The sequence below is a fragment of the Xenopus tropicalis genome, chromosome 4, assembly GCF_000004195.4.
Source record: "Xenopus tropicalis strain Nigerian chromosome 4, UCB_Xtro_10.0, whole genome shotgun sequence".
NCBI classification, from domain to species: domain Eukaryota; kingdom Metazoa; phylum Chordata; class Amphibia; order Anura; family Pipidae; genus Xenopus; species Xenopus tropicalis.
In genome coordinates, this window is record NC_030680.2 from 119,689,583 (window position 1) to 119,803,038 (window position 113,456).

A 113,456-nucleotide genomic window follows, 5' to 3' on the forward strand; every position below is an offset into this window, starting at 1 on the left:
TAGTAGTATGTGCTATTGGGTAATCCTAAATAGAAAAATGCCATTTTAAGAATTAAGGGCCCCCTTCTGGGATCATAATATTCACAGTGCACACAAACAAGCCAAGGCACACATACATGCTAGGCCCCATCAGCCAATGAATGGGCAGAGTTCTGCCTTTTACTCCCACACTACTTCCTGTTACAGTTAGAGCTGCATTATTTCCTGTCAGGTGATCTCTGAGGGAGCACACAGCCCATCACTAAATGGAGGCTCAAGGGAAAGGATGTAAAAGGGCAATATATACTGATATATATATATATATATATATATATATATATATATAGAGTAGCTGTAGAGAGAGTCCGCACTCACAGGTCTTAAGAAAATATAGAGGTTTTATTCAAATCAACATCTGTTGATTTGAATAAAACCTCTATATTTTCTTAAGACCTGTGAGTGCGGACTCTCTCTACAGCTACTCCATCTATTATTTTGAGCCAAACGACCGAATTAGCCTAAATTCCCCTGATATCGCCCACCCGTAGGTGGGGATATCGGGAGAAGGATCTTTACGTCTATGGCCACCTTAACACTAAGGGCTCTGGCACACGGGGGAAATTAGTCGCCCGCGAACAGGGAGTTTTATCGCGGGCGACTAATCTCCCCCGTGTGCCAGAGCCCTTACTGTGAGCTACATACAATGCTATTTGAACAACATACTCAAGTGGTTTCACAACAAATCCAGTAATGTAACTTGAACAATTAACACCTACTTTAATGAGTTTTATTGTGTAGTACTTGTAATTGGATTATGGTGATTGGATTACATTTCATGACTTTAAATGCCTGGGAATTTCCCATCGGTTGTCTGAAGAAGTCGCCTGGACGAGTGGTGAAAAATTTTCAACATTACTCAACAAGTTCAATTGCTTTAGACTTATCACTATGATATACTGTATTCCACGAACTTGCTGAATAAAAACCTACATAGACATATACAGAGAGGGTTAATTGAAACCAACTTTTTTTTTAATTAAGAAGTCCTAAGCAGTGTAGTAAGATTTTCCAAATAAGTCCCCAGTAGTGTCCTGGTTTCTTGCACATGTAAGGAATCCATCCAACAGACTGGCTGCTGTAAATGCTGGAAACATGCAACATGTCCTGTTTGTGAATGTTTTAAATGATGTAATAAAATGATATTATGACTGCTATGGAGGCAACAACTGTTGAGATTAGCAGACCTAAAAGTATAAGGAAAGTTATGGTTAGAAACAACTGTACAGTGACCTCTTCACTGCTATTTGCATTATAGAAATAAAGATGTCAAGATTTTATTAATGGCTCTCAATTATTCATTTTTTACACTGGTAGAGAAAAAAGTCAAAATAAGTGCCATATATATACTGTATGTACATATTAAGCTGGTTTCCTTTAAACAACAGAAAACTACTTGGATAAGTAGTGTTACACCTTGGAACCTGCACCCATGGGACACACTCCCCATACACTAGTGGTAAATGTAACGTAAAGGGGCAAAAGCAGTGATTACAGAATGTGAGTGAGGGTTGGGGCAGAGGATCATGGTTTCTCACCAGACTCTCAGTGCCTAGAGGCCTCCCTGCAGTTGCCTGATCTTCTCCCCCTATAGCTATAATATGGTGGGTTGGTTTCTTATATGAGTGGTAAAATGTAAAATGCACGTCCATAAGAAAATGCCATGACATAAAGGTAGCAGGAGCGAAGTCAGGGCTGTGGGTATCTGACTCCACCAGAAGTATATGCAGATGGGGGAAATCGCAGGTCACATGCACGGTTGGTGGGGGGCCCAGATATTTTTCTTTGGGTAGCCTGGGGAGGTAACTTTATGCCACTGCATCCAAGCTAGCTCAAGGCAGGTTCCACATCTGGGTTTTGTTTCATTTATATTTTATGGCAGATACAGTATATGTTGCTTCATTTATATTCTATGACTGAAATTTATTTCTTAAACATCTCCCTGTAACACATTAAGGAAATCAGTATAACAGTCTTTATGTACTCTAAGCCACATGATAAAAACCAAAACGTACACATATCGCTAGAAATACTCAGTACTGTTTTTAGTTACTTTGTTATTATCACCATTATGCTTCAAATGTTTATTATAGAGGATAGGGGCACCTTAACAAGAGAGAACACAAAAAACACACATACCTTTATTTAGGAGAAATTTAGAAGAGGAATTTGCTTGATCTACTGGTTTGCTTTCCAAATTATATGATACAGGTTCACTTTCCCTTTCTTCTACAAAAATGGACAAGGGCAAATAATGGGATTAGTTTTTTAATGTAAATTTTACATGTACGTACTTACAATTAAAACAGGGCTGATTTTTGTTTTGCTTCATTTTGCTCGAGATGATAAGCTGCTTTTCTGAAATTGAACCGGTAATAGCTTGGTGAAAATGATTGTAACCAGATATCTATCTTAAATATGTAGTTCTGACAAAAAAGAGCTTTGTGGCAGCTGCTCAAGAAATATTGCATAATAAGAATATTCAAAAGATATATAGGTTTTTAATGCATTTTTGTTTAATATCCAGCAAGGTGTAAATGCCTTCAAATCAATCACAGGCAAGCTTTGTCAGCATCTCTTAAAGGTGCAGTATACACCCCTTTTGAACATGAGCTCAGTGAACAGGGATTGTGCAGTACATTTGTTTTGCCTATTGTTATAATTAATAAAAATCTATGGTTTCTGATACTGCTGTAACTAACATGAATATTACATCAGGCATTCAGCTAGGTCTGAAACTGGCATCCACTGCTGTTCTAGATACCAGACATTGTCGAGGCCTTAAGCTGAAGATGGACTTAACAATGGCATTAGTATTGTTTTTTGCGAAAAGCCCTGATCCTATCACATATAGGGCATAACTGCTGACACAGTACAAATGTTGTACTGCTACAATATTCAGCAATGAATGAAAGAATGAATAAACATACAAACTAGTTATCTACAACCTATAGTCCCCCCCAACTACTAAACTATATCCCGCTTTAGCTTAAGTTAGGGCACCTCTGCTAGAGAAATATAACTCCAGGATAAGTATTTGCGGTCGTCTCTTTATAGATCCCTTTTTAGTTTTTTATACATACCAGGTTGAGTGCAGCTGCATTTCTTTTCTGGAAACTCTAGCTCATTCTGTTCCACCTCTTGGTCCATTATCTCAAGAAAGTGACTCTGTAAATCAGAAGAGGTTTCATCCCCAAACAAATAATCACAGAGTTTTAAACTGGATCCATTAATTGGTACAAACACTCGCTGAGGAAGTGGGCAAACCTCATTTTCTGTGCCTGTACAAAACAAAAAAAAGAAAAAAAAGAAAATGCAGTTTCAGATAACAATGACACCCTGTACATCATTCTTTAAAGGATGTGTAAAGTCTATTTCATTGGGGATGCCAAAGGGTTATCCTCCTCCCCCCCCCCCCCCCCGTAAGCTTTTATTTGAGCCTGTTTCTGCTAGCCCTCACTAAGTTAGACTTTTTGTGTTTTCTAATAGGAATGCACATATGCAAATTAGGATTAGCTTTAGTTTTCAGCTGAATCTTTTAAAAAGAATTCAGCCAAATCCCAAAAGAGGAGATTTGGTACATCCTTTTTTTCTACATATGTTCTACTTTTTAGACTACTGATATGTGCAATTTGCAGAAAACACACAGAGATTCTGAATGGCCAGGGTTATCGGGTGGAGTTATGTATGCATGTACCAATCAAACAGATTGGCCTGAAGGATGACTTTGGTGGAAACAATATGTTAGAGCTGTATAAACTTGTGTATATCTAAAGCACTGCTGGAGAATCAGTAAAGGGTATTGACTTAAAAAAGACTGTGTTTTGCGCAAGGCTACCATTAGGAGGGTACAGGGTGTATTCCTGTTCAGCCCAGAAATGCTTGTGAGCATTTTATGACTTCATTACCAGTGATGTCTGGCAGCAAGGGGGCAGTTCGGTGTGCTTTTGGCTAAAAGTGCCATACGTGCTATCTGCTTACACAGCATACAAATACGATTAAATTTAACTCCAAGTTACCTTTCGATGGTCCATTAAGCATCATGTCTTCAAATAACATTTCACAACGGGCCTGGATTGTGTTCAGAATGTCTCTTTTAACAGCCTACAAGGATAAACAGGCTCAAATGTGATTTTCTCAGTCATACCTGTTTGCAGTTATGCTGCAGGATTATGCAACTCTGATTCTGTAGCTAAAATTAACTATAAAAGAAGAAAGTAAAAGGGCTTTAAAAGTATTAGGTAACATTTATTTATCTGGAAAACCTGGATTAATGCTGCTTTGAAGCAGATGGGCTTATGAGTTTGACAGAAACTATGCAATCTGGCTGCCACTTTACTCATTAATTAAATAAAAATGCTCCATGTAAATGAGAAACTGTAGAAAAAGGCTTATGGTTCCAAAACATTAAATGATTCCCTCTATTGACTGGACCTCTTGAATTTCCAGTAGTAAAAAAGTGTGCACTTTTGGTTATGATGATCATTATATTATATATAAATTTTTTTTGCACATTATTCCTTATTTAAGCATGTCCTGGTCAGCAGGGGACTTTCTGTAAGTCGTAAAAAATAACTGCATGGATGATGTATGTATATATAGCATTAATAACATTGTTAATAGCAAGATACTGCCACTAGTCCAGAGCAATCAAAATTACCTGCAAGGCATCCTTCACTTTTGGCCTGTTGCTGTGGATGTACCCACAACACTTTACAACCCCCTGAATAGTAAGAGAGGACTTGCAGGGCTGAACCAGCGCAGTAGACCTGGTGCTGTCAATAAGCGGCTACAAGACAAACCATAAAAGTGGATTAGCTAATAAAACATATTAAAATGCAAGCCAAACCCAAATATGTACTTACTGATGCTTCCCTGATAAATCTGATGCCGCAATTATATAATACTAATCCCAAAAACATGCTGCAGATTCTTTATAGGATTATTGGCTTTTAACTCTCTCATAGCCTTAAACATTTGAACACTCAGCATCAAGCCATTCTATCAAGGCAGATTAGATACTGTGACAGCTACACCCAGTGTAAGAACTTGATCTTGCAACTGTATAAGGCCAAAAAGTTTTACAGTTCAAGCAACACGCTAGATTATAAAATGTAAGAAGGGAAATATTAGCCAGGTTGTCTTGGCCACTTTTTAACAGGAAAATTTGTGTTTTTAGTTTTTTTAAATGTATTTATTTACCAAGCTGTAATGACTGCACTTCAGATGTAACAATTTATTTACCCCCAAAAATTGTTTAGAAATGTTAATGTAAACTTGCAATATGCATCAGGAATGAATGATTCCATGGGATGTTAGGGCTCGGTGCTCAAAGCAGTCAACATATTCTGACAAACGGAAAAAAGCTTCCAATTACAATTTTTATGTTTACAAGTCTTTCTCTGTATACAGAGTCCCATTAAATTGAACATTTATTGCAAGGGATGCTTTCCTAGCAATCTTATCTTACACTTAAAGGAACAGTAACACCAAAAAAATGAAAGAGCTTTAAAGTAATAAAAATATAATGCACTGTTGCCCTGCACTGGTAAAACTGGTGTGTTTGCTACAGTAACACTACTATAATTTATATAATAAGCTGCTGTGTAGCCCTGGGGGCAGCCATTCAAGGTGGAAAAAAGGCACAGGTTACATAGCAGATAACAGATAAGTTCTGTAGAATACAATAGTGTTTTATCTGTTATCTGCTATGTGCCTGTGCCTTTTCTCCTTAGAATGGCTGCCTCCATGGCTACATAGCAGCTTGATTATATAAATTATAGTAGACTTTCTGAAGTAAACACACAACTTTTACCAGTGCAGAGCAGCAACACATTATATTTTAGTTACTTTTATACACTTTAATTTTTTGGTGTTACTGTTCCTTTAAAGGAGACACACTGTGTAAAAAAACAAGAATCTGCCAGTATTTCAGGCTGTTTTCTTTTTTCAAAACAATACAATATAATCTCTGTACCACATGCTAAGGAGTAAGCAGCCATGCTATTCTACATTCTCCCAAAGAGACTCACACTAATGTCACCCATACGTCACTACAAATTTTCTCAGAAAAAATGGTGTCAATTGCCACAGTACCTTCCTATTTTAGTTGATGGGAATTGCATCTCAATCTGTAAGTTCAGGCAATAATTGTGCCACTTGCTGAATTTCCTGATAACTATGCCCACAATAGTTGCACCAACTGCATAAACAAACTAGAGCTTTTTTTTCACTTCTAGTTTAACAATGCAAAATATCTATAAAGAAAACTACTTACTGCGGCAGTGAGAACATTTGCTGTGATGATCTGGGGGCTGTAGTGACTCGAGGATCTAGAAGACTTTTTCTAAAAAAAATGAAAAAGGAAATGATTACTGTGATTTATTTATATTTAACAAAGACAAAATTCCATAAACATGTACTCAATAAATTTTTGAATAACTTGATTCCCAATATGCACAGGATTGCCTAGTATGTGCCATGCAGAGATAGTTGTGCTCCTGCAAACAAAGCACACACAGCCTTTTGTTTGTGTAATGTAAGACCCCTTAATAGTAAGTTGACCCCAGAAAACCATTCTGACTAACTCAAAATGGCCAAATATCTCAGTCTGTCTTAAACTACCACACGGAAATGCTTTGATAAAATTAGGAGAGGTTGAGATATAAAACTAGAACCAAATAAACACAGCAAATATCTAATATGCGTAAATACTATAAAAATACATATGGGTAAATGTAATAAACCTTCTTAGGCTTGCTGTTTTACTAGAAAATTAAGCCTTTGTACTAACTCATTAAGTTTTTAAAACCTTTATTTTTATTTTTTAATATTATTAGGAAATGACTATTTTGTGTCAATATTTGCAGATTTTGTAATTTGCAAAGGTACGTGTAGCAGTAATGGCATCCTTAGGAATGAGTTTTCTTCCACTTTTAATGTACAGGTATGGGATCCCTTATCCAGAAACCCGTTAGCCAGAAAGTTCAGAATTAAGGAAAGGCCATCTCCCATAGACTCCATTATAAGCAAATAATTCAAATTTTTTAAAATGATTTCCTTTTTCTCTGTAAACATAAAACAGTACTTGTACTTGATCCCAACTAAGATACAATTAATCCTTATTGGAGGCTAAAAAAACAATCCTGTTGGGTTTATTCAATGTTTAAATGATTTTAGCAGACAAATTATGGAGATCCAAATTACGGAAAGATCCCTTATCCGGGAAACCCCTGGTCCCGAGCATCCTGGATAACAGATCCCATACCTGTACTGCAAGAACTGAACCCCTTATAAGGGTGTCTATACTGATGCTGAGCTACCCATTCTTTACAATATGTGCCTTACAGGAGGAATGTTTCTACTAATACTTTAGGAAACAGAGGTTACACAAAAGTTTTACAGTTTGGATAACTGCTTACCTGTTCTTCAAACAGATCGGCACTTTTATCTTTGACTTGTCCGTTAAAAAGGACCAAGGAATCTTCTATTTCTTTTGCCCATTTAACAAGCCCAAGCTGCAAAACACCAATGCAGTAACTCAAACACAATTGGCCCAGAAGGAAGTTGTTCCTGGGCAACAAACAGTAGACTAAAAAACAAACACAAGGGACCCAAATGAGTCCAAGATGAAAATTAAAGGGCATGTAAAGTCAAATATCATAATCCTTGTGTGTGTTATTTAGACCAAATGAAATAAATTTGAAATATAAACCCATTAAAATTACATACACAAACTATATACCTATACTAATTAGATTTAGATATTAAAAGACATGTAAAGCCTACATTTACCTACAATGTATATCAGTTGGGAACATCTCCCCCACCCAAATGGCATCATTTGTACTGCATATATCCCCTCTGTTTGCCAGCACCATCACATTTTCCTAAAGCAGCTTTCACCCGGTGGCCATTTTTCCCCTGATACTGTCAGCGGGGGCCTCCGGCACCCACGGGAGAGGTGAAGTCAGGATCAAGGAGGAAGGCCGCTTCCAGCGAGTCCGAGCGAAGTACAGATGCAGGATAATCCAATAGAGAGGTCAGGTTCAGGCAAAGGTCACTAAAGGCAGGCAGCAAGGTTCAAGGTCAGGAACAGGCAAATAAACAGCAACAGGAAGCAGATAAGAATATTAGAGACCCAGGAACACAATAGGTATGTTGAGCTATACTCGGGCATTGAACCTGGGTCTCTGGCGTCCTTTTAAGTTTGAATTTGGCGCCATAGCGCGTGACGTCATCGCCGCCATCTTGGATTCGCCGCGCCGGGAGGAAGGACGCCGCCGCACAGGAGCAGGTAGGGAGCGTCGCCGATCCATGACAGTACCCCCCCCCACGGGGGGCCACTGGACCACTAGGCCGAGGCTTCTGAGGAAATTGATCATGGAATGCCTTCACAAGACGAGGAGCATGTACATCAGAGTCTTTCTCCCAGGAGCATTCCTCAGGGCCGAATCCCTTCCATTGGACGAGGTATTGGAGTGATCCCCTGGAGAGCCTAGAATCTAGAATCTTCTTAACTTCGTACTCTTGCTGACCATCCACGAGGACGGCAGAAGGAGGGGACTGAGCAGAGGAGAAGTGATTGAGCACCACTGGTTTCAACAGGGAGACGTGGAACACGTTAGGAATCCGCATCTCTGGGGGAAGTTGTAGCCGGACTGCTACGGGATTGATCACCTCAGAGATGGAGAAGGGACCCAGGAACTTGGGACCCAGTTTCGGAGATGGTACCTTCAAGCGGATGTTCCTGGAAGAAAGCCAGACTTTTTCACCAACCTTGTATGGAGGGGAAGGCTTTCTCCGACGATCAGCGAAGGTCTTGTGTACCAAGGAACTCTTTTCCAAATTAGACTTGGTGGCAGCCCAGATAACAGACATGTGAGCCGCCAGGTCATCTGCAGCGGGAACTTCGGAGAGAAGCAAATCTTGAGGGAAGGCCAAAGGATGTTGACCATACACCGACAAGAAAGGAGATCTTCCAGTGGAGGAGTGACTGGCATTGTTGTGAGCGAACTCTGCCCACGGGAGTAAATCCGACCAGTCGTCTTGGCAAAGGGAAACATGGTTTCGCAGAAACTGTTCAAGAGCTTGGTTTACACGCTCTGCTGCCCCATTGGTCTGAGGATGATAGGCCGAGGAGAACTGAAGAGATACTCCCAGAGACTTGCACAAGGAGCGCCAAAATCTGGAAACAAACTGGGACCCTCTATCGGAGACAATTTCCACAGGGAAACCATGTAAACGAAAGATATTCTGTATGAAGAGATGAGCCAGTTCCACAGCCGAGGGGAGTTTCCTCAAGGGTATGAAGTGTGCCATCTTGCTGAAGCGGTCTATCACTACCCAAATGACAGTGTTACCACAGGAGGGCGGCAGCTCCACAATGAAGTCCATACCCAAATGCGTCCATGGGCGAGAGGGTATTGGCAATGGATGCAGAAGACCGCAGGGTCGAGAGTGGCTGGCTTTAGTGGTGGCACATACTGTACAAGCTGCGACAAAGTCTCGGACATCCTTGCGGATGGTCGGCCACCAAACTAGGCGTCGAAGAAGCTCAAGAGTTTTTTCAGAACCCGGATGGCCAGCTTGTTTGGAGCTATGAGTCTGCTGGAGAATAGGAAGGCGTAACTCGGGAGGTACAAATGCCATTCCTATAGGAGTATCGGAAGGAGCGGCAGACTGGCTTAGCAAAATTTGTTCAGCAAATTGGGGCAATACAGAGGCAATGATCCTGAAAGGAGAAATGATAGGCTCTTGCTCTATAGGTAGACGATCTTCGGGGGAGAAACTTCGAGACAGAGCGTCTGCCTTCCGATTTTTGGTCCCAGGACGATACGTCAGGACAAAATTGAAACGGGAGAAGAACAGCGACCACCTCGCCTGACGGGGATTCTGTCTTTTGAGAGACTGAAGAAATTCTAGGTTCTTATGATCAGTATAGATCGTGACTGGATGAGATGCTCCCTCTAAGAGGTGTCGCCATTCCTCGAGGGCGAGTTTGACAGCCAGGAGTTCACGATTCCCAATGTCGTAATTCTGCTCGGCGGAGGAAAACTTCTTGGAGAAGTATGCACATGGATGGAGCTTACCATCAGCAGAATGTCTCTGGGAAAGGATAGCACCTGCTCCTACATCAGAGGTGTCGACTTCAATAAAGAAGGGTAAATGAGGCTCAGGGTGTCGAAGAACAGAGGCCGAAATGAAGGCATCCTTCAGGGACTGGAAGGCTTCAAGGGCCACAGGAGGCCAACAATTGGGTCTCCCTCCTTTGCGGATGAGGGAAAGGATAGGAGCAATGCGGGAAGAAAAGCCTTTAATGAATTGGCGATAATAGTTCGCAAATCCTATAAACCTCTGGATTGCTTTAGTACTCTGAGGAAGTGGCCACTTCTGGATAGCAGATACTTTGGCAGGATCCATTTCGAAGCCCCTAGACGAGATAATGTAGCCCAGGAAGGAGATCTTTGGTACTTCGAAAGTGCATTTCTCCAACTTGGCGAAAAGGAAATTTTCTCTAAGGCGAGAAAGGGCTTCTTTGACTTGGGAGCGATGGGTCTCCAAATCTTGAGAGAAGATGAGGATGTCATCCAGGTACACGACAACAGACTTCCCCAGGAGGTCCCGAAAAATATCCTTAACGAACTCTTGGAAGACGGCTGGAGCGTTGCAGAGGCCGAAGGGCATCACGAGGTACTCGTAATGCCCATCACGGGTATTGAAAGCCGTCTTCCACTCATCGCCCTCTCGGATCCTGATGAGATTATAGGCCCCGCGGAGATCCAACTTAGAGAAAATCTTGGCCCCTTTAAGTTGGTCAAAAAGTTCAGAAATAAGGGGTAATGGATATCTGTTCTTAACAGTTATTTTATTGAGACCCCGGTAGTCAATACAGGGGCGGAGTCCACCGTCCTTCTTTTCAACAAAAAAGAAGCCAGCTCCTGCTGGGGAGGTAGAAGGATGGATAAATCCACGCTGGAGATTCTCAGAGATATACTCCTTCATGGCAGCCGTCTCTGCAGGGGATAAAGGATAGGTCCGCCCACGGGGTGGCATGGTTCCAGGAAGGAGATCAATAGGGCAGTCATACCGCCGATGCGGGGGAAGAAACTCTGCTGACTTTTTACAAAAAACATCAGAGAAGTCCCTGTAGACGGAGGGGAGAGCTGAAAAACTCGTAGAGGAGACCGTAACCCGCTGGAGTGGCTGAGGAATTAAACAATGTCTTTGGCAGTACTGACTCCAACGGGAGATTTGACCCGATGACCAGTCAATGGAGGGGTTATGGAGTCGTAGCCATGGCAACCCCAGCACAACAGGAGACGAAGGACATGGGATGATCAGGAATGACATCTTTTCCAGATGTAGTGCTCCAATCTGGACAGATAGTTCACCGGTGGTGAAAGTGATGGTGTCCGTGGAGAGAGGTCTGTCATCGATGGCGAAGACCCGAATAGGAGGAGTCACTGGAAAGAGGGAAATGCCAACCTTTTTTGCGAATGCCAAGTCCATAAAGTTTCCTGCAGCTCCGGAATCAAGGAAGGCTGAGACTGGAATTGCCTGGGAGGACAACCGGATCTGCACAGGAACATGAAATTGGTGAGATTGTTCCACTGACTTAGGAACAATACTACCAGCAAAAGAAACAACAGTCTTACTTGAAGCAGGAGTATTCCCCAGCTTGACAGGGCAGGAAACCGCTAAGTGGGATTGTCCGCCGCAGTACAGACATAGGCCGGAAAGGCGTCTCCGAAGCTTCTCTTGTGCGGATAGTCGAGCCTTCCCAAGTTGCATGGGTTCCTCCGAAGAGGAAGTGGTAAACTGCGGAGAAGGCGGGGGTATCATAGGGTTCTGGAAGCGCGGAGCCAGGACTGGATGAGACTTTTTACTCCGCTCTTTATCAGCCTGATGTTCTTTAAGGCGAGTGTCCACCTTAATAGCAAGAGCAATCAAATCTTCAAGGGAGTCAGGTAGATCTCTGGATACCAGGTCATCCTTCAGACGGGACGATAGGCCTTGGTAGAAGACTGCCTTATACGCCTCTTCATTCCAGGAAGTTTCCGCCATGAGGGTTCTAAAGTCTATGGCATACTCACTGGCACCGAGACTGCCCTGTCGGATTTGCAGCAGGCGTGAAGAGGCAGTAGCGACCCGACCAGGGGCATCAAAGATGGTTCTGAACATCTGTAGAAATTCCTTCACATCAAATGTCAGGGGTGACTGGCTCTCCCAGAGAGAAGTTGCCCATTCCAGTGGTTTGCCCTCCAGACGAGACATAACGTAGCCCACCTTTGCTCGCTCACAGGAGAATTGGGAAGGTTGGAACTCAAACTGAATCTGGCATTGAGTCACGAATCCCCTGCAGGCCTGCGGATTGCCACTGTAGCGCGGAGGAGGAGGTTTTCGTGGCTCACGAGCTGACGACATTGCTGGCAGAGGAACCACCACAGCAGGAGGAATTTCCGCGACAGCGGGAGTAGCGGGCAAACGGGACAAAATGGAATCAAGTACTTGCCCAATTCTGACTTGCTGGGATTCATATGCCTCCATACGGGACGCCAGCCCGCGAAGGGCTCTTCCGACGTCCGGTACCGCTTCCTCGGGATCCATGGCCCGAGTATAATGTCAGCGGGGGCCTCCGGCACCCACGGGAGAGGTGAAGTCAGGATCAAGGAGGAAGGCCGCTTCCAGCGAGTCCGAGCGAAGTACAGATGCAGGATAATCCAATAGAGAGGTCAGGTTCAGGCAAAGGTCACTAAAGGCAGGCAGCAAGGTTCAAGGTCAGGAACAGGCAAATAAACAGCAACAGGAAGCAGATAAGAATATTAGAGACCCAGGAACACAATAGGTATGTTAAGCTATACTCGGGCATTGAACCTGGGTCTCTGGCGTCCTTTTAAGTTTGAATTTGGCGCCATAGCGCGTGACGTCATCGCGCCGGCGTCCCTGCGCCCACGTGGAGCCCTGGGCGCCGCCATCTTGGATTCGCCGCGCCGGGAGGAAGGACGCCACCGCACAGGAGCAGGTAGGGAGCGTCGCCGATCCATGACAGATACATAATCAGTTACATTTAAATCTGCAAACATCCTACACACACACAGACCCTTATTCAGCATACATTTCATCAAGAATACAGGCTCACACAGACACAACTGTCTCTGATAAACGTTCTGCTTTGTTTGAGCACTGTAATGGTAAAGCTGAGCTCAGGAGAAAAAAATTGAAGCAGACAGCTAGAGCTGAGTTTCTATGGGAACCAGCAATGCCATCTCTTTACTGGCTGCTAGACTGGGGGCGTGTTTATTAATCTGAACTTAGAACAACTGAGCATGCCCAGGAGCCAACAGCCAAAGCACATTCTCGAGGGAGGGGGCCGAGTGGGTTAGAGGAGGAGAAGGAAATCTAAGTGATAAAGGGGATGCTGCAGCCTTACTATTAACCTCTGGACAACCAGTGTGGCAGGTATTGAAAGATTTCAAAGAGGTTGTTCACCGATTAAATTTTTGTGTGTGGGGTTTACATGTCCTTTAAGATCCCAATAGCCTTGGATATTATCCAGAAACCATTCAAGTCACTCTTTAAGGCTTGGTGCCTGAAGATTCCACATTCCTCCAGATGAGTCCATTCCATGGCCAGCAGCAATGGTGCAATTACCTCATGTACGTAACATGAATTGCCAAGAAGAAGAAAAAAGCCAAAACTTAAGAGTGAAATAGGAAGCAGCATGAGAGGTTTTGGTGGAAATATACATACTTTAGCACATCAAATGGGAAAAATAACCCCTTTTTTGTAGCTGCTACTTGTGCAGCTCGGATAGTTGCTCATATAAATTGCTCGTAATAAAACAAATTCTAGGTGATAAATGTAACTCTTAATACCTTTCACATTTGTCTGAAATAAATCCAGGCACTACATGGATACTTACTCGAATAGATTTTTGCCTTTCTTGATAGGTTAAAGAGGAAGAGGTAAGTGGGATGGTAACATCTACACGAACACTGCAGTCTATGGTCAACCATGATAAACCAGAGCTTTGGTATTTCCAGTCTGCTGGTTTTGGGGTGCTCTTGGGAGGAACACAAAAACAATTGCATCCATTGTCAATAATAAATATTGAAGTTTGTGTCCTGTACTGCATACATGGGAATCAATTCTTGTATCAGACAGCTAAAAGTAATGGCATGTACACACAAACTAAACTGCTCCTGTTTCAGTTGAACAGACTGTCATTGCTTAAGTCTGTCAGACTTAAATTGCACCCAAGGACTTTTGTTTAGGCATTTTGATTAAAAAAGTCAGGAAAAAAATGCTGTGGCATTCTGCAGTCTATAGCACAAACTGAACATTTATATAGCATGGGAGCACTGATATGATGATCACTTCTGTATGAATAAACAGCATCTCACTTAGGGGTATATTTATACTGTGTAAAAAGCAGTGCACAGCATTACCAGTGATTTTGCCCAGGGCAACCAATAAGTAATTATATTTCAACAGTTAGAAAACCAAAGCAAAGCATCTGACTGGCTGCTATGAGCAACATAGCCCGTAATGTTTTACTCCGTTTTTTACGCAGCATGATAAATATAACCCTTAGAGTTCTGAAGTTGTCTCTGAGACACATGTGAACGGAAATTACTGTGGTTATGACAAGATATGCCCAAGCTGGGGGCTTGGGAAGATGCATGCAGAAAGAAGATTTGCCTCTACTTCTCTAGTAACAGTGGCAACATTCCTGAGGACTTTAATATATATACAGATTTTATTGTAGAGGCTTAATTCCCTGTTGTGGGCATGACATGTAACAATGATAAGTAACACAACATACAGATGGTGTGTTTATTTCTTATACCAAAAATAACATGAGCACATTGATTCCAGCACATTCAAACAGCTTTGGAGTGGAAAGAAAACATATTTTCCTGCTTACCTTGGGATCATTAATATCATAGGTCCGGCAGGTAATTCTAAAAGGTAAAAAAGAAGATGCTTGTGACATAGCAGCTACGTTTATTCTGCAAGTAATTGCAGCATGGGAAGCACTGAAATAATACCCATTATCACAAAACTATTATTTCAAAACTATGGAGACAAATTAAACAGGGAGGCTCAGGTAAAGCTGTAAAAACAAATGAAAGAAAGACATTTAACATTTGTATTTTTTTTTTTTGTTTTCACAAAACTAATTTTTTAGTGCTAAAACTGTGGATTATACTAATTACTCAAAAACACGAAAAATTTGTAATTCACTAAGTGTAAAAACCACAAAAAACACATTTGCCATCTGAAAGCTGTTGAAGTCATGTAGGAGTCAATAGGAGCTGTATTAGGCAAATTGAAACAATGTTTATTTAATTCATGGTTTTAGAGGTTTTTGTATTTTTTTCCTTTGTAAGTGCATGGGAATTCTTACAAAAACAAGGTTTTTTAGGTTTTCTGTTCTTATTAGGATACTTTTCGTAGCTTTTTCCATTTGTGCTTTTTGTAATAGGTTGTCTTAATATATTACTTGGCAGTCATAGTTTTAGAGACGCTCATTTATCAACACTGGGCAAATTTGGCCTTAAGAAGTAACCCATAGTAACCAATCAGTGTTTGTTTTTTTTCCAGCCAGCTGCAGGTAGAACAATGAACGCAACAATTTGATTGGCTTCCATGGGTTACTGCCCATAGATAAGTGTTGATAAATAACCCCACATGAGTTTTTTTCGTGGTTTCAAAAACCCTTTGAAAATCCTTTGATGTCAATGACTGTCTGAAGTCTGGAACCCATGGGTGCCTCCCTGGTGATGCTTTTCCAAGCTTTGACTACAGCTCTTTTTAGTTGCTGCATGTTCGTTGGTCTTTCTGCCTTCAGCTTTGTCTTCAGCAAGTAATATGTATGTTCATTTGGGTTGAGGTCTGGTGACTTTCTCGTGACCATTGAAGAATATTCCACTACTTTGCCTTCAAAAGCTCTTTTGCAGTAAGGCCACTATCTATTGGGCCTATGGACAATGAAAAACGTGGGGCACATGTTTATCACAGTGCACAAAACGTTTTAGTCTATTCTGTCTTTACCAACACTCAAAATACCCGTTATGAGTGCTTCCTAGCCCAGACATTCTTACATATCAGTAAGATCACTGTAAAAAACCAATAATGAGCATTGCGCTAGCCTAAGTCATGCCATTGCTTTCACTGAAGAAACTACATAATGAAAAATGCAATAACGGGGCAGTTGCCCTTCAGGGTAACTTTTAGTATGTTATAGAATGGCCCATTCTTAGCAACTTTTCAATTAGTCTTTATTTCTTATTTTTTATAATTTTTGAATGGTTTGTCTTCCTCTTCAGACTCTTTCCAGCTTTCAAATGGGGGTCACTGACCCCCGAAAACTATTGCCCTGTGAGGCTGCAATTTTATTGATATTGTTACTTTTTATTACTTATCCTTTTATTTAGGCCCTCCTCTATTCATATCCCTGTCTCTCTATCAAACCATTGCCTGCCCAATAGGTTAAATTGGACCGTAGCAACCAGACAGCTGCTGAAATTCCAAACTGGATCGCTGCACAACAAAAAGCTAAATAATTCAAAAACTGCAAATAATAAAAAAATGAAAACCAATTGCAATTGCACAATGCTCTGCATTATACTAAAAGGTAATGTAAAGGTGACCTGCCCCTTTAACCACAGACCCATTAAATAAATAATGAGCCTTTGTTTAATCAGTGCATTAAATAAATAATGAGCATTGTATTAATCACCCAACCATCAATTAAGATTGCTGCGGAAATCAGATTAAGAGCACTTCATAAACTTTAGACAAGCCAATAACATTCTTTCAAAAGATGCATAATGAACACCATTAAAATATTGAATGGGGCCTCTACCACCAGTGACCACAGTCACACAGTGCCGGAACTATGCCTCACATCCTCTTCTGATCACCCTCTCTTTTCCAGAGAGAGTTTGCTCTCAGCCTATCCTATTTTTTTAATGTTCTGTACTTTTTCTCTCTCCATTTTCCCCAATCTTTTCTTTAACCATTACCAGCATATCAAAGGAACAGTAACACCAAAAAAATGTATCAAAGTAATTAAAAAAAACAAACCAGTGCAGGGCAACAGTGCATTATATCTTAATAACTTTAAAACACTGTTTGGTATTACTGTTCTGTTTTGCTAGTATTGTGTTCATTTCCTGCTTGTCCCTGTGCAGCACGAAGCATGTTGGGCAGGCAGAGGGATCTTACCTGGTGTGCCAGTCTAACCTTGAGCTCCATTCTATGAGCTTTGCAGTAGTTGAGCAGAGAATATAGACCTATACAATTCTAAATTCATCTTGCTGCTTGTCAGAAGCCATATCATCAATAAAGTAATGGCCTAGTTCCATTGGAAGAAAAAAGCATATGGCACTCAGGACTACAAACAAGGGTAATACCCTTTTAAAAGTTTATTGCGGAGGTGCAACGTTTCGGGGCAATGTGACCCCTTTATCAAGCTTGATAAAGGGGTCACATTGCCCCGAAACGTTGCACCTCCGCAATAAACTTTTAAAAGGGTATTACCCTTGTTTGTAGTCCTGAGTGCCATATGCTTTTTTCTTGCTATAGTGTATTTGGAGGGTGCCGATCCCTCTAGCAGTGTGCACCGGACAAAATAACTTTTGAGAGAGAGGGTGTGCGGATAAGGTCTCTGTGGTCTAGTTCCATTGGAAACCATATATGTTAATGCTATGCCACCACCATGCCTCATGTATGCTTTGTATCATGAGTTGTTTTTTCCTGGAAATCTGCACTTCCGTCTTGCATTCATTATATTCTTATAACTATATAACTCCAATACTTTTTGTTAAAAAGCTAAAAAAATTACTTGAAATATTTAAGGGCTTAACTGCATGTCAACCTGGAAATAGATGGCCAATTCTATTTAGAAGGACCATTTCATTTCATTTTTATATCATTTACAAGTGATCCATTAACATTGTGTGCTGATTATATTTTAAGCCTTTTCACACAGGACAGAAGCAAACATGTAATGCATGAACAATCAATATAAGGGTACATACTTTTTTGTTGCTGAACAGATGTGAAGAGTTACTCTCTCAGAAACATCATCGTCATCAAAATTCCATAATCTGTTCTTCATTGATGACTTTTCAACTGTAAACACAAGCTAACAACACATTTTATAGATTTAGCAGGCTTTTGTCAGAAATGTTATATTTACAGACTTTCTTCTACAGCTCAAACAAAATAAGCCCACATATATATCACACATACTGCTTTGTATGGCACAACTCCCCAGACAAAAAACTCCCTAACTCATCATGACCTGTGTTTTTTGAACAGGAGGATTTCTGGTAGCATAGCCTCCCAATCATCCAAGCTGTCTCACTAAAGACTGGGTTGTGTCGCACTTGAATAGGGTAATGAAGCCAGCAACCTGTACTTCTGTACTGTTGAAAATCCTAAATTCTCTCTTTTCGAGGAAAAAGGTAATTCCCAAAGAAAATCAGGTTCAGGAGATGACATACAAATAATACTTAAAATGGTGTTTGCAGACATAGGGGCTAAAAAACCCTTCCTTTGTTTCACTTACCTTTCGCAATACATTTTGAGAATCTTTTGAAAGGTCTGGAGATGTCATGAGGAAAACACCAAGCACCATTAGGCCACCAGGAAGCATGTGCCCCAACTGCAAAGTACAATGTAAAACTTGTAACTGGAAAATTTACTGTATCCTATAATACAGGTTAAAATCCAGGAATTTGTGTGGTAATGCTGATTTCTAAGATTACTATTAGCATGCAACAGCTTTTGGTTTAAAGGAACAGTTCAGTGTAAAAATGGGTAAAATGGATAGTCTGAACGAAATAAGAAATATTTGTAATATAGTTAGTTAGGCAAAAATGTAATCTGTAAAGGCTGGAGTGGGCAGATATCTAACATAATGGCATGAACTCTACTTCCTGCTTTCAGCTCCCTTAGCCCTTAGTTAGTCCGTGTCTTTAGGGGGGGGCAAATGGGACATAACTGTTCAGTTTGTGAGCACGCAGGTCAGATTCAGATGCAAAGTAACTGAGCAGTTATGTCCCATGTGCCCCCCCCAAAGACACGGACTAACTAAGGGCTAAGGGAGCTGAAAGCAGGAAGTAGAGTTCTGGCTATTACGTTAGGCATCCGTTCACTCCAGCCTTTATAGATTACACTTTTAGCTAACTAATTATACTGAAAACATTTTTATTTTGCGCAGTCTATCTATTTTACCCAGTTTAATTTTTACACTGAACACTTTAAAGGCAAATCATAAGTTACTAAAAGGTATTTTCAGAATACTTGTACTTTACCTGACTAGCGTGCATAGACACCCATTCATCATCAATTCCCTCCAGCTTGGAGAAACCAGACTTCGTTTCTTCACTTTGGTCCTCTTTTTGTGGTGTCTGAGCTGCCAGAACAGCATAATCTCTTTGTGATGAATACTGCAATACAAAAAAGAAGGCCATGTGCTAAATCTATTTCTACATAGGGTAGCAAACCACTTTAAAATATGCAGCTATAATTTATTTTTTATTTTTATTAAAATAAAAAGAGTTGCATTATTTTTGCAATCCTTTACCCCACAGTTCAAGAAGAATGAGCACTGATCCTCTTGCTTTCAGGGGGATGGGATGACTGTGCCTATTTTGCATTGTGAAAAAAAACTTTCAAATGAAAAGTTTTACATAGTTTTATAGAATTCTGCAATGAATAAGTAATAATGGCATATACCAACGTTACAAAGTACATGAAAACTCACATTTGTAAGAAAAAAAAAACAAATTAATGTAGTTTCCTGAGCATGGTTTTTTATACATTAAAAACATTAATTCGCTTGAAAACCACTATTATTTACTAAAATTTGAGTGTAAAAATTGTTTTTGTGTATCAGGTTTTGGCACAAAACAATATTAGTTCTGTTAAGGAAACTATACCCCCTAACAATCTAGGGCTCTATAAAAATATATTACATAAAACAGCACATGGCAATATTCTTTAATAGCCACTTGATGTGTATAAACTATAAAATAAACTTATGATAAGTTTGGCTAAGTCTCCTCTCAGGGGGTATAGTTTTCCTTTAAGGTGCTGCATAACTTTTAAAATTAGTATGCAGTGGCCTGTATTTGAAACCCAAACTATTTTTCTAACTAAAGATGTACTACAGCTTCTAAATATGTAGCATCTAAGGATAACTGTATGTGTGGCATTACCTGACCAATGAGTAGCCCTGTTACATAGGCCTTCTGTTGCTGGATAAGCTTTGAGAAATACTTCTCAACTCCATCATCCACATAATAACTTCTCCCCATTATAAAATGGGAACCTAAAATGAAAAAATAAAATGTATTAAGGAGAGTCCAAACTTGCCTAAACGCATACAGCAGAGAAATATTGCTGGCTTATTTACACAAGCTTTAGCAGTTCATACAATAAGGCATATTACATATGAGAGTATAAAATGGGGGACGGTTCTACTGTAATTAGACATGTAAAGGCTAATTTACAAACATAGGTGCTGCACTGCAGAAATGTGGTTGCACATAGCAACCATTCAGGTCTTTCCTTTACTTTTCTAACTTGTAGACTGTTCAAAGCTTGGCTAATTAATCAGCCCCAAAAGCTCATTCACTAACAGTAGGCATATTTGCACCAGGGCAGTAGCTCATACCAACCAGTCAGTGATTAGCGTTAGCCAACCGCTGGAAGATAATGAAAGCAAATAAAAAATTTAATTGGTTGCTATGGATTACTGCCAAGTGCAAATTTGATCAGTGTTGGTAAATAAGCCCTGGCTATATCTATAAGAAAAATTATATTACAGGTATTTGACCTGTTATCCAGAATGCTTGGGACCTGGGGTTTTCTGGATAAGGGATCCGTAATTTGTATTTACATAATTAAGTCTGCTAAAAATCATTCAAATATTGAATAAACCAAATAGACTTGTTTTGCCTCTTATAAGGATTAATTGTATCTTAGTTGGGATCAAGTATAAGGTACTGTTTTATTATTACAGAGACAAAGGAAATCATTTTAAAAAATTACAATTATTTGCTTATAATGGAGTCTATGGGAGATGGCCTTTCCGTAATTTGGAACTGGATAATAAGTTTGGACTGGCCCACTGGGATCCTCTACAGCCACCTTAGGCCCGTGTTTTACTGGGCCTCATCACCCGACTGGCTGCCTTGCATTCCACAGTGGAACATATACCATCTTAAATTTTTTGCCAGTTATTAAACAAAGGTAGAGAAAGACAAGCAGCAGCATGGGAGTGCTGGGAGAGAAAGCAAGTTTGCAGTATTCTGTTTGTCTAGGATTAATGTGCTCATAGTCTTGCTCTATGTCTTAATCTTCATGGTGCATGTGGAAGTTTATATGCTCATTAAATTCTATGCAGGATGTTGCCTTTTTGCAATGATATTTGACTAAATTGGAGAAGTGGGGAGCAAATTGGCAAATGAGATTAAATGCTGGTAATTGCAATGTTACGCACTTTGGAATAAAATCAGTGATAGTTATGTATTGAATGGTAGTGGGCTGGGCACCTCCTTCAATGGATGTGGGGATTTTTGTAGATAGAAATCCCTGTAACTCTAGGCAATGCCAGTAAGTGGTTACTAAAGCAAATAAAGGGCATTAATTGGAGGAATGTAAACTATACATTTTGCCTCTTTATAGACTCTGGCAAGATCTCACAGTGCAGTGCATTTTTTGACCCCAATCTCCAAGAAAGATATTAAAGGGGACTTATCACCCACAAAAAAATGTATAGTAAAAGTTTTGCAAATTAAACATGAAACCCACATTCTATTTTTGATAAAAATATCTGTTATAAATGTATTTAAAAATCTGAGGTGTCAATCATATATGCCACATTAAGACAGGGCAATCAATGACTTTCAATTTTCATTCAGCACTTCCTCAGTGTCACTACCCTTCACACATCCCCCCTCCTTCCTTGCTGTCTTTCATTTTGTAGCCAGTGCATGGGCATGTCCATTAGGTCCCCCCATTCTGGCACATACACACGATTCTGGGGATGATTATTTCCCTTATAACAGTGTCCAAAAAATGGTGCTTGCTTGCTGTGACTGTGAAGTCCAAGACTGAAGGAAGCAAAATTAAAATAATTTATATAATGTAAGTATATTTTGCTCAACTAGTATGATAGAATATAATTTGGCATTATTTCTTAGGGTGACAGGTCTCCTTAAATATCCTGGAAAGAGTGCTGAGACGTGTAACCTAACATAAAAGGGATGGAAGAATTAAAATATGACTGTGAAAGCTGGAGTTGAATTCTCTGGAAAAAATGTGAATTAAAAGGGGGAATGATTACTCTTCACAAGTGCATTCTGGGGCATTATAGACAGATAATAGGGGATCTTTTCTCCCATAAAAATGCTACCTGTTTAGATTTGAGGAACTGAACTTTCACTGTAAGGGCAGTGAGGTTGTGGAATACCCTGCCAGGATAGGTTGTGGTGGATGCAATATCTTTATTACAGCACAAGTGGATTATAAATGAGATATTTCTGACAAACAACTTTGTGCAAGGCTAAAGGGGTAGATGCCTTGCAGCACTGCTTGAAGACTGTAGGTAAAAAGCCCATTTTTTTGTTTGTTTGTTGGTGCACCAGTGAGCACATCAAAATAAGGCAGTAAATATTATAGGTTAGATGTTTATATTGAGCAATAGCCAGTTTATTCTTTTTGCTCACCCCCAATTCACCAAAGCCATGTAACCAAGGGACCGTGACAGCTGCTTTATTAAGTCCAACAACTGTTCGCTACAGTAGCTCAACGCAGATAATGAAAGGTGCTACAAGCAACAGGTCTGCATTTTCTCTCCAGGAATCTGGAAACTGCTGTTATGAATCCAGATTTTCACCCCCGATTGCTATAACAAACCAAATGCTATCTGTTTAGCCTCACTTCTGTACAAATAGCAGCTAAGCGTCCCTTACCTCTCTCTCCCAGCCACACTGCTGACTGGGCTGTAGAAATTGCCCCCCAATCAAAAGTCGCCTTTCCCTCTGACTCACAATCATACGCACCCTCTTCCCAGTAGCCATTTTTGTTTTGGTCAAACAACTCTTCTAAAATATAAAGACTATTGGCGCTGTAAAACAAAGTAGCACGGACAACTAGCGAAGTGGTGACTGTGAACTTCAGAAACCATTTTAGACTTGTACTCAGTAGTTTTTCCCTACTCAAAGATAATCGCTGTTTCTGAAGAAATTGCGAATTCCATTGACGTCATCACATCGCGACACCCTTGGGTGCTATATTTTCCCAAGAACCTCTAGGCTTGGAAAGGCTGTCGTCATAATTATGCGTCAGCCCGTGGCGCCTTAAAGAAATCCTCAGTTCCCAGCGATCTGTGCGTTTCCCCCCTCCGGTGGGTATCTTCTGTGGCAGTATCAGTGGCAGCGCATTTCCCTTACCAGCTCACGCTGCCGGCAACATGGCGGCTGTTCTGCAGCAAGTGCTGGAGAGGGCTGAACTGGCCAAGCTGCCCAAGGCTGCGCAGACGAAACTGGAACGCTTTTTATCGGAGCAACAAGCCGAAATGGAATCCGTGAAAGCCCGACACGAGAAGTTCCGGGTGGATTGCGGTACGGACATGCGAGCGTTCGGTTTCTGGCAGGTTATCGATTCTCATGTGGGGAATTGCAGGCAGAATGGCCCATGCGGTGCATAGATCTATATGGCTACAATTTGTCTGTGCACGTTTTTTGCCCCCGGTGGTCTATGCAAAGCACAAGCAATAAAGCTAGTGGCTACTTTTATACCTTTCCCTCTGGGCACAGGCATCTGTGGGGCTATGGGCAGAAGGGGCAATTGCTCTGCTTTCAGCATCTCCGGGGCTTCTTAGCAGATAAGGTTTTCCAACTTTCTGGCGTCAGTTTATGTATAAATGGTACATAAACCGTATCTAAGTTTCCAAAAATAAATATGAATGTCAAAGGGAACAGTTCCTTCTCCCCATTAGACTGACAGTGTATTGCAACATTGTTCCATTGTCAAGTTATTGCTTTTGGAACTTGATGTCCCTGTTTTTTATGTAGGGTGATGCACCAATTATCTGGAAAGCAGAGGAGCTTTGAGATCCAGAGTCCCTCACTATGGTAAAAGAAGTGGTTTGCTTTCCACTGTGAGTCTAAGGCAGGGGTGGGCAAACTTTTTGGCTCACGGGCCACATTTACTTACCCCCAGACCAGACCAGGGCAGGACCAGGCCAGCGTTACGCCCCCTTAGTCTGTTTAATTCCGGCCCGCCAATGACGCCAAGTCTCGCGTGATGAGACTTGGCGGCGGGCCGGATTAAAAAGGCCAAGGGGCCGGATGTGGCCCGCGGGCCGTAGTTTGTCCACCCCTGGTCTAAGGGAAGCGGCCCCCAACCTTTTTAACCCGTGAGCAATATTTAAATATAAAAAAAGTTCCTGGGCGTGAGCCTGTAATTGGTTATTTTGTAGCCAATATGTGGAGGGGCAGAGTACAGGAGGCTCTGTTTGGTAGTACCCATGGTCTCTATGTCTCCAGGGCAAATTAAACTAATGAGCACCTGTTTTTAGGCCACGGGGAGCAACATCAAAGAGGGTGATGAGCAACATGTTGCTCACGAGCCACTGGCTGGAGATCGTTGGTCTAAGGGTTTGGGAACTGGTCCCAAAAAGCACATACATAATATCGCTATAAGTAAATTTATATTTATGGAAGTTCAGTCTGTGTTCATGCACTTTTTCTTCATAAGCCCAGCTAAATAAGCTCATTTCAAAAAGGTGTGTATTTTCCCTTTAGATCTGAAGTTTGGGCATCCCTGACTTATATGATTTCCCCAGCAAGCTGTGTAGCAAGGATCTTCAGAATTCTGTTAGACCCTGAAAATGGATTAGGAATTATCTAGCCACCCTAACCAGTGCAGTTTATAGCGATAAATGGTTCCTCAAGACAGGCTTACTTTGGCACAGGGACCATTTATATTTTATCAAATATCGGATGTGTGAATTTTGCACTTTAAAATGAAACAATAGAAATGGTATCATGTTAAATGATCATGTTATATTGCAAACACAAAGGGGGCATTTACTAACATTAATATTTCCCCCCACCCCCAATGTTTTTTGCGCTAAAACTTATGTGGGGGAAAAAAGGTAATTTTTTCACCATTGCATCAAGACTGGGACCAATCCTTAAATAAAGATACGCCATCTAAATGCTGTTGAGGGCATGTAGAAGTCAGTGGGCAGCTGTCCTTTTTCCAGTTAGAAGATCCATTGAAAAACGCAAAAAATTTGAAATGATCTTTTCATCACATCATATTGTAAGGTTCTGGACAGAAGGACTAACTAGCTTTCCCTACCGTGAACACAACTGAAACCTGTCTGTTAAGGAATCTTAGATAGTATAATTGCTCGAAATACCTCCCGGCTGCCCTACAGAATACTGCTGTTTTATGCAAAAAAAAAAGTGGAATGCCCTGGCTGGGCCCTACTTTGCCCACCATTACAGCCTGGAAGAATTTGGTGAACACGGTCATTCCTCTATACATACCTCCTGTATCAGACTATGGGTGCATTGGATAAATTTGACAGTTTATTGGTCCCTGGTGTGATTTGAAGGGTAACTGAGGAGTTTCATACCCATATACATCTCATGACTCCGGGACCCAAGCCTCCCCACTTCTTTTGACACAACCTGAGTACCTAGTTTAGTTGGTTGATGGACCTAATACACAAACTACTGCCAGGTTTACAATCTGTACTGTTATACCCATCCTTTTAATGCCTGTAATGAACCCTGGAGATTATGTATATTGCAATTGTATAATTTGAACTGGAAAATTAAATACTTGCATTTTATCCCATTGTATTGTCAGATGCGCTGCTTTTATGTTTTGTGTTTGAGTTAAATGATAAAATACACCTTTCAAAAAAAACAATAAATATATATTTTTTTAGATCAACAATACTTTGAAATTGAGAAAAGGCTGGCTCAGTGCCAGGAACGACTTGTGACTGAATCTCAGGAGTGTCAGAATCTGAGGGATCAACTAAGTAAACAAAGTATGGAACTGAATAATCCGTATATGTTTATCTGTTAATTACATATTCATCAACAGTCAACTCTTGAAATAAAGCTGTTCTATCTAAAGGCAGTATTTGATTCATTTACCTGTTTTATCGGAAAACTGTTAAACTGTGTGGCATATGGCGAACAGGGTTGAGGCTCAGCTTTTCCCTGCCTATGTTTTCTTTGCAGATGGAGAAAAGATGATACACTGCACTATGCCTGTCAGTATGAATGCAGCATGTTTCTACAAAGGCATAGAAAAGCTGATCTACAGCCCTGTTTTCAGTTAGCCTAATGCAGTCAATTGCATGCCTAATGGTAGGCAAGGCAAAGCAAACAGCTATGAGACACTTAGCACTAAGTTCTTGTCTCAACGCTATTTTTGTATTTGCTTTCAATACCCGATTAAGCTCCATTTTACCCATTGATAAACACTTCTAAGAACCCCATATGAGTTAATAGAAAGTGGGTATTTTTTTCTGTGGTGAGCGCTCATCTCATATTTTGCTAAATCTTGGTGTAAATCATGTTTTGTGACCCATGCTAGTGGTCTTCTGTAAAGTATTAAACATTTCTGCTTTATTTATGATGTGCACTAAACTGTTCATTTATAAATAGGTGAGGAACAAAAAGAGTTTTCTGAAAAAATTAAAGACCTGGAAGCCTCAAATGATCGTCTTGTGGCCCTCCAGGTAAATTTTCCTCTACACTTTCACACACTCGCAAGAACCTAGTCAGAACTCTGCTCTGAATTAAGGTGTTTGAGCAGTACAGCAATCGCCACCAAAAATTCTGTTCCATGCACAGGAGACTCCTGAGAATAAATACAATTGCAGCTCCACAAACTTGGTAATTAAAGGTGGTATCCGCTTTAGAGATTAGTGAAATTAACTACTCCTACATTTGTTTTAACATGGAATATAGTCTTGTTGACTGCCACCACATTTTCCTCTAAGCATGATTTGTCCTTTTGATCTGAATGGGTTACATAAAGGTGGTGTGAAATGGTGATGTAAAGTGCTGCAACAAATACAGCAATGCAACTTTGTAATTCACTATTTCTTTTGTGTTCTGGTGAAATGGGTTGCACTCAGTGGTTTCAACTTGTCTGTATCTAGCATATAAGTAACATGTATCTCATTGTGTTTTTATACAAGTTCTCAAAGCAGTGTTCTTTTGTAGCTTACAATTTGTTCTGATTGTTTAGAGCCAGGTAACACGTGCCAAAGATTCGGTTGAAGCTGAGAAGAGAGATTTGGTTCGAACAAATGAAAGAAGAGCGCAAGAGCTAGAGCATCTAAATGGTATGAGATATGTCACATATTATCTTTTGTATAATGTGTATACATGGTGTGTGTGTATATAGGCTTCATCCTAAATATGAGAGACCATAAATATAATTTATATATATATATATATATATATATATATATATATATATATATAATTTTTTTTTTTATTTTTTTGCAATTGCTTTTTATTTATTTATTTTTCAACTATTAAAGTGTAATGTTCCTCTCTGGTGGTTCAGTCTGGCAGTGCAGTAATTCAGGTGCAGACAAATTACAATTTGCTACATTTCTCAGCACCATCTGTCAAATGTTTGCAATTATTGTATCACTTACTTATAGCAGTTGCCTTTAAAGAAACTCAGTTTATGCTCAGCAGGGCTAAAGATAAGAAATGTATCAAAATAGCCGTTTACAGAGTTGGTGACCCCTCTCCCACACACAGTTATTATTCATGGAGATGAGAGGGTATTTAGAGGGTGCTATCTGAAAACTAAAATTAAAAATGTATTTAAAGTATAAACACTTTAATGACCTGCAGTTTGCTACGTAAAATGTAGTACAGGTATGGGACCTGTTATCCTGAATAGCCTGGGTCCCGAACATTCTGGTTAAGGAATCTTTCTGTAATTTGGATTTGCATACCTTAAGTCTGCTAAAAACCATTTAAATATTGAATAAACCCAATAGGGTTGTTTTGCCTCCAATAAGGATTAATTATATCTTAGTTGGGATCAAGTACAAGGTACTGTTTTATTACAGAGAAAAGGGAAATCATTTTTAAAAATTAGAATTATTTGCTTTTTAAAGAGTCTATGGGAGAGGGCCTTTCCGTAAATCGGAACTTTCTTGATAATGGGTTTCCAGCTAAAGGATCCCATATGAAAGTGTTCTCAGAGGTTTGCATTTTTAATTTCCAACTGCTGAGAAAGGACAACTTGAAATTAACACACATAATTCTTAAATTTTTTTTTTTTTTTTTTTTTTTACAGCATATCTTTGTTTGGAGTGCATGTAGAGTGTAACTTGCATTACATTGGGTTAATCTAGTAGCTTAACATTATTTTAAAAGTATCTCTTACCACTGTCCACACTAAAAAGAATAGTGTGTTTTTTACTGCAGACAGAGTAATGAAGTTAGTCACCTGTTTAGACTGATAGCATAGCCTTGCCAGACGTGAACATGTGTGTTTTTACAGTAATACCTATGTATGTATCATTTATATTAATCTGCAATTTAAAATACCTGAAATTGCATTCTGACGTAATGTACACTTTAAATTTTGTGTTAAAGATCTGCCATTTTTATGCATCTTTGAACATTTTTTGCTGAATGTTGACTTATATATGCATTGAAATATTTAGTAATGTTTACCTTTTTACCTCAACTTACAGATGATATAATACGCCTTAATGATAAACTTAAAGAAGCCAATACTGCAAAGATGGAACTCCAGATGAAGCTGGATGAAATCCAGTCCTCTGAAGTTTCTATTAAGGTATTTTATGATTAATAAATGGCTTTGCTAAAGTAGGTTAGCCCTTTTGTATCAAGTGTATAGGGAGATTTGTAACCAGTTTATACAAATTGTATATTTGTACTGTATAGACTACTGATGGCATGCCTATTCTACTTTGAATGAAACAACCTTGACAGACTTCACTCATACTTAAAGGGGAAGGAAAGGTTCACACACTGGGGTTGCTAAATGTTAGGCACCCCCAGTGATCGTAATTGCATACCTGGTACCCTGGCTGGTTCTCCTGTTAGCGGCAAACAACATTGTCACAGGGTACATGCGACCAATCCCATTTTTCCTTCTTGCATTCTAAAGTGCACGTGCACCCTAAAAATTAAACCTTTCCCTTCCTTTTTTTTTTTTTTTTGTGACTTATAGTTAATGCTTTGTCTTAACATTTTTTTATTTTTTTTTTAAATAGTCAATTTGGTAATGTTTTGTCTTTCAAAAGTGTAATATAAAATTACTGTTTAAATCATAGTTGTTAAAGGAACAATTTAAATAAATAAAAGCAAATGGTACAGTGAAAGTGATTCTGAAACAAATAATAAAGCTATTTACGTTTTGCTCTTCAACAAGTATCGAGAGAAACGCTTGGAGCAAGAAAAGGAACTTCTGCAAAGTCAGAACACATGGTTGAATGGTGAACTAAAATCTAAAACTGAAGAACTCTTGGCAGTTCAAAAAGGAAAGGGGAATGAGATCTTGGAACTAAAAGGAGCCCTGGAGAATAAGCAGGATGAGGTATGGCTTCATTAGTGGCTATTTTTTCTATTTTTAGTCCTTACGCGATAACTTATTCTTGTAATCTAATTAACTGATCTGTCAACATATGGTTGTTTTACATGCCCTCTATTTTCTTCAAAGTGAAATTCTGCCACTCTCTATTGACTTGTGAGATTTGAAGTCATTAGAGAGTGGCAGAATTTCACTTTGGTAAATGATGGCAAGCTCTATTTTAACACATTCCTCCATGTGAGAGAGTCAACTTAGTAGATACCCCTTTTTCAGGCATGGAGGACTTAAAGGTATTCATACCTGTCCTTTTTTTCCATTTTAAATTTAAACATGCCATATTTCCATGTAAGCACTTTTAGGCATATTTCCAGGTATTACTAGCATACTAAATAGTCAGGTAGGGGGTGTTTTTTTTCAGAATTGATAATAGTCAAATGTTTGACTTCATTTTGCTTCAGGTTTGTATTGTATAAATAGGATTACATGAAGTGCTTGATTGTATTTTGTTCCAGTGGAAGCTTCTCTTATGTTTGCTTTTTCTTTATCTCAAAGGTTGCAAGGTTAGAAGACCAAGTTAAAAGTTTGAAGTCATGCAACGAAAATTTGCAGAAACAAGCTGAGGAGCTGATGAATAAACTAAAGGAGGCAAGTAATCTAGTTTGTACTTGATCCTCTTCTGATAAGTTTTTCTTTGAGGTGTTTTACTTTTGTAATATTCGCAAAAAAAATGGGTTTGGGTTCAAATTTTCAAAAAGGCTTGCTATAATCTTTTTAGAGGGTGCTTGGGATTTTACCAAAAAGCAGTAATGCACCTTTAAAAATGTATTCATTCTTGCATGTATTGCTGTTCCTCTTACAAGTCAATACTTTGCAATTAACACATGACAAACGAGATTAATGGTTAAAAGGTTATGTAATTTGTAATTTGTAACATGTAAATGTGTGTCATTTCAGGGCATTAGTTCCAATTTGTTAATCCTGTGGAAACACAATCCAACACACAGTGCAGAATACATATTGCTACTGCTGCACGAACTCTGCAGCTCTGCATTTTGTGCTATAGGTCTGGTGCAAGACAAAGGTGCTTTTGGGCTGTAGGCATTCCTTAACTGCCACGTGTGTTGCACCATTCTTCCTTTTTTTTCCCCCCCCTTCCCCCTCCTTGTCCTGACATGGCAAATAAACCCTTTCCCCCATATGTAGTAAAAGCCACTAAGTTTGCCCAGGAGCAGTAACCCATAGCATACTGCTTCTCTGCAAACTTAGTGCCTATATTTGCATAACCGCCAATGTGTACAAAGTTTTAATTTCTAGTCATGTAGACCAGTAAATGCAGTAAATGCATTTGGGGATGCCACAGCCATCTATCTGCTTTTAGCATGTTGGTTACAGCTATCGCTTGTTGGTTAAAGTAATATTGTCTAACATTAGAGCCCATTTCATTTTATATTTCAGACAAAAGAGCAGCAAGCAAGTTCTGAAGAGAAATTTCACAATGAGCTGAATGCAAACATTAAACTGTGCAATCTGTATAAGGTATAGCTCTGTCTTATTCTGTTTTGTGGACTGTGTAATGTTAATGATGCTTGAAAAGCATTATGACTTTTCTTCTGCTTGCAGAGTGCTTCTGAAGATTCAGAGGCCAAGAGTACAGAGCTTACAAGGGCAGTGGAGGAGCTTCACAAGCTTCTCAAAGAAGCTGGCGAATGTAAGTCAGACTATGCCATAGGTTCTAAGAATACTGCAATATGGTATCAGTGTTGCATTAAATCTCATGGTAAGCAGATATGGGTGTTTTGACCATGAGCCTTTCTGGAGCCTGTGCATGGGTTCTGTGGTCTATAACTGGCTTTACTTCTCCTTTTAAGAAGGCTTAAATGGCAATAAACATTCATTTTTTCAATTTGAATTATCACAGGCCCTTACCATGCCACAATGACAGGTAATTAGAGCACTGAAGTAAGATATTATGTGATTGACTGATATATCTTATAAAAGGTGGCTTATTACATTAACTAAAAAAAATAATTTTGTGAACTTTATTACCTTCATTCACTTAAATGTAAAGTGGTTAATTACATCTGCACAAAATCATGCAACAGAATCTAGATTTTTATCTAAACATTAATGGCTTTCTCACATTAGCAGCAATGTAAACAATTATTTATTGTAGGCTAGAAATATTGTGGCATAATTTGTACTTTAGCCGCTCCAAGTGGAATGTTTTGACAATGAAAGGTGAAGTTGTTTACCATAGTAAACAAAGTAAAATGTGTATTGGACATGATGTATACTAAAAACTCAAACTACGGTCCTTTTGGCTTGGAGTAGTATATCTTGAACCTTTTAAAACACTACACAGTGAAGTTTTAAATAGCAAATAAGCTAACAAACTCCTTTTCTAGTGCGATTACAGTTGTTTTTTGTTGCTTTTTAGCAAATAAATCCATCCAAGAACAACTGTCTCAGATGGACGCTGCAAAAATTCAAGTGGAAAAAGATATGGGAGAGAAGATCAGTAACTTAGAGCGGGAACTGGAAAATGCCAATGACCTTCTTTGTTCCACCAAAAGAAAAGGTAATCTAACATTTTGATTAAATGTCAATTAACATATGTTTAGCAAATGCTCTAATTTTTTAGTTGGAAATTCTCTGCATAGTTACTTATTTAGATTAGTGCTGTCTACCTTAGTACATACAGGGGGCTGATTAATTCTTATACTCTGGTCCTCAAATACAGTTTATATTTATTGTAAGACAACATAAATTTAAGTCTGTGTAGCCCTAGAGCAAACTGGAGGCCATAAAGATCTTTTGGAGGGCCACATCCGGCCTGCAGGCCTCCAGTTGGACATACCTGAACTTGGTGGAATAATTCTACAAGTGCACTTTACTGTAAAGCAGGTTGCAAATTAATATTTGATATATGAATTGGAGAGAGATTGGTACTTTTTACCACTGAATGCTATATAATTCATGTGTATAGTGAAGCTGTCCTACTATTCTGTACACACTGAATCAGCGATGCAATTTATGCAAACACAAAACATACTGCAGCTTTTGAATACTTTGGAATGACACCACGTCATTGGTCAGACAGGTTAGCTTTTACCCAGCATTCGCAGGGAAATTACCACAATAACTAAGTTGAAACCTAAGCTTTACTAAAATGCACTCTGCACTTTGTTGCATTCTGTGTCCAAATAGGTATATGGTGGTATGACACTTCAGGCAGTGGCCTAAGATGTAGAAGGCATTTGCATGTAGAGGGCTTGATGTATCTGAATAATAAGTAGTTAATATCAACTCCTGGCTGAGCATATGGCTGCAGCCTAATGACAGCCAGGCAGAAAAGGGTCCCTGTTTTGATGTATCAGGTTTACAAATTGGCTCAAGGGAGGGCCCAATAATGTAGAATCTATTTTTTTTTTTTTTTTTGGAAAGATGTTTTTCTGCTATGGGAAACGCTTGTTAAACAAAACTTACAGCTAACATGGAAAGGGTTAACGTTAAAATACCTAAAAAAGTTTAACCTTCCAAACACCTTTTTTCAATTCAGGTAGTTCACCAGAAATAACCTACCTTTTTTTTTTTTATATATACTTTAATTTTTCACCTCCTGACTCTCTGGAGCAGCAGAGGGGTGGTCTAATTTTGATACATTTGTTATCTTTGGCCCACCTGAACATAAACACTGAGTTTCATTAAAGGCAGTTGTTTGAATTGATACAATTTGCTACATTTCTCAGTGGAACATTAGCAACAAATTGTAACAGTTCAGAGTCTGCAACTGAATTACTGAGCGGCCAACTTGAAACACCAGTGAGAACATTAAATGTGAATAACTCTTTAAAAACGTCAGTTTTATAAAAACTGTCAAAAAATATAAGATAGGAAGCATTTGAAAACATTTTTTTTGGTGTATTAACAACTGAACTGAAAAAAAGCTTTTTATGAATAGTGTTTTTTTTTTGTTTTTTTTTTTTTAATAGGCGTACTGCTCTCAGAGGAAGAACTAACGGCAATGTCTCCAACTGCTGCTGCTGTTGCAAAGGTTGTAAAACCTGGAATGAAACTGACAGAGGTAACCATTTAAACCACTTCAGTTGTATATATTTTCTGTAACAAGAATTTACCCACAAAGAATGATTTGGTGTTTAGAACCAAAATCTAGTTTGCTCCCATTAGGCATACTCCAACTTAAGGTATAGAGACAGAATGTGTTGTAAAAATGTGCATGTAATATTAACCAAGACTATCATTTTGAGTAAGGTAAACAGAAGACATTCATAAAGGTTTTTGTCCCACTACTGAATTTAAATTCATAATTGGTGTTTTTATTATAAATCTGTGCATTTATTTGCCATGTTTTCTGCAATTTCAGCTCTACAATGCATTTGTAGAAACCCAGGACCAGTTGTTAATGGAGAAACAAGAAAACAAAAGGATTACCAAGTACTTGGATGAAATTGTGAAAGAAGTAGAGGCAAAGGCACCAATTCTTAAACGTCAGAGAGAAGAGCATGAGCGCATGCAGAAAACTGTAGCAAGTCTGTCTGCCAAACTTGAACAGGCAATGAGGGTATGTTTATTGTGCACTCTTTATTCCACTTTACTTGTCTAGTTTCTTCGGTAAGCTGCCTTATTGCCTGAGATTTTAGTTCATGAGGCTGGTGCTGAAGCAGCCATAGCATGTTCTCATTGCTGTGGTAGCTGTGATGAAAATCTGTTCATTTTTATGCATTTAATAAGGGTTTAATGTTAGTGGCGACCTTAATCTATTCACCTTATGTAAACGAGTTCATTTTCTAGTAGGATTGTCCATCAAGCATGCAAAAAATGTTTTCCCTCGAATGCCAGTTTTAACTGGTCACTCTATATTTTTGCATCCCTAAGCCTTTACCACATGCTACAAACATCCAGAACATATAGAAATATTATTTTACTTCTTATCTATTGGAATCTGAATGTGTGACCCACTGATGCCATTATATCCTAACAAGTTGTTCTCCATTCTATTTAGCTAATAATCTTGCATATATTACATAACTGCAAATCCACTCTAAAGCCTGCTGTTTTGTTAGCATGGCTTTTCTCAGAAATCATTACCATAAATATCTTATTTACTAGATGTATCAACATTTTGGGGATGCCTCTTCATCAATGGCATGTGCTAACACTTGTCTTTCTGGCTTTGTGGGGAGTAGTTACCAAAAACTCAAACCGGAATGTTTTGTGCACTCATTTTTGGTATATTTTATCTTCCAAGGAAATTCAGCGAATGCAAGATGAAACTGACAAAGCCAACAAATGTTCTTCTGTGCTTGAAAGAGAGAACCAAAGATTGGAGTTACAAATGAAAGACCTTTCTCAGCAGGTTAGAATAAAACTAATATTTATGATTCATTGACCCTATTTATTGGTGCCTATTTTAGTTTCAGATAGTTCCCGCTAAGATGTGGACCAGCACACACACAATTGTGGAGTGCATATAAATTAATTTGACTTCTCTGTACTGTATTTAAAATGGTAGTTTACCTTCACGAATCAGTATGTTGTAGATAGTGATGTTCTGGGACTATTTGCAGTTGGTCTTTAATTTTAGAATTTTTAAGTAGCTATCTGGTTGCTAAGGTCTAACTTACCCCTAGTTACTAGGCAGTGGTTTGAAAGGGAGAGGTCACAGAGCAATAGCTTTTTTTTTTTTTGTACTAGGGTGAGTGGCACCCAACACCAAATAGCAGTTAAATACTTAATTGTTGCTATTGTTGCTATGCTGCATTTCATCTCCATTATGTATCTTTGTACTATATACACACATAATCTTTTTTTTTTTTTTGATTTTGCTCTAGCATAAATATCTGTCCCACAGAACTTTAGTTTAGATATTGACAGTAAGTTTTTACTTCCAAAGTGTCATCATATGAAGGTAATATTCTGTTGTTCAGGCTCTTATAACCGTTCTTAAACCTTTTACTATTACTGGTTGGATTTTAGGTTTATATGTTTTGTAAGTGAAACTGTACATTGTTTGCTGTCAACTCTATAGATCAGAGTTCTATTAATGGAGTTGGAAGAAGCCAGAGGAAACTATGTTCAGCGAGATGATGATGTGAGCTCTGCTAATATTAGCAGTTCGTCTGAGGTGATAACACAACACCTGGTAACTTATAGAAATATAGAAGAGTTGCAGCAGCAGAATCAAAGACTTCTGGTGGCTCTTCGGGAGCTTGGTGAAGCCAAAGAGAGGGAAGAACAGGAGACCACTTCTTCAAGGTAAAATCAAATATATCTGTTGCTATCATGATTTAGTTATTTTCTATGGGAAGAAGCTCTCTGGTGGCTCTCTGAAAAGCCTTCTGATATCGATGTACATATCCTTTATAAAATGATATAGTTGAATACAACTTTACCCTACAAAAATAAAATGTGCTTATAGCAGACATCTCTGGAAATACCCACTGGCCTGGCAAGGAACCGTTCTTTCTTTACATTGTATATAGTTTATTTTTGAAAAAGGAAATTTTTTTTAACCCTATGTGTGGTATATTACCCAGAGTGTTTATACACAGTATGAATTTGAAAATCACAATTAGTTTGCGTTGATAGATCTGATGAGCTGTGATTAGCTGACACAGTATCTTGAAGTATGTACTATATAGTTCATGTAGTGATTTGTTTTTACAGACAGTGCATATGTGGGGGTAGATGGCTGGCCCAAGTGCCCCTCCTATACAGCACCAGAAATGTTTTTCTTATCTTGCTAAAAGGTAGTCACATTGATTGTCACTCCACTTAAAGAAGTAGGAAAGGCATTTTGGTATTTTAATGTCAATAGGTTAGCCATATCAGTGCGGCCTAGAACTATATTTTGCAGAAAGCTTTACCATACCTGGCTCCATAGGTTTGCTTAAGATAGTAGCTGCCATAATAGCTTGGTCTCAGTAGCTTCTCTGCTGAAACTCTAGCCATTGGTAGCTCAGATCACACATTCTGAGGGGAGGGGGAATGATGTCTTATGAATTCTTATGGGAGGGGGAGAAAGAGAGGAGAGAGCTGCCAGACTTGGCCCAGGATTGAAGGATTTTTCTGAGAGGAAATCAGATACCCTAAGAACATGTTTATACAAAGGGAGACAAGCAAACCTGTTTCTTTTGATAGCGTTTCTGTGAGTGTTTATGACTGTAGCTAAGCTTACTTAGTTTTTACCTTTCCTTCTCCTTTAAGTTGGTTTAAAGGGTTTAAGACATCCAGCAATAACTTTTTATATTAATAGGGTCTCTGAATTGGAGAAGGAGCTAGAGCATGCACTGTCAGAGTTACAGCAGTTGCGTGAAGCACGCAGTCATCAGATGACTTTGGTAGAGTCTATTGTACGTCAGCGTGACATGTATCGTATACTCCTGTCTCAGACGACTGGGGTCTCATTGCCTGCCCCAGGTAAGTGAAAGTTTACAAAGCTGATAATTTCACAGAAATGCTAATGTTATAGAAAAAATGAATTAAAGCGCCCCTACCCTTAAAATGTTTTCTAAAATGTACTAAAATGTTTTCAGTACATTGATTGCTAACTTTGTCATGCTGTGTCGGCTGTACCATTGTTTTATCCATTCCTTAAAGGAACAGTAACACCAAAAAATGAAAGTGTATAAAAGTAACTAAAATATAATGTGCTGCTGCCCTGCACTGGTAAAAGTTGTGTGTTTACTTCAGAAAGTCTACTATAATTTATATAAATAAGCTGCTATGTAGCCATGGAGGCAGCCATTCAAAGGAGAAAAGGCACAGGCACATAGCAGATAACAGATAAAACACTATTGTATTCTATAGAACTTATCTGTTATCTGCTATGTAACCTGTGCCTTTTCTCCTTTTTTCCAGCTTGAATGGCTGCCCCCGTGGCTACACAGCAGCTTATTATATAAATTATAGTAGTGTTACTGTAGCAAACACACCAGTTTTACCAGTGCAGGGCAACAGTGCATTATATTTTTATTACTTTAAAGCTCTTTCATTTTTTGGTGTTACTGTTCCTTTAAGTGATATAAAACCTCATTTTACATGCCACGAAAAAACACCTTTGCATCTCAGCTAATGAGAAAAGTAAGTGGTGGAGTGCACTGATCCCTAATCTTTAAAGGGATTGTCAGGATTTTTAGTAAATTGTTTTAATATTGGTGTGTAGGCAGCCATCTCAGTGAATTGTGGCAGAATCTGAGCTTACAGAAGGGCCAGTGTTATACATTAGAACTGCTTTCAGGTAACCTATTGTTTCTCCTACTCCCATGTAACTGGAAGAGTCCCAAACCGGACTTAGGTTTTTTAATATTGAGTGCTATTCTCATACCTACTTGGAGCTACCTTTCCATTGTTCTTCTGACACTCCAACATCAGTCACACTTTACTGCTGAGCTGCAAGTTGATCAGAACACAGGTCACATGACTGTGGGATCCTGGGGAATGAAGAATATGGCTAGCCCCATGTGAAATTTCCAAAATCTGTTTTTTTGAAAACGTGATTCTCCTGTAGAAACTCATATATTAACTGATGTGTTTTGAAAAAAACATGTTTTCCCATGACAGTTCCTTTTAACTAGATAAACCCATGGCAGTTACCTTAATATGAGCAGAGCTGACTTTTTTATAAAGGCCCTTTCAAGCACAAAATGTGTGCAGGATACATTTTACTTTGCAAAGGATTCCGTTTTTTTTTTTTGTTTGTTTGTTTCTCCCCCCCCCCCCCCCCCCCCCATATCTGTTTTTACTTGATTATTCTTAGATGCCGTCCTTGGCAGTAGATAATGGGCTTTGTTCTACTTACACAGCAGCCTTCCACACCGTATCTGACTGCCAAACCATTATTTCGCTTAAAATTTTTTTTAATGTTTTGCTAATGCTTTAGTTCATGTCAGAATATTTCAAAGAATGGTGATTTAACCACTTTAATTCCATTTCTCCATTTGAATATTTCTGCTTTTAGATGAGATATCTTTAACATCCACTCCAAGAAAGTCACCTGGAGTAACACAGGCTGTATCAACATCTACTCCTGCTGCTGTTGCCTCTGACTCTACAGAGGCTGCTGAGGCTAAAGCTGCATTAAAACAGGTAGGCCTTGTAATTAGCATCCTTTCTGTAGTCCACTTTTTACCATGCAAATGAAATTCAATGGAATTCTTAATGTTACAGGTTGTGTAAATACATTAAACCTGTAAAATAGATATATTAGGATGGATAATTTTGTTTATACTTGCCTTACTTTGCCGTGTATAAACAAAACCCTCTCTTCCCACTCATGTTGTGACATACAGTTACATAGTTAAGTTGGGTTGTAAGAAGACTATCTGTAGATTTAACCTATATACTATATATACCAATGCTGTAGATCTTAAGATCACAATAGCCTTGGATATTTTTGTTCAAGAAATCATTCAAGCTAGTCTTTAAAAGAGTTACTAGAACCTGCCATGTTTGCGCTGGTAACCAGGTGCACCAAGGAAATTGGAAACATACGCAGTTTTTTTTCACTGTTTGCCCTGTTCAGCTAAAGAAATAACCAAATGCCACAGATTTTTCTTAGTTCTTGTGCTGGACTTAATTAACATGAAAGCCAAGTTTTGTTCATTCAACCTCAGGTTGAACAAGGTAATATACTGACCTTTTGAAAGTGAAAATCTTTTTCTTGTAGCTTCAGGAGGTGTTTGAAAATTACAGAAAGGAAAAGGCAGAAAATGACAGAATGCTAAATGAACAACATGACAAGCTGCAAGAGCAAGTCACGGAGCTTCGATCACAAAATACAAAAATTTCTACCCAGCTAGAATTTGCTTCCAAACGGTAAAAATATTTCTGCAGCAGAAATATATATCTCTATCTATATCTTATATGTACCTGTAGTCATGTATGATTTAGAGGTTACACACTTATAAAGGTAAAATATAGTGATCATTGGTACTTGAACTAAAAATCTGCAATTTTGTCTTTATTTTTTAGTTGTACTTATTTCAATTTCAGTTCAGGAGCTCTCCAATTTGGATTTTTAGCAGTTACGTGTTTGCTAGGGTACAAATTACTTTAGCACCCAGGGGCTGGTTTGGATGAGAGACTGTTATATAAGTAGGAGAGGGCCTGAATAGAAAGTTACAAAAAGTAAGAACAAATTGTAGGCTCACAGAACAATAGTGTTTTGGTGACCCCCATTTAAACTGCAGAGTGTTGTAATAAGAAATAATAATAATAATAATAATAATAAACTAGAACAAATAAGTTAATATATTGAAAAGTTGCTTAGAATAGGTAATTCTATAATATATTAAAAGTTTTAGCTTAAAGGTAAACCTTCCCTTTAAATATATAGGGGCACATTTATTAAAGTACGAATCCGAATTTTGGAAGCATCCCCTAGGACTCATTGGCACTCTGCAGCTCCAACCTGGCCAAAGTAAAGTCACAATACTGAAGCTTGAATTAATCCAAAACTTTCGTACTCGTTGCAACAAATACGATTTTGTCCCGCAAATTGTTGCAAAGTACGAAAGTTGTGCAAATTAACGAAAATATTGCAGAAAATACACAAGTTATAAACTTTAGAAAAAATACGATTTTTTTTGTAGTCAGACCTGTCATACTAGAATGTGCTCCATAGTCAGCCTGTAGGTTGGCCCTGGCATGGATCGAAAATGATTGTTTTTACTGACTTTCTTTTCCCCACCCCACAGATATGAAATGTTGCAGGATAATGTTGAAGGTTACCGTCGTGAAATCACAACGTTACAGGAAAAAACTCAAAAGCTTTCTGCTACCACTCAAAAGCAGGAGCAGATTATTAACACACTGACCCAAGATTTAAGAGCAGCCAATGAAAAGCTGGCTGTAGCAGAGGTAATTTGCATGTAGATTTTAAAGGTTTTAACTAAAGTTGGTCAACATTTAGGAAACTACATATTTTGCCTTGGGAAGACCCAGACCCACAATTATTGTACATAGGTTTGCAATGACAAGGTTTCGGTCATAAATTTTGTACACATGAAAGCATTAATAATGTAGTTTTTTTTTTCCACTATCTAATCTTAATGATTAAAAAATATTATGTTCACTAGTTCAAAATGCTTTTGGAGCAGTTTTTGTTGGCTTTAGTTTAAAAACTCTTAAATGCTTTAGGTAAGAGCAGAAAACCTGAAGAGAGAGAAGGAGCTTTTGAAGATGTCAGAAGTTCGTCTCACCCAAGAACGGGAGTCTTTAATTGCTGAGCAAAGGGGACAGAACTTACTACTGACTAATTTACAAACCATCCAGGTACAACTAGCTTAATTGTCCTTCTGTTACATGTGTTTGTCTTATAAATGTATTAATGCTAAACCTAGCATGGCAATAAGGGGGGCTAGAAGATATATTCTGACTTTATTCAATAAACATTGACCCGTTTGTGTATCTGTTGGTCACATATTTCTTCCACAAGTATGACTGAAAAGCCATTTGCCTTAGCAGCTTACTGGGTATTATGTGGTGGTATTCCTCTGCCTCTGGATATAAAAGGGCATGCTTGTGCCTCCTTAGGTATGTACCTAGGGGAAAAAGTTGTGGCTAATTTATTGTTTCTCTTTACAAACTGATTCTTTTAAAGATGACTGGTATATAATAATCAATATGACTTCAGTAAGGTGGTGCTCAATGCCCAGACATACCACTCTGGTATACCACGTTTTGCTAGATAGAACACCGAGCCAGTGCAGTTTTTTATGAGGAGGACCACTAGGGTGCCTAACAAATTGGCACCCCCCTTGTAAGGTTTTCCTTGTCCTCTATACCTTGATCATATGCTGAAGATTTGTGGGAGCTGTAGTCCAGCAACATCTGGACAGCTTTTATATTTAGAGCAATTGCACATCATAACAGTTATAGCAGGCAATAAATCTTATGTTTCTACCAGAGTGGTAATTAGAAGTATGTTTGTTAAATTAGTATATTATAATCACAGGATTACCTTTTCCTGTTGCTGAAAACTTCAGTGGCGTGGGGTACTACACTAGGGGGCTGATTTACTAGTCCACGAATCCAAATGGAAAAAATTCGGATTGGAAACTAACATTTTGCGACTTTTTCGTGTTTTTTTTTCGTTGCCGTTACGACTTTTTCATAAATTGTTGCGACTTTTTCGTAGCCGTTACGATTTGCTCGTATATGGTCGCGACTTTTTCGTATTGAGAGCTCATAAACGGCGGGCAAAACTTTCAGACTTTGCATGATTTTGGAAGCCTCCCATAGGACTCAATGGCACTCTGCAGCTCCAATCTGGCCCAAGGAAAGTCACGATACTGAAGCTTGAATGAATCCGAAACTTTCGTACTCTACGCGATGGCTACGAAAAAGTTGCGACAATTCGTGCAAGTCTTAAGGCTACAAAAAAGTTGCGACAATTTATGAAAAAATCGCAAAATACTGATCATTACGAAAAAAATGCATTCGGACGCTTTTCGGACGTTCGTGGATTAGTAAATGTGCCCCTAGGTGTCACATCACAATCTTCTTTCTACGTGGTCTCTAAGTTCCGGGCCAGGAACTCATGCCTGGTAGAGTAGTTATTGGTCAGATTCCTGTTTTTTTTTACTTAGTCCTTGCTGTTTTTATATTTATTTTTTTCAAGGTCACATTAGAAAGATCTGAAACAGAGATCAAACAAAGATACAACAATCAAATCGAAAGGTTAGAGCAGGAGTTGGCCCAGACAAAGAAGAAATTGGAGCATGAAATAGAGCAAAGACATTTGTTGGGCAAAAACCAAGATGTAAGTACATCCAACACTTTAATACTTTCCGGCTTCTTATTAATATTTTCTAGAACACAAGGTTAATTTATGGTTTGTATTAAATTGTCTCCAATTGCCTTGTCTGTAACTAATCTTGTCATAGAAGGATTCCCAGTACTTTTCTAAATCATTGCTCCCTGATTTGAAACTAATGAAGGTAAAATGTCTAATGTTGTGGTTTTTTTTTTGTGTGTGTGTGTGTAGACTTGTTCTGTCCCCTAGAGGTGCCCAGTGTGTCATTGTTATGCATACACTAAATTGCAATATTTTTTGACCCAGGCAGGAATTTATTCAGATCTAGGGCAACTACACTGTTAAAACAGTACTTTTGTGTATAGTGGGTATAAGGGCTTTCCAAGTCATAAGAACTGATGATTGTCACATCATTGTCCCTAGTGCATAGAAAAGCCACAAAATAGACACTAGCTCAGTATTTTGTTCCTGTTTCCCACTATTCTTTTAGCTTTAGCTTTACTATTAAAGAGTATGAACATGCATGCATTTAAATGCATAAAGTATCAAAATATTTACTTTTGGCAAAATATACCCTCCTATTGTATAATATCAGGATACTTGAAGTCATGGCCATATATAAGAGTGCTTTAACATTTCATATAAACCTGAGGTGCATTTCTGTAGATGTTCTAATATTTCTGGGATGAAGTCTGTACCATCTGAGATGTGTTGGGTGGTATATTGGCTTCTAGTGTTAGGATGTTTTGTATTTGATGGACCGTATCAAAAATGCTAATCTGTACAAATATTTTAATGTATGTATAATAGTAGCTTCCAACAGAATGCCACCAATATTTCAGTTGGTCTTGATGGTAAGCAGTCCAGAACACCAAGGTGTCATAAATGTAGTGGATATAGGCTTAGTTTTAATACAGCAGGTGGACAGACTTGCATATTGCTGTTGTATTTTCATAGTGGCCACTGTCACTACCCAACTGGATTGAGTAAAAATAGTGCTGCAGCATATATTTTGTAGTTATGTTGCTGGATTAAAAATTTACTGGACTGTTGAAATATAAAGATTCCAATTCTTTTTCCAAGATGGTACCCTCAGATAATTTGTTCATAGGGGACAGTTAAATAAGTCACTGGTATCCTGTAGCTGCCTGTTTTGCTTTTTCTAAAGGCACCTAGCCATGTAATGAATTCACCAATATGAGCGTTTTACCTTCTCAAGATTCACAAACCCCACTGAGAATTAAGAAGCTTTGCTACCTTTTACTGAAAGCTCCTACCTACCATGTCATGTCCCCTACCAGTTGTTTGAAGCTTAAAACCTATTCCTATTTTTAGGTACAAGTTTTGGAACTTAAGAAGCAGTATGAGACTGAATTGAACCTTCACAATAACACAAAGGAACTGCTCAAGAATTCTCATAAAGAAATCTCTGTCTTAAAGCAGCAACTAAATAGCTTTGAACTGCAACTTGCATCTCGTTCAAGCCAGCAGGCTGCCAGCAATGGTAATGATTGGAAAGAGAAATGCACATGACGTTTCTGTTGGGTGTTTTTATATTGGAAGTCTAATCCTTGTGCTTTTATTTTTTCTAGACAAGGATGTTAATATTGAAGATGTGGAAGAGATTAAGACCAAGCTGCGACAATCTGAAGAGCAAGTTAACGATCTTAAAGAGAGACTGAAAACCGCTACAAGCAATGTAGAGCAGTACAGATCTGTAGTTCTAAGTCTGGAAGAATCCCTTAACAAAGAAAAGCAGGTACATTTGCGTTCTAGTCTTGGTCTGTTTTACAAGTTGAAGCAATCTGCTGGAGAACTTTGCGTATGTGTTGTGTATAATGTTTCTAGCATCAGTGCCTCATTTACTGTTTAAGTTACTATATGTCCGAGCTGAGAACTGAATACATTCAACTGGTTACATTACATTGTTGCCCAGTATATTATGTTATTGTCCATTAAATATTTATAGCCTTCTAAGACCGATTGAACTGCTTTTCTATGTATATTTATCCAACAAGATTTTTTTTTTTATTTATAAAAATAAAAACGATTCCGTATACAATAGCAGCAATGGATGTTTAGGCCCTTGTTTTACTGTTGAGCTTAATTCCTGATGTATTACTTAACCATTCTTTTTGATAGGTGACTGAAGAGGCCAGAAAAACAATAGAAGTGCGCTTGAAGGAGGCCTCAGAGTACCAGTCACAGTTAGAGAAGAAAATGATGGAATCTGAAAAGGAGAAACAAGAACTCCGCGATGAGAAGCACAAAACTGTTGAGCAGATGGAACAGCAGGTAAACATTATGAGCTTGCCTGAAGTGCCCACAGGACTTTTTGGATTTTTTTTTTTTTTTTCAGCCTAAATAACGGTTACTAAGTGTCTATAGCTGGGGTGGGCAAACTTTTTGGCTCATGGGCCACATTTACTCACCCCCGGGCCAGGGCGGGCCCTCTTCTCTCTTTAATTCCGGCACGCCAATGACACCATGTCTCGCGTGATGAGACTTGGCGTCGTCGGCGGGCCGGATTAAAAAGGCAAAGGGGCCGGATGTGGCCCGCAGGCCGTAGTTTGCCCAGCCCTGGTCTATAGTAATTGGAGCTTGTTTATTTGCCCATGGTAATTTTTGCACATGGCCAGTAATCTAAGCTGGCCAGTCAAATGTGAACCTTTATTTTACCTGCCTCTGGCTCTGAAAATCACTAATCTGTTGCTGTGGCCTAATGCCCAGCTGCTAATTTACCCACTGTTCTTAAATGAGCCCCATTGTGGCTTAGTGCAGAAAGTACTGGCTCATAATGGATAGGAACAAAATTGAAGTTTCTTTGCTACTATTTAATTGTTAGTGAAGTTATTGAGCACAACACACTTTTTTTTCTGGAGACAGGCGCTACCACCATTATTCAGGAATCATTTAATCTACGCATTTCTTTATAATTGGATGTATCCGTGCTGCTCTGATTTGAATGCAATTGCAGTACCTTTTTGCCTGCTCTACTGAGGTCATAGTGGTGGTATGCTGCAATATTCTAGATCCTCTCAGTGACACTTTATGTGGTTGCATAGTGTGTAGTGAAGCAGTGATTAACAAGAAAACAACAGCAGGCAGACACTCTGGTATCCACAAAAAGTCAGGAGAAGCAGCTTGTAGTAGTCGTAAAAAGTTTACATTTTATTTAATCCATACATAAAAATATATGCAGAAGCCTATTTTTATGTATGGTTTAAATAAAATGTAAACTTTTTATGACTACTACAAGCTGCTTCTCCTGACTTTTTGATTTGTGGATACCAGAGTGCCTGCCTGCTGTTTATTTGTTAATCCCTACATGGCTCCCTAACCTGAAGGTCTGGGACCTGGACCCACTCCAATTGGGGTAAGAATTCACCTTCACAACTACTGCGTGTGTTTCATTATTTGGATGTATTGAAGCAGTGTCTACCAATGTTAGCTGTGCTCAACAAGTCTCCACTTGGATTTGGTCAGTTTTTATCTGTACATATTCAGATTGTAACGGATTCACCCTTCTTGGTGGGAAGCATTAGTAGGTGCCATTACTAAACCTATTAAAGGAAAAAAGCCTATTCGCTATTACTGCAGTAAAACACTGATACTTTTAGTAAGCGATTTAAGACTGATTTACACCATGTCTAATACGTCATTTCATGTCGGGGTATGGTTCTTATGAACATTTTACTACAAATAAGATATTTTAAAGCTTTGTGGGTTTTGTTTCACGTAGGTAACACAGCTTAGACAGAGTCATTCCAGCCTTCAAGCAGAAGTGCAGCAAGCTCTTCAAAGAGCTACAACATCTGCCAGTAATGAGCAGAAAGCTAAACAGGACTGCCAAGAGCAAGTAAGTTCCACATACATACATATGGTTTTTTTTGTTTTCTGGGGTTTTGTGTATAACATAAATTTTTTTTTCTACAAGGCTAGAATAGCTGCTGAGGCACAGAATAAATATGAGCGTGAGTTGATGCTACATGCAGCAGATGTTGAGGCCCTTCAGGCTGCTAAGGAACAGCTTGCCAGTGCTGCTTCTGTACGCCAGAAGTTCGAGGAGACGGCACAGAAAGCAGAATCTCAGTTATTGGAATGCACTGCTTCCTGGGAAGAACGAGAGAGAATGCTCAAGGTGGGAAATGACTTCAAGTGGAAAAAATCTTTGGTCACATGCTCCTTATAGTATTTAGATTTGGCTGAATGATCCTTCTGTGCTTTATACACATGTATAAATGTTTCACTTTTACTGTTGGCTTCAATTATGCCTTTGGTACCCATAATGGTGATGCCCCTGTTACATTTTCTGGAGAATACCTCCATGTGGCACATACTAAGGGCAGATTTATCAAAATTTCAGTTTGCGAAAAAAACTGGATGCAAAATAAAATAACCACAACAAAACTCGTCCAACTTTTCTTCTCAACTGCTAGCTTATTTACGAAGAAAAATTTAGTTTTGTTAGAGAATTCCCATTGACTTTTGTTGAAGCTTGCCAACTTTTACTGACAAGTTTTCATAGATTTTTCCTTTTAATAGATATGGAATATTTGTGGTTCTTAAGGTTATTCTCTAGTATATTCCTGATTTTTCTTGAATTTATTTATTTTTTTAAATATTGCAGCTAGTTATATAATGTATGTTGACTGAAAGTGCCGACTGTCAGCTTTAACTTGAATTAATGGTTTAGAAATTACATGACTTTTATATGCATGCCCCCATCCTTTTTAAGAGATGAAAAATTAATTGGACAATTGACTGAGCAGCTGTTCCATGGCTAGGTGAACACCTAGCCATGGAACAGCTGCTTAGTCAATTGTCCAATTTTTCATCTCTTAAAAGGATGGGGGTATACATATAAAAGTCATGTAATTTCTAAACCATTCAAGTTAAAGCTGACCGTCTGCACTTTTAGCAAGTAAAGAAACTGATAGCTGCTGTAATGCATCTCCAGGGTGGAAACCCAGCATTTTAAGCAAATCATGGGTTTCAGACTTTAGGCTGACGTTGGATGCAAAAAATATTATGCACTTTTGAGCCCCTGAAAATGGGGAGGCTATGTATAAAAATAGTGCTAATTCCTAAAACGCTCATATAATAATTTTGTTAAACCACTTAAAGTTGCCCTATCACACTAAAATTGCTTCCCCCACCAGAGGTGCAGAATAATAGAACCCGCGCTTCGGTTGAGGGAAACAGTCTTAAAAAAAAAAAAAATAGGCTCCTACAGTATTGAGTCTCACTAATGCGCATGCTAAATAACATGGCCGCCCGCTTCGGGAGGTTCATCCCTGTGTGGGCAGTGACATATTTAGCAGCACTTTATAGATGTTATACTCTTATACACTGCCCAAGTGGAGCTTACAATCAAAGTATATTATATTGTATTACTTACACATAAGTCACACTGACTCCATTGTCCAATTTATTTTTATATCTGGTTGAAGTCAGGCTGTGCTATTAAAGCTTTCTTTCAAATGATCTATATATTTTTGGCTTTTCTGACTGCTACATACTTGCTACATAACTGTAGGAGGAAGTGTCCCAGATACAGTCACGTTGCGAAGATCTAGAAAAACAGAACAGACTGCTTCATGAGCAGATTGAAAGCCTCAGTAAAAAGATGGTGAGCTCTGTTCAGGAGGGAGCGTTGAATATATCATTCGGTGAGGAGGGCAAGTCCCAGGAGCAAGTAATGGAAATTCTCAGGTATACTGTTTTATTGCATAAGAAACTCCTTATTTGGTAAAATATATTTGACTTCTGAGATTAGATGAGCCACTTGATACATTTACCTTACATTTAAATTGGATATTGTATATGCAAATAAGGTAGTTTATCTATTACAAATTGAAATTCTATAATTCAGTGGCACATGCCATGTAACTTGCCTTACTGTTATTTTTGAGTTTCTCCAGAAGAGGCATATGTGTCCTGCCAGTTCAAAGTACTACTGTGGCAAAATGCTTTTGTTGTCAGTGCTGCAATGCCAATGCTGTGTGTATTTGAGCATTTCTTATTTAAACTATATGCAGTTTAATGTTATGCGGGTTCTGACTAGGGATATTGCAACAAACCATCTATCTACCTATCATTCTTCTGAGAACAATGCAGGTGTAGTAGTTACCTGCAATGCTTGGCACCTGGTGTTCTGGAATTCTGAGGTTTCTCTTTAATTTGAAGCACCCGGGGTGGTTTTGCCATCTGTATGGATTTCATATCTTTGTTATAATCAACTACTTGTACCTTCTGGTTATTATAGATGAAAAGCAAATCTGGAAAAAAATGCTTGTTTGAACAGGGCCATGCGGGAATTTATAGTGTTGTATTATGGTGTTTTCTAAATAATGGGTTTCCAGATAAGTGATCCCATACCTGTACTAGTCCATTTTAAATATTTCCACACTTACTGAGGGCCTATAGTGGGCCTTATTATCCCCGTAAAAACTGAATTATAGCCATGGTAGACGGGGAGATTAGTCGCCTGCGACTAATCTCCCCCATATGCCATCCCACCGGCTTGAATGTAAATCGCCATTGGGATGGCATATGCAGTGCTGCAATTTCCCGAAATTGCGGAAGTTTCCTCTCAAGGCATCTTCCGTGATTTTGCGAAATCGCAGAGCCGTATATGCCATCCCACTGGTGATTTACATTCAAGCCGGTGGGATGTCATATCGCGGAGATTAGTCGCCCGCAACAAGCCCGTTTTAGATGAGAATTGGAATAAAAAGCAGTAATTTGAGTTCTGCCCTCAAAAGGAAATCTCAATAACTTGATAATGCCATAACAGAACTGTGCAAATGGTGGGTAGTCTGCACCGTTCTTGGCTCATTATCTCGAGTGAAATGCAACCTATTTTGTAGATTTGTTCGGCGGGAGAAGGAGATAGCCGAAGCCAGATTTGAAGTTGCACAAGTTGAATGCTTGCGGTACAGACAGCGCATAGAGCACATGGAACGGGAAGTGCATGAGCTGCAGGACAGCTTGAATGCTGAGCGTGAGAAAGTGCAGGTAGGTTGTCTCTTGCTTTATGCTAGATTTCTTCAGTCTCTTGGAGCATGTATCATTGATATTGGCATGTTTATTTACCAGGCATCCTATAACAATCTACTTATAAACCATGTGGCCCAATGCATGGTACACTGACAAGGAAGTGAAGGGGAGCTGTCTGGCTCATAGTACAGTATCTGTCTGTTTAGGCTGTGGGCTAATTTGGTTTGATACTGTACATAATCAGTGTTTCTGTTCGCATCCATACTAACATGCAGCACAGTGACAGTGGTGGAGGTACAGCTGTGGATTGTACCTGCCAATTAACGTGTCATCTGAAAATATTTCCCCCAGAAATATGCTAGCCATTTTAAGGTACAATCCAAGCAAATTGATATGGGTTGGTTTAATTTAAAGAGAGCCCGTAACTATTTATACTCCTACTGCATCTTAAATCCTGTAGTGTGTCTACCTATCAAATAAACCATTATGGTACTTTATGTGTGACTTCCTACTTGCATGTAACATGCAACAGTTTGTGATGTAACTTGCACTCTTCAAAGGTAACTGCCAAGACCATGGCTCAGCATGAAGAACTAATGAAGAAAACCGAAACTATGAATGTTCTAATAGAAAGTAACAGGATTTTGAGGGAAGAGAAGGAAAAGCAAGAACAGGAACTGCAGCAACTGCAAGCAAAGGTGAGTGAGGAACATAGAAATGCTTTTGCAGCTCTATCATTGGACAGTCCTTCTGTTAAACTTGCCCTGGATGGTGGTGGTACTGAAACTTTAACCTTTTATTTGGCATGCAGAAAGTGCTGCAATAGCAGTTGAGGTTTGTTTTGTAGGTTACTGCTGTGTGAATTATTGGCTTCATGAAGTTTAAATTGTTGTGAGTTGAAATTAATAATTTGGATAATACTAATATTTCAGATACGTAAACTTGAATCAAACATCCTGCCATTGCAAGAATCCAATGCGGAGCTGAGTGAGAAGAGTGGAATGCTGCAGGCTGAAAAGAAATTATTGGAGGAGGATGTCAAGCGCTGGAGGGCTCGAACACAGGTCTGTCCCGCCATTTTATACATAGAAAAGCTAGCTAATGCTACCATAGTTATGTATTATAGTTCATTGCACATTAACTGAATCATTATCGAATAATAACTTTGCATATTTGTATCTTTGAGCCATTTCCCTAAACCTTCTGTATTCCAATATTGCCAGAGCATAGGGCTCATTTACAAACTGCAAGTTGTAGCTGGCACAGCTGTGTGTGATGGTCATTTTGACGCAAATCGGAAGTTTCACTGAAAAGATTAGGAGTATTGGGGAAATATAGTGCTCTGCATTAAAATAACATTAGCACATGATTCATACTGACACAGGTCACAGAGGGAAACCTGTAATTACCACCATCTTAAAATATATCAGCCAGTCCAGCATGTGTTATGAGTATGGGTACAGATTTATCGCCTTATTTATCCATTTTTGAGTTTGTGAATTTCAGTTTTTTCTAAATTAATAATAAACTGGCATATTGTATGCTTGATTAGTAATAAGGGAAACTTGAAAACCTCAAATTTTGCAGGTTTTATGGGTTAGTGCAAAAAAAGTGGAACTCCAAAAAATGCACTGCAAGCCAAAATAGTTCTTGGTGTATTTACCTTTTTGCAAGTATCTCCCATGGGGTGTTCTGATTTCTGCTTGTAATGACAGCATATCTTCCATGGTTTGTTTGTAAGTGGCATCTGTAATGAGCACTCTGGGTCACCCTGAAAATATACATTAACTTTATCATCTGTGTCATTAACGAAAGCAACCAGTTCAGTAGTTCTTCACAAACCTGCGAGAGCTGCTAATTCACACTTTTCATTTATTTTTAACCTACAAGCATTTATTGAATCAGCAAAAGGATACGGATGCTGAAGAGTATAAGAAGCTGCTTTCAGAGAGGGAGGTTAACACTAAGCGTATTCAGCAGTTGACCGAAGAAACTGGAAAGCTAAAAACTGAAGTTGCAAGGTAAAAACTAAGAATATTTTTCATATTTCAACTTTATCTACAATTCTGCTGCACTATATTGTGATCTGTATTTAAGGGGCATATACAACTCATATTACCTATTTTATTTGTATTCTACCTACCTTTAATTACAGGTAGATCCAAAGGCCCAAAAGACTCTGAAAACACACCGTATATTTCTAGACTTGGGTTAAGCTGGCCATACATGTTCAGATTTTAGTCTTCTTCCGACGAACGTTCGGATATCGATCGTACATCCAAATGTAACAATCTAAAACTAACATTCAAACTGTTATACTGCAATTTCAAGTTGAAAGATGTTCTGAACATGAAATAATTGGCATTCTAGTTCCTTATCTCTATATAAAAGATTAGTTGCTACTGAATACAGGCAGATTTTTTTGTTCGGGGGGATCGGGGCAATCCTCTGTTTCCATGATTGTCTATCTCAGTGCTGTCCAACTGGCGGCCCGCGACCCCCCTCTGTGTGGCCCCCACCTGTCTGGCTGCTTTGATGGCTTACCTTTGAGTAAGCATTAAATGGTATCAGTACTGAGATTAACTGGCCCCCTGCATGGTTCTCACCTCAGATTCAGGCTGTAATCCCCCTGTATTGTTTAAAAATGTAATCCCCTGTGTTTTTCACACCTTTTTAATACCTGCATTGTTCACCCCCTGCAGTGTTCACACCTCTGGCTCAGGCTCTAATCACCCATATTGTTCACCCCTTCAAACCTCAGGCTCAGACTGTAATCACTCCCATTGTTCACTTCTTCACACCTCAGACATAGGTACTGTAGGCAGAGCATGGCACATACAGCCAGCATAGGGCAGGTAGAGTATGGCACACACAGGCAGCATAGGTCAGGGAGGCTATGGCATACACAGGAAGGGTAGGGCAGGCAGAGTATGGCACACACAGTCAGGGTAGGGCAGGGAGGGTATGGCACACACAGTCAGGGTAGGGCAGGCAGAGTGCTGCCTGTGTGTGCCATACTCTGCTTGCCCTATGCTGCTTGTGGGAGGTGAACCTGGCAGGGGTTTGTTGTGGGAGTTTGTTAGCCATTAAATGGTCCCTAAGGTGTGTAATTATGTACTGGGGGTTGCTCTGCTATCCACAGGGGAGGAGGAGGCGGCGGCGGCATATGGAATATCTTAATATGACATAATTCTTTCACATATGAATGATGGTTGATATCCCCACAGTAAGGACCAAGCATTTGGGATTTTGCTGTGCTACCACCATTGTGATAAAATAGGTGTGGTTTGAAGTGGGTGTGGTTTCAAAAAGGGGAGTGGTCAAAACTGGCTTCCATTAGCGGCCCTCCACCATGTATGCTAGAGAAATTCCGGCCCTCGGCACCGTAGAAGTTGGACAGCACTGGTCTATCTTATATCACTCATTATAACAAAGCTTTTTAATCTCGAGCCTTTAGGGAGAGCATTGTTTGAGTGACATTCTCTTTGCTGGTATAATACTTGTACTAATGGCTAAATTTTTTTTTCAAAAGGACAAATGCATCTTTAAACACATGCCAAAACCAACTGCAGAGTGTCAAGGAAGATCTAACAAAAATAAAGGCAGAGAAAGATAAACTTCAGAAAGAGCTTGATGCCAAGATACTCGACATACAAGAGAAAACCAAAACCATAACACAAGTTAAAAAAATTGGAAGGAGATACAAAACACAATACGAGGAGTTGAAAGTCACTCATGACACGGTGAGCCTTTAGAAGGCAATTATTTTAATATATCTAATCTGTCCTTTTCTTTTAGTAGTACTGGTGCTATCTGGTCTGTGTGCAAGGGTTGCAAACCTTTGTACATGCCACCTGTTTGAGAACTGCTTATTTGTTAAAAATAGGACAGGACTTGTACCCCTTTCTCTTGATCAGGTTGTCTAAATCATATGAGACAGTTGGGCAGATAATCTAAAAACCTCCAAGAATTGACTAAGAATATCTGTATTGTGATTAGTCTCTCTATTGGATGTACCGCTTTGCACTTGATTACCCTTGTAATATTATCTATGACTCGTCGCATTATCTGTTCCCTTGAATGTCAAGGTTCAGTGTATAACAAGCTTTATATTAGTCTGTTTTTCATACTAAAATTTTTATTTATTTTAAGCTGGTGGCAGAGGCTTCTACAGCCAAGGCAGAGCAATTGCAGGAACAAGCTTCCCAGAAAGAAATGCAGGAGCTAAAAGACAGCCTTGAAAGATCTGAGGCCAAAGTTTCAGCCATGCAAACAACTGTGGACAACTTGCAAAAGGTTAAAAGCTCTGCTAAAACTCTACTTGACCAACACCTCTTTTACTAAACTTTACTAACCTTAACATACGTTTGACATTTCATTGTGACCTAAGCTTTTAATGCATTTGTTTCCTTCTCTTCATGAGTCCCCCTTTTTTTAGAAATGACGATTATTTAATTTGCATTCCTTCACAAATTTAACAGCTCTACATTATAACATTTTCTAAAACTAAATTTTGTAGACTTTAGATGACAAAGAAAATGAAATAAAAGAGCATCAGGAGCAAACCTCGCGCATGCAGGCAGAGTTGTCCCGGGTTCATAAAGACCTACAGGATAAGGCTGCTCAAGAGGAACAGTTGCGTCAGCAGATGAACGAGAAAGAGGAGAAAACCAAGAAAACACTATTGGTAGTGAGGCAGAAACTAACACAGAATAATGGTAAAGCAGCCCTTGTAATATATACATTTGCCTGCTTTTTTTGTTCTTCCTGTTAATTTGTGTGTTTGTCAAGAATTCCGACCTTTTTACTTTCCTGTGGAGTAAGAGCATGCCAGTGTCTTCAAATATAGTTGTAAGTCAGTGATTTTTACATATTCTGATGGGATCATGTTCTATTCACTTGTGCTTTTAATTTTTGACACTGACTTATACCTCCTGAGCTCCAGAGTTCTCCAGGTGAGAGACCAACTGGTAGAGATAATGAGTTTACTATCTATTTAATTGAAACTCCCACTTTTCACCATACACCAGTCAATGATGGGGCCATTTACTGGTGTAAAAATTAAATTATCTAGAATTTGCTTATCAAGATTGGAGTGTTTCCATTTAAATTACAGAAGAAACTTGATTTTGCACAAGGGGCCAGGTTAAACTGTTTGTGTAGCAAAGTGTTAATTCAGGGATATGGTAAAATAATTGTGTTCTAGAAAAATGATTGGCTGGTTTTGTCTTTATTTTTAGGAAATTTGTCCAGCCATTCATTTAGCAGGGCGTGCCATGATAGAAAAGGTGTTCATGTAAACTTATTCCTACTTCAGGCTTAAATATTCCAATTATTATGTTTTGTAGGGGCTAAGGAGCAACTAACAAGAGAGAATGAAGATCTTAAACAGAAAAATACCAATCTGGAGCAACAGAAGGAAGAGTTGGAAGTACGAATGAGCGCTCTGCGGTCCCAGTATGATGGGCGTATTTCTCGCTTAGAGAGGGAGTTAAGAGAGTACCAAGAGAGGCACCATGAGCAACGTGATGAGCCACAAGAAACTCCCAGGGTAAACTAAAGATCATACCTTTCAAAGTTAGAAATACCCTTAATGGTGATGCAGGGGCAGTTCTTGAAAGAAGATTACCCAAGCTGGCCATGCATGCACAGATTGTGTGTATGTATAGCAATCTGACCGATATCCGTGTATCGCCCAGGTTTGGCAGTATCATCTGCTGGTGATCTGTCTGCCAGTGTGTTTTTTTTTTTTTTTGTTTTTTTTTTTTTTTTTTGTCTGATGAAGTGTAGAGGTGCACTGTTCCTCTTCACGTCCTGTTTGCAATATATTAAGTTCTTTGCATGTACGACTGAATAAATGGAACGATGGCCGTGTGGGGCCCACTTATGCACTCTGTTCTGTTATGGCCTAAGCACATCAGTGTGTCTGTATATCTAGAAAATTTAATAAGAAAGGCAGAGACCTGCCCAGATATTTTGTACAAAAAAAATCAAACTAATCCTGAGCACTCTGCACCATGTTTAAGTGAATAGAGGTATTATACCCTAAAAGTTTAAAAACTGGAAAAGTAAAGCTTGTTTAATCTTTGTTCATTCGGTTTTTCCTTAATGTTCCTTTATGAACATTGTTTTACTGTATAAAGTTTGAACTGTGAAGGGGCTGTAATTCAGGAAAGTATGAGGGCAAAAAGCAGTGCTGTAATTGTTTAAAGGAAACTGGGCTGTTGGACATCCCTCCATTGCCTGTGTCCAACTGAAATGTGAGGGTGGGATTTCTGTTTTACCTGTAAAATCCTTTTTCTCTGTTTAATGAAAGAGGCAACACAGGCACCCACTCCCTTTCAGATCTTTCCCCTGGAGTGTTCCTTGCATAGCACAGCTTCTAGACTGAAGGGTTGGGGAATAACTAGTAGAAGTGTGTTGGAGAAAATGTATTGTTCTTAAGGTGTGTTAGCTGCAGCAAGCTCTAGGAAAAATTCAATTTGTATTTTTTTTTGCTTTGACTTTGCAGATTCCACAGCAGAGGCAAATAACTCTTCAACCTACTACTGCAGCTGGAGAAAGAGGAAGGTCAGTCACACACAGAAATCACTATTAAAAACCTGTTAAAATATGACAAAGTAAATTTTTGATCTAGTTTTTAAATTTATCCTTGACCTTTTTCCAGAGATGACATCTGGAAAATAGCGACTCATTATGAAGTAAATTAATTGCACATCAAAATATTACACTCATTGTATATTAACTACCTTTCTAGTGCAAGCACTTCTGAACCTCCGACTGCAAACATTAAGCCAACTCCGAGTAAAGTCACCACGGCTGCTGTGCCAGTAAACAAATCCACGCCTAGAGCCAGCATCCGTCCTATGGTTACTCCTGCAACTGCTTCCACTCCAACCAGTACCCCAACAGCAACTGTCATGCCTACAACCCAAGTTGATACACAAGAAGGTACATGCCAGATATAAAATGTCTCTTTATAGCTACAGAACAAGGAAGTTTTGCCTCTCTAAATCTCTTTATTTCAATGGGTCATGTTCTAAGGAAGATTGTTCAATGCTAGTATATTTTCGTAAGACTTGTATGTTCTTGATTTGCAGCATTAATTGGTGCGTTTTTTTTCCCCAAATAAGTTCAATCTGAAGGACAAATGGAGCATGTTCCAGTTTTTGGGAGTGCTAGCGGATCCGTTCGTTCTACCAGCCCTAATGTTCAGTCATCCCTGCCTCAGCCAATTTTAACTCTACAGCAGCAAACTCAAACGACTGCCTTTGTGCAACCAACACAACAATCCCATGCCACTATAGAGTCTCCCACACAAGAGACCCCTGTGGAAATCATCCAGAGCTCTCCCATTGAGAGACCAACTACCTCAACAGCATTTGGCACTTGTAAGTTTTTAGGAGACTAAAGAATAATTGTCATTGTCTGTAATTTTGCCAATTTCACATTATTTTTTTGAAGTTAGTGTAGGTGTCACTGACTAGTACATTCTTCTAAACCTAGCCACTTGGTACAACCAATTACTTTTGCTATCATTATGGGGCTTATGGCATGCTAACTGATTAAGCAGCTACCACAACTTTTTTTTTTTTTTTATATTTCAGATTCTGCAACACCAAGCTCTTCAATTTCAAAAAGGCCACGAGAGGACGGAGAAGATAGCACTATAGAAGCTCCAGAGCAAATTGCAGATGATACTGATCAACAGCGAACTAAAAAACGGAAGGTTTGTCACTTTTTCATACTGTATTATGGCACTGACCCTATTGTACCCCAATATGTGTAACTTATGCTTTATTCCTCTGAGTCTGAGTGTAGAGCTTGTGTTTAACAGATTAAGTATTGCAGCCAAAGCAATAATATTTTGCTCAACAAAGTCTGCTAAAATTTCACTTGCTCTCTCCTGTTTGACTGAAAAGGAAGCTACACCTGCTTGACTGTATGATGTGTAGTTCCTTATAAATTTCCTTTAGCTAAGTATTTTGAAAGATACACATAGAAAGCTAAGGGTTCTCCGTATATAGCATGCTGGGTTTTTTTTATGCTGTTGAAGTCTTGTGTATAAGCCTTTACAAAACTTTAAGTAATTCATACTTTCTACATGAATCTGAATTAAGAATGTCATGGTTAAGTGTCATTAAACTGTTAAACATGTAATTTGCATATAAATGTTTTCATTTGCCAGGAGGAAGAAGTTATAGAAGAAACAACTGAAGCCGAATCTCTTCTCAACACTGAAGAAACCCTACACGCTCTTACACAAGTACTGGAAGTCCAAGTAAGTAAGCATTTTCTCAAATTCAGTGTTTTTTTCCCAATGGGCATCTAAATAATGGGTTTCATTAATCTCTCTGGCTCACAATGTGTTGTCATAAGAAATTATTTCCTTGCATCCCCTATTATGTGCACCTTTTTCTTTCCTGCTCCAGTTGTATTTGCTGAAGGAATATTGAATTTTTAGTGGTATGACTGACATAGGCTGGCACCAGATGTAGTCTTCCAAAGCACATTCCTGGTGTCTTCTGCATTAGCCTATGGTAAAGGGAGGTATATAGGTAGGGTGTGTTTCTTGAAGGGTACGCAATGGCAAAAACATACCTACATAGGTAGCCCGCTTACTAGAGTTATTTGTTTAGGGTCTAACCTACACCAGGGTATGTACCAAGAGCATATTTACACGTTTGTATAGCTCTTTGAGGCAATGTGTTGTGCTCCCAGGCCTAGTCCTTTATTCATTAAGTGGATTGTGGCATAGCTTATTCTCTGAACCCCCTTTTTGTTCTTGGCAGTTACTTGTGGGTTTTTTTTTTGTTCCCCCCCCCCCCCCTTCATTATGCTATAGCAAAAAGGTGCAGAAGTTGGAGTTAGTTACTTATTAGTCGTTTCTCTTCTAACCTAACTGTTTAACCAATGCTGCCAGTATCCTCAAATGAAAAGCAAAAATTGATTTCGTAAGTAGGATAAACATGGTATTTGGTATTCTCATTGACCTTGGCCTGGTCCCATTTGCTTCTAACCACTTCATAGCAACATTATCTGTTTGGCTTGGTCTCTGAAATCTCTTACTCTAATAGATTTGTGAGCAGAATCTTCTAACTGCTTCTTAACATTTTTCACGTTATTGGTATAAAGCATTTTAGGCATCTTGGTTCTTTTTCAAATATCTTTACCATTGTACCATTTTGCTAGTTCTGGTGGCACCTGCCCTAAAAGGATTCCTTTTGTGTTTAGCCTTTTGATCAGGACTGCTATACTTATTTACTCAAGATCCCTGCTTAGAGAGAGAATTTGTCATATATGACTTGCTGTGACTGAAATCTGTGTATTAAGAATTATGTATACCCTGTGATAACATGAGGATATTACCAGTCACCACAAAGGTTCTTGATCTCTTCAGTGGCTTGTGATATCATAATATTTACATATATGCAGCATGCATAAATAAAATATTTATCTTTTTATAGTGTAGCACTATGGAATTTCCTTTGGAGGAAGAAAGTGAGGAAAGCCCCATTCAGACAATTCAAGTTATTGATAATCAAGCCTCTGACCAACTGCAGAATGTGCAGTCCTCTCAAGACTCCTTGCAGGACACCCCACCAAAAAAAACTCACAACCTGGTTATTGTAATAAGCGATGAGGAAAACGAAGACGAGCGAGAGGTATCACCAATTTTTTTTAGCCAATGTTAATTTTTAAAGAGGGTTTATTTACAAGTGCCCAAAGCAGAGCAATGATTACTTATGTCCCATTTTACATGGCCAGGGTTATGAAGAAGAAGAGCAGGAAGATGAAGAGGAGGATGAGGATGACACTGGCATAGGGGAAGGGGATGATAGTAACGAAGAGACAGGCAGTGCTGATGGCAATGACGATTATGAAGGAGATGATGCTGAAGTAAGTGATCGCAGGATGTCTCTTGTAAATTAAGTATACTTAAGATATGTTTAGCGTTTTTGATTTATTTTGTGGGTTCTGTAAGAGAATTCTGCCAATGCAGAGGCAAAATTAGGAATAAAGTCCTTGTTTTTATTTTGTTATCAGGGAGCCGACGGCACAGATCCTGATACTGAGACGGAGGATAGCATGACTGCAGGAGAAGGAAACCAAAGGGCAGCAGATTCACAGAATAGTGGTATACACTAATTTCCTTCTTCCCATAGATATCAAGTACTTACTTGGGCGATAAGTTTTTATAGAACTAAAATTGTGACTATTTGAGAGGGGGGAAAAGGTCTTGTGACTCCCCCCAAACGGTGTCAAAATATTAGGCCAAAATTAGTTTTATCCAGGAATATGTAATATGTATGGCAGCGTAGCTGGGAAGGTATATTCACTAACTCCCAGGACCATCCCAATATTCTAAATTCATTAAGCCACAGTATTGAGGAACTGAGATACGTATAAAGTTGTGGCTTGGTGAATAGTTTAACCTATTGCGTAGCAGGATGCACATCAGTAATGCAGAGTGTAACTGGTGCTCCTAAACTCCTTCAAGGAACTGCTCACTGTAAAAATAAAACTCACCGGCTAGTTTAGACTACAAAAAAAAAGTTTAATTTGTTAAAAATGTAATTAAAAAAGGCTGGAGCAAATGAATGTCTATCATAATAGCCAAACACTTCTTACTTTGTATCATCTCTCTTACCTGTCAGTTAGCGATTAAGGGGGCCACATGGGACGTAACTGTTCAGCTTGCTTTTGATCCTGACCTGCCTAATCCAGATCAAAAGCAAACTAACTGAACCCTTATGACCCATGATTTAACTACCCAGGCCAGCAGTAATTAAAATGCATCAAATTCAAAATTTGAAAAGTTACATTTGGTGGGAAACCTTCTGTTAGTGTTAAAGTTGCTCTAGCTCTACCTTGGTTGCTGGCTGCTGTATATAAGGTGATTAACATGGCAATAGAACAGGTCAAGATTATATTTGCTGTTAACACTTGTCTTACAGGGGATACTGGTTCAGTAGAATCTACATTCCTTCAAGAACCAAGAGAACAGCCTTCATCTGCTTCAGACAGGCAAGGCCCCCGGCCTCCACAGTCGCCTCGAAGGCAAGCGCACCCTCCCCGTCTGACAATCCTTGCTCCACCACAGGAGCTGGGACCACCACCAGCACAGGTATATGTGTATTCTTGTATAAAGCTTGTAGCATAAGCTTTTCAAGATGTCTGGCCTGTGGCTAGAAATTCTTAATGTGTGGCAAAACACAATGTTTCTCATTGACTCTTAAAGCAAGGGAAGCCTCTTGTCTGTTACCTATGCAGTGTGGTAGCAAATAATTACTGAGGGGTTCTTGGGGGTCCTTCATATCTGTTTCAATTTGGATATTTGATACAATATTTACATATTTGACACAATTTCCATAAAATCTTTATTTAGAATTTAGGAAATTCTTTGTAGTAAATACATTTTGAAATGTTGTGTTGAGGAAGGCCTTGTAAATCTAATTAGGAACTTTTTGGTTCCCATTTCGCTCTTAATGGGATATCTGTACTAGTTATTTTAGTGCGATGTGATGTAACCCACCCCACCCCTACACCCCCCTCACACCCCAGGATACACTGCTTCCTTTTTGTACACAGTATAAACCCGTATTTCATAAACTGTATAGCTTGAGATCAATGTGCTGCTTCTTAGTTAATGCTGTTACCCATAGTAACCAGTCATGTTTGCTTTCATTTTCTGACTAGCATACTGATAAAAACAAACTACTCATTGGTTGCTTTTAGTAACTGCACTGGTGCAGTTTAGCACTTGCATTAGTAAATTAGTTCCATTGTCTTGAAAGGCTTGCCAGTTTTTTCAGCTTTATGCTATTTAACAATTAGTGTGTGTCTGCTTAAAATGTGGCTTATTTTCTGTCTTTTGTGTTCAGAGAATTCCAGTGGCACGCAGGCAATCTGTGGGACGTGGCCTTCAACTCACACCTGGTGTCGGGGGCATGGTAAGCAGACTATTTTCCGATTTATTTTCAGTTTTTTTTTTAAACAGCTTGTTTGTGAAAGTGTATTGTTTCACATATGTGTTGCATGCTCAGTGTGTCCCTATGGTGTTTTAGTGTCACACTTAAAGATTAAAATGGTAATAGGGTGGGCAGGAGCTTATAACATTGGTTGGCATGTGGTTGCCATTAAATGTATTGACAGGCTGTTTTGCATGTAAAGCATATAAAGTGATATCTCTAAGATCTGGCTGATAGCTATAGATTTTCTTTTTGAATGTCATGTATCAGTGCAATATGCAGTTTTGTTTTTTTTTTGTATACGCTCCGTCTAATTGTCTAAAAAGAAGTAGGTAAGTGATGCTCAGGCCTGGGCAGACCTTCAGTGAAGATTTTGTTTGTTTTTTGTTTTGTTCCAGCAACATTTTTTTGATGAAGAAGACAGGACAGTGCCTAGCACACCTACACTTGTTGTACCTCATCGGACAGATGGCTTTGCAGAAGCTATCCAGTAAGTAAGAGTTTTTCCTTCTAAACAGGTGCAACAACTGACTAAATTCAATATTACTTGTTTTGATGCATTCATATTATAAGACTTAGGAAAACATGTTCCCATTTGCTGTTCAATCAGCCTGTAGTGCTTTTGCCCTAACGGAAGAGGCATTTGTAAAATCCTTGCATAGAATCCCTCATACACAGACATAATTCATAATACAGTGCCTTCAATAATTAGTCATGGCAAATGGAAGTACTTCTTTCAAGGTCTTTTTAAAGAAGCCAGTAGGGTGCACATCAATTAATATCACACATTTGAAGTAGTAGGGTTATCTTCTTGCAAGCCCTGTGCCCCATATCACTTTTAATTTCAATGGGCATCCCTGAGATGAATGTTTAATTTTTGACTAGGGAGATTATAGTTTACCAGGGCCCACCAAAAGGCAAGTGGTTGAGCAGTAGATTGCAAAAAAGCTACACTACTTCATTGGAATAATAAAGGCGGTGTAGAGAACCGTTCAAGGTGAACAAATTTTAATCCCCTCCCACCTATGTTGAACCTGTTTACCCACTGCACAGGCATGTCATGCCCAGGGGAAGGTGATCTTTTCCTTGCTTTCAATATCTATGCTGAAGAAAACCACATCAATGGGCCAATACAGCCATTTAACTGGTAGAATTTTTAAAACTTGCCCTTGATATACAATTCTCAGTTAAAAGATATTGAAAGCCCAAAGTTAAATAATTCTCGTACTAAGTCTATTTGAAATGGTGCCAAAGAACTTAATGTCCTGAATAGCTTCGCTTGCATCCTTTTAATTGTGCTTGCTTTAATCTCTGCTCTGTACTCCTAAGATGGTGGCCACTAGTGTTGACATGCACATTACATGTTGGTTAAACAAAAAAGATTCAGCAGAGTTGGGTAGAAATGATACTGGTAAAGTGGTGAATCGGAGGGTTTCCTTGTCCATTAAGCAGTCTTAAGTAAATATATGTGTAGTAATTCATGTATCTATTAAATTTGTTTTTATTCAGTTCCCCACAGGTAGCAGGTGTCCCTCGTTTTAGGTTTGGGCCACCAGAAGATATGCCACAGGCTAGTTCTAGCCATTCAGACCTTGGCCAACTTGCTTCTCAAGGAGGTATGTTCTGGTTATCTCTCCCAAACACAAAGCCAAAGTACATTCAGGGACTTGAGAACACATGCAGGCCAAAAGCCTTAGGAGTTGGAGACTCTACAAAATATTAGCATTTGTTTATGTTGAGTACTTCCAGTTTTTTTTTAAATGTTATTGTTAGCATAGTTGAAGTTGAAAACCTTCTTTGACATGCCATCCTACCGGCAAGAATGTAAATCGCCAGTGGAATGTCATACGCGTTTCCCGAAGTCGCCGGAGTGCCACTGCCCTTATAGAGAAGAAAGTCTTTCAGGCTCTACTAGATTTTATCTGTTCTGATGCTGATGCAGCATATTGTGTTTGCATCCCACACATGTCATGTTGGAGGGCAACATTTTAATGTAGTTTGCACATTAGATTATGCAATCAGACCCATTATTTTTTTTAATCCATGCAAGTACAGATGACTTGTAGGATGCAATCTGTCAATCGGACACCATCCTACAAAATCTCCTTATGTAACAACAACAATGTATGCCTGACTCATGGCCTCAGTGTGTTCAAAATGCTATCTATGCATGGTGCTCCAGCCCCTAAAATGAAATTCCACCCCATAGTTTTACATATACCTGCATTAGATTATACCCACTATTTGTTCATAATCCATTCTGTTGTCTGTTTAGGTTTAGGAATGTATGAGACTCCCCTGTTCCTTGCACATGAAGAAGAGTCAGGTGGTCGCAGTGTCCCAACAACGCCACTGCAAGTTGCTGCACCTGGTATGCACACTTCATCAGTTTCCCATTATGTATATTGTCCCAGACATTGAGAGCTGCTATCCATGGCCCAGCAACATTTTGCAACACCTCCCTGAGCAAATGGTGTTTCCCTATTTTTTTTTTTTTTCTGAGTTGATGTGTAGTTCTACCATAGCTGTACATTCCCGTGCTTTAATGCCAGATGTGCATCCTTTAAAGGAAAGGAAAAGCCCCCCCATGCGCACTCTCTTGTGCACGCACAAGGTATTGTGGCTTAAAGGAGTACTGCTTTTTTCAAAATGCATGGGTTAATAGAGCTTCTCCAACAGAATCCTGCATTTAAATCTGTCACATGGGGCCCAGCCATATTCTTCATTTTCCAGGATGCCACAGCCATGTGACCTGTGCTCTGCTAAACTTCAGTCACACTTTACTGCTGAGCTGCAAGTTGAAGTTATATCACCCCTCCGGCAGCCGATCAGCAGAACAATGGGTAAGGGAGCAGCAAGATAGCAGCTCCCAATAGATATCAGAATAGCACTCAATAGTAAGAAGTCCAAGTCCGGCTTGGGATTACCTGAAAATTAGTTCTAATATGTAGTGCTGGCTCCTTTTGAAAGCTCAGACTCAGGCACAATGCACTGAGATGCCACCTACACACCAATATTGCAGCTCAATGGTAGAGTGTATTTGCTATGTAAACTGTCATTTAGAAATAAAAAGTACACCATACAAATGATGACGGTATGACAGCAAGGCCAGCCATAAGCGACCCTCCTTGTACCAGGATTAACTCTGCAACCTACTGTTACACACAGTTCTGCCAGAGAGCCCAGCGTATAGTGACACTGTAGTAACACAAGCTGCTGAAATAGGAAAGGCTCATTTTTAGTTTTTGTAGATTTCCAAATGTTTCTTACCCCACTAAACTACTGTAGCTTATAAATACTTAGACTGAATTGTTTTTCTAAAAGTTAGTATGTTTCCTTTGGTCTTGCATGACAAAGCACTCGGAAGTTAATGCTGAGTTAAGTAGGAGAAACCTAACTGTGGATGCACAGAATAAGTGCCTGTCATTTTACCGGTTTTCACCTAATTGGGTTTTTGTTCCTTGCAGTCTCAGTCTTTGCTGAGAATCCAGCTGCTGATACTTCTGATCATGCCTCGCAGTCTGTTCCAATGGTGACCACATCCACTGGGAATGTTCCTACATCTGTGGACTCTGGAGCTGCTGATGAAGGGGATGAAGTATTTGTGGAGGCAGAATCTGAAGGGTATACAACCTTTTCTTAGTTTGTATGTGTAAGAGTTACATTTGTAAAGTCTGCCTTTTTAGAACATGAGTAAAACATGCAGGTAGCAGTAGGGAATGTTAATGCTGATGGGATCTTAGTACTTTTGGCTAATAAAGCTGACAATTTTTAATAGCTTCTTAATGGCATGTTGGATGTTTTTGATGGCTGTGGTCTTCTCGGGAAGATTAAATGAGAAGGAAAGGCATTTGGGCATTTTACTGCCAATAGATGCGCCACCTAGAACGCTATATTTATTCTGCAGAAAGCTTTTACCATACCTGAGTAAATAGCCTTAAAACAAATGGAGGGAGCTTTTAAGATAGCGGCTGTCATTTTAGCTCAGTCTCTGTAGCTTCTGTGCTGCAGCTCTAGCTGTTTGTAGCTCAGATTACACATTCTGATGGGTGGGGGAATAAACTCTTTTTGAGTTCTTCTGGGGGGGTGGGGGCGGGAGAATGGAGAGCGGACAGAGCTCAGATAGCGCAGATTCTGGTCCCGGGAATGAAGGATTTTTCTAAGAGGAAGTCGGATACCCTAAGAACATGTTTACAAAAACAGACAAGAAATCCTGTTTCTTTTGATAGAGGAATCAGTGCAGCTTTTCTGTAAGTGCTTATGGCTGTATTTACATAGACCTTTCTGATAAAGCTTACTTAGTTTTTACCTTTTCCTTTAAAACGCAATTTCTACAAACAGCATTAGGTGTTAGTCTTTGCAACAACTTCAAAAGGTGGTCAAGTGTGCAATGTGTTTTTTTAAATGTAAAATCTTTCTACACAAATGAGTCTTATGTCGTGTGCCTTGTGACTGGATCCATTTCAGTTACTGTGGGGCAGATTCAGCCTCTAACTATGGCCAAAAGCATGAAGTCCAAAAGGTAGCAAGGCTGCAGGGCACCCTTTATACTTCTCATAACTGTTTTAGCCACAAAACCTGCTAAAAAAAGGCCTGTTTGATTGATATTAATATGTCTACTACTTGTATTGCCTTCAGAATTGGTGCAGAATCCACACTTGAGATGGACACTCAAGAAGAACCTGTTCAGCCTTCTGAAACAGATCTTCCTTCCACAAGTCAAGATCCACCATCAAGTTCTATTGCTGGTATATTGAACACTTCATCGTTTTTTTTTTCTATTCGGCTCCTAGTGTATATAAACAAAACTGGTGGGGAAACCTCTACAAGGTGCAGTAATACGTTTTAGGTTTAAGGTTTCCAGGTTGTAGAGGCAGCCCTGAAGTCTCTATACGCCAATTTTAAAAATGTATCATCTTTATTTATTGGCTGAGTGGTTCTTGCTGGCTAAATATTCTAAAAAGTCAAACTCCCACTCCCAATGAGTGAATATGAGTAGCACGGTTTGCTTTTATTTGCCAGTAAATGACGAGCAGTGTGGAAGTGTGAATCCTACATTTTTATATGATCGTGCATGGCAAAAAAAATGTTGCATGATTTTAATATAATATACCTTTACAGACACAAGCAGCAGCAAACCAAAGCCCCGAAGAGTATGGCTTCAACCACAGCCCGGAGGCCGTCCATTTAAAAGATCTAGAGGTTTGTATATTGTTCAGTCAGACCCCATCTGTGTATTTGAGCACAATCCTACTAGGTAGAATTGGCTTGGCTTATTTGTTGGCAATTTGTTATTGGGTCATATGCCTCAGTATTGTTTAATATAGACGTGGGTGCTACCTAAAGGCCACTACACTGTCCTGGTTGTAGTGTTACAAAACTGCAAGGGTAGAGATGGAGAAAGTTGTGGCCAGAGCAATACTGTATTTTGAAAAATGTGGCAGTCGTTTGAATCATTTTGATCATCCGTTTTTTTCACCGTGGGGCAGCTACAATTTTTTAGTGGAGGTTGGAGGGCCTGGACAAAAATATTTGCTGGGAGGCCCAGGCCCCTTTTGTTATACCACTGTTTTTAGCTTTTGTTTTGTAAATTGTTTTCTAAGTCCCCTGCTGTTGTTACCTCTGAGCACACAGTACCTGTAAACCAGGTTAAATTGAATAAAAGCCAACACAGAGAAATGCCACTTTCAGTGCTAACTTTGCCCAGCCCAAACCGCTACCCTTAATCAAAATTCTCAAAATAGAATGGTTCTCTGAAATCACTGGCATTTTACTTGTTATAAGTTTCTATATGGGTATGGGACCAGTTATGCAGAATGTGCGGGATGTGGGGTTTTCTGGATAAGAAGTCTATCTGTAATTTGGATCTCCTTCCTTAAGTCTTCTGACAAATCTTTTAAACAATAATTAAATCAAATAATGTTTTGCCTCCAATAAGGATCAATTATATCTTGGTTAGGATCAAGCACAAGGTACTGTTTTTTATTACAGACAAAAAGGAAATCTTTTTTTAAGAATTGTTTCCTTATAATGTCCTTCTGCTAATTTGAAACTTTTCATATAATTGGTTTCTTGCATTATCAGTGCCCAAAGATTCTAGCAGCATTGTGAACTGCACATGATCTGAGTCCATGGCCAACAGAGTAGCACTGATCGCTGGTCAAGTGGATTGCCTTCGTGACTAAGGCTGATGCCAGATGTGGCATATTCTTGGCAAGCTGAAAAACTCTTGCAGAGAATCAGTTGTAATCTGCTGTAAATATGTGTCTGGATCTGGAAACACCGAGTCCACCTGCGTGCAGACAAACACAGCACATTTGTGCCTGGAAATGCTCGAGTATGTGGTTGCAAACAATTGTGCTGCATGTGGCTGCACCCAGGCGGATTCAGTGCTTCCAGATCCACCCACAGTGTAAAGATTTTTACAGCAGAGGGGCTTATCCTCGGGAAGGATTTTTTCTATTTGCAGAGAATGCGCCACGTCTGGCATCAGCCTAAGATTGACCTAGGGCCTGAGTTTAAGATTCAAGATTTGAGTAACCCAGGTAATATGTAGGAGTTAAATTACAGACAATTCACTCAAGCTTGTTAAAGAAACTAAAAATTTATTCAATACAATATTGATGAGGGAAAAAGCACCAGTGCATTCCTTGGTGTTTTATTCATTTTTATAAATAGACAAACATGCAATTCTGCTCATTCTGCTAAGGTGCCTGTATATTCACTGGCATGGCTGCATCCCTGTTGTATGCAAGTTTTACAGAGTAAATAGATGCCCCCCGTGACATTGCATTACATACATAAGTCATTGCTTTCATTGGACCCCTCAAAAAAGGGGGGTTCCTGCATTTAGATCTTTCCAGGAACTGGTAGGCCTGGTACTCTCCCTGTATATTCATGCGGTTGAACTATGAGTTACCAGGCAATATTAATTTGGGGATTTTTGTTTTTTTCCAGGTGGATCTGATTTTAGGGGAAGAGGCGGAATAAACCGAAGTAACATTTAAGAGAACTGCATATTTTCTGCATTTGTGAATAATTAGGTTGTTCTTTTGTTTTTAGATTGATCGTAAAGTTTAAGCGTTTTTTCTAAGCGAAAATTAAATTCTTTATTATTAAATCGTTTTCTTTGTCTCATTCTTTGCACTTGTACCAGTCTTTCGATATCTTCTGTTCAGAGTTGGGCGGTGGCTTGATTGCAACTTTACTGCTCATGTTTATGTTGTAATATTTCTCTGGAATAAAGTAAAATGGCTCATCAGAATAAATGGCACACTGCAAATTATACACATTTCTGGGTTATTTAAATACTTGTTTCAACAAATTCAGGTCAAATATTACATGCACAAATATCAATTGGTCATTTTTTAATTTTTAATTATTTTACTTTCTCTTCTGCCTCTTTCCAGTTTTCAAATAGGGGTCACTGACCCCATCAGCCAAAAGCTATTGCTCGGTGAGGCTTCAGTGTTTTCATTATTGTTACTTTTCACTTATCTTTCTATTCAGTCCCTTTCTCCTATTCATATACCAGTCTCTCATTCAACCCACTCCCTGGTTGCTTAGGTTCTTTTGTAGTTTTGAAAAGTTACTGATCAAAAAGTGAAAAATAAAATAACTAAATAATAAAATGAAGACTAATTGCAAATAGCTAAATGTATATAGAGTTATAGATCCTCCACTGCTGTTTTACAGATAAATGGACCAACATTCCACTTTATCTCTGAGTTTTGATTTTGAAAATAGGTCAGATTCCAAGCAATGTGTTCATTTCCTATAACTCTCTTGCTGAAAGCTGTACTGAGAATTTGTAGAATTTGCAAATGTCGTTTCCTGGGGTGAGATTGTCAGGTGTCCGACCCATGTAACTGACATGTAGCTGCATACCAAGACATGCGTGTCACTAGAGGAGTATAAATTACGGAAGTGCATAGCTGACATGTCAGTACCAACTAACCAAATGCACCTTTTTAATTTAATTTTTTAAAGTCTATGTAGACTTGTAGGTACAGTAACTGACTTTTCTTGGGAGAGATTAACTACTCCCCAGAAGTAAGCTGTATCACAAGGCGGATATAATTAACTGAATATTCTAGTTCCTTGGATGAAGTAGAGATAAAAACACCAGATAGTAAAGTAGCCGACAAGCAGAGATTGCATAGCTCAGCGTTAGTTAGTCAGCTGGTTTGTGGGGGCTGCCTGGGGGCCAACGTATAATGCACAGAGGGATTTGGACTATTTGTACAATACGGTTTTATTTGCACAATTTGGATTGCCATACCCGAAGTCTACTTAATAATTTGAATGTGAAATAAACCCATCCAATAAGGATTCATTATTTGATTAAAATGGAGACTATCTGGCTTTTTTTTTTTTTTTTTCTTATTTCTGCTTTATCCAAGGATTTAGGGTTTGAGTTACTGTATTTGGCTTTTGATACAGGTTACGTTGGGTGAGGAGGTTTGAGATTAATGCACCGGGAGTTTACTTTTTTTGCACTTCCCCACAGAAAAATGTTCAAGCCTTGCTCCTCTCCTTATAAACTGTGCCAGTGGGGAACCCCCTCCTGGCAGTTGAAAAACCTTGAAAAGAGTGTTGATAAATCTGCCTTATACCATTTACTAAATGTCAGAATTTTTTTTTTTTTCCCCCCAATTCGGATTTTTAGCGCTACTAGTTGTGGGAAAAAAAGTTGCAGGTTTTCCCAGATATACTCTGTTTCAAAATGGCTAAAAATCTGAATCTGACATCTCGTCCGCTAAAACTTGCTGGGATCATGTACAAGTCAATGGCAGATGTCCTTTCCCAGGAGGATCCTTGTTTTTGCTTCAAAACTTCAAAGGTTTCAAATTTCTAATGCTGATTATTTTGTGTAACAATTCAAAAAAAGTCGGTTTTGATGCGACGAGTCAAAAAATTCTGAATTTTTCAATTCAGACTTTTTAGTAAAATGTAAGACATTTGTGAAAACGAGTTTGAGTTTTAGTTCGTTTTAGTAAATCTGCCCCATGTGTTTTGATGGCTTATATATTATGCAGTCATCCCCCCAGTATCCTTTAATTACAGAAAAGACAATCCTTCATTAAGTATATAATATAATTCAGTCTAAATAATGAGACCTACCTTTGGAAAACACAAAATAATCAAACCCATCTTGCTTTTGCGAATTTGGCAAGGATATTGCAGAAACAATGTTATTTGGGATGCCCCTCCATGTTGATCGAATTGAAATCTCTTGGTGAAGAACACCTGGGTAAATGGGAAAAAAAAAAAAAATACTTGCTGTAAATATTGGCAGCTTTACTGGTTAAATGTGCATTAAAGAGGCAGTAGCCCCTTGTTCAACACGAGTGCAGTGAGTAGGGCTTGTACTGAACATACTCTTTGTCTATAGTTTTAAAGTTTAAGTTAAAAATCTATGGTATTTGTTGAGCTAAACAGGGAAACTGAAGCTACTCCATGTTTCTACCTTACAAGGTAGATAATTATATTCCCAGTGCACAGCTCTTCCTGCGTAATGGGCTGCTGCTTAGTATATACACAAACACCGATTGTTGACAGCAGTACTACAGAGGTAACAGGCATAGGAAGGGGTGTGTAGCACCCACTGCTCACTTTATGCGGGGCAACAAGTTACTAGTAGCAGTATCGCCTTGAAGGCAGGTGTAAGTGTTTTTGCAAACAACAGATCCTAGAACACAAGAGGGCTCTAATCTTTTATTGGAATGCCTTGATCCTATGGATCCGCAGAGCTGTATTTGAGACTTATTGTTAACCTAAGGGAAGGTAGGCTGCAATTTGTTTTTAGTGTCAGTAGTATGTTCGCAACCGCCCCATCTTGTTTTCTAATTTTGTTTTGTCTTATTTCATCCCCTTCTGTTTAAACAATTATGTGAAAGGAGCGACTCCGATTCCCAGTAGAATGCTCTTTGGCAATTGCCACTTTGAATGACTGCTTCCTGGTACCCTGCTGCCACCTGGCCAGGACTAATAGATCATAGAATATATAATCATCATGATTGGGCAAGTTAGCCTGGTAACTACTCTGCGGAGGAGTCTAAGTAGTGAATCGGCTAATGAGTCCAAGCATGTCCAGGTAACACTGGTCTATCATCTCCATCCCAAATTATCCATTACTTTAATAAATAAACTTTAATTCCAGGATTGTTTTGACCAAAAACAAGATCATGTAGATTCTACTGCACTTCATAAACTAAATTAGATGCAGTCTGAGCCTCGTAAATGGTATTTCACTAGCTTTACATTTCATCATTTGTAAAGGTGGCCGATAAGATTCTTTTTTGTTTTGTTTTTTTGGATTGTCAATGAGCGGATCTTTCCACCAATATGTCCATTACAACAACCTACTACAAACACCCAGGTACCTCATTGCAGCAAAATACTACTTGCATTTAAAGGAGAACTAAACCATAAAAACAATTCTGGCTAGAAATGCCATATTTTATATACTGAACTTACTGCACCAGCCTAAAAGTTCAGCATCTCTATAACAGTAATGATCCTGGCCTTCAAAGTTGCCACAGGAGCTCCCCATCTTGGATTTTGTTTGAAGTGTCAGTGACACTGTACATGCTCAGTGGGCTCACAAATAATGCCTATAATATAAACAGATGCTACAGGGCTGACTATTACATTCTGATTCAAATAGCACTGGTTCTAAGCTGCTGTATTATTGTGAATCTGAATTAATTACTAATCAGCTTTATATTGTGACATTTCTATTCTATAGATACAGTATATTGTGACATTTCTATTCTATAGATACAGTATATTGTGCCATTTCTATTCTATAGATACAGTATATTGTGCCATTTCTATTCTATATATACAGTATATTGTGCCATTTCTATTCTATAGATACAGTATATTGTGCCATTTCTATTCTATATATACAGTATATTGTGCCATTTCTATTCTATATATACAGTATATTGTGCCATTTCTATTCTATAGATACAGTATATTGTGACCTAATTTGTGGCATTTCCTTTACCCAGTTCTTTAATCTTTAGTTCTCCTTTAAATCACATCTGCACAAAGCAATACACTTGGCATGTAGCTCATAACCCAGAATGATACCTAATGGCTCCTGTTTGATGGTTATTATGGTTCTCTGGATCTTTCTCTGCTGTTTCACTACATCTCTCGGATAGCGGTACTTCACTGTTTGAATATTGTGAGAATAGATTGGGTATTGCACATTCGGCTGCTTTTTTTTCGTGCATCTCTTCGATTGTTCTTGCCGAAATGTGTATTTCTGAACGTTTCCACCTGCAATATTATTGTTATACAGGTTAAACAGTACAATCTCTCAGACTATAGTGTAACGTTACCATTTACCCTAAACCCACACCAGCCTGAAGCCTTTTATCTCTTTTATCCCTGTTTTTATATGCAGAATGCCAACGTACCTCCTTTGAAGAAGTAAACGGACTCTGGTCTTGTTTTGAATCCAGCCACAGATAGGACTGATGTTATTTTACCTTTCAGACCACCAAATCCTTTAATGATTTCTTTGGGATATCCCTTGTCCATGACATCATTGGTGAAACGCCAATAACGGGGACCCTGTAACAAAACAAGGACTAATTAGCATGTATGTAATAATGTTTTGTAAAAAGTTCTCTGAACCAAAACGCAAAATACTGGTACGGGATGCCCTGTCCAAAAACCCTTAATCCAGAATGCCCTGAATTACTGAAAGGCCATCTCCAATGTTTTCTGTAACAGTGCCTTAAACTGGATGGCAACACAATCCTGTTTGGTTTATTTCTTGATTTAAAATTATTTTTAGCAGGCTTATGGTATGGAGATCCCAATTACAGAAAACCCTAGGTGCATTCTGGATAATAGATCCTATACCCGTAGTCAGTGTTTCCAGCATACCAAGGAAAACCCCAGTGGGCCGCCACTTCAGGTCCATGCAGCAGGTATTTTTGTAGTGGCTTTTGCGGTGATTGGTTGGGAGGCATCAACAGCAGTGGTAAAGGGAGGGGTGGCAGGTGGGGGCAGGGCCCTGGAGGTGAGTTACTCTGGTGGGCCCTTGGGTCTCCAGGCTGACACTGGGTGCTACCATAACAATCTGCTGCAATGCTGTGCAGAGACTGTTTTAAGAATGCTTTTTCTTTTCTGAAACCCAACATTGGCTATATTTCGTAAAGCAAACCCGACGGTCTGATAGACTGAGTTGGCAATGAGATTGAATGGAACTTTTTAGCTTTGATGCAGGATGGTTTTCCTGGTTTCATATCTAACAACAATAATAATGCATATTCTGCAGCGCTATACAACTAATGAGTGTATGCACTGAACATGCAGGTTACACACAAAAATACAACCAACAGAAGGGATAATGAGGGTCCTGTTCCATAAAGCTCCCAGCCAGGGCTGACACTATGGGGCTGATTTACTTACCCACGAACGGGTCGAATGGAGTCCGATTGCGTTTTTTTCGTAATGATCGGTACTTTGCGATTTTTTCGTATGTTTTGCGATTTTTTCGAATTCTTTACGAATTTTTCGGATCCAATACGATTTTTGCGTAAAAACGCGAGTTTTCCTATCCATTACGAAAGTTGCGTAAAAAGTTGCGCATTTTGCGTAGCGTTAAAACTTAAGCGAAAAGTTGCGCATTTTTCGTAGCGTTAAGTTTTAACGCTACGAAAAATGCGCAACTTTTCGCGTAAGTTTTAACGCTACGAAAAATGCGCAACTTTTTACACAACTTTCGTAATGGATACGAAAAACTCGCGTTTTTACGCAAAAATCGTATTGGTAACGAAAAATTCGTACAGAATCCGAAAAAATCGCAAAACATACGAAAAAGTCGCAAAATGTTCGTTTTCAAGTCGGAACTTTTCCAATTCGGGTCGGATTCGTGGGTTAGTAAATCAGCCCCTATGGGTGTTTGATCTTTCTAACCCGCACCAGTGCTTCTCACCGCTCCCTCCCCTGTAATGTCGCTATGCATGCACATGCTTGTTTGCGCGTGGATGGGGGGAGGGGGGGGGCAGGCGGGTTGACTAGGGCACCCGGCTGATATGTCCCACCCCTGCTTACATCTAAAATACGTAAAATCAATCTAAACTATATTTGCACCTTGAAAAAGAATGTTTTCCCAGCACAGTTGCATCGTGTAAACACTGTGTCAATGGGGGAAGGGATTCCCCACACATCACTGATTTTCCTTGCTTGTCTCACCGCTCCTCCCTGGTTCAGTGTCCAGAAATAATGACCTGAAATGATCCCAAAAACAGACTTTTACTTACTGAACCCTAATAAACCATCTTTAATACCCAGCTGCCTCAGAGGTTGCTTTGGTATCCTATACAGGTATGAGATCAGTTATCGGGAAACCTGTTATCCAGAAAGCTCCGAATTATGGAATCTCCCATAGACTCCGTTATAAGCAAATAATTCTAATTTTTGACACTATTTCTTTTCTGTAGTAATAAAACAGTACCTTGTATTTGATCCTACCTAAGATATAATTAATTCAAATTATTGGAGGCAAAACAATTTACTGTATAAATTATTTTTTAGTAGACTAAGGGTCCTTTAGATCCTAAAGATCCTTTATCTGGAAAACCCCAGGTCCCAAGCATTCTGGATAATAGATTGCATACCTGTACTATGAAAATCTCTATTTCTAGTCATAATAGATGTTTTTTTTTGTTGGTAGATTTTATACCATAAAGGAGTTCTTTTGACCACCACTATAATTTGTGGGTCCAAAGTTTAAATCATCGCAGGATGGTATTGTGCGGATACTTCAGCTGTTTCCTTAGAAGCAGGGCATTGGTTTTAGTAAAAGGGATAACTGTATGGACGTCAGTGAGTAAGGGACATCATTTGGTAACTTCTCAAAGTAATTGTCTAATCTAATAACATTGTCATGAATTACAGTTTTTTAGTTCAATGCTGGTTTATGTTCCTCAAACACCCTAGTGTTAATTCATGTGAATATGGCCCTGCAAAAAGTGGAGAATCTTACCTCTAAAAACTACCATGGAGCCATTTTGCAGTGTTGTCATTCCATCCGCAGGTTGGCCATTGCATAAATTCATCTGGGGATCTAAAGCAAAGCAATTACTGTTAGCAGTTCTGTGTATGGGTCTAGGCATTGTAGAGGTGTAAGATCGTCCATCTCTTTGCTCAAGGAGTAGGTTGTCGGTGTAAGATGGACACATTGTATGTCATGGATAGGAGAGTTTTTGACCTAGAGCTGATATGAACTACAATATTTACATCCTTCACAGAGTTTTGATTTAAGGATAAGTAAGCCTTTTACCATAAAAGCCCCTAATAATATGCTATAAGGCCCCCAAAATAAAAATAACAGCCTTTCTCCCTGCACTCAGCTTCATGTAGATTCTGTTTCACAAGCAGCTCAACTTCAGCTACTTTCTAGTCTAGAGTGAAGCTCTCCTCTCTCTCTCTCTCTAACTGTGAAGATGTTTAAAGAAGTGACTAGAGAAGGGGAAAAAAGGGGGCAGAGCTTTATGCTAGACTAGGAAGTAGCTGAGAGAGCTGACATTGAGCTGCTTGTGATATAAAATCTACGTGAAACTGAGCGCAGTGAGAAAGGTATGTTAATCTGGGGCTGTATAAAGTCATTTTAGAGATTAAAAATTAGTTTTACTTATTCTTTAAATGGCTCCTATCACAATGAAACTGCTTCCCCCACCAGAGGTTTGGGCTAATAGAGCCTGCCACTCCGGGTGGGTGAGACAATAGTTTTCTTTTTAAAAATAAAAACAGCCCCCACCGGTGCTAGGCGTAACATGGCCAGGGAGCTAGCGCTGTAGGGGGCTTTTTACTCAAAAAAATTGTGGTTTTCCCCAACCAGAGTGCCGGCTCTATTAATTCCTTACATGTCAGGGAATTCTAGGTATTATAGTTTAGGCTGATGGCCCACGGAGTGAGTTAGTCACCTGCAAGAGATCGACTGCTACTGCGGGCGACTAACCGCTCATGCAGGCAACTTCGTGTGACTTTGGAAAGGCGATGCGTAGGCCATAGCCCGTGGGCCAATAGAATGTGATGTAAGTGATGCTGGAGGGTTGTGTGGCCCCTGCTGGGTTTGCTAATGACTTTATATTTGCACCAATCAGAAAACCAAATTTTATTTCTGGACAGACTGGGAAAAACTCTAGCCAGAGAAATAGTCAGATAATTAAGCCAAAATAACAGTCAGTTTGTTCAGTTCAGTTGATTAAGTATAATCTTGTTTCAGTATTAGGGAAGCATCAAATTGGTTTGTGGTTCTTTTGGGTACAGACTTCCTAACAGAATATCCTTTGAGCAAGAATTTGAGATGCAAGAAAGAGGGAAATTCCAGTATTACGCAAATGACAGGCTTGGCTTTCTGTACAAGCTGTAATATAAAAGCAGTTGAAAATATCGATGGAAACTGGATGAATGGCTATTCATGAATATGGCCACCTCTCCATTGTTCCATTCATTAACTAGCAGCCAGCTCTGACAGGAAGTGAAAAGCAACGGTGGCTGAGTTTATTATCATTGTCTGCCTTTCAATTAAATGTTAGGGATACTAAACTGGGAAAACATATGAAAAACATTAGTTTGCCAGAAGTGTTAGAACTTTGCAAACTTTAAGAATAGAAGCCCCTTACCCCTATTGTACTTTGTGGTTACAACTTAATGGGCTAAATTCAGTTTGAAGGTTCTACTGACGATGCCTGCAGCTTTCTTGTGTTGCCCAGGGGCCCTTCTCTGTATCTGACATGCAAATATTAAGCACGCATCTAGTTAGTATGGCTTTGGTAGAGTAGTAAGAAGTTGTTAATTGCTACCTCAACCGACAGCCATACGATTATTACCCCCAAGAACTTCTACTTCCACTGGTATTAGCTGACCCTGGGCCAGTGCTCCTTTTATCAGCAAACTGCCCAGCTTCCAGCAAACACCACAGATTAATCTTCTTCTTCGCTGCCCCAGGGCAGATGCATGTGCAGTAAATGTGAGTAATAAAAAGGTCTCTTGTTAAAGTGCAGTTTTTTACTCTGCAAGGAAAGAAGGAACAAGAAGAGCAATGCTCCGTGGTGCTTGCTGAGAAGAACCCTGGGCCAGGCCAGTTTTCTGTTTACAGGAGCAGTGGCCAGGTATTAGGTAAGTTACTGGGGGGTCCCGAACTTTTGGCACCCCCCACCCTCCTTTTTCCTCCTCAGGGCATGTTTTTCACTCAGATCAAATGCATTTGTCAACATATTTTGCTATAATCACAAAGCTGATACACAGAACCGTAATTTAAAAGAAGATACTTACCAAGTGGACTTCTGATTTTCTTAAGAAGCAATATCCATGCTGCTGATTTATTTGTTTTATGAGATGGAAATAGTGTTAAATTCCTCGTTGGAGTCAAATGCATCTTCCTGTTGATCTCTTCTACAATCTGAATGATTGTTTTTGGGGGCAGCGGTTTTTTATTTGGCTGAGCCACTCTGGGTGTTGTTGTGTATGCTGTTGTGTGTTTTGTTGGAATCTCACTAGGGTTTTGTGAAGGCAGCTTTGTTTCTGAAGAAGGGGTACTTACACTTGTAGTAAAGTTTGGATGTATCTCCATACATATTTCCCTTATGCTCTGGAGGTCACTCTCTGATATCCCTAGTTTGTTTTCCTTATCCAACAACATCTCACAGATACCGTATTGGTCAAGTGAAAGAGGAGGGTTGGGGTTATATTTATTTTCCATCTGTTCAACAGAAATTGCCTTCACAGTAGTTGGACTTCCAGTTGTTTCTCTAAGATCTTTTATAGTATTTGGTGTTGATTTAGTAGTAGTTTCCATTATTTCAATATTTATTGCTTTTGTTGGTAAACTAGTGGTAGTTCCATTTGCCATTGATTCATCTCTTGGCGTAACATTTGAGATGCTACTAGGATCACTTTCTGGCACAGTTGGCCTCTGTTCCAAATCAGATTTTACTGTACTGTTGGAAAATGAAGAAACTGAAGGAATTTTAGTCTGTTGTTCTGTGATTACTTGCTTAGTAGTTACATCTTTGGTAGTGTGTTCTTGTTGGTTTTCTGATGATGTAGTTGTGGCTTGCTGAGAAGCTACATTCACTTGTGTTGTTGTGGAAACACTTTCCATTGGTTGTGTAGTTGGCGTGGTGGTTGCTGTCTCCTTAAGATCTGCATATGTTCTGTTGCCAGATGTATTCGCATCAGTGAGTTCTGGTTTTAAAGTTGTTAAATCTTCAGTTTGCTGTCCAACAGTTGGAGATGAAAGTCTGTTTGTCCCTTCTGTACTTGTACTATTCTCTTTACTTTCCCCTGCATTGCTAGATGGGACCCAATCAATAGTCTGTGTTGTAAAAAACACAGTGCTTTGCCCAGACGAAGCATCCTTTTGTTCAGATGGCTTATGTGTGCTATATTCTACATTGCTTGTTTGATTAGGGGTATCATATATATTTCTAATTGTACTAGAAGATGGCTCGTTTGTATGGCTGGTAGAGATAGTGGATTTTAGCATGGAACTGGTAGATGTCTGCAATCCTTCAGAATTTGTTGTATAGCTATTAGCATTAGATTTATTATCTGGTGTGCTTTGTTCCTGGAGAGTGGTCAATGTATTCACTGAAAAACCAAAAGAAGGTGTAAGTAAATTATTTGTAGATGTATTTTCTTCAAGGCTAGTATTTACTTCCTTTGTGCTACTGCTTAATTTGGGGAATGTTTCTGTTGTGCTTTCAGGAGTATTTATAGTATATTGACTGCTCAGTCTAGTTAAAGCTGTGGATTGTGTAGCTGAGGCGTTTGTTAAAGGTACCCTTGATCCAGATGTAATGCCTGAAACACTAGCATGCTTTGGACCTGACTCTGGTAGCTGAGTTACTGGAGACTCTGATTTAGTTACAGGTAGGGACACACTGCTTGGGTCAGTGCTAATGGGAGTATTAAGTGAATGATCTGTCTGCACGCTACTTGGGGGGTAAGATTCTGTGCTCACATTACTCATAGCTATATCCATTTTATTTGGTTCAGATGTTGTTAAAGCTGCAAACTGAGTCGTAGACTGCCTTGCAGACTCATTAAGGTATAATGAAGAACTGGTCGTAAATACAGATTTATCTCTAGCACTCCCATCCCTCTCCCCTGTAGATTCAGTAGACTGTTGATTATTTAAGTACTGGGTTACTAGATTAGTAAGTGTTTGCACTCTACTGCTGTCTTTTGTATTCACAGTTGTTGTCTCTAAATCTGCCTTCAAAGAGCTACTGTCTTCAGTGTATCCTTTGGTTGTTTCTATGGTTGGTGACATTGTTTTACCTCCCTTGTCATCAGTGAACAAAGATGACAACATATTGCCTCTAGTTGTCTCATTAGTTGTTATACTACTGACTAAAACTGTAGTCAGAGATTTTTCCGTACTCAGAGTTTTCTCTAGTAATGTAGGTACATAGTTTACAGTACTGTTGGTCATTATGTGATGCTCTTTTGAAATTATCGTGGATGTTTCTGGACTTTTCTGATCTGTATTCATGTTGGATGAATAATCTGTAAGTGTTCCTGGTACAGAAGTAGCTGGTGAAAGTGTATGTGAAGAAGAACTTGTTTCATTAGTAACTGAAGGTCTCTCTTGATCACCTTCTTTATATATTGAAGTGAGAGTTATGGGCTCTGTGTAACTTGCACTGCTTTGTGTAGTGAACTCACTCACAGGTGATGTTTGCCCTTCGTGTGATGCTTCAGTGACAGCCCTGGTTTGTTCCACAGAAGCAGTAATTGAGCTAAAAGAATCAAGCATTGTCTCCTTGCTGGCACTTGAACTTATTGTTTCGCTTGTGCTGGTTGTCCTTATTTTAGATGGTTCTGCACTTACTCCTGCTGTTAAATAAGGCATTTGAGAAGCTGTTAAACCAAATGTGAAACTGTTTCCAGTCTCAGTTGTAACAAACAATTGTCCTTCACTCATATCTTTTGTCACTGAAGCACTTGCTGATCTATTTAAGCTTTGTCGGCCTGGGGTCTCTAGAGTTGTCCCTGTATTTAGTGTTCTCTCTGCTCCTGTTACAGTTTCAAAGTGTTTCTCAAAGCCATGGCTGGTCTCTAAATTAGGTACTGTCTCATTTATTTTATCAATATCTTTATTGGTTTCCCCAGTCACAATTATTGGACTTGTGCCGGGGATTCCATCTTCAGCAATAGTTGTGAAACGTTTTTGGGGAAAGTTGGTCGGGAATGATTGATCTATACTCTCTTCATCTATGGATTTTAAATTCGCTGTTGAAACAATAGATATTGTTTTTGTACTTGTGTGTGTTTTTACAACCACTGCAGGGGTTTCTGTGGTTTCAGGTACACTTATAGTTTGCCTGAAATTACTTGTGAGTGCTCCTTCAGTAACCACATCACTTGGTTTGGTACCTTGTGTAATTTGATCATTTTTATCTCTAGTGACCAGTTCTGTACTTGATGGCAAAGTATTAATCATTTCAGTTTGTACATCTGTTTTAGAATATGTTCTTGGTTTTTCAGACATATCGCTAGAAATAGAGGCTGCTGGTGATAGGTCTATTTTTTGCTCTTCAGTAGTTACAATGAATTGTTTTATAGTCATAGCTGGAGAAGTACTTATTCTAAAGGGTGCAGAACTTTCTGTTATTTCTAATGGTATCTGGGTGGCTTCAGTTACGCTTATCATTGGCCTCTCATCTGGACTTTTATTTATTGTGCTTGATTTTTCTTGACCACCTGTTGTTGTTTCTTTAGTTTCTACATTGGGATTTGTACTATGCTCTGTCAAGACATCAACTTTGGAATCACCAGTATGTTGGTTTGTTGTGTGAATATTAGGGGTTGTATCTAATATTTTAAGACTAGATAAGTCTCTTGTACCTGAATCCATTGTTACTGATAGTGAAGTGTTAATAGGGAGCTGTGCAGTTCCAGTTATGCTAAGGTTTTGCATTCCAGCTTGAGTAGTTTGACCTGGAGCCAGTGTTGATAAAATGTTTGCACCTAAGGTATTTGTTTCTGAAGTAACAATATTGGAGCTTGAGCTGGAATCTGGGGCAGCAGAACTAATATCTGTAACAGATACAACATGATCTGCAATAGTATCACCAGTAGAACTCTGTGTGAGTTCCTCAGGCTGTGGAGCTTTGTGTGTTCGGTCTGTTTGCTGCCATTGTGTGGGTTCCACAAATGCTATATCTGGTGTTTTGGGGCTAAACGTTCCCTCAGTGTTTCTCTCATTTGGAACTGTCTTTAGCATATCTGTAAGACTTTGTGCTTCTGGGGTGTGTAACATATCTTTCTCACTTGTAGCCCCTTTGATTAAAGTTTCATGTCCTACATGTACTGTAACTGTGGGACTTAAGAAATCATTTGTATTTAATTTATCAGTAATGATCATGGTAGAAGCATCTGTGGGGGCTTCACTACTCTTTGTATCTAACAAAAGACTATATCCTTTATCTGCATCTTCATTTAAAACTGTTGATAAAAGTTCTTCTCTAAGAACTGGCAAACTTTCATCATTGTGTCCTTCCTTAGTCAGAGTAGATTGTTCTGTGCTCTGTGTAGAGGTTGGGCTGTTACCAAATGTGTTTCTAGTGTCAGTGTCTGGCACAGTAACTTCTGAATAGTCTTTTTGTGGTGTTTGTGTGCTGGCTGGTCTGCTCTCATTTTCTTTTACATTTGGTGACGTGTATATTATAGAGGAGTGCTCTGTTGTACTTGCTAAAATACTTGAGCTGTAACTACTTTGTGTAGGGACTTTAGAATGGACATAATCATTATAACTTGGTGTCAGAATGTCTCCTGTACTTTTATCTAAAGATTCTGTTGCAACAGTGGAGAGCAGCTCTCCATGTAACCCTCTGGACAATGTTGAACTTTGGGATTGGCTTGTGCTAGTTACTTGAGCAGAACTTAAAGATTGAGGTGCATCTACTGTTGGAAAGCTAGACCCAACTAAATGGTCTGGACTGGATTCCACAGTTACAAGAGCCGAGCTGTCTGCAGGAAATTGAGTTGATTTTTTCACAGCTGTCTTTGGGGTTTCATTTGTTGGACTTGTTTGTCCAGATTGAGTTGTCTCAGTAACTGTAATATTCAAAGTATATTCTGTATATAATGGCTCTGTGTGAACACTAGGGCTATGATCAGAATTTTGGACTATAGAGCTAGATACACTAGTGGGTGATACAGGAGTGCTTCTCTCTATGTCTGCAAATTCCCTGGGAACCATTGATGCATTATCTCCATTAGGTTCTCTGTGCAGAACAAAACCAGATATATCATCTGTTACTGTTGAGTCTGTTGTTGATATGCCATTTGATATTTTTGTTGTTTCAGGGTGGCTCACCGATTGACCCAAGTTAGGTGTCTCATTTGTTGAAATTGTTTGTTTACTACTTAGTGTTGTTAAAATTGCTTTTGGCATGTCTGTAACCATGGTTTCAGTGGAAAATGAAGAATTTTTACTTTCAGGAAATTTGGTTGTTAAGCCATTATTGATATTTCCTTCTGTACTAGCAGTTCCCTGTTGTATTTTTATCTCTGTGGGCAACAAAGTAAAATTCTCCATATTCTGTGATGAAACAGTAGGATAAATTAACAATCCATCCTTATTTTCTTCCTTAAATAAGGGTGTGTTTTTATCCACTTCTTCTGTTTTCATTGGTTGTGTAGTATATGGTGTCCAGTTATTTATAGTTGACTTTTCTATAGTTATTCCCGAATGCCCTGTATTTTCTTTCTGATTACCTGCCCTTTCTCCATCAGTAAGTGGGTAAACTAACTCTGTTTTGTCAGTATTTCTATAAAATGAAGTCACTGCATCATTACTAGTTGCAGTCTGCAGTTGCTGTGAAAAACTTCCTACATTTTCAGAAGGATCAGTACTTCTTTCATTTACTTGTCTACTTGTCAAAGAAACAGAAGTTGCATTTGCCTTACTTGTGCTTTCTTCTGTTGGTTGGGCAGGAGTTTCTGTTTGCTTGAAAGGTTCTTTAGAAACTGTTGAAACATCAGTAAAAATGTTCATCCCAGGGGTAGTTCTTAATGAAGGTTCAACTGTAGATAGAGCTTTAGGTGTTTCTGTATTCTTATCTGATGTAATAACAATGTTTTCTGTCCTTGGCATCACTGAAGAGCTAATGGTTCCATCCATTATTGTGCTAAACAAGGTTTCTTTTGGGGAAGAATCGGATAGAGAAGTAGCTGAAGGGGTTGTCTGCAGAAATTCCATTCCACTTCCATCATCTCCAGAACCTTCATCTGCAGGAGTTGGTTCAGGTGTTTGAAGAAAGTCTTTGTCTTTTTTTCTCTTTGGGGGCATTAAAGGCTTTTCATCTAAAAAGCAAACCGTTATTTCAGTGTATGTTTTCTAGACAAGTAAATCTAATAAAGTGAAGTGGAAGCATAATTCATTTTTAACCTTGGTATGAAGATGTTCCACAGAGCTGAGAACCTTCTAATGATGATTGAATACAAATATACAAATAAGGAAAATGTTTTAGTGTTGTCTGTCTCTGCAGGTACAGAAGGTACCGCTCATGTTCATTGGGTGTTTAACTAAATATTATAAATGGGCTCAGCTGCATGGTTAGCACACCCCTAGAATGCTTTGAGGCTATATAGATATGACCATTAGTGGATACTCAGTAAAGCAGATATAGTTTCCCCTTGGCACAGGGAAAATTGGTCATTGGTGCCATAGCTGCTCTGCAACCTCAAGTATATGCCAGAAAATGCAGTTTTTAAAAATAATGAGCAAAAATGTGACTGATATCTCACTAGAAGAATAATGAGCAGCTGAAGCTACACCAGGGTTGATATACCCCTCTGCTAGAACTAACAATACATATTGCCTGTGCCTGAAAAAAACATACTCATCTCTTACCAGGAATCTTTTTCCTATTTTTATTCTTGATATTTTTATTTTTTCCAGACAACAGCGTGGACGTTGATTTGCTTCTGCGATGGGAAGAGGTTGATTGAGAAGAACTTGTGAACTCACTTTCCACTGTTTCTGGTTATAAAAAAAAAAGAAAACACACTGAAGGCAAGTATTATAATATTTTCAGTTTTATTGTATATTTTCAAAATTCAATGGCGTTGCACTAAAAAAAAACTATGTTTGGCTAATGGCAAACCGGCAGAGGAAAAGATGACCTGTGTGCCATTAGCTTTAGGATCACCACACTATGCAAGAAATAGGAGTCTGACTTTTAACAAACAATAGAAATGGCACACATCAAGCCCAGGGTTTTACACACCCAGCCTATAGAACATGTAAGGTTAGCGTTTTGTAGCTTCACTTTTAACTGAACTTCTTTTCTTTTTTGTTTGCATTTGGCTGACTTTTAACACAAAAGAAGTTTATATGATATGTTAGCATCCACAGGTTTATAAAAGACGACATTAAAGGATATAATAGACAGATAGAAAAGATCAGCGCACCAGAGGCCACCCCTTTAGACTAGAGAGACAGAATTTGCATTGTCATTGCTGCTGACGGCACAATGAGAATGAGAATCACAAAAGTGTGCAAGGCATTGTGTGGAATGGAGTCTTAGAGATGACCTGGCTCTTAATACATAGTACAACTGGTATATGCAGTCAGAGGAGGGGAAAAACAATGTACAGATAACTACAAGATGCCCAGAAGAAGATGCTATGACCAGTTATTTACAGATGCAGCAATATAGCATTATAGTACGCTATCTAATATTATGTATAGTTAATTCTCTTTCCAATATATCTTATACAAATGTCTGTTTGTCTCTGTTGTACCTTGTCTCTCTTCCTTTGGATTAAACTTCTTTTTTCTTTTGGTGTCTTTGGGTGAAGGTTTCTTTGAAGGTTTCTTTTTGACTGGTTTTTGTGGTTCTGTAAATAAAGTACATATTATAAATATCTGCAAACTGGCACATAGTACCTTCACTATGGGGCTGATTTACTAAGACACGAATTCGAATTGGAAAAATTCCGATTGGAAAACGAACATTTTGCGACTTTTTCGTATTTTTTGCGTTTTTTTCGGCGTCTTTACGATTTTTGCGAAAAAACGCAAGTTTTTCGTAGCCATTACGACTTGCGCGAAAAAACGCGAGTTTTTTGTAGCCATTCCGAAAGTTGCGCAAAGTCTCGTTTTTTTCGTAGCGTTAAAACTTGCGCGAAAAGTCGCGCCTTTTTCGTAGCGTTAAAACTTAAAAGGCGCGACGTTTCGCGCAAGTTTTAACTCTACGGAAAAATCGCGACTTTGCGCAACTTTCGGAATGGCTACGAAAAACTCGCGTTTTTTCGCAAAAATCGTATTGGTAACGAAAAAGTCGCGATAATTTCCGAAAAAATCGCAAAATACCGATCATTACGAAAAAAACGCAATCGGACGCATTCGGCCCGTTCGTGGGTTAGTAAATGTGCCCCTATGTATTGCACTACATATCTCAGTTACTGGTTATCTGTATTATATACAGTATATATACCAAATACACTGCAACAAGGACAGCAATCCTAGGATTTAAAGAATTGTGAAACATGAACGTGAAAAATGTAAAGGCAAATGGAGAAAGGGTTGTTTATTAATGAACTTTTTTGCCTTTACATTTTTGTTTCACAATTCCTAGGATTGCTGTCCTTGTTCCAGTTTATATTTAATATACACTATATTAAACTGCAAGAGAGTGAACATCTTTCTGCACTATGGGGTGTTACAGCTTAGCAGCACTGGGCTTTACCCCAACCAAATGACTAAGCCTCAAAAATTGTAAAGCATTTTGTTAGAATGAATGCGAAAGGGACAATAGTTTTGTGCATTTAAAGGGGAACTCTTGTGAAACTGAATATTTAAAATGAGCTTTATTTTTATAAATATAATCAATTAAAAATTCTGTGCTGTTTCTGAAATAATCAAACTACATTTCACCACTTGCCCCTCTGCATCTGCCTTTCTTTACTCTTTCTTACTGCAGGAGTCAGAGTCAGATTTTTAATAACAGGACTAATATATATTTTCATTCCAGCACAAACATAATGTAACAAAATAACTGATCGGCACAACCTCTGCATGTAGAGAGACAGGATTTCTGTCAGAGTTAGATATTTTAAAGAGTGAGCTCTAATGCATCTTCTAGGCTGTCAGACTGTCAATCAAGATCTGACTCCTGCATGTAGAGAATCAAGAGACAGATGCTTAGAAGGGGCTATTGAAAAACTTGATTATTTCAGAAATGGGACAAATTTTTAAATTGATAGTTTATGATGATGAAGCTGTAAACCTTAAAAAATGTTGTGCGACAAAAAAAATTTGTCACCCGCGGCTATTATTTTGTCGCACGGCTATTGTTTCGTCGCCCGCAGCTATTATTTTGTCGCGCGGCTATTATTTCGTCGCCCGCGGCTATTGTTTCGTCGCCCGCGGCTATTATTTTGTCGCGCGGCTATTGTTTCATTGCACGCGGCTATTATTTTGTCACGCGGCTATTGTTTCGCCGCCCGCGGCTATTATTTTGTCGCGCGGCTATTGTTTCGTCGCGCGGCTATTATTTCGTCGCCCGCGGCTATTGTTTCGTCGCCCGCAGCTTTTATTTTGTCACGCGGCTATTGTTTTGTCGCCTGCGGCTATTATTTTGTCGCACGACTATTGTTTCGTCGCCCGCAGCTATTATTTTGTCGCGCGGCTATTATTTCGTTGCATGCGGCTATTATTTTGTCACGCGCTATTGTTTCGCCGCTCGCGGCTATTATTTTGTCGCGTGGCTATTATTTCGTCGCCCGCGGCTATTATTTTGTCACGCGGCTATTGTTTCGTTGCACGCGGCTATTATTTTGTCGCGCGGCTATTGTTTCATTGCACGCGGCTATTATTTTGTCACGCGGCTATTGTTTCGCCGCCCGCGGCTATTATTTTGTCGCGCGGCTATTGTTTCGTCGCCCGCGTCTATAATTTTGTCGCGCGGCTATTATTTTGTCGCCCGCGGCTATTGTTTCGTCGCCCGCAGCTTTTATTTTGTCACGCGCCTATTGTTTCGTCGCCTGCGGCTATTATTTTGTCGCACGGCTATTGTTTCGTCGCCCGCAGCTATTATTTTGTCGCGCAGCTATTGTTTCGTTGCACGGGCTATTATTTTGTCACGCGGCTATTGTTTCGCCGCCCGCGGCTATTATTTTGTCGCGCGGCTATTGTTTCGTCGCCCGCGTCTATTATTTTGTCGCGCGGCTACTATTTCGTCGCCCGCGGCTATTGTTTCGTCGCCCGCAGCTTTTATTTTGTCACGCGGCTATTGTTTCGTCGCACGCGGCTATTATTTTGTCGCGCGGCTATTCTTTTGACGCCCGCGACAATTCTTTTTTTACGCCGGTGACAATTTTTGGACGTGCGGTGAATTTTTCCGCGGCGAATTCATGCCTGGCGAAACATTTCGCCCATCACTAGTCCCAAGTTATAGTTAAAAAGTGGAATAATTAGAGAGATTAGCGTCCGTGGGAATGTGGTTTATATATACCCCTAATAGACTTATTTTCCATTTCAGTTTTACATTTTTAATTGAAAGTTTGTTTTTGTCTTTCTATACCTTCTGTATCATCCTCCACCAAAACTTTAATTATTCTTTTCTTTGGACCTTTGGAGACTGGTTTCTTGGTGTCCTTTTTGGCTGATGGGTCTGGGCCCTTAGCAGGATCTGCAGAAACATATGCATCCATGTACAGGCTATAATGGAAACCTATTCTACTGTTACTTTCTGTGCTTGGCAGGGAAATGTAAATGTAATTTTCGTTTTTTAAACTAATAGCATATTTCCTTTCTGACAAAATACAGAGTACTTTCATGTCTAACTGATCATTTGAGTCCATGGAGCAATTTACTAAAATTTGGAGAATCATTTTTTACACTTCATTTTTGTCTGTGTTGACAATGTGAAACTTATTAATTAAGGAGAATTAAACCTTAAAAACTAATATGGTTATAAATGCTTTTATATTTTATATACTGAGCTTAATGCATCAGTCTCAAGGTGCATCTCTATAATAGTCATACACCAGGCCTTCAAAGTTGTGTAAAGGAGCTCCCCATGTTGCATTTGGTTAGAAGTGTCAGTGACACTGCACATGCTCAATGGGCTCCGGGCAGCTGTTTAGAAGCTGAGCTTAGGGGTTGTGACAAATGATCAAGAAGAAAATGTGATTTGTCTTTGATATAAGCTGATGCTTCAGGGCTGATTATTACATTCTAAAGCTAAATGCACTGGTTTTTGAGCTGCCATGTAATAAGGCTCTAAATGAATTACTAATCAGTCTTATATTGTGACATTTATACTCTATATATACATTATATTGTGTGTTGGTCCCTAAGCTCAGGTAATTGCCTTGGTAATTTATAAAAAAAAATTTTTTTAAAAGACCAGATTTGCGCGAGAATAACCTGACGTTCGCCTGACTAACACAAAAGATTCCCCAGTATCATTTATATTTACATTCTCCACTGTGTTTTTGATATTTAGAATGTTTTTTGAACTTCACTTTACTACCTTGCTTTTCATCCTTGGGATCTGTCCCCTTTTTTCTTTTTATATCTTTAGGTGACGGTTTGCTTGGAGGTTTCTTTTTATTGTTTGAACTTGGTGACTCTATGAAAAAAAAAATAATAAAATAGAGAGAATTATTAAATGACTAGAGTTTCAGCTTAATGTTAATGAATTTTTACATGTTTTGGGTCATATATATATATGTATATAGGCTATTTCTATTAAATTACCTTCATTCTCTTGCTTTTTATTGATCTTTTTCTTGTTTGTATTTGATGGGGAACGTTTCTTTGTAGTTTTTGGTGTGGTTGATGAGGACGGATTATCAGTAGAATCTAAAACAATGAAAATATATATGAAATAATGACTGTATTATTATCTATTATGTAAATTGACAATTATTGTTTCTGTTTAGAACAAATTCTGTTGTGGTTATTATTTTTTCCAAACTGATTTTGCCATGTGCTAATGTTGGTGCCTTTGTTGGTTACTTTTTGTGCTAAACAGACATAATGCATTTTAATATGTCTTCTGATTAATTGTTAGAGGTTTTATGTTTCTCTACTCTGTGTACCAAACCAGCCTACTGATATACTTTTGTAATAATGTTTACTTTTCCTTTATATCCTCTCTTTCTTGGGTTTGTTCTAAAGCAATAGTAGCCAACAGAGAATTTTCTGGATTAAAAATACTGGTGAAAAGTCCAGGATTTCTTGGGTAGGTATAAAAATGCAAGTATGGGGATGGGACCTATTATGGAAAGCTAGGAACCTGGGGTTTTCTGGATTTCAATTATTTGGATCTCCATACTTTGCCTACTAAAAAATCATAAAAGAAAACATTAAACAAACGAAATAAGGTTGTTTTCTCCAATAAGGTGTAATTATATAATAGTTGCGATCAAGTACTGTTTCATTATTGCAAAGAAAAATTTTAATTATTTGATTAATGGATGGTATGGGAGATTGGCTTCCCTTAATTCAAAGCTTTCTGGATAGAATGTTTCTGGATAAAAGATTCAAAACCTTTACTAGTATTACCTTCCTGTGAGCCAACTGGATCTGCAGCATCATCACCAACACGCGGAGTTTGGGGTGTCATTAGTATATCTGCATTTTTGTCAGGAGGCGGTGGTACTGACGGAGAGAAACTCCCTCTACCTGGTTCTGTAAATGTAGACATGTTGATGTATTAGAGCTTATAGACAAATGTGTTGGGATATTTGTTAAGGGGACAAAGAAGACCATTCTCCTAATTATTATTAATTCTTCACAAAATACCCCAAAAGCCTTTGTATTGTTTGTCACTCATTACTAGTCTCAGTATGTATTGTAGGGACATGGTGACTGTCCTCGTCCTGCATTTCCTTACTATTCATAATGTACAATACTATGATCACAAAAAGAAACAAATTATATTTTAAAATATTTTTTTTTTTAATGCTGTACAGTTTTGTGGTTCTGTTCTTAATCCTAGTGTTTCAATCACTATACTAATCTAAATAGCCTTGGCGCACCTAGCCACTGTGCTGTTCCTTGTCTCCATCCAGTACATTTCCACATAAACTTGTCTCTTACCTTCTCATTCTCTCTCCTCTACACCTCAAACCAAAAGAATACTTTGTAGAACAAATATCCAGTTGCCTGGTGTGAGCTTTTTTATCAGTTAGTATATGCTAAGTGCATTTTGTAGAGTAAAAGTTATTATCCTTCTATAACATCTCTGCCTTCTTTTATTCTTGTTTAAATTTTCTTAGGTCTGATTTTGTTACCATTATTACATGGGAACTATTTCCATTTCCCTTCTGCATTAAAGGTACAGTAACACTCCTAAAGTTTATGTGAATACACTGATGTGTAACAGCCATGGGGGCAGCCATTCAAGCTAAAAAAGAGAAGGCACAGGTTACATAGGACATAGCATAGAACACAATAGGTTAAGATTCCCGTGTAAGAACTAAACCCATTGTACTTTACAGAGCTTATCTGTTATTTGTATCTAACCTGTGCAATTTAGCCCTATTTAAAATTAAATGTCTGTCCCCATGGTTACACAATATCTTTTAATGTGATATCTATATATTTGCTTTCGTAATATAGTCAGTATACTGAATTGCTAAGATACATCTGAATGTTTCATCTAACTAACTTTGTGTTACTGCATACATTAACATGAGTAAGTCACATAACACAGTGGACAGAGTATAAGTACTGGCATCATTCCCAGTAATCCTGTATCATGACAACTGACGGCAAGACAACAAGGAGTCTTTCTGCACTAAGGATTTTTACTTAGAAAAGCTGGATCAGAAATATCAATGTTGGAGATTATGTGCTTGCATCATGTTTTGAGATTTTACCATGGAATATCCTTTCCTCAGGATACTTTATTGTCTGCAAGTTCAAATGGTGCTTTCTAGAGCATTGTAGTCTGTACATATCCTCCGACCTTCCTCTATTCCCTGACCAAACTTGATCCTGACCATTGACTCCTAGACATCCTTGCTGTGCCCCTATAAAAGTGTCTGCTCAGACTTTGTCTACCCCGTCTGCCCTGTGAACCCTCAGTCTGAATTCTGACTACTCTTTCATTTTGCTTCTTGTGGTTCCTCTTCAGAGAGTTGCCCATACATCCTCTCGCCCACAGAAAGGTCTGTCTTTAAATAAGGGTTTAACCTTGAAGGGGGATGGAGTTGGTTAAACCAAATATCTCATTTACTTTCTCTGTACATCTTTAAAACATGTTGCTTAATTTTAGCAGGATATTTAGTGAATAAAGTACCCTCCTTTGTAATATATAAGGATATCACAAGTCACCGAGGAGTTCCATGACAAGGCCAAAGTGCTTTTATACAAGTCATGGAACTCTCAGGTACCTTCTAATATCCTCATATTTTACAACAGGGGGTGCATTATTTATTATAATATATGTGACAAAAATGACATCACTAAGCACCAACTATAACTGATGGCATCACTAGGCACTATTTATAAAGATACAATTTTCAGGATATTCTTGTGTACTGTATTATATCATAGTACACATATGCTTTGCACTGTTCATATAAGTGAGAAACCATTGGTTCTTCACTAAAAATCTAGTTGAAATTGCAAATATAATCCTATATGCACCTATGTTTCTTAAGAAAGATGAATTATATGAGTCCTTTTCTATTATGGCACATTTCAGTCAGCGTCAAAGCTCCCAAATCTGACACTGCCACCTCTACTGTGAAAAATGTATTCAGTTGCTGTCCCAGTTCCTCACATAAAAGTTGAAACCAAAACACCAACTAAATACATTTTCCAGTTAACTTTTAATGTAGGTCCCTTAAGTGGTCTTTTTTATGCTTGGACATATACCTGTACATGAATTTTATCATAGAACTTAAAGTGCATCTCTGGACTGATAACTTCTAGATTATTTGACCTGTATAAGAATATTTAGATGTCATAAAGCTTTTTAAATCAAATGTCCTTATTTTTTTTCCATAGGGGGTACATTTTCCCTTTACAGCAGGCTTCAGCTGTGATTCAGCATTCTGTACCTGTTGAATTAGCCTTTGGATTCAAATTTTTATCTTTTGGCTTCTTTTTCTTTGAGTCTTTCCTGGTTACTTTTATTGTGGTTCCCTTTGTCCGAGTAGTTGAAAACGTAGATGATGTCTCATTTTCCTCTGTTTCTAGTAAAAAAAAAAAGATATATATATATATATATTATACAATACAATATAATATACAAATATATATATATATACACAGGTATGGGATCCATTATCCAGAATGCCCGGGACCTGGGGTTTTCCGGATAATAAAATTATTTAAACAGTAACTAAACCCAACAGGATTGTTTTGGCTCCAATAGGGATTAATTATATCTTAGTTGGGATCAAGTACAAGGAAATGTTTTATTATTAGAGAGAAAAATAAAATCATTTTTAAAAATGTGAATTATTTGATTACAATGGAGTCTATGGGAGATGGCCTTTCCGTAATTTGGAACTTTCTGGATAATGGGTTTGCAGGATAAGGGGTCTGATACCTGTATATGTTTTTTTGGGGGGGGGGGGTTTGAAGATACTGATTTATCTGCCCAACATTGGCAAACACATAAAAGAATCCTCAGTACTTGTGCTTTGGTTCCATTCATTACAACTCCTTAGGTCTCTACAGCAAAAAAGGGAAAGTTGTGCTCACCACTGACTTTTACACCATTAAGTGGGGGTGCAATGACGCTGTGACCACACAATTCATATGACAGCAACAAGAGATCCTCTGCTCTCAATATGAATTTTGTGATCACTGCCGCATTGCACCCCTGCCTAATGGTGTAAAAGTTAGTGGTGAGCACAACTCCCCCTATAGTTAATACAGGAGCAGTGGCCAGCTCCATGTTGTAGCTCCCACCTTTACCAGCTATAGTCAGGTGATCCCAGTGGAGCCAATAAAAGGGCAAACATTTGGTGGTTTTAACCTTAAAAGCAAGTAAGTTGCAGGTAAAACTCAGTCCCTTTGTTAAATGTATATATGGAAGCAGTAGAATTCTTAATGAATCAGATGGTAGTTTAATGCACAGAATGTCTTAATGTCCTATATATATTGATAATGGGTGAGTGCAGAGGGACTCTTGTTGCTGTCATTAGGCCTTTGCCAGTGCTTACATTTTCAAAGATTTGTAAGCAAGATGTGTAGCTGCATGAAGATAAGCCCTACCTGATGGTTCTTACTACTACGTTTATTTTTCATAGGTTGGTACCCTCTGTTTGATTAAATTTTTTTCAGTAAAAAAATGCATTGTATCTGCTGGGTTAAGCCTTCCTAGCTATTACTTTTACATTTAAGGTAAAGAGACCTTTACACAAATATAATGCCATAAATCACGGTTAAATAGGTAGTTGGTAGAGTGCAAAACTCTACCAAAAGTCTTCCCTACTGCATAATAAATCCCCAAAAATACAAACATACACAACTAGCCATTATCTGAACCCCGAACATGTTTTTACTCCAGGGCAAATAGTTGATTGATACTGACACTTTTTTCATGGGTCATCCTATGAACGGCATATGGTGTGTATAGTATATAAGGGTTATTTGAAAGTGTTTCCTCAAAACCCTTCTAGAAACCGTGCATGCAGTGAGCCAGGAGCAAAGATGTTCTGCAAGGAGCTCGCATGTAGCAAGGCTGTGAGGCACTGCTGGGTGGGAACATCTGAAGGACTAAAAAATACATATTTGGGTCCCCTTTGCTGTGATAGGTACCAGCCTATGAGTGCCAATATACCAAACATATCTTTCATCTTGTACTGTGTATTGTTTGTTCCAAATATATCAACAACATATATCCCAACACTTATTGCTACTAACACTGCAGATTCGTGTTTCTGAAGTTTCCATATTTCAAAATACCTTCAATTTCCTCCTCTGCCTCTACAAGCTTTTTGGGCTTCTTAGGTTTTTTAGGCATTTGTTTTTTCTCTTTCACTGGTTGTGGGGTTATAACAGTTGAGGGGGTTGTTCCTGTGTCCTCGTCGGGCTCTGAAACACAGAATTAAGAGTTGTTTTACTGAAAACGAAAAATACAAAATGGCTCAAAAGTTTGATGAAACCTTTCTGCACTGGAAGCTAAAACACATACTGATTTTAAACTCAAGGTACAGAGTAGAAAAGCGTTGGTCACATGTAAAAATGAACAAGATGTGGCTATTGGAGGCCACTTTTTTACTGGAGTCTATAGTTGAGTTGCAGCTGGAGACTCGAGGGTATGAGTAACAACAAAGAACAGGACATGCATTTTTCTGGTTTGTGTAGGGCGCAGAGATCTGAGCTGTATTAGGTTTGGCTCAAATCTATGTCCTTTGTGGGCAGTAATTCTACCCCCAAAACATGCCCATGTTTCCTAAATACCTTCTGATTCATCTTCATATTCTATAATAATCTTCCTTCTCCTTTTTGCTGGCTTAACAGTAGTAAATGTAACTTTCCTTTTTTTGTTTTTTCTTGGTGACGGTTTTAAACTTGGGGATGAAGTCGCTTTCTCATTGGCATCTGGATTAGAGTTAATATATATTATTATATTTTACAGCGAGAGAAGTCAGAAGAACAGAAGGAACACACAGCTCACACTATACTGTCCATAGTGGCCAATGCCCTCAGGTACAATGAAGAAGTAAAAAAAAAAGGAGCTGAAGATATATACATACAATTTATATATATCTGTACAGTTACTGGGGAACCCCTATTATTTAGTCACCTTCTGTATCTTCCTTTGGGTCTAATACGTTCTTATTTTTCTTCTTTCTTGGATTTTTGGGGTGTTTTTTCATAGACTTTTTAGTAGGCTTTGAGGATGGACTGCTCATTTTTGGGTCTATAAGCAAATACAATGTATAATTTGTAATTACATATTTTTGTAGTAATTGCATTGCTATTAAATTAAAATGATTAAATGATTAAATTAAACGTTGGTATTTAGATGGGGGGTTGGCACTTCAGACAATTAGTTAGCAAGAACAAACTTTTTTAAAACTCAGCTGAATAACTTCAGTTATACATTTATTAAATTCACATATATAGGGGCCGGATTTGAGAACATAGTGCCCCCAGTCCGCCACCTTCCTCCCCTCCCTGCGAGCATGCCCATGCTTAATGCACATCCGGAGCAATGGGGACTGGATGTGCAGAAACTTTAGCATGTCTGGTCCCCATTGCTCCTCATGTGAGGAAATTCCAGTGTGGTTTGGGCGGCATGCCACCCCTAAATTTGTGCCGTCCTAGGCCCAGGCCTTTGTGACCTCGCCACAACTCCAGGCCTGCATATATATAAATGTATATGCTATGTAGGGAATATATAAATGATTTACATATGTCCCCCATAAATCCAGTACATTATTCACCTTCTGTTTCATCCTCTGCAAATATCACTTTCCTATGTTTCTTCCTTCTTGTTTTTTGGGGATTTATTTTCAGAGGCTTTTTAGGGGAGGGTAGTTTGCTTGCCTTTGGGTCTATAAGCAAATGCAATGAAAATTATTGTTGCCTGAAGGTGGCATACTTAGATTTGTTGATGACAATTCTAAAGTTGAATGTTCCAGTGAAGAATGATGCTATAATTAAATTAAAATACATTTTCCCCACATATTCAATGACTAGTAGGTGAATGCTGCTGATCATCTCTTAATGTAGAACATTAGAGATACATTCATGGCTAAGACAAATCTGTACCTTCTTCTTCCATGTTATATTCTTATGCCATTTAATGATCCTTGCTTTCTTTGGACTCTTCTTCTTTAAAACTTCTGTGTTTAGAGTTTTTATAGTTTATTTTGATTCTAAACCCGAAATTTTATGCAAAGCACAAATTGTTAAAAGAGGAGCTGATGGGCCTCTGACAAGCACACTGCACTTATACCTACACATTTCCTTCAAAGATTCAAAGGTTGGAATCTATACAGTGAAGGGCTAACTTGCAAGTCTGTGATTTATAATGAATAGAGAAGACCCTGTTTCCAATTTGCAGTGTAGAAATAGCAGAACTTGCAAGACTAAGGGGCACATTTACTAATCCACGAATCTGAATCACGAATGGGAAAAAATCGTATTGGAAACGCAAATTTCGTAAGATCGCAAATATCACGAAAATGCTTACGAAAAAATCGTATTAGTCACGATAATATCGTATTGGCGATCCAAAGTCACGAAATTTTTGTACCGAACAATTGTAAACAGCGGTAAAACCTTTCTGATTTTTTCGCGCAAACGTCCAAAAAAGTCGTGCGGCGTACGAAAAAGTCGTGCGGACGCCCGAAAAAATCATCGAAAATACGCTCGGAGCGTTCGTGCTTTTGTAAATGTGCCCCTAAGACTACTAAGATGATCTATCTAGCATGTTTGCAATCAAAGAATCGGCACTGAAATAAGTTTTAATGCTAAAAGTAAAAAATGAATGCTGGTTAATAAGGAGGTTGGTACCATATGGAATCACTGTCTTAAAGGTTTAGAGTCTTATGAGAGGTAGACCCAAGAGGTAGACATCATTGTGTCTTGGTGAAAGGAACCATTGGCAATTCTGTAGAAAGCCTTAATGAAAATGAACAATCTACAGTAGATGTTTGGTCAATGTTGGTCACATAAAACTGCAATGGCCACCAAGAGATCCAATGTTACCATCAGAGGAGATAAACTCTCTGTCAACTTTAGTTTGCTAAGTTGTTGTGAGGATTACTTGGAATAAGCTCAAAGCCCTTCATAAATAGTCAAGGGGAACATGCTATAGGCCAGTGATCCCCAACCAGTGGCTCGTGAGCAACATGTTGCTCACCAAACCCTTTGTTGTTGCTCCCAGTAGCCTCAAAATAGGTGCCGATTTTTACATTTCTGGCTTGGAGGTAAGTTTTGGAAACACAGATACAGTTTTACTCCAATCAGAGCCTCCTGCAGGCCACATGGGGCTACCAAATAGCCGATTGTGGCTCACCAGTAAAAAAGGTTGGGGATCCCTGCTATAGGCTATACCCTTCAAAGGAATGTCACTCCGGTAGGTTTAAAAACAAAATAAACTGACTTTGGAATCTTCTGGAGTGTTACCTTCTGGCTGCTGATCAGAACCATTTACATTTTCACCAATTTTATTCTTAGATGGCTTTTTAGGAACTTTCCTTGGTGGGTCCCCATTTCTCTGATCTGTATCTGATTCAAATTAATAATGAAATAGGTCAGTAGGAGATTTTAGTAACCCCTAGAGGTCAGTGAGATTTGCTTTAACTGCACCAAACCAGTATGAGACACAGGAAAACATTTCTTCAAGAGTGGTTTAGGAAAGTTGAAGTGGAAATTGTACATCTATATTGCCTAGGGTAGACTACTAAGGATCATTGGTATGGTATGTTAGTATTGGATTTTAAAAAAAGCTTTAGTAATTACAGGACTGGATCGATATAACCTAATCCTATCATCTCAAAGTGCATAGTGGGTCATTTAAATGCAGGTAATCATTCAGTGCTGTGTAATTATTGCCTTGGGTACTTGGGAACAAATAGCATATTAAAATTCTGTCTCTCCATTATTGGGGAATCTTTATTTATTTAACATGTAAAGCCTACATTTGCCTACAATGTATATCAGTTGGGCACATCTCCCCCACCCAAATGGCATCATGTGTACTGTATATATCCCCTCTGTTTGCCAGCACCATCACATTTTCCTAAAGCAAATAGCAGCTTTCACCTGGCGGCCATTTTTCCCTTGATACATAATCAGTTACATTTAGATCTGCAAACAGCATACACACACAGACACACACAGACCCTTATTCAGCATACATTTCATCAAGAATACAGGCTCACACAGGCGCAACACGGCACGGCTGATTTAGATGCAGAGCAATTGCATTCAATTTTACATTTTCAATGATTGAGGTATTCTTGCTTCAGTGCTAACACAGTTACATTGTACTCTGAGCAGCTTCCCAGACCATTAGAAAGTGACTTTATTCATTATCCTTAGTGTAGACCAACACATTTCTGCGGTGCGTTAGAGAGCTTGTCTCACACTATTACTGCCCCCACTGGAGCATACAGCCTAACGCTGACAAGGGAAGGATTTGTGATTGGTTACTCGTGCAAAGATATAGAAACGACAATGATGGAATTTTATTTATCAAGTACTCACTTTGGAGTCAAAGTCATTCAAATATATTGCTTATGTAAGCATAAAGTATGGCTATTGTAAATTATAAAGACATTAAAAGTCACAGTTTTTTGACCATATAAAGGCTCCAAGCCTACATCAGCGTGTCTTTATAAAGGTCAAAACGTCGCATTTATATAAGGAATAATGTACCTTCCTGAAATAAGGAATATAAAAGTCTCTGAAGACTTCCATAATAATATGATTCTGGAAGTCTTAACTGACTTTTATTGGGCCATCAAGGGCCTCGTTAAGCACAGATTATAACTAATAACATTACTAAGCATTGTTTTAGTTTAGATTTAAAGTTCTTACAAATGTTTATATTTATATTTACCTTGTGGTACTTTATCTGCCTCTGGTTCCTTGTCAGTGTCTTTATTCCTTGAGGGATCAGGGGGGCCACGTCTCTCCTCAGGGGGCGGTGGGGCAGGCGAGCGTCTCGAAATTGGTTCTGTTTTTAGAAAAATATTGAGGAAAATATCCCAATATAGGCATATTTAACATAAATACAAGCTTTCTTTATAGTTTCTTGTTTATATAAAATCTGGTTGAGCTCTATGTGATTAATTTATATGTGTTCTATAGTTATGGAGATTTATGCTGTACACTATAGTTCCCCCTCCATTATTAAATATTTTTTATACACATACATATATATATATAACCACTAGCATTACAGGACAGGATGGTACCCCAGGCCTAAACACACTGGGACTTATTTGTTAGCTACTGATACTACTCTACTACTGATAGTTATAGAAAGGATTTACATACCATCTGGGGTGGACCTTAATTGTATGTTGGCTATAGAAAAATATAGACCCATAATAGAAAGGTTCATGGGAAAAGAACTGATTTGGGTATGTAACATTAAGGCAAACAGACAATTGCATTGTTGTACAGTGTTGGACTGGGCCCACCAAAAAACCATAGACCCACTCTCCAAACTATTTGTGCTCCTCTCTTCACTCAACCCCTTTATTGTCCTAGTCCCTTGACTTTCCATACAATCATCTATTCTATCTATTTAGCATCTTCATTCCCATACAGAAATAGGGCCTTACCATGACATAAGCCAAATGGCTAAAAGCAGAAAGGCTTGATAAAAGGCCACACCTGGCCTGAAACGTTGCCGGAATGCCCTAAGATGTATGCAATAAAGGCATTTTAAATAAGAAACACTTATGGTGCTGTTCAAAATTGTTTTTCGTCTGGATGTGCCGATGGAGAGTGGCCATTGGAGAACGTGCACTGCTGCTAAACGTATTCAAGGTATTGTGCTGACTATTACTTGCTAAAAGCAGAAGGGCCCACAGACACCTGGGTCCACTGGGAATTTTCCTGGTGGGCCAGTCCAACACTGCTGGTGTAGGAGCTCACAAACTACACCTTTGAAGCAGAAACCAAGCCCTTGTTTTCTAACCTTTATCTTTAACATGGAAATTACCCAGCTCCCTTGGATACCCTACAATAAGAACTAAAATCAGCAGTAGTCTAAATTAGGCAAAGGCCAGAGTCTAGTCAAGAGAGAGAGAGAGACTATTGCCCAGCTAAAGCTACAGTAGTTAGGTAGTTTTTTTTTAGCCTTTGTTCAATATGGTAACCATGGTAAAGTGGGGGGTCTCAGTGCAGGTTATAGGGCACCTCATCAGTTCAGGAGGGTTATGTTGTATAAAATCATTAGGCAAATTGAATACAAACAGTGGCCTGATCAGTCAGGGAGTCCTATTTATAACTCAGGCAGTTAGTAGTCAGGCCAAGTTTAGCTACAGACAGCAGGCAGAAAATAGAAGGTAGAAATAGAAGTAGTAGAAATGGCTATGATACTATAGATGCTGTGTCAATAAGACTAATTTCACACCTGCCATTTTCTCTGCCAGTGGTAAAAATGCCAACATAGATTTTTAGGCAAAAAAAGTACACATGGCCACACTGTGAAAGGTGGAAGCATTGCTGTGTTTTGCCAGCATTTATACACCAGCAGAGCAAACTCCAGGTGGGAGCAACCTAAATGGCAGGTAAATAAGTATTTTACAAAACAGGGGCAAAATGTACAAATCAACATGTTGTATTACTGCCCAATTTCTAATTTTCCTTCATGTGCCCAAGAGATCCAGGAAATGCCAATTCATCACAAAAGTATCTCAAAATCTCTTATTAATTCCTTTGCCCTTTGCTTCAAATGTTTGAATGTCAAACACCCACCAATAAATTAGCCTGTTATTGATATGTGTGGTGTGTTTGCTCATTTATGGAAGAGTAATGATAGGTCTAAAGCAACTGGACTTTCTGAGCAACCTTCAAAACTTTTCATCACTGATCCAAGTAACTTCTTTCATTCAACAAGCTGCTCAGATGAGTTGTGATGCCTTATAAAGATTACTAAGAAAGTCTGCTTGGTTACACTTCTCACTTCTAGATACTATACAGTACCTGAATGAATAATAACTTTCATAGGCAGGGTAAGAGTATAAAATATAGGTACTTACTAGCACACATTGACTCAAAGTCTGGGCAGCACTTGCCATAATTTAGACAGTTGGGGTCACAATCACACGCCTGTCCTCTTATAAAGCCTTCGTGGCATCTTCCGCGGCAGGAGTTTTCTGCATGAAATTCGTACACAGACACTAACCACACAAGTCTCTAGGAAAGTTGCTGAGCTTCACAAGTTTTCAAGTGTAACAAACTGCATACAAGACAATTTTGAGTAAACAGTTCCTAGATGAACATTATGTTCATATAAGACATCCATATTGCCCATCATTTTGATGTTGTAGTTTCCATTGTATATATTTGGGAATTCAACCAGCTGACCTCTGACAAGTGTCTTACAACTTCCAGTAGGTATTGTATACCAGGTATTAATTCCTTTATCCTTGGCAGAAAGTCTAGAATGAGATTCTACCAAAAAAAATGATTACCATAATATTGTGACATCCAGTGCAGGCTCTTGTGTTTATTGTTCTTTGCAGGTAAGGATGGAGTGAAGGTAACATTGCCATATTGCCACAAGCTGACTTCAAGAAGCTGTGGTTGGTAGGCAATGCCAGATGCTGTGTGTTGGATTTAGTTACACAGCAAAACAGGAATCTTAGCATGACTAATACTCCATCCGTACAGTCATGAAACTTTCCATACTGCAGCATTGCAGTTCCTAGGAAACCCTTTCCAGCTTAGCTGGGTGGGGATCATGTAAGCTGCTATTCCGGTCAAAACACATTCACAAACATATTCACATGTATTCATGTTTTTGGTCAAGTATTATCTCCAGTTCCCAATGCAATTCCCAAAAGAAAGTCCAAAAACAGACATTCTAGGTTACCATGCAACCAGCCTGTTTTATTTGTCTTACTTGTATTTACACAGTGGCCATAGGCATATTTCTGGGTATTTCCTACATCCATTGTTTTATACTTGTTCCATAACTGCCTACAATGACACAAGTCGTATCTACTGGTTAGGTGGTCATTACATTACCTTGTAAAACGTTTCTATGTTCTTTGCTTTAGTAAATGGTGAGCCAAATGCAATTTGATGAGAACTCTTATCTTATGGTTTTTTACCTTAAACTAAGTCTATGGGAAAATATAGAACTGAATTAGGAGATAGGCTTTCTCATCAAATTGAATTTGGCCAGTTGTTTGGTCAGAGGCCCTGCAGGTGAAAACAGTCTATCTGCTGGTTGGATTATATGGCTATGAATTGTATGACTAAATCTATTCCATTAATATTAAAGTTGGATAGACAGGTGAAGGAACATATTTATAAGAAATAATTTGTCTGTCTCCAACCCACGTTTCATGTGAGCAATCTTGTGTTTTTATTAAGTTTTAACTCTATTCATTATTAATCCATGGTCTTTTTGGCACTTTTTAGCCCACCTTAAGCTAAGCTTACTGACCGCTCTGTTTAGATAAAGACCTGCATGGTGCATAAATATCCATATTTACACTAAAAGCCAGAGCTCTAGGAAACCTCTTAGGGTGTTCTTATTACCTGTTGTGCACACTGCCTTGAAGTCCCGGCAGCATTCCATAAAAGACATACAGTTATAATCACAATGGCAAGTATGCCCTCGAAAATACCCTTCACCACATCTCCCAACACAGCTTCCTTCACCTATAATTAAAGAGAAACATGACCTAAAATTACAAAATATCTGTCAAATGCATACACCAGACTTAAGCTGGGTAAACACAGGCAAATTGCTTGTGGGGCCAATGATCATAAAGATGATGAGCCTAAGTAATCTTCATGAATACAGGTCCAGATCCATCATTTCCACTCTTTCCGATGAGGTGTATGAACTTTTACACCCATTCAGCTAATGCTCATTTATTTGCTGAATTTTGAGAAGAGTTGGGAAATCAGTTTAGTTTAAGGCAGATGTCAGACAGTTTGTTTGCAACTGGATATTATCCACATCTGCATGTGTGTACCCATCTTAAGGACACCCTGGATGGGACTCTAAAAAATTATCAAAAGGCAAAAAATACACAGAAAAACATTTTGATGCATTTGCTTATGTAATTTTATGGTGCATTTGGCTTTTCAAAGAATGTTCAGGCTTTATGTGCCCCTTTCACCCTATAATAATATTGAAAGTTAAAGTTTTATATTGGTTCTCATAAACCCAGAAGATATGCAGCAATAAATTAAGAAGATACAGAATTCCAAAGCACCATCCAGCAAACTGATATATTGTAATACTTAAACCTTATCTCAGTTGACTGAAACATGCTGTGTTCAACTGTATTGTACCTTAATTCATTACTTTAATATAATGCATGGCCAGGCATTGGTACAAAAGTACCAAAACAAAAGTATATACAAGATTAATAGAAATGTGCAACATTCATCGGCGCTCTGTAGGAATCAAACAGATTGGATAAAATTAAATCACACTTATCTTTACCAAAGATTAACATTTGTGAACACCAAACGTTATCATTTCAGTATGATAAATAATTCAGTGCTTGTTCAGACACAACCCCCATGCTCTGTCTACTTTACACGCTGTCTCTAATTAGCAAAGTATTGGGAGGATATTGGCTGGAACTAAAGTCGGGATTTGTTGAGTGATCACAGAGATCTAAGGCAAAGTACTAGTTGAAGGTTTATTGATGCAGAAAAAAAGGCATTTTAGGAAGCAGTAAAAACCCTGAGGGAATATTATTATTCTAAGCGACTTTCAAATGTGCATTAATAACACATTCAAACTAAAGAGTCCATGAAAATCCTACGGACAAGTCAGAAACTGTCCAAAGTCTTACAAGTCTGCAGAATGAATGGCCTCATAATCAGCAAAAGGTTGTCAAAATGTGCCTAGTGCTTAGTTACAACTGAGATGAATATTCGGCGTATACCATACAAAATGACAAATGTGGAAGAAGCTAAACTGGAAGAGTTTGCTAAAGATCTACAGCACCTTCTAGACACAGTACAAAAAACAAAGGTTGGTACCTCTAAATAGGACATTTGGTCTTGTATAAAATTGGTGAAGTTGTTGATAAATTAGTAGACTTTTTCCAAGATAGTTCTTGAGTCATAGCAAATACTCGCTTCCAACAACTTCAGAAATGATACAGTCTAAACATGGACCTCATAATTTGCAGCCAAATATGGAGGAACCAGTCAGAATAACCTAGACCTGCAGCCCACTGTGGTTTAGATCACAAACTTCTTATTGCAAAGAAAACAAAAACTAACTTGATACAAACTGCAAGTTCCTGATGAACTATGGGCAGAAGTTGATGATATCATTGGGGTGGCAACAACAACCACATCCCAACCAGAAAGATCATTTGAAAGGGAAATTGATTGTCTGCTAAAGCTTTGGTAATAGCTGAGAAAAGAAGGACAACAAAACAAAAAGAACAACTAGAAAAAGTTATGTCCAGCTGAATACAGAATTCTAGAGAACAGCAAGATGAAATAATGAGTTGTACCTAAATTAATAACATTAGACAACTTAAAAAGAATGACACAATGGGTAAGACAAGAGATCCCTTTAGTAAGACTGGAGCAAATAGGGGAATCTTCAACAAAAATTAGTATGTTACAACGTAAGAATTGTAGGATTAGGAGCAGATTGTATGTATGTATATCTTTATTTATAAAGCGCTACTTATGTACGCAGCGCTGTACAGTAGAATACATTAATACAAACAGGGGGTTAAAGATAATGGATAAATACAAAGTACAACAATAAATACAAATAAATACAAGGTACAGTTGCAATAAGAGTCAGAAACATAAGATGAAGGAGGTCCCTGCCCCGTAGAGCTTACAATCTATATGGGAGGGGTAAAAAGAAATTACAGGAATACGCAAAGTACTTATATATTTATATGAGGGACCCAAACTTCTATGTCATATATTATGGTATGTTTCTGGGTTTGTAAGTATGAACAAGGATGAATTTGTTAAATTGGAGCTCAATGGTCTCCCTATTTCACCAATGTTTCTAATATTTCAGTCTGGCTCTGAATGCAACATATTTGGCTATAAAATTGGCCAAATAAAGGAGCACCCACATGGACATCAATGACTGAAGAATCCATTGCATCTAAAAATCAGTCTTCTTGATTTAAACACATTAGAAACATTTAGAGGACATGTAAAGCCTACATTTGCCTACAATGTATATCAGTTGGGAACGTCTCCCCCACCCAAATGGCATCATTTGTACTGCATATATCCCCTCCGTTTGCCAGCACCATCACATTTTCCTAAAGCAAATAGCAGCTTTCACCCGGTGGCCATTTTTCCTCTGATACATAATCAGATACATTTAAATCTGCAAACATCCTACACACACACACAGACCCTTATTCAGCATACATTTCATCAAGAATACAGGCTCACACAGGCACAACTGTCTCTGATAAACGTTCTGCTTTGAGCACTGTAATGGTAAAGCTGAGCTCAGGAGGAAAAAGTAAAGCAGGCAGCTAGAGCTGAGTTTCTATGGGAACCAGCAATGCCATCTTTTCATTGGCTGCTAAGCTGGGGGGCGTGTTTAGTAATCTGAGCTTAGAACAACTGAGCATGCCCAGGAGCCAACAGCCAAAGCACATTCCCGAGGGAGGGGGCCGAGTGGGTTAGAGGAGGAGAAGGAAATCTAAGTGATAAAGGGCATGGTGCAGCATTACTATTAACCTCTGGACAACCAGTGTGGCAGGTATTGAAAGATTTCAAAGAGGTTGTTCACTGATTAATTTTGTGGGGTGTTTACATGTCCTTTAAGCTAAATCCTGGGCAATGGAAAGCCAGGCTTTCTGTGTTTTGTGGCAAAGAGTAGCCAAAGATTTGTCCTGACTTGTAACCATACATATGATTTGCTGATTTTTAACTATACATCTTGGACACTTAAATTAAATGAGTCCTAGAAAATATTGCTCATAATAAGGCTAAATTCACTGGATAATGGAGCAAGTTAGGGAATTACAGAAAAACATTGATTTTTTGACCATGTAGAACATAACAACATAGCCAATGATAACAAAGGTTTGTATATCAGGCCCATGGCAGATAACTATGAAAAGTCAAGAGTTGAGCATTCCTTGAACTGCTACAAAACAAATAAGTCTGCACTAAAGGAAAATAAATAATTGTGTAACTAAAGCTCAATTACTTTGTGCAAAACCCTCTTCAAATTCAGATCTCTGAGCTTCAAGTAGAGCCTTTAGCTCCATTGGTGAGTCTGAAGAGTTTAATAGGTTCTGTGTTTACCAAAACTCTTGTGGAGCCCTGGGCTTCCTGAGCCGGGACAGTACAGTAAGATAGCAGACTGCCAGCACAGTGACAGCAGTAGACAGGAAGTGAAACCTGGCCAAAGTTCAGGACAAACGGCAGACAGTGGAATCTTCTGAACAGGCTGAGGTCAGGGAAGGCAGCAAAGAAAAGAAACAGGACTAAAGCCGGCCATACTGATATTATTGTATGAAACATTGTTTCATACCATATTCGGCGTGTGTATGGCAGATTGACAAGGTGATTGATATCGCAAAGGCTGCGGGTATTGTTAGTCTCGTTGATCAGGCAGGTTAAAAGGTTTTGATCGGGTGCTGTTGAAGGCACCCAAGCAAAATCTACATTTAGTGCTGATGATTCAGCCATAAACTTCAATGGGGAAACAACCAGTGGTCGCAGGAAAGATTGTTATTGCTACATGTATGGCCAGCTTTAAGCAGGGTCTGTGGAAACAGATTCTAATAAGATAATTTAGCTGATTAAGAGATCTTCAAGTTTCTAATTAGATATATGATATCATAATGCATGGATATGTGCCTTAAGGACAAAGCTGCTATTCCACATCATAATCAACATACAAAGTGACTAAGGTGCAGAATAACCAAAGTTATTAGGAAATGTCTTTTTTCTAGATATGGGAAAGTTGTAGGGCCTTCTAATAGGCTGCATTTGATACATTTCCTACAGGAGAAAAACTTTTTCACAACATTCAGCCTTGGTTGATTGAATTTAGAAAAGACTTGGAAGGTTTTGACCCAAAGTATAAAAGCTTTCATAATGGGGACAAATGCTAAATAATACCAGCAAATGATGCCAACTTTAATAGGTCTGCCCTTGGTATAACAAACTGGTGAATTTTCTGTCTGTGAGTGCCAATATGCTGTTCAGCTTTTCCTAGTCCAAACAGCCCCATTAAAGGGGGTTGGTTTCTTTTCAGAACCACATTACAACTATATATCCCTTTCTTTCTAGGTTTGCAGGTACAGTATGCCTGAAGTCTTGTTTTATGGTTTGTCTGGAACAAGACTGAGATAATTCATAACAAATCACTCACAGTCAGCAGGCAGGGCCAAGACAAACAGAAGGACAACAACCTCAGTTAAAAAGCTTCGGTCATGTATCACACACCCACTTCCACTTAAGACATATTAAAAATGAGACAAACTCTGAAATGCTTATATTTTCCCATAAATTTAGGACCTGAAAGTGATTACAGACATATCCAATGCCAACATCAAACTTTCCCAATGAACGTATCTTTCTTTCATTCTCCCAGGGGCTAAGTAACTCATGTGATTCTGTTTTGCCATTATCCACATCTTCAGTGTATAGATTGTATCCAGTAGATCAGGGGTCCCCAACCTTTCTTATTTGGGAGCCACAGTCATATGTAGAAATACTTGGAGAGCTACACAAGCACCATAAAAGTTCATGGAGGTGCCAAATAAGGGCTGTGATTGGTTATTAGGCAGCCTCTATGCACACTATCAGCTTACAGGGGGCTTTATTTGGTAGTAAATCTTGTTTTTATTTAACCAAAACTTGCCACCAAGTCAGGAATTAAAAAATAACTACTTAGTTTGGGGGCACTGAGAGAAACATCCAAGGGGTTGGTGAGCAACATGTTGCCCCTGAGCCACTGGTTGGGGATCACTAGTAGTTATATATTTACCTATATCTACCCATAAGGCAGTTCACTGATCAGAACAGGAAGTTAAAGAGTTACATGAGGTCCTATAGAATATATTTCACTTCAAGAACTGACCTAGAGGACAGAACATCTCAGCCTGCAGTAGGAGACCCCCCTGGCAGCTGAGGAGGGGTATAGTATGAGAGGGCAGCCAATTCTGTTTTAAGAGGCTCAATTTCTAAGATCTCTCTTGCCCTGGGCAATGTAGGAATGATGAAAATGACAAATTTGTCAAATAAAAAATAAAAATTTATATTGGGGATTTCCAGCCTGCAATAAACCTTCAGCTGCTGACGGCATGCTTGGAACCAAGTCCATTAACAGTTGGAGCGATGCAAGTTGTATAGCCCCAACAGAAATTCCACAAGTTATTACAGAAACTACAGCCCAGAATGTTCCCCTATAATGACCCACTGTATATTCTATTTATACATATATTGTCCCAGTTTAAAACCCCTCCTGAAACAGATCATTCTCGCACTGTATTTTCTCTAGGTACATCTCTTAGGGTGCTGAGACCAAGTCAAGTGCCCAGTGAAGGTTATAGATCTGCACTATATACAGCATGCTTCATGGCTAGTACAAACACCAGAACAAAAAAACATTAGCATGTAAAAAAGACCCATAATTATACAGGATAGTTATGTGCATCTCCTATACCCCTTTATCCACAGGGGAACCTGTACAGCCCATGAATATCACCAAAACCCACAATGTCACAAAAATTTTAAGGGCTCTGGCACACGGGGAGATTAGTCGCTCGCGACAATTCTCCCTTGTCACGGGCGACTAATCTCCCCGAACTACCATCCCACCGGCGAAAATGTAAGTCGCCGGTGGGATGGCACACGCTGCGCAGGCGATTTTGCCTGTTGCCTTGCGAGGCATTTTCGGCGATTTGCCGAAATCGCCTGCGCAGCGTGTGCCATCCCACCGGCGACTTATATTTTCGCCGGTGGGATGGTAGTTCGGGGAGATTAGTCGCCCGTAACCATAACAAGGGAGATTTGTCGCGGGCGACTAATCTCCCCGTGTGCCAGAGCCCTAAGGGTGAAGACATGGAGCTACTAGTAGCAGTTAGCAGTTAAATAGACAATGCTGATCATTTACTGATAATTGTCTCTATGTGTGTATTACCAGAGGCAATTCTCAGTATTGTTTATGGCAGGGTATTTTCTGGCGTTCAGTAGCCATGAAAAAGTAGCTGCTATTAGTAGCACCATGTGTCTTCACCCTAAAAGAAAGAATACATACTGGAGGCCAAAGGCAAACAGGCAACCTTGGGAAACTGAAGACAAGATTACAAATACTGTATTTGGGACAGCAAACTGGTTAAGACAGCAAATAAATCAAACCAATGAGTAAAGGCACTTTACCCAGAACACAATAGGTAGTACACAGGTAGTACACAAATTTACAAAAAATTAACTGAGCACACAGGCACTTTTTATGAATACACAAAAACATTTCCAATACCCGTACATTCTGTGCTTGCAACAAATAACTGGAATGTCCACTTGTATCTCTTTGGCTCAGCATATACATTCATTTAGATTCCCATGACAACACTTTAAAACAAATTCACATTGTAAAGATATGTAGATAGACAGAGAGATGATCAATAGATAGATAGATAGATAGACAGAGAGATGATCAATAGATAGATAGATAGATAGATAGATAGATAGATAGATAGATAGATTGATAGATAGATAGATAGATAGATAGATAGATAGATAGATGACAGATAGATGATAGATAGATAGATAGATAGATGACAGATAGATAGACTGTTCTATAACTAGATACATATTACATTATACATACTGTAATATTTGGAGCTACCAGTTTACTTGTCTTTGCTGATACATTTTCTATGAGCGACAAGAGCAGCAACATTTTTTCAAGATCTCTAGGGTTCAGCATGCATCCTTTGATAAATATACTGAGATCCAATCATTTAATGAAACATTTACAATCTTGTACATTATATTTAATCAGTATGTCACAAGTTCACAACACATAGAACATTTGGGTTTAGAATGTTCGCTAAATATCAGCATTGAGATTTGTTTGCTTGAAAACATTATGTAACATATGGCATGTTGCCTGTGTATGGTGTAGGCATAGATGAATAGGATCTACGTTTATTCCCATAGACAACCACATTATCTACTGGATCTTACCTTGAGCCGACACCGCGGAAGAGAGAATGAAAAGACATACAACCACTTGTGTGATATAATATTTCCTTTCCATAGTAAGGATACCTGTGGAACATACACACAAGTTAGTTTCAACATCATTTTAATATAAAGTGTATTATATAACCAGTCTGCTTATATAGTAAAGTGATTGAATAGAATGATGGCTCACTACAAGGGGAAATATAGGTAAAAACAAGAACTTTATATAAGAAAACTATATGACTGTAGCATTCCCAAGTGTCCAGTTTCACACATAGGCCTGATTAGAAGGAAGTGACTGATGCAAAGGAAAACTGATTCCTTAATGCTCACAATGTGTATCACATGCTGTGAAATCAACTCAAATGAAACATACATGGAGGTTATTTTCATATCATTTATCACTTGAATTTTCATTGTCACTTCTACTAAATAAATACATTTACTAATATTTTTATCTTTAAAATTGTTGAAATTTATTTCAAAGTGATACTAACACCTACATACCTACATGAAAACACTAACTGATGCAGATGTCCTGGGCTTGCACTTTATTTAACTGATATTGCTGCAGTTTTGGAGCTAGAGCAGCCTTAACATACAGCTCTGACATTTCACTGAGCATGAAAATGGAAAGGTTCATCTTATGAAAATAAAGAACTTTCTAAATACTGTATAATCAATTAAAAATTCTGCACCATTTCTGAAATAATCAAAATACTCATCAGTACCCCCTTCAGCACCTGTCTCCATACTCTCTTCATGCAGGAGTCAGAATTAGATTTTAATTGACAGTTAGATCAAATACATGGGTGTGTGCCCCCTTTGCCTAGGCAATGTATGAGCTGATAGGGGGATAGTGAAGAGTAACTTGATTATTTCATTAATGTTACAGAAAAGAATTTTAAAGAAATACCCCTAGCCATAGCATAATGTAGGCATCAATAAATTACATATATTGCACTCTCAATATACTGTATGAAACTTTAGTGATGCACTACAAAGAGTCTGCACTCACCTTGCAAGGAAGAAATAGTGAAGCTGTGTTCCCACGCTGGACTTTTTGGATTATATAGTGCTGTAAATACTGTATATTGGTCACAACCAGTCACAGAAAAGCTTAGTGGAAAATGGGAGTTGACCTCTGATTTAATGAAACTTAGCTTTCCACTGCTGCTGGAAAATGAAGCAAAGTCAATGGCATTGAGCAATAGTCTGAGACACATAACGTTACAAGTGAGATAATCAGTTAAGTATTTTTATCAATAATTCAGGGCTTCAGGGAGACCTGGTTCAGTTACGGACCGTTATTATGCAATCCATGTAACAATGATGAAGTGACATTTTCTTGAAGGATAATTTATGAATTTCATATGTTATTGTAGTGCATGATTCATTGCTGTGTATATGAGAAGAACAGGACAAAAGTGGTAAGGACCCCTTTTGGACCACCATCAGCCCTGTCTTATGCAATAACCCTTTAGAAACCGCACACCCCCAGACCTGGAAGAGCTTGTTCTATTAAAATTTTCTAAGGAACTTTTTTTTTACCAGCAAATGTTTTTTTATGCTTCATTAAGGCATTGATAAAGCTGACCATACACACAACGATATTATCGTACGAAATATTTGATGCGTGATGTGCCAGAGCAAAATCTACGTACAGGGCTGAATCGGCAGGTGGAGGTAGAATTCTTATTGTTTGTACCTCAATATCTGATAATTCAGTTCTGAACGTCAGTAGAGGGTGGGAACGACTGATGGTCGCACGAAAGATCATTATTGCTAGGTGTATGGCCACCTTAAGGCCATAGTCTTCTATTTGTCTCATGGTAGTCCCTGTAGAGGCTGGTAGTACAGTTCTGCTCGTTTGTTTCTGAAACTGAGTACAAGTTAAAGGGAATTTAAACCTCCAAAACATGAATTTCTATAAACAGAGTAACTCCCTGGGAACTTGAGTGCCTTTTTTAGTGGTTTCTTTTTCAGTTTTAGACTGCTAATAACTTTCAGCACAACAACTGTTTTGAAGGAAGCAGCCCTAACTATCTCTATGCGCTTCCTACATTCAGTTAACCTCAGGGTTGCTGACTGTCAGTTGAGTCAAAAGTCTTGTATTAGGAAGTAGGGGCATCATTTAATAAATGGTCTTGAGTTTGCTACATGTCTAGTAACTGGTCGCAACCTTTCAGCAGGTAGTATTTACTGGCTGGCTTATGAAAAGTTGCTAAAGGTTATTATACTGTATATGGGTGAATGTAAGACTTTTTATAACATTACTCCATTGTTAATGCAAGTATCTTATTAGCCACTATCAACACATGAATACAGGTTAGTTAACCTGGTACATCTTCTATGATTGTGTAAAATGTATTAATGAACAAGCACTATATTGCAATAAATAAGGGAACACCTGTCTCTTCAAAATATACAAGAGGTAAAGGAGCTTGGTAGGTCTGACCTATAAGTAAGTGAGTGGTCAGAGTTGGCAATGTCACCATCAAACTACTAAGCAGAGCTCATTGAGTGGAAACTCCTCAAGGATCAAAGAATCCTGGCAAGGGTGCTCTTGCTTTGGAAAGGCTTCCTCCATTGGTTTATATAAATGGGTTCCTGACTGAGCTGTAAGCAAGTATAGCAAATAGATTTATCTTTACACACAGTTGATTTGTATATTTTCTATAGGCAATGTTACCTATTATATATTTATCTTCATGTTGTTGGCTTACGCAAGTTTATGTGAATTACTCTGATGCTCATTTGGAAAGCAGTCACATCCTCAGGATCAGATGACTATATAAAAAGGTATTTTATTATATTCTACCCCTGTTGGCCATGCTCCTAATTGGCGAAGCCATTGAGGTTAAAGATAGTTTTTAGTATGTTATAGAATTTACTATTCCTAGTAACTTTACAATTGGTCTTCAGTATTTACTTTTGATAAATATATGGCCTCCTTGCTGCTTTGATCTTGTCTGTTGTTTCCACATGCTTTAACAACAACCAATGAATTAAAAAAATATACTAAAAAATACTTAACTCTGGAGCGCCCTCCTCTGTCCAGACTTCCCAGATGAGGTCTTATGGGGTAAAATAAAATAAAATAATAAAAAAAAACAAATATAGCGTAATACAGTAATATGATATTAATAATCACCCCTCTAAACGTGTT

The 113,456-nt window shown here is 38.7% G+C and overlaps 3 protein-coding genes across 8 annotated transcripts; 1 reads left to right on the forward strand and 2 right to left on the reverse strand.

Annotated features, from left to right (window-relative positions):
- Nucleotides 1–750: 750 nt before the first annotated feature.
- odr4 (odr-4 GPCR localization factor homolog) lies at nucleotides 751–23,137 on the reverse strand. 4 transcript variants are annotated; one of them, XM_002933769.5, is made up of 14 exons: nucleotides 23,034–23,137; nucleotides 20,274–20,386; nucleotides 19,368–19,502; nucleotides 18,620–18,715; nucleotides 18,087–18,193; nucleotides 14,966–15,002; nucleotides 13,961–14,101; nucleotides 7,458–7,553; nucleotides 6,314–6,382; nucleotides 4,697–4,825; nucleotides 4,056–4,140; nucleotides 3,120–3,317; nucleotides 2,176–2,265; nucleotides 751–1,223 (listed from the first exon to the last, which is right to left on the reverse strand). In XM_002933769.5, the coding sequence occupies exons 2-14, from the start codon at nucleotides 20,370–20,372 to the stop codon at nucleotides 1,159–1,161; spliced, it is 1,347 nt and encodes a 448-aa protein (XP_002933815.3). In that variant the 5' UTR covers nucleotides 20,373–20,386; nucleotides 23,034–23,137; the 3' UTR covers nucleotides 751–1,158. The 4 variants fall into 4 exon arrangements, with proteins under 4 accessions (XP_002933815.3, XP_017949138.2, XP_004913822.2 ...); XM_004913765.4 differs by lacking the exon at nucleotides 23,034–23,137 and adding an exon at nucleotides 22,788–22,966 and having other exon boundaries at nucleotides 752–1,223; XM_004913766.4 differs by having other exon boundaries at nucleotides 990–1,223; nucleotides 2,176–2,262; nucleotides 23,034–23,113.
- A 234-nt stretch (nucleotides 23,138–23,371) lies between these two features.
- On the forward strand, nucleotides 23,372–68,715 carry tpr (translocated promoter region, nuclear basket protein). The gene is made up of 51 exons (XM_002933768.5): nucleotides 23,372–23,684; nucleotides 26,030–26,134; nucleotides 26,760–26,833; nucleotides 27,349–27,445; nucleotides 28,826–28,929; nucleotides 29,530–29,694; nucleotides 30,241–30,333; nucleotides 31,144–31,224; nucleotides 31,309–31,396; nucleotides 32,126–32,266; nucleotides 33,681–33,772; nucleotides 34,073–34,270; nucleotides 34,958–35,065; nucleotides 35,738–35,964; nucleotides 36,965–37,128; nucleotides 38,669–38,796; nucleotides 39,377–39,525; nucleotides 40,407–40,569; nucleotides 40,849–40,983; nucleotides 42,332–42,472; nucleotides 43,802–43,970; nucleotides 44,059–44,225; nucleotides 44,609–44,761; nucleotides 46,209–46,325; nucleotides 46,404–46,607; nucleotides 48,006–48,181; nucleotides 49,339–49,486; nucleotides 50,029–50,166; nucleotides 50,401–50,532; nucleotides 51,359–51,489; nucleotides 53,001–53,211; nucleotides 53,621–53,764; nucleotides 53,988–54,186; nucleotides 54,817–55,019; nucleotides 55,980–56,038; nucleotides 56,226–56,419; nucleotides 56,602–56,859; nucleotides 57,076–57,197; nucleotides 57,657–57,749; nucleotides 58,936–59,133; nucleotides 59,237–59,368; nucleotides 59,516–59,606; nucleotides 60,427–60,596; nucleotides 61,354–61,422; nucleotides 61,839–61,930; nucleotides 62,950–63,056; nucleotides 63,716–63,811; nucleotides 64,908–65,064; nucleotides 66,079–66,188; nucleotides 66,562–66,642; nucleotides 68,398–68,715. Exons 1-51 carry the CDS (start codon nucleotides 23,534–23,536, stop codon nucleotides 68,445–68,447), a joined length of 6,975 nt encoding a protein of 2,324 aa, XP_002933814.3. The 5' UTR covers nucleotides 23,372–23,533; the 3' UTR covers nucleotides 68,448–68,715.
- On the reverse strand, nucleotides 68,506–111,509 carry prg4 (proteoglycan 4). Of its 3 annotated transcripts, XM_031901071.1 has the most exons (21): nucleotides 111,306–111,509; nucleotides 110,288–110,371; nucleotides 102,653–102,775; nucleotides 101,143–101,259; nucleotides 98,988–99,104; nucleotides 94,373–94,501; nucleotides 92,515–92,649; nucleotides 90,008–90,133; nucleotides 89,198–89,302; nucleotides 88,971–89,069; nucleotides 88,017–88,124; nucleotides 85,234–85,329; nucleotides 84,341–84,469; nucleotides 83,395–83,790; nucleotides 77,749–79,065; nucleotides 75,455–75,535; nucleotides 74,560–74,696; nucleotides 72,873–73,029; nucleotides 72,541–72,732; nucleotides 70,564–70,689; nucleotides 68,506–68,675 (listed from the first exon to the last, which is right to left on the reverse strand). In XM_031901071.1, exons 2-21 carry the CDS (start codon nucleotides 110,358–110,360, stop codon nucleotides 68,575–68,577), a joined length of 3,864 nt encoding a protein of 1,287 aa, XP_031756931.1. In that variant the 5' UTR covers nucleotides 110,361–110,371; nucleotides 111,306–111,509; the 3' UTR covers nucleotides 68,506–68,574. The 3 variants fall into 3 exon arrangements, with proteins under 3 accessions (XP_031756931.1, XP_031756929.1, XP_031756930.1); XM_031901069.1 differs by having other exon boundaries at nucleotides 77,749–83,790; XM_031901070.1 differs by lacking the exon at nucleotides 92,515–92,649 and having other exon boundaries at nucleotides 77,749–83,790.
- Between the last annotated feature and the right edge of the window lie 1,947 nt (nucleotides 111,510–113,456).

What these genes read in the sequence shown, in the direction of transcription:
- odr4 (XM_002933769.5), bottom strand. Translation starts at nt 20,372, where the DNA reads ATGGGGAGAAGTTATTATGTGGATGATGGAGTTGAGAAGTATTTCTCA. An exon ending in AAAGGCAAAAATCTATTCGA is followed by an intron (nt 7,554 to 13,960) that starts GTAAGTATCCAT and finishes GGTGTTTTGCAG; the next exon opens with CTTGGGCTTGTTAAATGGGC. An exon ending in TAAATTTCTCCTAAATAAAG is followed by an intron (nt 1,224 to 2,175) that starts GTATGTGTGTTT and finishes TTATACTTTTAG; the next exon opens with GTCTGCTAATCTCAACAGTT.
- tpr (XM_002933768.5), top strand. Translation starts at nt 23,534, where the DNA reads ATGGCGGCTGTTCTGCAGCAAGTGCTGGAGAGGGCTGAACTGGCCAAG. An exon ending in CCCTTAACAAAGAAAAGCAG is followed by an intron (nt 44,226 to 44,608) that starts GTACATTTGCGT and finishes TCTTTTTGATAG; the next exon opens with GTGACTGAAGAGGCCAGAAA. An exon ending in ACTGCAAGTTGCTGCACCTG is followed by an intron (nt 63,812 to 64,907) that starts GTATGCACACTT and finishes TGTTCCTTGCAG; the next exon opens with TCTCAGTCTTTGCTGAGAAT.
- prg4 (XM_031901069.1), bottom strand. Translation starts at nt 110,360, where the DNA reads ATGGAAAGGAAATATTATATCACACAAGTGGTTGTATGTCTTTTCATT. An exon ending in GGTGGAGGATGATACAGAAG is followed by an intron (nt 85,330 to 88,016) that starts GTATAGAAAGAC and finishes CTTTATTTACAG; the next exon opens with AACCACAAAAACCAGTCAAA. An exon ending in GGAAAACATTCTTTTTCAAG is followed by an intron (nt 73,030 to 74,559) that starts GTGCAAATATAG and finishes GTTTTGTTACAG; the next exon opens with GGTCCCCGTTATTGGCGTTT.